The 134,402-nt window shown below is 50.1% G+C and overlaps 1 protein-coding gene and 1 long non-coding RNA gene across 2 annotated transcripts; both read left to right on the forward strand.

Moving 5' to 3' along the window:
• The first annotated feature begins 23,393 nt into the window (after positions 1 to 23,393).
• On the forward strand, positions 23,394 to 45,994 carry LOC144164232 (uncharacterized). The gene is made up of 3 exons (XR_013321105.1): positions 23,394 to 23,512; positions 27,500 to 27,637; positions 45,675 to 45,994. It is a non-coding gene; the product is annotated as an uncharacterized LOC144164232 (long non-coding RNA).
• Positions 45,995 to 45,999: 5 nt separating this feature from the next.
• Positions 46,000 to 112,343, forward strand: LOC144173091 (uncharacterized). Its single transcript, XM_077701640.1, has 5 exons — positions 46,000 to 46,880; positions 87,342 to 87,743; positions 93,571 to 93,759; positions 103,741 to 103,963; positions 112,022 to 112,343. Exons 1-5 carry the CDS (start codon positions 46,000 to 46,002, stop codon positions 112,205 to 112,207), a joined length of 1,881 nt encoding a protein of 626 aa, XP_077557766.1. The 3' UTR covers positions 112,208 to 112,343.
• The last annotated feature ends 22,059 nt before the right edge of the window (positions 112,344 to 134,402 follow it).

The raw sequence follows: 134,402 nt of genomic DNA on the forward strand, positions 1-134,402 counted from the left end.
CCGCCGACCCGTCGCGCCCCGACGTACGGTTTTCCAGCCCCCGGCGGGGAAACTAGACGAAGCGACCTGGGGAGGCAAGGTTGCTGATTGCAGAAGCTCAGAAGACCTTCCATCGCCGCCGACGTCAACCAACGGATGTTCCGCTACCACTCGACGGGAACAAAGCGCCCATACAGTATTGCCGCAGTGTAAGCACACAACGACGACGACCCTTAACGCCGACGAAGGCGCTAGTGCTGAACTCAGGGTTTCTATCGACGGGCATGAGGTGACCGCTTTGCTGGACACCGGCGCAGATTACTCCATCGTGAGCCAGCAATTTGCCGAGCGCTTGCGCAAGGTAAAGACTGCGTGGGACGGGCCTCAGTTTCGGTCCGCTGGAGGCCACCTCATGACACGAGTCGGGAAATGCACGGCTAGGATTCGTCTAGGAGGCTCCGACTTTGTCGGCACGTTCGTCATTCTACCTCGGTGCTGCAAAGACGTAATCTTCGGCATGGATTTCTTGCGCGAATACGACGCCGTTATAGACATCGGTGAGGGCAGGGTGAGCCTTTCGACGAACCTGCCTTCAGTACAGCCTACCGAGCACCGACGTGTGCCGCTGCGTATCGCCGCTGACGACGTAAGTGTGCCGATACGATCATGCGCGTTCGTCGCAGTAGTGTGCGACGATCCTTGCACTGCCGATGGCGTTGCCGAGCTGCACACATCGCTCTTCCTCGACCATGGCTTTGCCATCGCGAGAGGCCTGGTGCACCTGTCCTGTGGCCGCGGAAATCTCCTGCTCACCAATTTCGCCAATGAACGCCAGCACATCCTGAAAGGGACTACTGTAGCCTTCTTCGAAGCTGTCTACGACACAGAGGGCTGTTACGTGCTCCAAACTGGTGCCACCACAACAGTGAGCGCAAAACTCGCAATAGACGTCAGCACCAACCTGTCGTCCCAAAAACGCCGAGCGCTCCTCGACCTACTGGAACAATATGCGGACTGTTTTTCGTCCACGGCAGGTGTCCGCCAGACGCATCTGACAAAGCACAGAATAATTACCGAAGAAACAACGAGGCCCATCCGTCAGAACCCGTACCGTGTGGCCCCCAAGGAGCGCGATGCAATACGCAGGCAAGTACAGCAAATGCTGGAAGACGACGTCATCGCACCGTCGAATAGTCCCTGGGCGTCGCCCGTAGTCTTAGTGAAAAAGAAAGATGGGACATTACGGTTTTGTGTAGACTACCGCAAACTCAACGAGGTCACCAAAAAAGATGTCTACCCGTTGCCTCGCATTGACGACTCCCTCGACAGACTACGACATGCCCGCTATTTTTCGTCTATGGACCTAAAAAGCGGGTATTGGCAGATCGAGGTCGATGAACGGGACCGCGAGAAAACCGCTTTTGTGACGCCTGATGGACTGTACGAATTTAAAGTGTTGCCCGTCGGGTTGTCTTCCGCTTCAGCCACTTTTCAACGACTGATGGACACCGTGCTGTCGGGCCTAAAGTGGCAAACTTGCTTGGTGTATCTGGACGACGTGATCGTGTTTTCCACCACGTTTGAAGAACACCTCGAACGTCTCACGTCCGTCCTCGAGGCAATACGATCCGCCGGACTTACACTAAAGCCTGAAAAGTGTCATTTTGGGTACGAGGAACTTCTGCTCCTCGGCCATGTGGTTAACAGTGCCGGAGTTCGACCTGATCCTGCTAAGACTGAAGCGGTATCTCAGTTTCCCGTGCCAACCAACAAGAAAGCCGTGAGGCGCTTTTTGGGGCTATGCTCCTATTACCGACGATTTATACAGGACTTCGCCCACATTGCAGCTCCGCTGACCAACCTTACAAGGGATGATGTCGTGTTCCTTTGGAATGACGAGCAACAGAGGGCGTTCGACGAGCTGCGCCAACGGTTGCAAACACCTCCAGTCTTGGCCCATTTCGACGAGAACGCCACCACGATGCTTCACACCGACGCCAGTAACGTTGGACTCGGAGCGGTTCTTCTGCAATGGCAAGACGGCGCCGAAAGGGTGATAGCGTACGCCAGTCGAACGTTGTCCTCTTCGGAAGCCAACTACTCAGCCACCGAAAAGGAGTGCCTCGCCGTCGTTTGGGCAGTACTTAAATTTCGACCATACCTGTATGGCCGCCCATTTACACTGGTCAGTGACCATCACTCGCTCTGCTGGTTGATGAGCCTAAAAGACCCGTCTGGACGATTAGCTTGGTGGAGCCTTCGGCTTCAAGAATTTGACGTCAAAGTCGTTTACAAGTCCGGCCAAGAGCATGCCGACGCCGATTGTCTCTCCCGAGCACCAGCTGTCCCTGCGTCGGCGAATTACTGCACCGATGACGACGCTTTTCTTGGCGTGCTGGACACATCCTCAGTGTCGGAACAGCAACGGGGGGACTCCGAGTTACGGCCGCTGATTGACTTCTTGGAGGGGCGTTCACCCACTGTGCCGCGGGTGTTTTCAAGAGCGCTGTCATCCTTCAGTCTCCGCGGTGGTGTCCTGCATAAAGCGAACTTTTCCCCGCGTGGCTGAAGCTACCTGCTGGTTGTTCCCGCAACACTTCGTAACGAGGTTCTGCGGGCTTGCCACGATGAGCCGACGGCGGGTCACCTCGGCTTCACCCGTACCCTGACTAGGATCCAGCAGTCATACTACTGGCCAAAACTTTCTGCAGCCGTGCGGCATTACGTGCGCACGTGCCGCGAATGTCAACGACGGAAAGCTCCACCACTCCGGCCAGCGGGCCTCCTGCACCCTGTCCAAATCCCCGAGAAGCCGTTTGAACAAGTCGGGATGGACCTGTTGGGACCATTTCCGACGTCGTCCGCGGGGAACAAGTGGATTGTAGTCGCCACCGACTACCTCACTCGGTATGCAGAAACAAAAGCCCTCCAAAGAGGAACTGCATTCGAGGTTGCCAAGTTTTTTATTGACAACATTGTTCTCCGGCACGGTGCCCCGGCCATTGTTATTACGGACAGAGGCAAAGCGTTTACTGCTGGGCTTGTCGACGCAGTGATGCAACTCAGCGGTACAGCACATCGGACCTCAACAGCGTACCACCCGCAGACAAACGGGTTGACTGAGCGGCTCAACAAAACAATAGCGGATATGCTGAGTATGTACACCGACGCCGAGCACAAGACCTGGGACGCCGTATTGTCATACGTAACATTCGCTTACAATACGGCTCAACAAGACACGACCCGGATGACGCCGTTCTTCCTCCTTTACGGCCGTCCCGTGACCACTATGTTGGACGCAATGCTGCCTCACGACACCAGCAACGACAACATGCAGCTAAATGAGTTTACGGAACGAGCGGAAGAGGCGCGTCAACTGGCGCGCTTACGAACAAGGCAGCAACAGCGCTATGACAGGCACCGTTACAACATCCGTCACAGGACTGTCGTTTTCAAACCCGGCGAACGAGTCTGGGTATGGGCTACTGTTCGACGTCGAGGACTATCTGAAAAGCTTCTCAAACGCTACTTTGGTCCTTATAGAGTTTTGCGCCAACTTAGCGACGTAACCTACGAGGTTGTGGACGACGGAATTGTTTCTCAACGCCGGCGTAACCGCCGCCCTGACGTCGTTCATGTCGTGCGTATGAAGCCCTATCTCACACGTTGAGGGACAATGCCGCAACCGCATCCATTTCTTTTTTTCCAAGAGCTTTGCACGCATCCATCGGGACGATGCTGTCTCGACGACGGGGGCAAATGTCACGTGGATATTTGTCAATCCGCGATGCCCTGCGATGTGTGCGATCGCCGTGCAAAGTTCAATCCCCAGTTAGTGCTACGTGCCGTGCTTCTTGGCCAACCAGGTTTCTGAAGACGACGACGTAAATCTGTGGGTCCACCGCTCGCGGGCCAGACTGATTCAGCCATCTTCGTCTAGCCTCGCCGTGCTGCCTCTACTCTTCGGTGTAGCGCTACGCCTAATAAATAGGTACATCGCCATCCTGCTTTCTACACCTCCGTCTACTAAGACGCAACAATATTTTTCTTTCCCTTTTCTTTCGGTAAGGCACCCATTTCCTGGCCAATCCCCCTGAGTGGGTACGCGCCATTTCACTGGAATCACCACCACCATCTCTTAGCTAATCAGAGCTGCCGATGTCGCCGCCCGGCACAAGCCAGCGGCCACAACCGCCCCTTGAGCCACATAAAGCTCAATAAAAATGTTTTCTCTCTCTCTCTCTCGCTCTTACAGCTCCCATTCAGTTCGGCATACCTAATGTGGCTCCTTTTGCATCTTCAAGATTACTACGTTATTGACATTTAGACGCTATTCGTTAAGACGCACTCCTATACTGTCAAGAGGATCAACATTTTAATTTCGGGTGGAATGTTCATTTTTGTGGTTCTCGGCAATGCGATGCGACCTTCATCGAGCTGAGCTGCAGGATTCCAAGACGAAATTTCTCTCTGTTTAGAACAGGGCTTTCACCTACGGAACTATGTTTGCGGTACTATGTGTGCGGTGCCAGGTACCTGATGCAATCGAACATTTTTTTCTCGCCTGTCACCGCTTCTCGGCATCTATAGACAGCTGCTTTTGAAGGACCCAATTGAGCGTTTGGGGTTGCCTTTATCGGTTCCACTTATATTATCTATTGGCGCAATAAACTTGGGGTAGGCAAAAAGGGATATATATAATTGTATTCAAGCTTTTCTTTCCGCCTGAGGTCGCTTGAATCGGTGAAGAGTAAGAATTATGGGTAATTCGGGTTTTAATCATAACGAAGTTTCATTTTATGGCCTCGTTCTTTCCTGTAATAAATGAGTATTTTGAGTTCCTTGCGAGTTTGAGCAATTGAGTTAGCCTTGCCCCGTCGCCCCTTGTGGGTACGTGCCAAAACTTTGAGGGTATCATCATCATCATCATCATCATTATTATTGTCATTTTACATTAGTCAGCCATCGCCATTAGAGAGGTTCGATCGGGGGGGTCTCACGGCTCCGTTTCCTGGTTGCTCAACCACAATGAGGTGGTTGCTCCGTGACAGGCTGATCAGGTTACGGTCAGCCGTCTAAAGGTACTTATCAAGGTAATCACTAACAGAATTTCTGCCCACTTAGATTTCAGTCAACGTAATGCACAAGCAGGGTTTCGTAAAGGGTATTCAACAATATACCATATTCACACTACCTGTTTGTTCCACGTATCGAACTACGTTTTCCGCGTTGCGCTTATCGCCGTCGCTGCATATGGTCACCCCTTCATCTTGAAAAACTCCCCGCTAACGCGAGCAGATGTGCCAAGTGTTAATCACTTTGTTATTCAGACATATCTGTGATGGCCATTGAATGCCAGAAAGTGGCATGCCGAAAACGAAAAAGAATGCCGAAAACAGAACTAAAACAAACACTGGGGCCGACAAGTCTAATCCGTAGCCCTTTGTACTAGCCACTTGCTGCCAGTCCGATTCTCCGGGTACCCACAATTCCCATGGCAGCGTGCGATTGCAGTGACAGTTTCCACCCTAGGTAACAGTGAGAAACTCTATGACCATAAGCCCAGAGGCGTATTTCCATATGCTTCGCTGCAGAGAGTACCCACGTGACATGTCTGTTCGATCGATGGAAAACGGTAATTTAACGTAGTCATTGCCTGCGCCCCAAACCTAAAGCGACCTCAAACATAAAAAATCACCATTATAACAAACACAACGCGTAGGCCAGAAAAAAATAAATCTAGAAAAAAAAAATGAGCAAAGCAAAAACAAAGCGAGAAATAGACCTGCTGGGGCACGAACCAAAGCTTTCACCGCCTGTACTCAGTATTCTACATCAAGGCCACAGATCCCGAACGGTGGGCTTGTTTTAGCAGGCGTTCAAAAAAAGGATAGCGCGAAGTCACATCCCACATGTTACGTGGGTGCTCTGGGCAGAGAGAGAGACTCAACTTTTACTGAGCCCTTTAAAGAAGGTGTGTGCGCGTAGGCACCAGATGGGGTGGTTCTCTAGTCACGGGACCCATATGTGTGCAGCAGCTCCTGGCCCCTGGCCACCAGTCCGTACTGAGTGGCGAGGTTGGGGTTGGACAGCAAGGTCTCCCATCGCTCAAGGTGGTTGGGGATAGGGGTGGGGGGAAGGGAAGCTGTGTGGGGGGGGGGGGGGGTCTTGAGTTTCGTGCACTCCCCTATGATGTGCGCGAGAGTGCTTCTCGTCTCCTTGCAGAATGGGCACGAGCTGTCGTGCTAGGCCGGGTACATCCTGTTCGGGAGCACGGAATGTGCTAGCGACCCCGCTTGCATGCGACGAATGATTGTTTGCTGTTGTCTGTCCAGCTGCGGTTGCGGACCTGGAAGCCTACATTGCTCGTTTCGGTACATTTGGACTATGTCTTTGTATTCGTGGCAGGGTGCGGCAGCTCGTGCTCGGCCCGGATTGACATTTCTCGGGCGTGGTGGTCGGCGAAGAGGTTGCCTTCCACCTGCGAGTGAGCCGGGAACCACACGAGCTTGATCGCTCGTCCCGTTGGTCTTCGTTTGTGAGAATGGATAGTGCCGCCGCAGAAACTCTCCCCCTCCGGTAACGCGCATATGCTGTCTTGGAGTCGGTTACCACGGTCTTCGCCTCCGGCGTATCCAGAGCGAGGGCCACCACTTCTGCTTCGGCCACCACGGCCACCTCTTCTACTTGGGCCGGGTCCATTGTGCGCACCGACGCACTAGTGACCAGCTTGTCGATGGTGGTGACGACCGCGGTTGCCTTCGTGCCGTGTTTCGGGAGCGAAGCGTTGACGTAGAGTACCCGAGGGTCCTCTTTTAGCTGACGGGCCAGAGCTTTGGCCCGCGCCGATCGCCTCTCGTCATGCCTTCCCGCTTGCATGGTACGGGGGGGGGGGGGTTTAGTCTCGATTGATTCTTGCCACTCCTTGGGGAGCGCCGCCGTCTCTGGCTGTGGTTCGATATGCCATCCGATCTTAATTTTAGGACGGCCCGGCCCTGCTAGGTCTTGCTCAACCGTATTCGTTCGTTGGACAGGTGAGCCTCGATCAGCTCTTCCGCGGTGTTGAGCGTGCCCATGTCCATCAGACGTTGCGTCGACGAGTACATCGGCAAGCTCATGGCGGTCTTTGTTGCCTTTCTTATGGTCGCGTTGAGCGCTTCCCGGAGGTACGGGGCGGAGTAGGTGACGCGCGACACGACGAAAGCCTGCACCAGGCGCAAAGCGTCTTCTTCGTTGAGTCTTCTGTTGCGGTTGGCAACTCTTCTGAGCATGCTCGTAATCTGTTCCGACGTGTTCTTGATTTTTGTCAAAGCCGCCGTCGCCCTACCATCGCTTCGCAGCAACAGGCCCAGAATGCGGATCTGCTCGTAGACTTGATCTGCGTGCCGTCGATGGAGATGGTCACGTTCGGTGGCGGTTTCTTCTTCGGTCTACCCGGTTGCACCATGAGCAGCTCCGATTTCTGTAGAGCGCAGCTCAGGCCGCAGGTCGTGGCGTACTTGTGGGCGGGCGTAGCCGCTCTCTGCACCACCTCCTCCACCCAGGCGTCTGAACCCGCGCGACTCGTCCACACCGAGATGTCATCGGGTAGAACGCGTGGTCCACGCCTTGGATGTTCTTGAGTAGTTCGGATAGGGGGAGGAGGGCCAGGTTGAAGAGCAGAGGCGACAGTACGGATCCCTGAAGGGTGCCCGTGTCTCCGAGCTCCACGGGCTCCGACCGTTCATCGTCTATCCGTACCGTTGCCGTCCTCTTTGTGAGAAAGTCCTTTATGTACCCGAAGGTCTTGCGGCCGCATCCCGTCTTCTTTAGGTTCTCCAGGACACTCGCGTGAGACACGTTGTCAAAGGCCCCCTTAAGGTCCAGTGCCAGTATCTCCCGTGGTGCGTTCTCCATGGCTCGCTTTACACCAGTTCGTTGAACTGGACGAGGACGTCCTGGGTGCTCATGTGTTGCCGGAACCCGTACATGGTCGCCGGCATCTGGTCCATCTCGTCCAAGTACGCTTGAAGTCTTCTGAGAACCATGCGCTCCACGACCTTGCCCACGTAGGACGTGAGCGAGATCGGGGGCATGTTCTCTATCGTAAGTGGCTTTCCGGGCTTCGGAATGAAACGTACCTTGGCCTCTTTCCATTCGGCAGGCAATCGCGAGCTCTCCCAGGCCTTGTTGATGTGACCCAGGAGCCCGTGCGCCGCCGCGTTGCTCATGTTCCCAAGCAGCTTGTACGTAATACCGCCCGTTCCCGGCGCGCTCTTATTATTGCTCTCGTCTATGGCTGACAGAAGCTCCGTTATCGGGAATGGCTCGTCCAGAATTGGGTTCTCGGGACTCTCGTACTCTTCGGGTATCGGGTACTGGCCCTTTTTCGTTTTCAGGTATGTCTTCTTCAGGTCTTTCAGCAGTCGTTGTTTGTCCCCGTCGTAAGCGGTGAGGACCTTGGTCAGGTTACGGTTGCTCGCAGTCTTGCTGTTCATGGGGTCGACCAGGTGCCGCAGCAGGCACGAGGTCCTGCGCGCCGACAGCTTGCCCTGCAGTCCGTCGTACATGCTGAGGCAGTTTTCGCGGCAGAGCTTGCTTGCGTACTCAGCGATCTCCTTGTTCGGGACCGCAATTCGTTTCACAAGCTTCTAGTTGTGACGTTGGCGCTTCAACCTCCGCGTGAGCGAGTGGCGCGCTGCCCACATGTGTGCGAGTCGGGCGTCCACGAAAGGGGTTTTCGCCGTCGTCACGATCTATTGGGTGAACTTGTCAAGCGCGCTCTTCTGCGCCCGCGCCCATTCTGCATACGTTTGGTTGCTGTCGTCTTCCAATGCCTCGGACGACTCTTCGTTCTCCAGATCCATCTGCATGCGCATTCAGTCCCAGTCGGTCACACTGGCTTTACCCAGGGTTGCCCGATACCTTGGTCCCTTGATCGTTAGGCTGATGATGTTGTTGTTGCCCACCATTTTGGCAGTGGCAGTCGTGGCAAGAGGCATGCGCTGCTAAACTCGCTCCTTCTGATACGCAGGTCGTCGAGCTGCTGGCAAGAAAGCACGGTAACCACTGCGTCCTGGGCATCATCGCAGCTGCGCAGTCCCCGACACGCGCTACCGACCAGTGGCGACATCGTGCTGCGCAGACAAGGAAGCGGCTCAGCCCACCATCTCGGAGGGCCTGTTGCAACCTCCAGTCGGCGCTGCTGCGGAAATCCCCATATAAACAGCAACGACCGACACAGAGCATCATTTGGCAGTGGCAGTCGTGGCAAGAGGCATGCGCTGCTAAACTCGCTCCTTCTGATACGCAGGTCAGTTAACAAGGCCCTGTACCTTTAAGTTTTTTGCATCTTTTTTGCCCACGGCTGGTGCTGCCAAACGTGCATTGATCGCAATGATGCCGACGAATGCTGAGTTGGCGCGTGACGTTAAATCTTTGAGCCAAGGAATTGAGGAAATGAAAAAAAGCCTCTCGGTGTTCAATACCTTGTATGAAAACATGAAGGAAAAACAAGAGCAGTTGACATCTGAAAACAAAGTGCTAAAAAAAGAGAACGAACAGCTGTCTAAGCGGTTAGCAGAATCTGAGCAGTAAAGTCGTTTGAATAACATCGAGATAAAAGGGATCTCCTGCACACAAGGCGAGGACTGCTCTAAGATACTGGAAAAAATCAGGGAAGCAGTTGGTTGCACCGTAACATCTGCTGATGTAGATGTTGTGCACCGCGTTCCTGCGAAGAAGGATACGAACATTATCGCTAGATTCTGCTCGCGCACAAAGAAAACCGACTTTCTTCGCAAGGCAAGGAAAGCTCGCATAACTACGAAAGCCCTGAATTTTCCAGAATCGAAAGAAAGCAAAATCTTTGTGAATTAGCATCTGACACCCGACAACAAACGCCTGTTCGCGCAAGCACTGGAACTAAAGAAAGAAAAAGAGTGGAAGTTCCTCTGGACAGATAACTGCCGAATTAAAGCAAGACAAACTGAGGACAGCAAAGTGTATGTCATTGCAAGTGCTGCTGATCTGTGTCGTATCAGCTAGGCCAAAACCACCTTAATAATGCATTATGCCTTATGACAGACTGGCTGAATACTCACTTGACCAGTTTAAATGCTTGCTTAATGAAAAAAAGTCAAATCATAAATCGTTCATTCACTTGAATATCCGCAGCCTCTCTAAGAACTTTGATGCAATGATTGACTTCTTCACTACGTTAGATCACCCTTTCACAGTTGCATGTCTTTCGGAAGTTTGGCTAACCTCAACCGACTTAAACCTATATGCTATCCCTGAGTATTCTGCTGAGTTCTGTTGTCGAGACGATAACCGATATGGTGGGTCTGCCATATATGTATTATCCAATCAGCCCTACCGTCGCCGAAATGATATTTCATTTTCGACTGCTAACGTCGAATCAGTTTGGCTAGAGTTTGATTGTAACTTTCTGTGTAGCAATAGCCGTAGCACAGTAATCGGATCGGTATAACGATCCCCATCATCATCATACGCAGAGTTCTGCTCAGAACTTGAAACTATTCTTAATACGCTTGCATGTGAAGATAAAAATATTCTTTTGTTCGGTGACACTAATATTAACTTATTGGGTCCAACAGATAAGTCCTGCTTTAATTACATAAACGTTTTCGTTGGGCATGGCCTCGAATCATTAATTAATGCGCCTACTAGATGTTCTACCAACGGTACAGAAACTTTAATAGACCACATCTTATCCAACCTAACCATTGAGCAACTTTCTGGTGTAGTAAATATTTCTATAACTGATCACTACCCTGTCGTCACACTGATTGAATCTAGCTCCAGGAAATACCCAACAAAACAAAAACAAAGCTTTGATAAGAAGAAGTTTGTTGCGTCAATTTCTAACTCTGATTGGCCTCCGGTTTTATCTGAAACAGATCCCTGTATTGCCTTTGAAAAGTTCAATAGCATTATTCAGCGTGCGTCCCAGCAATCTTGTTCTACGATCAAGGTTACCCGATGGTTTTCAACCCCGCGAAATCTTTGGATAACACGTGGTCTCTTGCGTAGCATTACTAAAAGACACAATCTGTATAAGAAAACTAAGCTCCAAATATTCAATCTAAACCTCAAACTACGATACAATAACCACTCAAATACTCTCTCGACACTACTAAAAAATTCCAAGCGTAAATATCTTGAAGAAGAAATTATGAGACGCAAAAACGATTCAAGGAAAACGTGGGAACTGATTAAGTCATTTCTTAATCAGCCATCAACGAGGCACACAATTTCTAAAATCAACACTACATCGCGAACGCTCATGGAACCAAAAGAGATTGCAAATGAATTTAACGAGTTTTTTACCGGTAATGAAATAACTACCGCCTCTGATGCCTCTCCTACGTACAGTGTACAGTCGTCACAATCATTTTATCTTTACCCTACTAATCCCTCCGAAATCTCCAGCACCATATCGAATCTGAAATCCACAGGCCCCGGGCTTGATGGAGTGCTTCCGTCGTCAATCAAAATAATTGGCAGCCACGTCTCCGTTCCTTTATGTCATATTATTAACTATATGTTTAAAGAAGGTACATTTCCTGAACAATTAAAAGTAGGTAAAATTACCCCGGTGCTAAAAAAAGGCGATGCGGAAGTCGTTACCAACTATAGGCCTATTTGTATTTTGCCATTTTTTAGTAAAATTGTTGAAAAGCTTATTGTAACACGCCTCACAAAATATTTCGACAAATTCAATCTTCTCTCCCCTCATCAGTTTGGTTTTCGTCCAGGATTTTCGACAGAACATGCCCTCATTTCTTTTACGGATACCATAAAACGCGCTATAGACATGGGTCATATTGTAGGGGCTATATTTGTAGATTTTACTAAAGCATTCGATACGATAAATCACACAATTCTTCTTCACAAGCTTGATGCACTTGGAATTCGGGGTCCTCCACTGTCTTTAATTCGCAGTTACTTATCAAATAGGTCCCAGGTCGTTGAAATTAACGGTTGTCTTTCACAACCGAAATTATTAATAAAAGGTGTTCCACAAGGGTCTATTCTAGGCCCACTATTATTTTTAGTATATACAATAAATGATCTTCCGAATTTTCTTAAGCTTACAGGCGCCGTAATATATGCTGATGACACTACCATATTTGCTCACAAAAAATCCCTAACTGAAGTCTTATCCCTGTTAAATTCAGACCTAGATAATTTGGTATCCTGGTGCAAACTTAATCAACTCTACATCAACCCTGCGAAAACCCATTTTATGCTTTTTCACAGTCCTATGCGCAATATTGATCCCACACCATCAATAACGTTACAAAACGTTGTCATTCATGCATCATCTGCCGTCCTATTCCTCGGTTTACTGCTAGACACTCATCTCAAATTTCATCAACATATTAATATGGTATCGAAAAAAATTGGTTTTGGGTTACGAGTAATAATAAAAACACGACGCTACTTTCCGCGGCCCATTATACTGTCCTTATATTACTTGTTCATGCATAGCCACCTACAGTATTGCCTTTCATCATGGGGAAATACTTACTTAACCCACTTGTCCCACTTACAGCATCTACAGAGACAGGCTGTAAGACTAATTACCTTTAACAGTCATTTTTCAGAAGTAAATGCAATTTTCAGGACCCTCAATGTACTACCATTACACAACCTTTTCCAGCAAAAGCTGATAACAATTATTTACCGCGTAGTTATGAGATGGGCAGATGAGATCAAGAAGTTTGCGGGGATAAATTGGTCACAGTTGGCACAGGACCGAGGTAATTGGAGAATAATGGGAGAGGCTTTTGCCCTGCAGTGGGCGTAGATAGGCTGGTGATGATGATGATGATGATGAACAACAAAATATCTATTGGTACCTTAACACAATCTAACCTGCTTAACATAAACACCACGAGATTCTATGAAAATAACAATCTGCTATTACCCAAAGTTAAAACTAACTATGGAAAATTTACGGTGTATTTTATGGGAATTACGTTCTGGAATCAACTACCTACTAACATCAAAACCTCTACTTCATCTTATTCATTCATAAAACATGTCAAACACCACCTAGTTACCACAATTAATTCATCAATGGCATGAAGGCTGCCTAAATAAATAAGTACCTATTGCTTATGTCGCTGTTGTTTATATTAATGATGTAAATAATAGCAGTGTGTTTTGATGATCCTTTGCGTTGCACAATTTTTTTTTGCAGTACATTTATTTAGTCGATTTCTTTTTTCGTGTCTTTTATTCTCACTCATGTTGTGTAAGCCTGCTTTCAGACTTGAATTCACTTTGATGTATTAATGCATTATAACCACTGCCTGTAAATTTGTACTTTTCATCTGTTTTATGTATTAATAGGAGGTCCCCCTGACAGTTTTGTAACTTTGGGACCTCCTTCTGTATAAATGTTGTTGCAATGCTGTTGTTGTTGTTGCAATAAAGAGAGTGGACGTAGCCCAGGTCCACGTCTTCGCACTGCGAGGTTACCGCTGCCGACCCTGCGAGCCACGATAGGTCCGGCGTGGTGTCTCGGCTAGCGCTGTTTTCCTTCCGGATGACGACGCCCGGTTCGTTCAGGAGGGTCACGTCGTGGTCCTCCATGGCCATGGCTAGGCGTTTTCCTCTCTTCGATTGATGTCTGTAGCCCCACGTTGGGTGAGGTGCGTTGAAGTCGCTGAGGATCAGGAGCGGCCTGCTCCCTGCCCTCTTCGCCTCCCTCACGGTCTTGTCGAAATCGTAATGCCTCTGTGACGGCCTGCAGTAGGCGCTCATTACAAACAGGTTCCCTGCATTACCGATCGTTCTTGAGTGAAACTCGACCAGCGTGTGCTCGCAGCCGAGTTGCGCGGTTACGTGCTGGGCTGCGGCGACGTTGTTCCGCACCAGAATCGCCGTGCCGCGCTCCATCGGGTCCGTGTACGTCACGTATCCCGGCAGGCGCGGTTTGCCATGCGTACCTTGCGGCGCCACCACGTCCGGCTTCTGGTCCAGACTCTATATTGAATAGCAATTCGCAGTCCTTCTTGCGGATGACTCCACAGTTCCCTTGATATATGATCGTGGTCATCCCCCCCCCCCCCCCCCGCGATTCGTTTTCTTGTTACTTGTCCTTTTCATCTTCAGTTGTTTCGATGCGACCGCGCCTGTACGCAATCGATTCCCGGATTTTATCTATTCGCTTTTTCCTCATGGCTGGAAACGGCTTCGTACTGTGAGGTTGGCGACCTTCGCCGTCAGTCTCTCATGCTTGACTGATAGCGTGTCGACCTTTGCCTCGGCGTTCCCTAGTCCTGCTTCGATGCCCTCGAACCTGACATTTAGATGATTGATGGCCTCGAGTATCGCTGCCAGCGTGTCGCCCTCTTGCGGCGGTGTTCGTTGTCCTGATATGTGCTGTGCCGGTGCTGCCGTCACGGGGTTGACGTTTTTTTTCGGCGTCCATCGCTTCTTGCGTTCCCGGTGCCCCTTGCGTGGGCTTCGCCACCCGTCCCCGCGCTAGGCAGGCCCAGGGGGGCGGGGGGGGGGTGAAAGGTCCCTACGCGGCACCTTTTGTTGGTTTCTGTGGCGTTCTCCGACGCTGCACTCGCCTTGGGTACTTCGTTTGCCGAGCTACCACTAGCTAGCGCATCTATCTTGCTCATTAGCGCTCTGATCTGCTCGTTTTGCTCGAGCGTTCTGCCTCTCGATTATTTTCTTGAGTTTTGCACTTCCGTCGCTTTGCTTCGCGACGTTTTGGTTAGAGCGGGATGGAGAGGGGCTGGGATTGAGGGGCGGGAAGTCCTTGTCGTTCGTTACTCGAGCGACGGGAGACCCGTTCGTCCAGCCCACCTTTTTCTCGGCGAGAATCCCTCGTCGTGCAATGGATGGTGCTCTCGAACTGGCCCGGGACCTCGAACCGCGCCGTGACCTGGAGCTTGCCCTGGACCTCGAACGTGAAGCTCTCTGTCCTCCGCTCGAGCGTGGATCTCTTCCGGTCGTGTCCCAACGGCGGTTGCCACCACCCTTGCGGCCGGCTGATGATGGCGTTCGTCCGCGGGAGCGGGACCGCGAGCGGCGGCGGCTTGGGCGTCCATCACCGCGGTTCGGCATTCTCGACCGGCTCCGCGACGAGGAGCTGCGTTGGGGTCGCCCTGCATGACCTCTCTTCGCTTGGTTGCTGTAGCCGTAGTCTTCTTCCTCGGCCCGGCGCCGTTCCTATCGTCGGCGTCGAACCATGTACGGCGTCTTGAATCTTGCCTTACATTTACGATCGGGGTTCAGGTGCTTGCCGCCACACAGCGCGCACTTGTGGTCACACACGTGGTCTTCGACCGGGTTGGCCAGTCCGCAACTCCGGTATATTCGGTCTTGAGGATTTGGGCAACCGTCCATTCGGTGGCCGACGCGCCTGCACCGGTGACACGTCGATTTGCTTCCGATGCAGGGTGCAGTCCATCAGAGCGTTGCCGTAGCGGACGTAGTTCGGGACTTTGTGGCCCGCGAAGGCAATCACTACGGACATTGTCTTCCCGATCTCGTTCGCTTGCAGCGCCGTCGGGTTGTGCTCGTGTACTACCAATTCTTGAATTTCTTTGGCCGTGTCCTCCAACGTGACGCCGCGTATCACTCCTTCTACGGTCCCTCGAGGGGCGGACTCTGGCGCTCACCGCGAGGGACGTGCCACGTATGTCGATGAACTTCATGGCCGCGTACTTCTCCGCTTGTTCCCTCACCGGCGTGCTCACGATTACAATGTTCTGCTGGTTGTTCAGGCAGATGACATCGTCTCTTGCTTCAATGGCGCTGACCTGCGCTGCCGCCGTGATGGCTCGGCTAACTTCGGGCGTGGATACTTCTCTCACTCGGAGTCCGCCGCGTGGCCGCATTATTATCTTTGTATCGTCACGCGTCAGGTCTGGAAGCCGTGCGCCCTTCAACAGCTTGCCCTTGTTGATTCGTTTCTGCGTCCTCTGACGTAGATCGTTGCGGGTGGCGCCACCGAGGTCAGTGGCCGGACTGCTGACGTAAGTCGTGGCTTAGGCGTCACCTTGGCTCGCTTGGGTTCTATGCGTTAGGCTTGGGTCCGCCGCACCGCTTTGCTTGACTTTCTCACCCGCGGTTTTCCAACCTTGCGATCTAGTGAATTGATCCGGCGAAATTTCCACGCCATCCACTTCTACTCGCATAGCGGTAGACATCTTGGTTCAGTACAGTGTTGTAGGGAACGGCGTTCCTGGAACTCGTTCCTTTTTGGAGGAACGGAGGAACGCCACCGTTCCATTAAGTGTCGGTGGAACTTTAACGGTAACTCGTTAAGTTTGTGAAGGAACGGCAGGAACGGCGTTCCTTCTGCAAACGTTACATCTCTAGGATTTGGCAGTTTTTGATGCCAAGGCTCCATCCAGTACAAAAATCCACAAGTAGCTACTGTGTTCCTCTTCCTATAAGCTGGCCAATTTGCCCGACCTTCAGCGGAACGTGCAAATAACCACGCAGTGGGCCGCAGCTTGTGCTTGCTTTCGTTCTGGTTAAGCTCACGCGGCGTTCGACGAATGAATAGCGTTCCCGCGAGAATGATTTTCACCTTTCAACCGTTTGTCTGGGGAGGTCAGGATGCGCGTATGGTCGATAGAATTTTTCCCTGGCGGGGAAAGGTGGTCTAAGACGGGATCCGGACATTTCGATATAGGACATTTCGGTGCAGGACGTCTTGGCGCAGACATTTTGAGGCACAGGATGTCCAGGCAAGGAGGTTCTATAAGACTTTCTGGAGTGGAGACGGATCTCCAGAACTGACGCAGACGGCCGCCATCTTCCCTTGGGCAAAAAACTCGCTCCACCGTAGCAGCCGCATTCCATCGGTCGCGTTCTGCCGGCTCCCTGCGGCACATCTGGAGGTGTTGCACGCTCGCACGCGTGCATTTATGACTTAGTTTGTCGTAAATATTCTTTGGACGCGACAAAGCGTCAGAAATCAGCAATGGTGTGCTCGTGCGTCGCAGTCGGCGGCGCTAATCGCGCGAAGGAGACGCCGGGTATAACATTTGGCTGAGTTCGTTGTGTGTCTCGCGAGTACTACAGCGTTACAAGTGTTTTCTTGCCCACTTTTTATGCAGTATGGTGCCGATCCACATACTTGTTTACACAGTTGTTCACGCAAATATGCAAATGTTTTTACTCGTAGTTGCGGCTGTCAGTAGTCGTCCAACTGCGCGAAATCACATGGTTTTTTAAATAGTATTAAACAAACATGCGACATGCTGTTAAGCAATGGAATTAGTGCCGAAGCAGAAATTGCGGCACAAGTGAAGTGCACCGCGATTTCTGCTTCCGCACTAATTTATATGCAGAGTATTTGCTCAGATATATGGGTGATCAAAGTTAAGTCGACAGGTTTGATTAGGCGCTTAGATTTACGGGAAGACCACCTCCACAGTGAAGTTGCGTGCCCTTGGGGGCACAGAATTAGGCGGTAGCTATTTAGGTCGGTGGCTTAATTGACTAACATTAATCAATTAACTTTTTAGTGGCCGCAGTAAGCAGGCATGTTTGTATTCCAAAGTTAGACGCAATCGTCTTTCTACGCAGTTTCATTTGGCAGAATTTTTCTACCCCATTGGAACTGTGAAGATGAATTGCCTTTCGTATGACTATGCATGCTAGACACTAAAGACCGGCGCAGAGCTCCTCCCCTTTGTTGTGTGTTTCGATAGGAATTCCGAGTACAGCAGATTGCGATAACGCCAACCAAGACTGAAATGGTGCACGCTATTGCCCATGCCTCCACCCTGTTGTCAAACTAAAAGCCATTCACAGCAGGCACGTGACAAGAGTGTGTGGGAGGGGGAGCGGGGAGGATGGGGGGCTTTTTGACGGTGATCACTGTCTTGCATGCGTAATCATGCGAACGGCAATTAGACTTCGCAGTTGGATATCTCGGAGTAGGAATGCGCTAGAAGAATTCTGCTAAATGATACTGCATAGAAACACGATCCCGCGTAACTTCGCAAAACAAACATGCCCGCTTACTGCATCCTCTAAAAAGTGCTTTGTATACAATTCATTGTATACAATTAATTGAAAAAGAGGCAGCCGCGGCCCACAATCGAATCCGCGTCCTTTTGCTCAGCAGCACAACACCTGATGCCACTGTCCCACCGAGGCGGTTTTTATTGAAATAAAAGCGAGAGCCCAAAACTAGCAGAGAACTAGGCTCTTCACCACTTAAAGAGATGCGAACGCTAATTCGCTGCTCGAATCAGAAGAATAGTTTTTGCGAAAGGCGAAAGTAAGGCTGCCGTCAAACAACCTCATCGAACAATCCAACTTAGCTATCGGTATCTCCCTTGTAAACCGAAACACGCAAGCCCTTCAGTGCCCCTGCCAGCTAAGCGCCCTTTCTGCCCACGGCAATATGGCCACCGACCCGTTTCCCTGGCTTCACCTCCCCGCGTTGCCGGCTATAGGCGGCCTCCACTCCAGAAGTTTTATTCACCCTACTTGGTCCCAGGCATTCTTTGGACATTTTAGCTTTAGTATTCCAATTTCGTCACTTGATATGATTTACGTTCGCGACATCTCTTTGCGCCGCCGTGCGTAAACGCTAAACCCTATCGGAGCATTGCCACGTACAATCCAATTTCGGTAGCAGATGCTAAAAATTAACGTTGTTAACTTGCATCCATTCAAACTTTTTTTTAATTTTAACATTCATGTGAACAACCCTAATACATTAAGTGTTACCGAAGCGCTTTGCTTTCACTTCACCCAACGGTGCAAGACGCTTCTTCTAGTCCATTCCTATCTTTCCTCCCCCCCCCCCCCCTTTTCGCCAAACCACCGCGAAAAAAAAAGGAAAAAGAACGTGGTAGGTTAAGTGCGTTTGCATTCCATTTTAATTATTGTCTCAGTCAAATATCGTATTCGTTGCATTCGGCATCGGTTATCGGTTCTACGGCATCGGTTCAACTAACCAACGATCGCACTTTCAGTGGCGTCACTTTGGGGAGGGGAAGGCTGTGCCCCGCCGGCTACCAGCCCCTTGGTAGAAACGGAGAGGGGGGTCACTTGTGCTTCACCATTGTGTAAACTGGACTTCGAAAACTTCAAGACGACGGTTGCCACTCTCGTCACACCAGCCAATTCAATTTTTTTCTCCTCATAATGGTAGAAAGCGATGTATGCCTGGAGTGTCCGTGATATGCGCGACTTGAAGAGTTAATTCCCCACGGGGCGACTGAAGGCGATGAAGGGCGATTGCTGGAGAGGGGTCCTGTCGGTATGACGGCGACGCGCGGGGTGGTGTAGCCAGCAAGCTTGTTTTTCGAGGGGGAAGACAGGGCCCAACCATAGTCGCCATTGTGTCCTCAGCGGCTTTTTGGGTGGCTTTTTGTTGCACATTTAGAGGTTTTGTGAGCTCATGGTGAATGTAAAGCTTTTTTCTGTATCAGTGCGGTGAAGCTTCGGAGACCGTGAACTCCGCCAGACCTGTAAGATTTTCAGGGGAAACCAAAAATAATATGGCTGAAAAAGAAATCTGTCGAGATTCAAGCGTAAACGCGGGGGTGGGGTGCTGCTAGGACAAAGAATTAAAATGAGGTGAATGTAAGCATGTAAACATAAACCGACGGTTGGTTTTCTCGAGCAGAGTGGGTGGCATTTGTATGCAAAACCCGTACCGCTTAATCAGCATTTAGGAGATATAGAAGCTGTGGCTGTTTTCAAAAAGGCCCGTTCTTCCTCCACGACAATATCCTAGACCAGTGTTCGCAAATTCATCTTAGCAAGGCAGCACAGCCTACGTAATACTCTTCATAAGGTTTTCTGCATTCTAGGAGCTACCTAATGTTTGTTATGTTTTGGATATTGAGAGTAATTCGCGTAATGTGTAATTTGTAATGTAATGTAATGTAATTTGTAACGTAATCTGTAATGTAATTTGCGTGTAAGTAATATAAAATATATACATAGAGAAGGTGTTAGACCATCGTAAACACCGGTTAATTGTCTTAGCTGATTTGTATGTCGCGAAAAAGAGCGAATATAAATTAACAACCTGTCGTAAATGAAAAATAAATGTGCGCTAAAGAATTCAATCGGCTGCATAACTGGTGTCCCCAGGATGAAGTATTAAACATGTAGGAAGCAGGGGCGGTGGACTCGGTTGGGTGCGGTGGCTTCCTACATTTTATTGGAGAGAGCGTAGGCCCGGCCAGGAGTGGGAGCGGTGCAGACATGCGGCCGCCCAGGCGCTCGGTCGTGTTCGATCTCTTTGGCGCGTGTCACGGCTGACGCCACCGGGCAAGCACCGCTGATGATAATTGTGGCGCTCATGATGATGGCGATGGTGTCGCTACAGGGCTCCCCCCCCCCCCCCCCCCCCCCCCGGCGCGTAGCACGTTATGAGAAATATGTGAAAACTATGTACAGGTAGGTACAAAACTGGTGATAGGTGAGGTTTGTCCACGGTCTATGTCCTTACACTGTCCCAGTCGGTCCAGGGAGGGCGTCCGGTATGTGCATTACCCTCGGGGGGCCTTGCCTGGGAGTGGCGCAGAGGTCGCGGGCAGAAACGAACGCCTTGCGACGTGGAAGCTGACAGGCGCACCCGGAAGCACAGGAGATGCCCCGCAGAAGGTGCAGAAGCGACCGTTCGGATCACAACGTGGTCAAATGGAGACGGCGTGTGAGGGTTTGGCGTTCCTGTGCTGCAGGCAGCTCTTTCTCTGGATGTGGCCCGACGACTTCTGCGGCTTAAGTCGGCATGTCCGTCTATGGTCCCGGGTCTGGCGATGTGACATTGGCACTCGTGGAGGTTTTTTACAGTGCCGGGTGCTTCCACGTGTGAAGGAACATGAATAAGGTGAGCGGGTGGAGAATGTCCTGCGCAGTCGTATGGGTAAGCGTCGGTGACAGCGGACAAAAAGTTGCCTGCGCTTAGCTAGCTACGCCAGCACTGTCGTGGCAGTGGCTGGTCGATGCAGAGCGACCTGCCGTCAGCGAGGTGCACGACGTTTGTGTGCTCGGATGTGGCTTTGGCCACTCGGCGTTGAATACGCGGCGTCTGTATATAATCGAACCAACAGGCGAGAGTGAACGAGGTGGATGCCTGGGACTGCGACTGCGGTATTCTTTCTTCTCACTTAGTGGACCCGTCCAAATTTCGCTCGCAGGTGGTTTGGGAATGTCCATCTTCGCTCTGAGAGAATATACTACCCCACGTGGTTCCTGGTAGTCAAGCAGGTCACTCGAAAGCACGGTAGTTGCGTCCCCAGTCTTGTTGCAGCTGAGGGCGTCGCACAGCGTAGAGGCACGGTGCTGTCATGCATTCACGAAAACGGGAGCCGAAATTTCAAGACGGCAGCTGGCGGGTGCGACCGCTTCGTCGGGGGCGCACTGTGCCTGCCGCACAGTCTGGCATCGAGCTGGCAACGTTGTGGAGCACTGGTCGTGGAGCGGTGTCAGGGGAGGGCTCGCAGTGGGTGTAGATGGCGGTGGTGCTAACCGAGGCGGAATGGAGGTCGCTGCCTCGGCGCTCTGTGGCTCACCCGCACCTTCTCGCGGTATGTTAGCAGCGGACGAGGCGGGAGGTGGTCGGTGAGCGCGTTGCGATGTCGTCGTGCTCAAGTCCGGTCGGTGAATGTGGGGTTGCCGTGCTGTAGATGGAGAGCAGGTCGTCGGCCTCGGTGGTGGAGGACGTTGCCGTGCAGGGTGGCACGGAGGGCACCGTATGGGGCGGCGTAGTGTGTGCAAGCCGTGCGGGTACCTTGTGTGCTGCAGGCGGCGGCGAAGGGTGCGCGGACCGTGCCGGTACCTCATCTGCTGCAGGCCGAAAGCAGTCGTCCCCGAAGACGTAGTGCGCGAGCACAGCAGCGCGAAGGTCATCGTAGGGGGTGGCGCTGGGCGGTGGGAGGACGAGGATGCAGCGGAGCTCTAGCGGAAGCGTCTCCCAGAGGATGGATGGAGTGCTTCAGAGGCTGTACACTGACGTGGTTTAGCCAGAGGGTAGCCTCGAACTTGAAGAACCATTCTCTGACTTGGCATGCGTCGAACAGCGGTATCGGGGGGTCCCCACACGTCGCCATGTCGGTATGCCGCTGGCCGGGTATATGGCGTGACTTGCGCCGCACACGTCGTTGTGCCCCTTGCAGAGTTCCGACAAAATAGAATCTCCTTGTTCTTGCCGACGAACGGTCGTTCTGTCCGAGGCTCCTTTCTCTCGCCCGACATAGCAAACAAACAAGCAAACAAACAATATATAAATGTAGAACTTCTAAAAACACATGGCAAAGATCAAACATGGCATCAATCAAAAAATTAATTCCCTTACCCCAGATTTCTGTCCATGACCCTCGTTATGCGGAGCTAAAAATATAATAGCTGTAGGAAACAGGCAAGCACCGGATAATTTGGTCGCCGAAAAGTTTGCTCACCGAAATGTCCGTACACCGAAATGTCGGGGCACCGAAACGCCTGTACACCGAAATTTCTGTACCCCGAAATTTCCGCCTCGAAACATCCTGCACCGAAATGTCCTAGACCCGTCTGGAGTTTGTCCGGTGCTCCCTGAAAAAATTTGCCTGGGAGCGTTTCTTTCGATTATTTTTATCTCCAGATAATCTACTACCGACGGTGTTAATATCCGTATAATATACGTAGTTCGATGTGAGCTTTATATTTCTCACTTACTTTCGCCCCAGGATTATCTGACACTATATCTTAATTTAAAAACTTATTGTGACGTTAATGTAATGACACGTTCCAATGTTCGAAGTGGAACTGGAACGCGTTCCTTTCGCAATAAAGGAACTTGTAACGGGAACTCGTTTCAAAATTCGGAAGGAACGATGAACGAACTGTCGTTCCTGTTTTAGAGGAACGTGTACAACACTGGTTCAGTAAGCGTTGCGTAATCTTCCGAAAATCGAAGCGCCGAAAAGCCCGGCAGCCTCGGAGAGCGCCTTTGCTCAAGGACGCTATTGCGTAACCGCCGCTGGCCAGCTAACCCGTGATATAGGGTAAGCGCGGCGGCCTCCTCTTCGAAAGTTCCCGGGCTCATAGAATGAGAAACAATGGCTTGCCTGAAGAAAATTTCGTCTCCAGGTGATCTCGTTGATGTTTGTCGACCAGTACTGGTTTTGTGGCCTTGCATCAACTTCGTGCGTCAGAGGACCGGTACTTCGCGGAGCAGATGTGAAGCTCGCCTAGAGTGCCTCGATGCGCAGCGCGCGAGCATCAAGGCACCCTAAGCTCGCCAGCATCGGTTGGCCCCCTGGTGGATTTTTTTTTTGCTCTCGGCAGCCACGGCCGGGGAACGCCGCTCTAGCCCGGCCGTGGTGCAGCGAAGCGTCTGGAAACACGCAGCCCGGTGCAGGCGTGCCGGGACGCTATTGGTCGAAACGGCGCGTGCTCTGAAGCACAAGAAGGACCAGCAAGAACAAAGGGGACCGACGCGTGGTCTTTCGCCCGGGTCGCTGCTCGCAATTTTCTGCGTTCCCACCGGCAGCCAGTTATCCACGCCGGTCTTCGTTGAACTTGCCCCGCCCAAAACGTGAGTTTTGCCAGAAAGCGAAAGCTTTCTTAGCAGTGTATACTTTCATGTCATAAACCAAATATCGGTATGCATTTGATCGTTCGTAGATGTGGCGGACTCAATTTTGATGGAGCTCTGATATGAGGAAGTTCTCGCGTTTCTCTCAACTGTATTGAGGGAGGGGTGGTAAATTTTTCTTTCTGCCGTCGCTCTTTTCATTATTCGGGCTGTCGCGAGCTGCGTTAGTACTGTTGTCGGGAGTATTGCGTGCAGACGCCATAATACAGCAGTCGACATTGTTCCGAGGAGACGAGGTCCGTTTCCAATATAGCTACGTCACTTCCCTTTGTGCATATCATAAAGGACGACAACTAATGCCGTGTCATTTTGGAACATTGATTGTTTGAACATGCATGGGCATAGGGCATACATTTATGCAGCGTATTCACGTCTGCTGCTTTTTCTGACACCTGTACTTGAAGCTCCCACGCAACCACGCACGGCCTCCGCGGGTGGAATGGTGTGCCGAATTTCGCAGCCGTGTCGGTAGTGCTCGAAAGGAATTCGACCAAAATCATGGGAAATATCGTCGGGCACAGACTTGGCACTCTCCGCGGCGCGCTTCCATGCAGTGGCTAGTTTGATGGCTCGACTCGAAGAATGTGCCGGAGTTCTCGAGTGAGCCCAGTGAGATGACGTCGAGATGACGTGTACCGTGCTTTACCGATGTTCCTCAACGTGTGCTTGCGTCTACTTGTCTTTGAACCCGTTTCTATCGCGAAAGTCCAGCGTATACTCATCTTCTTGCTATGGGCGCACCGCGGTAATCTTCCCAAGGGTTTTACGCGGACGAGTCGCTTTTCTTGCGCAGCAGTATGCCCGTGCTCTACAGACAAACGGGGTGAAGTGCTGTCGCTGACAGTGCACGATCCGTATAACCGCACTTGTATGTATCACACGCTTGTATATATCACGCGTACGGTTCCTTTTCTTAAAGGCAAACGCGCCTACATTTTCGCATTTTCTGAAACTATATTTTGTTCAAGCATTACACCTTTCGTTTCATCACACATGTACAGTGATGATTCTTCTTGTAGTAGACTTGTTTATTTCACGCGTCTGACCCGGAAAATTTTTACGAAAGTGTGACTGACGGCTGCTGCCATGTGTTCAGGGAGGGGGGAAGGGGCCTGCGGCCTTGTCAAGTTGGCATCATGCCAGCTTTTTCTGCAGGTCTCCCGCATCATGTATCGTTGATGCCAAATAAAGTCATTATCATTATCGTCATTAAACTCCCGTCAAATCTCGCTGTGGTCGAGAAGTAAGGAGAAGACAGGAAACGAACATCACCGCTATCACCGCCGTCGCTGGTGTCGCGTGCCAGTGTGAACCTCCCGGTGCACGGTGTGTCCCAGTCGTAGCGTTGTCGCTCGCGTCGCAACGCCGCGAGCATCGTCACGAGAGACGGGCAGCGAGCGGAAGAGCTGGCCATCGCCCAGGCCATCGCGGACCCAGAGACGATGACGGTGTTTAGCGACTGAAAGAGTGCGGTACGCAATTTCGCCAAGGTGCGCAATTTCGGTGCGCAATTTCACAGCACAGCCAAGGGTTGGCTGTGCTGTGAAGCAGTGCGGGTGCTCGATCGGGTGAACATCGATGGACGCAAGGTGACAATCAAGTGGTTTCCCGCCGACGCGGGGACCGAGGTATCGGAACGCGCCACCAACCACAACGAGGCGGCGAACGCAGTCGCGCGAGGATTAGCTTGCCGCGCGGCAGCAGTGGAATCGTCTGCAGAGTGGTGAGACCGAGACGAAGGACAAGTACGATACCTTTCAGGGTATCACAAAATATTATAGAAATAGTAGGAGGGTGCTGGAAACGCCTCACCCCGAGCTAACCAGGGAGGAAGCGTTCACATTCAGACAGCTGCAGATGAATTCACTGATGACCCCGGTCGTCATGAAGCACATACAGCCAGAACTCTATACGGACGACACGTGAGTGTTGTGTAACAATGCTAGGGCCTCGACCACCCACTTACTGTGGGACTGTGAAGTGCGACCTAACGAGGCGGCAACCAGGACAGACCTACCGCCATGGATCCTCGAAGCAGTGCGCAGATGTGACAAAGACACTCAACTATCCGCCGTCCAGCAGGTCCTGGCTGCCCTCGAAAAGCAGCACCGGAGCGAAACCTGCGGGGCGACGCCCTACCTTACGGGGCAGCGGCGTCCAACCCCGTAGCGAGTAGCGAAGGGGTGGTCCGAGTAGGGGTGACGTCGGGATCGACGATTGGCTACGTCCGGGCGCAGTGTACACACTGTGTCTGTTGCAGGCATTCAACAAATTCTTTCTTCCTTCCTTCCTTCCTTCCAGGGAACGGGAATCTTCGCGTTGATTCATAGTGTGAAACGTAGTGTGAAGCAAGTGCAGGGCCGTTTCATGCTTCGGGTCGGGTCTGTATAGGAAAGCTGTAATAATTTTATTCTGTTTTAGGATTTACAGAAAGTGAGAGCAGCACTGGTGGCATTGCGTGTCAGTTTCAGGGGATTGAGTCGGGAGGGAGTTTTCGGTAGAGCAGTGAGAGATACCTGCTGAGCCCAGCTTACGTGTTTAAGGCCTGCCTTGCGTTAAGACGGGCCGGTCTCTGCCCCGCCAGGCTGTACTGCGGAGTCTGAAACGGCGGTGTCTTGCGGTGCCGTAAGTGCGGCGTCTTGCATTTGCAGGCCGCCTCCTTCGGTAAGGTAACATATAGTAGTTCGGTCTCGAGGTTTCTCTCGGCGTACTGCGTTCGCCACAGGGCGCCGAGCATTGAGGAGGGGCCCGAGGGGTGAGACTGGGATCACCCACTTGCCTGCGAGGGGAGCGGGATTCTAGAAGTGCCGTCCTCGCGAGAGGCAGTGCACTTCGCTGACGACCAGGCAGCGGAGTGCACGACGCTGCCTCCAGCTCCCTCTCCCGAGAGCGGAGCGCGACCTGTTACACGGGTGCCGTGTACACGAAATGCGCAATGCGCATATCAAGTAGACAGTATGCGCATATCGAGTACACGGTATCGAGTACACGGTCCTCGCTCCTGCTCGTCTTGAGAATGAGCTCCCTTTCCCGAGAGCGGAGCGCGACCTGTTACACGGGTGCCGTGTACTCGAAATGCGCAATGCGCATATCGAGTACACAGTATGCGCATATCGAGTACACGGTATCGAGTACACGGTCCTCGTTCCTGCTTGTCTTGAGAATGAGAGTTGAAGAAAAGTGCGTTCGTTTTTTCGTTCATGCATACACGTGCCATTGCAGTCTGCGCTGGTAATTTCCCATCGCTTCGAGTGAGGAATTCGCACCCCACCACCCTTGCCCTTCTTTCCCTGGTGTAATTTATGAGCTCCAGTCTGCCTCCTTGAGGACTATCTTTTAGGCAAGTCGGCTGTGTGCGTACGCCACTATTACGCAATTCCTTTGATTAATCATCCCCTCGGCTACGCGAAAAAATCAGCAGTCCAAATACCGGCAACAGTACACGGAAACGTGTTCTTCGCCGTTTGTTCTTCTCTGCACTGAAGTGGACCACGCTCACAGAGCTCTAGCCCTCTACCAAGGCATAGAAATGCTCTTTCGTAGTACCCATAAGAACAAGAGTAGTGTACTGTGGTTCCATTGACAGTATGAGGCTTAACCTTTCCATCTTACTTATTTTATTTTGAGGGGCAACAAATTAGGGTTACACAAGAAAATGGGATTTGTTATTTTATTGTACGTTATGTATCTGCCACAGGTTGCTGGAATGGCTACGGAATTCACAATTGTTAGTTAATTCTGCTTTTGATCACAGTGGGCTTTCACTTTCCCGCCTCTTATTTTACTCTTCTGAAAAATGAAGTAGTATTCCTCAAAACGTCAGCTGGACAACATTTTGAACTAGCCAATCCCTCGTGTGGGTACGAGCCAAGCACATCGATGACAGCATCATCATAATGCTCTTCTTTTTCCTCGTCGGTTGGCAAGTGACGTTGGTGGGTGACAGCGATCTCGCGCCACCGAGTGAATCCCGTGCTCCCCCTCGAGGCCTACGCGCCACATCCCCGGCGAAGGCGTCTCCGAGGCCCTCCAAGCGTTCATTCTTCGGGACTCCGATGCTCTAGGGTGAGTGCAAGTGCCTTCTACCTCGAACGAACACTGGGCGGTCTGGAAAGCCGTAGCCGGAGTTTCGTCCGAGCGTGCCTCGGGTGCGGCACAGCCCTCGATAAACCCAGCCTGGCTTGAGTACCTTCGGCGGCCGGTGGGGAGCCCCGCTAAGGCTGTTTTCTACAAGCAGGGTTCATCAAGTACTTTTCTTCCGCTGTCGACCGCGTTTTATACAGGCATAGCACGGTGAAGGACCCAACCTTTTTCGGCACTGGTGATTTCGCGGCGCTCGTTCTTCCTGCACGCTTTGTGCCGTCGCTTTCACAGTGAAGAGGAATTCACCTGGTGGGTATTATTGGCGGCACGTTTACGCGTACGGACCACTTTTGTTTTGAGCACACGTTAAATGCCGATGATAGGGAAATCAGGCTTGTTAGTCAGCGGCATTCTGCTGGAGGCATGGAGTAGTTCACTACGATGGACACGTCAGCACTACCTTTAAGCATGCTTTAAATCATTCGTTTCGCGGTTTACAGTGGCGTATAGTGGTCAAAGCCTGTAGACATACTTACGTCGAGCAGAAATAGCTGCAAAGAACATTAGCGAGCTAGTGCAATGGCCGTGTCCCGCACATTCCCTTAATTTAAATGAGGCGAATGACGGATAAATGGTGGTTGAACCCCTGCGTGCTTCCCATCATATATAATGCCCCCGTCATAAACAGGTAACGACAACCAGAGAGGACATCAGTCGCTATTGCCATAAGCAAACTCATACGGTCCCCACTGTTCTGGGGCGAGCGTCCGAAAGGCTTGGGGGGGGGGGGGTGTGTCCAATTAGTCAGTAAGGCAGCTTAACTGCTTCCATAATTTCATAAAAGCTCCACAGTTGTCTGCCGTGGTCGAAATAAACTCAAAAGCTGCGGATTTATTTGCTCTCTCGTCGTGACTTGTAAACCGCCGAGCGGCAGCAGCAGTGGCGTAGACGTAGAGCATCGGCCTCGCGTGCAGAAGGACTGTGGTTGGAACCCGGTGCCGGACGATTCCCACCGGATTTCAAAAAAAAAAAAAATCCGCGTATTGATGGAATTGCAGATTGGGGCTTGGGGTGCGGCCTGACCCCGGTGACCATTGCCGGTAACGCACTCCCTCACCAGAGCAGGATTGGCCACTCCGGTGTAGTAACGGCCCCAACCTCCAATGAATACGCCAAATAACCCACGGCCCTCAGTCTCCTGTGGCTGCCAAGCAACTGACCACGGCGGCGGTCAGACCTGTGACACAGCAGAGGGTGCTAAGAATACCTGGATCCGGACAGGCCACCATTGGGATCTGAACCTGGCAACTTTTAACACGAGAACCTTATCTAGTGAAGTGAGTCTATAGGTGCTGTTCGAGGAATTAGAGGGCATTAAATGGGATGCAATAGGGCTTAGCGACGTTAGGAGAGCAGGCGAAGCCTTTACGGTGCTGAAATATGGACACGTCTTATGTTACCGGGGTCTAGAGGACAGAAGAGAACTGGGAGTGGGACTTCTAGTCAATAAAAGCATAGCTGGCAACATAGAACACTATAGCATTAACAAAAGGGCAGCAGGTCTTGTAATTAGGCTCACTAAGAGGTACAAGCTCAAGGTGGTGCAGGTCTACGCGCCCACATCCAGCCACGACGACCAAGTAGTGGAACGCCTCTATTAAGATGTGGAATCGGCAATGGCTAAAGTAAAAACACAGCTTACCGTAGTTATGGGGGACCTCAATGCTAAAGTAGGCAAGAATCAGGCTAGAGAAAAGGCAGTTAAGAACTATGGTCTGGGCTGTAGAAATAACAGGGGGGACCTACTAGTCGAGTTCGCAGAACGGAATAACCTACGCATCATGAATACCTTCTTCTGCAAACGGGAGAGCCGGAAGTGGACGTTGAGGAGCGCGAATGAGGAGCATGAAAATAAAATAGACTTCATATTATGCGATAACCCTGGCGTCGCGAAGGATGTGGAAGTGCTTGGAAGGGTAAGGTGTAGTGACCACCGTATGGTGAGATCTCGAATTAGGCTAGACTTGAGAAGGGACCGTAACAAACTAGTACGAAAGAAGCCGATTAATGAAGACGTAAAGTTGAAGAATTCAGGATCGCGCTGCAGAACCGATATTCAGCTCTTACCGAGGAAGCAGGGTATACGACACAGGAAGCCAGCGACAACCTTACACGCATTATCACAGAGTGTGCAGTAGAAGTCGGGGGCACGATGGCCAGACAGGATACTGGTAAACGTTCCCAGCAGACGAAAGATCTAATTAGAAATCGCCAAATCATGACAATCTCCACCCCAGCTGACAGAATAGAACTAGCGGAGCTTTCGAAGTTAATAAATAAGCGTAAGACAGCTGACATACGGGAGTATAATATGGACAGGATCGAATACGCTGTAAAGAACGGAGGTAGCCTGAAAGCAGTGAAGAGACGTCTTGGCGTGGGGAAAAATCAGATTTATGCACTTAAGGATAAGCAAGGCAATGTCATCACAAATAGGGATAAAATAGTCACAGTGGCCGAGGAGTTCTATAGGGATCTGTACAGTAGCCGGGACATCCAGGATAATGCCGAGAGAGAAAATAGTTCCGAGGAGATAGACATCCCCCCAGTAACGACAAAAGAAGTAAGGAAGGCTTTGAAAGAAATGAAAGGGGGCAAAACACCTGGTGAGGGTCAGGTAACATCAGGCCTCTTGAAGGATGGCGGAGAAATTGTAGTTGAAAAACTAGCAAACCTGTATACGCAATGCCTAATGACCGCAAGTGTACCGGAATCTTGGAAGAACGCGAACATCATCCTAATCCATAAAAAAAGTACTTGAAAAATTACAGGCCGATCAGCTTACTGTCAGTCGTCTACAAAGTACGTACCAAGGTAATCGCTAACAGAATTTCTGCAACCTTAGATTTCAGTCAACCTAAAGACCAAGCAGGGTTTCGAAAAGGCTATTCAACAATGAACCATATTCACACAATCAATCAGGTGATAGAGAAGTGCGCTGAGCATAGGCAAGAATTTCCACTGTGCACTGGGCGCCGCCATTTTTTAACGACCGGTGCGCCTTATTGCGGGTATTTCTTGGGGACTGCGTTGTGAGCAGACGACAACGCAGTCACACGCTGTTGTTCCGTGCCGTGCGTGGTTATGAGACGTCCCAGCGGCATAAAAATCGGTAAGGGTCATTTATTAAGTTTGTTATGCGGCGGCAGGTATTGTTAAAACATATTTTACTTTTATGAGCATGTAACGTGTACTACCTGCACAGGCAAATCGAAAAATGATTGAGCTGGTTTAGGAACCGACTCACGTTCGCGCACCGGCAGCAGGATGCCATGCTTATAAATATGCCCTACCACGCGATCAGAGGCATTCGCTGAATGTACCAAACCACTGACTTTTGAGCGTGCGTAGCAGGCAGACATATTTGCAGCCGCATAACATTATTTCCTGCTACAAACACATGAGCAACGCATTGGGTACACCAAGATTTTACGGCCGTTTGCTTGCTCAAAATAACTTTTGCGTTTCTGCAGCGGGTGGGAACCGCCAACAGCAATTTAATTACCCACACGACTGGGCGTGCTCAGCCACCGCGCCGTATACTATTTCGCTTTCGGCTCGCCTTTTTCGCGTACCCGTGCTGCAGCATATATGTGTCGGGTTGATTTTTGTTGGCTTCCCGTCTATAAAATGAACAGAGAATGCCTCCAGAGCACAGAAATGTGCGATAAAGATTGAGCATGAGGGTGAATAAACAGCGCTTGCAAAATCAGCGTACGACCGTACTTGCCCTCCCAAATTTGCTAGGTTCGAAATCTTTCCGATTCAGCGTGACGACTCATTCGCGGCGGCACACAAGGGACGCAGGTAATTTGTGCAGTGAATAGACTCCGCACATTCAGACACTTTTTAAAGCAAAGCTTTTTACCTCTACTCCCCAAGGGTACTTTCGCGACCGTTGGTATCACCAGAAAACTCCCGCGAACAAATAAAAGAATTTACTGCACCGCCAGGAATCCAACTTGGAACTAACAGAGCAACAAAGCAAGAGCCCGTTGTCTTACCGATTGAGCTACGAGCCGAGGTGGAGACGAGGAAGGCAAGTGGTGCACTCACCAAGCACATCTACGGGTTTAACCCCTGCCTTCTCGCTAAATGCCCCGCGATAGCGACTAAAGGAAGCTCAACCCGAGTTTTCTTACTTCATCTCACTTCTAGTATGCCAATTGGCCTTTGGCTTCCAGTGTTCACGTAAAAAATCTCAGCTCCTTGTCGTCTACCCTCACTCCAGACGATACCTCAAGGGAAACATTCAAATACTCCATAATGGCCAGGCCATCACTCCAAGCCGCAGCATCAAGATCCGCGGCCTACATCTGCAGGCCAACACCAAGAGTGACATATCCTTGCAGCGCTTCAAACACAGCATCAGTAAATCATACACATGATCAGGCGAGTTTCCAGCAAGAAGCGAGGCCTCAAGGAATTCGATACCATTCCATTAGTTAAAGCTTTTGCCCTCACCAGAATCACTTACGTCAACCCTCTGTCTCCTTCTCTGCAAGGAGGACATACATGATGCTTTATATAATGTTCAGAAAGGTGGTTCAGCAAGCCATTCGTCTTCCCATGAGTGCGTCCACAGAGAGGCTGCTTAGCACAGGGCTCTACAACACGGTGGAAGAGCTGATAGAGGGCCATCTTTCTACCCAGAAGCTCCGAATGAGCAGAACTGGGGCAAGTCAGCGCATCTTTCAACAGATTGACTGAGCAGCACCGAATGCCACTCTGCTTGATGTACTCCTGGACGTTTGGCGAAAAGACATAAAGATGCTCCCTACCCCTCAGACGACGAGGGTCGCCGACAAGCACGGGATCAAGCGCTCAACACCACCCTCGGTGGAGATTATGCAGTTATCTACATAGACGCCTCCCAACACCGAGGGCAGCAGTACGCCATCATCGTGGGTACCTCCAGAACCAACCTCCTTGCTTGTGCCTCACTCAAGACCCAAGACATGATGGAAGAAGAAGAGGGAGACATCGCCTTGGCTTTCACTCAACCAGGGGTTGGTAAGGTAGTCACCAATTCCCAACAAGCCTACCGGAATTACCTGTCGGGTTTGGTGTCCCGACCTGCACTGCGCGTGCTAATAAACCACTCCCCAAGCGGTTCTATTCAGCTCGTCTGAACACCGGCTCATGTTTCCATGGGGGTCAACGAATACGCCCACCAAGCCTGCACTTTTACCCCCCGTGGTATGGAGCTGCACGAGGACAGTCACCCGCTTGTCTCGTTCAGTGACATAACCCAGGAGTACCCCCGTCTGAGACCGACCCTACCTTTTCCTTACCCTGACCTTTGTATAGAACAACAATCTACCCTACGGCTGATACAATCCGACTCCTTCCCACACCCGACGCGTCTTCACATAATGCACCCGAATCGCTACTACGCTGAATGTAAATTTTGCTCACAAGTAAGAACACTACGCCACTTAATCGGGGTGTGCGACTTTAGCCCTAAACCCGCCGCGGTGGTTCGGTGGCTAAGGTGTTGGGCTGCGGAGCACGAGGCTGCGGGTTCGATTCTCGGCCGCGGCGGCCGCTTTTCTGATGGAGACGAAAAGCAAAAACACCCGTGTGTACGAGATTTCGGCGCACGTTAAAGATCCCCAGGCGGCCGAAATTAATCTGGAGCGCTCCACTACGGCGCGCATCATCGCCTGCGTTGCGTCGGCACGTTAAACCCCCACAATCAATCAAACTTCAGCCCTGAGAACCTTCATCTCTTTCCGTCAACTACTGTACAAAAGCCACTGGACATGCTGCTGTCCAGACCCTCTCTGCTTACCCAGCTTCAGCTGTTGGACAAGTCACAGGTGGCGCGCACTGAATATGGGCTACAGTGATGAAGAAACCGTTCCTCTGGGCCGCACTCTGGGCCGTTCCAAAAACTGAATAGACGTATTTCCTACTCCTGTAACTCTTTCTCCTTCTCCTCCAGCTCCCCCTCCGTCTCTGCCGCCGATCTCGTCGCCTCCGTCCGCGACAGCAGAGACGGAGAAGTGAGATCGTCTGACAGCGGGTTTGAGCTTTAATTTTATATACAAAAAATTTTCACTCATGTGCTACACCAATACAACACAACCAGCCACCGTTCATGCTTCGTGCATTAATTTAACCTTAGCAAGAATATCTCTTTAAAGTAATAGGGGATGTGGTTGAGTGCATTTCGCTTCTCTCTGGTTTCGCTATTTGTAGAGCGACGTGAGTGAATTTAAGTGACGTCACATAGGTAATCGTTGTGGTTGCATTTACAGCTTTGCTTTCCAACCACATTCACAGAGTGGATTGGCGCTAACTTTGTTGTCGTTGTGCACTTCGCACGTTTCTTGTATGAGTACTTTGCCCTTACGCTGATTGTTGTTGCGGCCAACAACGGCATAGTGACGCCCGGACGAGTAGATTATTTAAATCGAAAGTAAAGGCAATGGCGGCCACCTGCCCAGAATTAAGAAAACAAACATCAATCGGTGATAAAAAGTCGGGCGTCCTGCTGGCGCGGCGAACCGTACCCTCACAGGCAACCCCCGTGAGGACAAAGCGTGCGTAGGGTAGCAAGCCGCCTTAGCGGGTTGAGAACGGAATTCATGGGCAAACTTGACAGCTCTGGGAGGCTTTGAACGTGCTCCTTAAAGCGCTGTTAAACTTCGCGCTGCTGACATACCGAATAAAAGACTCTTACCGATTTGTGATGCCGCTGGGACGTCTGATATCCCCGCACGACACGGAACAACAGCTGTGACTGCGGCGTCGTCTGCTCGCAATGCAGCCCCCAAGAAATGCCCGCCAGAAGGCGCACAGGTTGCCGCAAAATGGCCGACTCGGCAAAATTCTGGTCTGTACTGAACCCCTATACATAGCCTTCACAGATTATGAGAAAGTATTTGACTCTGTCGAAACCTCAGCAGTCATTCAGGCATTACGGAACCAGGAGGTAGATGAGCATTATGTAAGAATACTAGAGGATATCTACAATGGGTCCAAAGCTACTATCATCCTCCACAAGGAGAGCAGTAAAATACCTATAAGGAATGGTGTCAGACAGGGAGAGACAATCTCTCCAATGTTATTCACAGCATGTTTACAAGAAGTATTCAGGACGTTGGATTGGGAACAGGTAAGAGTAAGGGTTAATGGAGAATACCTCAGTAACCCGCCGCGGTGGCTCAGTGGCTAAGGCGTTGCGCTGCTGAGCACGAGGTCGCGGGTTCGATTCCCGGCCGCGGCGGCCGCTTTTCTGATGGAGGAGAAAAGCAAAAACGCCCGTGTGTACGAGATTTCGGCGCACGATAAAGATCCCCAGGTGGTCAAAATTAATCCGGAGCCCTCCACTACGGCGCGCCTCATCGCCTGCGTTGCGTCGGCGCGTTAAAACCCCACAATCAATCAATCGAGAATACCTCAGTAACATCAAATTTGCTGATGACGTTGCCTTGCTAAGTAACTCGGGGGACGAATTGCAAAGCATGCTTTCCGCACTAGACAAACAGAATAGGACCGTGGACCTGAAAATTAATACGCAGAAAACCAAAGTAATGATCAATAACCTCGGGACAGCACAGCGGTTTGAAATAAGTGGCGAGGCAGTGGAAGTGGTAAGCGAATATATCTACTTAAGCCAAGTTGTGACACCGGATCCCAACCATGAGGCAGAGATAATTAGAAGGATAAGAATGGGGTGAAATGCATGCGACAGACATTCTCAGATAATGAATGTCACCCTGCCATTGCCCCTGAAGAAGAAAGTGTATGACAGCTGCACCTTACCGGTACTCACCTACGGGGCAGAAACTTGGAGGCTCACCAAGACGGTTCCACTTAAATTGAGAACGACTCAGCGGACAATGTAGCGGTAGATGATAGGTGTAACATTAAGGGACAAGAAGAGAGCGGACTGGGTCAGGGAACAAACGCGTGTTAAGGACGTATTAGTAGAAATTAAGAAGAAGAAATGGACGTGGGCAGGGCGTGTAATGCGAAGGCAAGATAACCGTTGGTCACTAAGGGTAACAGAGTGGATCCCTAGAGAAGGCAAGCGTTGCAGAAGGCGGCAGAAAGTTAGATGGACAGATGAGATCAAGACGTTTGCGGGGATAAATTGGTCGCAGTTAGCACAGGACCGGGGTAAATGGGTACTAATGGGAGAGGCCTTTGCCCTGCAATGAGGGTAGATAGTCTGGTGATGATGATGAAACCACCGAGCAAGCGGCCGTGGCCGCTGATGTCCTCTGTGTGGTGGTAATGTACAGATACGCTCTCTGCTTGCAAATCCCTTCTTTCTAGTGATTTACCATCGATTTATTGGAGAAACATTGAACGTTGCTGTCACCCTTGGGGGTCGCAGGCAATATTGGTGCTTCGGGAGCGGACGGTGCAACAAGCGCAAATGGGCACCGAAAACGGAGCCTAGCCTATAAACTGCCGTAGTCGTGGTACATTTGGCGTTTTCGGGAGGTTTAACATAGCGTGTAGCGTACGCTACGCTAGTGGTGGTGGTGGTGGATACGGGGACGAGACTACGCACGCGCGAGCGAGCGTGGCGATGCGGGCCACCCGTTACATCAACGATTGCGCAGGCATGATGAGGGGGCCGCCCATCACCGGCACGATTGAGCACATCGCAGTCTGTTCCCGGCACCCGCCGCCGCTAGCGTAATGTACGCGTAGCCGCTACGCTTACTCTCTATTGATAGCACTAAAAAAAATTCCTGAATTCTTCCGGGATACTTTGCGCTCAGCTTGCTGCTTTGTGCTTATTTTTTGCCGAGAATAATGTCGGGACAGCCGGGGTCCATTGTAGACAGGACCATGCCTAGAACGATGTCAAAGCAGAAGAACGCATCGGGTTGCACACCGCCAAGGCCATTTGCTCTCCCGCATCGTGTTTGAAGCGCACAAGGGCAGCGTGTAGTAGAACCGCGCGCGCATTTTAGAAAGTGTACTAATCTCACCCGTTTCCTATGGCAGCTGGTCGTCCCGATGCTGTTTTTGTTACGAACGTGCAACTGATGTGCCCGCGTGATATAAGTGCCCACTCATCGGGCATCAGTTTAGAGTTAGTCATCGCCGTTATAAATGACTGCATTGGGGATAGAAAAATAAAAACAAAATAGGCACAGTAACTCTGTCGGAACGCGCTGTAAACTACGGGGTCCACATGGTCAAAATACGGGAAACGTAAGTGACCTATGGCCTTGAACGTAGCCTGGGTATGTGGAAACTGAGCTGCGACAGAGGGATCTAAAGTATTGATAAGCAATGGGGGAAACCAACGGTTTGCATTTTTTGCTCTGTGTGCCCGAGTGCATACGTCAGTATAAACGGTGACAATACCAAACTATGCATATATGGGCGGACAATATTTTTGGATTGCGGCCGCAAGAATTGTTGAATGTACTGCAAAATGCTCTTGTCTGCAATTTATCGTGGTCTGCATTAATTCTTCGTCAGATGTATCTGCATTAAATGTTATTTTAACAACCGACAACTCTTCGAAGCATCTGGGCTCTTGCACATTGATACGAGAAAGTTCGACTAACGGGCCCTCCCAAAAATTTTACGGCTAAGATAGGACATACTGCGCGTGTTACCCCATATTCAAGTGAAAGGACACGTAAACGGACAGTAACAAACTATTGTAGAAAGTGCGGCGGAATATCTCAACAGACCCGGCAACAGCCATTTTCCCGCAAAGTGAACATCAGGCAAAAACAATTGTTGGATTGTGTGGTTCTGCACTCAGCGAGCCTTAACTCAGAAATTTTTGTCGTGCCGCTGCTGTACTGTGGAAGAAAAAAGGCTAAACACGATGGGAATAAGCTGCGAAGGACGTAAGTATTCAGTCAGAGATTGATGTAAAAAACACCACGATACTCTGCCCTTACGTTTAAGTTATTTATAACGCAAAAATATGTACAGACGTGTTTACAGTGCAATGTAAAGTAGTGAGCACAAGAACAGGCGATGCAAGATAGCTAAGAAGACTAAGCGGAAACACAAGTACTTCAAACTCGATAGTCTTGATACTGCATGTCACGGGGTATTGATTTTCCACCTCGGGGCCTGCTCTATTTTAACGTCATATATACACAACCGCAGCTTGCCGCTGCTGCTTACCACTGAGCCTTACGAAAACAAATTGCGCCAATCAACCCTGTGAATGCGGTTGGAAAGCAAAGCTGTAATGGTACCCAGAACGATAAAGGGAGCAACGTTGGTTCTTGTCGCCAAAAGTCCAGGAGTACATCAAGCGGAGTGACATTCTGTGCTGCCCAGCCAATCTGGTGAAGGATGCGGCGACCCACCGCCATTCTGCTCATTCGGAGCTTCTGGTTACAAAGAGGGCTCTCTATCAGCTCTTCTACCATGCTGTGGAGCCCCGTGCTAAGCAGCCTCTGTGTGGGCGCACCCAGGGGAAGACCAATGGCCTGCTCAACCGCCTTTCGAATGATTATATAAAGCATCGTTATGTACTCCTTGCCAAGAAGACCACGGGCTGACGTAAGTGATTCTCGAGAGGACAAAAGTTTGAATTAATCGAAAGGTATCGGATTCCTTGAGGCCTCGCTTCTTGGTTGCAACTCACCTGATGGTGTGTATGATTTGAATGATGCTGTGTTTGAGGCGCTACACCGATACGTCACTCTTAGCCTTGGCCTGGAGATGTAGGCCCAGGATCTTGATGCTGGGGCTTGGAGTGATGGCCTGGCCATCAAGGAGTATTTGAATGTGTTCCTTGATGTGTCGTTCGGTGTGTGTAGGCCACAGGCTTTAGCACATTGGCGTACTAAAAGTGAAATGACATGCGTTGGTGTGAGCTTCCTTTAATTTTTTGTATCACCTAGCACACGCGCAAGGCGCGCACAGGGCCGCTAGACGTGCCGTGGACGGAGCGCACAGCGGCGCGTGAGGTCGCGTGTCGCTATCACGTGTCATTCAGCGAGAATGCAGGGGGTAAACCCGTAGATGTGCTTGGTGAGTCCACCCCCTGTCTTCCCCGTCTCCGCGTGGGCTCGTAGATAAATCGGTAAGACAACGGGCTCCCGCTTTGTTACGCTATTAGTTCCAGGTTCGATCCCTGGCGGTGACAGTAAATTCTTTTATTTGTTCGCGGGAGTTTTCTGTTGACAGCAACGGTCGCGAGAGAACCCTTCGGGGGTAGCGGTAATGCAGTTTCTTACAGTATACACTAGAAAGGAATCTGGCGCCAGCGTCTATGCGGCTCACATCAAGGTCGTCCGTGTCGTCATGGGAAGCCATTATACATCGCGTTCGCCTTAATTTCATCATTGGCTTGGATTGAAACGTCTTAGTGACCGAAAATTTAAACAAAGTGCCACAAAAACGCGAAGAATAGTGCGCAATTATGTAAGTGGAAAATGAAAACAGGCTGTTTTAAAACTAAGGAAAAAAGAAGTAAAGCGTATTTTTGCCGGAACGGTTGTCCCTGCTATTCCGCAGGCCAAGGTTGTAGCAGAGTCGTAGTTACGAACAATGTTAATATTTTGGGGGATAACTCATTAGAGACTGTGATTTTATTATTTTACCATTATTTCAAATAACAAGTTGTTTGAAGAGTTTCGAAAGTTTTTTGAGCGTGCCTATGAAAACGTTTCCTTCGTGGTGAACCGGTGCACCGCGACCGCCAGCTAGTATAACACGAAAAATGAAAACGTCGCGTTAAAAGTCGTGGACGATGACAAGATTGGACGCATACAAGCGCCCGTATCTGCCGTATCCTGTCTTCGTCGAAGTACGTTTTGTTTCTTCTTTTCGTCGGCGGCAAATTTCGCGGCGGCATATTACCCGCTCAATACGTCCTTCGACTGCGGCATGAGCAACGTCAGGTGCGATCACGCATTGCCTGCTGTTTCACTGAACACGGGCTACAACAGAAACTAAAGGATTTCGGCTTCATTGTAGCTCCTAAACGTGTTAATGCATAGTGAAGAAATCAAATCCCAAAAACCCCTTAAGAATCCAATTATCATGCCAAGCCCAAGTCAAATAGGGGGTCTTCCCATGAACCCCCACGACGACATGGCTTACGAGGCGCAGTTTCCTCTCTAGTAAACTTACTAAGAAACTCTATGGTAGCGGTATAAAGCTATGCATTAAAAAAGACACATGACTCTCACATTACATCGTATTTACAAGTGCTCATGATTGATGAAAGTGCGTGAAAGCACAGTTGTGGGTGTGCAGTCGGTGCAGCCGCAGTGGAGCTGCATCTGGCGCTTAAATGCGGCCTTACCCCCCCCCTCCCCCCCCCCCCCCTGCCTGTGTATCTAGTGTTTACTGCGTGTTCGTTGCCACAAGTCTGATTCCTTCATCTTTGTATTGCGTATTTACTCTTCTTATCGTGGTTCCCACTTGTCTGTCGTTTTCTGTTTGGTATTTTTCGCAGCCCGCGTAAATCAGCCGTTAGTTGCCAGTCTTTTCTCGTCCCGTTTGTTATTGCTGCTTTGAGTTCCGATGCATATTCACTGACTATAGCCCAGCACGATGACGCCAGCACGGTCCACGCGTAAAGAAGTGAAGCTTAAGCGTCCTCCAATATTTGCACGTTTTCCCTTCTCTTTGTTGCGCACTCGCACGTCACTTATTGAAATTTTAGGAAGGGGAAGTTCCCAGGCATTATTAATGGTATTCCGGCGGCGTGTGTGTTTGCCAGTCATACCGCTGAGTTAGTGGGATTTTGGCTGATGCTGGAGAGCGTTTTGCTCTCGCTGCAAGGTAAACGAATAGTGGCGTCGCGTTATTTCGACGAGCCCCACGACTCAGGCGAGGAGCCTTCACGTCGATCCTGCGGATTACGCAGCCAAAGGACGTTTTAAAAAAAATAGTGCAGTTACAATATAACTTGGTTAGTAGGAGTAGCAGTGAGAGAACATCAGGGTTATTCGGCTTGATTGATTGATTGTAGGGTTTAACACGCCGACGCAATGCAGGCGGGGAGGCACGCCGTAGTGGAGGGCGGCTTCGGATTAATTTTGACCACCTGGGCATCTTTAACGTGGGCCGAAATCTCGTACACATGGGCGTTTTTGCTTTTTGCCTGCATCAGAAAACGGTCGCCATGGCCGGGAATCGAACCTGCATCCGGGTGCTCAGCAGCACACCTTAGCCACTGAGCCACCGCGGTGGGTAGGTTATTATCCGGTTTAAGTTGGTCTCTATTGCAGAATACATCAACGCGTTTTTCAAAACTTCATTGTGAAGCGATCTAGTAATAAACAGCGGTTAAACATTGTAAAAGCAGAGAACGAAATCATAGTTCAGTGCCCTTCAACATGACCAGCGGAGTCAGAACAGTCCTACGAGTGCACGAAACAAAGCATGTTTCTTTGCAATTTGCTATTGAGCATGCCCCCTAGTTAATTAGCTGAATAAAACTTGAAAGGTCTAGACTTCTATTCTAGGGGACAAGCATCGGACTGTCAGCTTCCCCTCTGCGTAGTAGGCATCTTATCGTCTCTGTAACAAAGCAACGGAAACTGCTCGACTACAGTTAAACCCGGTTATAGCGAACTGCAATATGCGCCCTGATTAGTTCGATATATCCAATAGTTCGAAATAGCCGAACCCGCCTATAACGAGTTTTTTGTTACGAGTTCGCAATACGCGGGACCCCCTGAACCCCCCCCCCCTTTTTTTTTTTCATGTCATCCCGGCATGCAGAAACGAACACAATAAAGTATGCCAATACCATACACAAAACTATCTATTTATTGCAAGCAATAAAGCTACTTTCCGCTGTAACTACCTACTTTGTCCAAAAGAGGTGCTTCTTGTTTTCACTTTCGTTATGGCGGCGTCCACTACCACAGCATTCTCTACATGAGACATCATTTGCATCATCAGCTGCAGTCCGTGTCCTTCAATATCAAAGCAATATTGGTGGAGCACATTGACCGCCGAAAGCGCTTCATTAAGCATCGGACGGCGTTCACTCGCGACATCCTCCGCCTCTTCGGTGCTTCCAGCAGTGCCAGTAGCCATGACATCGGCGACGATGTCGGCGTCCGACCGAGGGGCTCACAGTGAAGCAACGTCGTCGTCGACACTCAGGCAATCCTCGAAGGGCACTCCTTTCAGCACAACACCGGGAATGTTGGAGAGCTCTTCTCACAGTTCATCGATGCTTCTATCTTGGTCCGGACTCGCTGACTGGGAGGGTTTAATCATGAGTGAGGCGCATCGGAAACAGTTACGAAAAGTGCCGGGAGTCACGTCGCTCCATGGGAGGCTCAACGTCTCCATCGCAGCCAATCAACGTCTCAATCGCCGCTCCGAGACCACGCATTTTGGCGGAAATCCTAGGCGCGCCGAGTTCGATATATCAGATGTGAACTTCGTTATAAGGAATATGTTTCGCATGTATTTTCGTAACTGAATTTTCTTTGTTCGATATACAGCATAATTCGCTCTATCCGGGTTCGTTATAATCGGGTTTGACTTTACGAAGGAGAGCAGCCAGATCGCGACAGGGTGCGAGACGCCCACGTTCAAATCCACCAGAACAACCGGCATGTCCTCGGCGAGCGCGTGGAGCCTGGCTTGGCGTGCACTATACGCCCCCCCCCCCTTTCCCCTCCCCCACCCCGTCTACCGTGCACGCATACAGAGAAACCGGTGATGTGCCTGTGCTCAGGCGTGAAAGACGCCCGCCCAACCGTCGCTGCGGAAGCTCTTGTAGCTGGACGGGAAAAAACACCCGCCAAAATTTCGCTCCACTAGCCCTTGAAGAAAGAAACACAAAGTCGTAGCTCTTGGGTGCGAAATAATTCCCCTCTGCACCTATTTGTCCGCGCAGATGATGTGTGCCAACCGAAGCACATACAGCTTCGCTGTGTCAATTCTTCGAATACGCGCTTTAAAGGCGAAAATCGGAAATCCGTCGTTACACTGGTGCAGGCCCTCGCAAAACTTAGCAACGTGTGGGTTCGAGCTGGTTGGCAATCCATGATAAAATTTTCGAGCGCCAAATGTTTAGACAGGGGACGAAAAGTGCAGAGACATGCGCCAACTTCCAATTGAAATTTTATTTCCAAAGCGACATATATACATGCAACATTGTTAACGAAAAACTAAAACAGAATATGTGCGCCGTGGAGCATGCCGCAGGGGATGAGGAACGCGTGCGCGCAAGTTCACTGCGCACATACTGTTTTAGCACACCTCGCAGATACTCTATTTTAGTTTTTAAAGCAAAGCTTTTTACCTCTACCCCCCAAGGGTCCTTTCGCGATTGTTGGTGTCACCAGAAAACTCCAGTGAACAAATAAAAGGATTTACTGGCACCGCCGGGAATCGAACCTGGAACTAATAGACCAACAAAGCGAGAGCCCGTTGTCGTACCGATTTAGCTACGAGCCCACGAGAAGACGGGGAAGACAGGTGGTGTACTCACCAAGCACATCTACGGGTTTACCCCCTCCGTTTTCGCTGAATGCCACGTGAAAGCGCCAAGCGACCACTGACGCCCGTCTAGCGGCCCTGTGCGCACCTTGCTAATGTACTAAGAGTTACCAAAATTAAAGGAAGCTCACACCAATGCATGGCATTTCACTTCTAGTACGCCAATGTGCTAAAGCCTGTGGACTCCAGTGTTCACGTAAAAAATCACAGCTCCTCGTCGTCCACCCTCACGCGAAATCAAGGAAAACATTCAAATACTCCTTGATGGCCAGGCCATCACTCCAAGCCCCAGCATGAAGATCCTGAGCCTACATCTCGAGGATAACACTAAGAGTGACGTCTCCTAGCAGCGCCTCAAAAACAGCATTAATCAAATCATACCCCTGATTGGGTGAGAGCCAAGGTGATGGCTGCCTCTTCTGCTGCCATCATTTCTTGGGTCCTAAGCGAGGTCCACGCCAGGAGGTTGATTTTGGAGGTAGCCGCGATGGTGGCGTATTGCTGCGCTCGATGTTTGGAGGCGTCTGTGTAGATGTTTGTAGATCAGGCGAGTTGCCACGAAGACGCGAGGCCTAAAGGAATCTGGTACCTTCCGATTAATTGTAGCTTTTGTCCTCTCAAGAGTCACTTACGTCAACCACCTGTCTTCTTCTCGACAAGCAAGAGAGAGATGTTTTATATAATGATTAGAAAGGCGGTTGAGCAAGCCATTGGTCTTATCAATAGTGCGTCCACACAGAGGCTGCTTAGCACGGGGCTCCACAACACGGTGGAAGAGCTGATAGAAGGCCATCTTTCTAACGAGAAGTTCCGACTCAGAACAGCGGTGGCTGGGCAGTCCAGAATGTCACTCCGCTTGCCGTACTCCCAGACTCTTGGCGACTAAAACTAAAGATGCTCCCTTTGCTTAGAAATATGAACCCGTAACATGACGAGGGTCACCAAAAGCACGGGCTCAAGCGCTAAACACTACCTCCGGCGGGGATCATGCAGTTATCTACACAGACGCCTCCAAACATCGAGCGCAGCAATACGCCATCATCGCGGCTACCTCCGGAATCAACCTCCTGGAGTGGACCTCGCTTAGGACCCAAGAAATGATGGCAGCAGAAGAGGCAGCCATCACCTTGGCTCTCACCCAATCAGGGGTTCGGAGTGTAGTCACCGATTCCCAGCAAGCCTACTGGAATTACCAGTCGGGTTGGGTGTCCTGACCTGCACTGCGCGTGCTAATAAACCACTCCCCAAGCGGTTCCATTCAGCTCATCTGGACACCCGCTCACGCTTCAATGGAGGGCAACAAATACGCCCACCCAACAAGCCTGCGCTTTTACCTCCCGTGCTATGAAGCTGCACGAGGACAGTCACCCGCTTGTCACGTTCAGATGGATAACCCAGCATTATCGCCTTCTGAGACAGACCGTACCTCCGCCTTACCCTGACGTTTCCACAGAACAACAAACTACCCTACGGCTCATACAATCCGGGCTCCTTCCCACAGCCTACGTGTCTTCACGTAATGCATCCGAATCGCTACGACGCTGAATGTAAATTTTGCTCAGAAGTAGGAACACTCCGCGCTGTAATCGGGGTGTGCGACTTTAGCTCAGAGCACCCTCCTCTCTTTCCGTCAACTACCCAACAAGAGCAATGGGAGAGAGAGAGAGAGAGAGAGAGAGAATAAACTTTATTTCGAGGAATATCAGTGATTATGCATCATGAAAGCGATGCTGGTGGTTAGATCAATGGGAGATGTTGCTGTCCAGGCCCTCTCTACCTAGCCAGCTTCAGCGGGTGGACAGAACACAGGCCGCGGGGACTGCATATGGGCCCCACAGAAGAAGGAATCACTCCCTAGGGCTGCACTCTGGGCCGTTCAGAAATCTGAACGGAATTTCGTCTTCCGCCTGCTCCTTCTCTGCCACAAATCTTGTCGCCTGCGTCCGCGGCGCAGAGACCGAGAAGTCAGATCGTCTAACACCGGGCGCGACCTTACTTTAATTTTATAAAAAAGTTTCCACTCTTGTGCAACACCAATACAACTCAACAAAACACCGGTCATGCATCATGCATTCATTTAACCTTACCAAGAATATTTCTTTGAAGTAATAAATGGTGTGGTGAAGCGCATTTCACTTCTCTCTGGTTTTACTATTTGCAGAACGATGTGAGTTAATTTAAGTGACGTCGCATGGGTAATCGTTATGGGTGCCGTTTACAGCTTTGCTTTCCAACCACATTCGCGGGGTGGATTGGTGCGATTTTTTTTTGTAACCATTGTTGCATGTATATATATGCCGCTTTGAAAATAACGTTTCAGTTGGAAATTAGCGCATGTCTTTGTCCTTTTCGTCGCCTCTATAAATATTTGGCCCTTGACAATTTCGGAAAACTGTTGCAAACAACAGTGCCGAAGGATGGGACTTCGAACATGTTAGATGGGTGTTGGGTAGCACACCTTCGATTGAGTTAAACCTTGGCATAGTACCTTGTTCAATGCGCAGTTTTTACACCGATTGTTTTCCACTTGCAGCTTTTTGGCTGAACTGCTCACGGCTCCTTCAACCGGAATGGATGCTCTTGTACCGCAAGCTGACCCCGATATTCCGGACCACTACTCGTGGCGGTGGGCTCTAGTGCGTCTGCTGCACGGCCTTGACGCCGATCGAAAATGCTCAGCTAGAACGTCTTCGGAATGCTGGCTGATAGAAGACCTGGACTTGTGGAACCGGGCCTTGCATGCCGTTGCCGTCGGCCTGCAGGAGGTGGAGCCCGGGAAGTTGTGCCTCACTTCCTACGAGTACAACTTGGGCCCATACTTCTCCGCTGGAGGTCACGAAAGCGACGGCTCCTTCCTCATGGCGTGGCTGCCGCGGCAGCACAAATGCATCCAGGAGGTGCAAGTGCTGGCCCCAGTGCACGTGGAGCGACTTTCTCACGCGGCATCCTTCATCGTCGGACCCGCCCCCAACCTGCGGCGCCTAGTGGTTCGGCCCCGGCACTCCCTGCAGTCCGAGTGCCGACTTTTGGATGCATTTGGTCCTCCCCAGCACCTGCGCGAGCTGGAGGTGGCCAACCTGCGGATACGGGAATCCCTCGCTGCCAAGGTGGCAGCTGTGCTGAGGGCCAACGCTACCACTTTGGTCACGGTCAAGCTCGCGGGCAACGAGCTGTCGTTGGAGTCAGCCACCACGCTGCTCCTCGCTGTTGTTGTTTGTGGTGGGCTGACGGAGCTGAGCTTGGAAGACAGCGTACGCTTTTCGGCTTGCGACGCCCTGGCGGAGGCGTTCCGGAGCACCCGTGTGATCCGGAAAGTCACCCTGGTCGGGCCTGGCAGGGCTGGAACCGCGTGCAAGCACTGGTCTTCTGGGGCTCCACGCCGTGTTTGCCTCCAGTGCCTGACACAGATCTTTGAGGCTCTGCAAAGCAACTGCACCCTCCGCCACTTGACGCTTCAGTTGGCGACCATAGGGCGTACACTTGGGGAAGCCCTGGCGCAATTTCTGCGCAAGCACCCTTTCCTGGAGACTCTGGAAATTACGAACTGCAGCATTGATCGTGAAGGCGCGGAACAACTAGCTGGCGCCCTCTCCCAAAACTGCGCTGTGGAGTCGCTCAGCCTGCAGGGATCACAAGTGAACGGCGGCATCGTCAAAGAACTGTGCAGCGCTGCCAAGAGCAACCAAACGCTGAAAAAACTTCTCCTGGAAGACGTCCTTGGCCCTATGCATGGTATTCGGTGAGTATAGGGAATTCAAATATCGTAACGCTCGTGCTCAACTTGTTTTTCTAATGCAATCAAAATGAATGTAGTCCGACTCAGTCGCGAATATTATTGGTCCACTTCATTTTCAAATGTCACTTGGTTCAGATCGTCCATTCGGAGGATATTAGAGGCTCTCAAATGCCTCCAAGACGTGAAAATTTGATCTTTCGTCCCAGTACCTTGGTGCATTATTAGATAATTACCTCTGAGAACAATACTGACGTAACAGGAACAAATTTGTAAATTTAGAGCAAGCATCTTGTGCGCATATTTTCCGAAAGTAAGATGCTGTCGCAGGGCTTAGTGATTATACCGTGTATTCTAGTAATGCACAGAGACCAAATATTTCGATAGTTTTTTCAAATGCAGTAATCCCTCGTTATCTCGAAGCCGTAAAATCCGCCGAAAACTTCGAGAGAAGTGGAGTCTCCAGTTAAGCGAAATACCAAAAATTTGTGGCAAGATAGGTCACTGATTAGAGCTGGTGCTGGCAACAAAGACTTCACTGCACCGGGGAGCTTTCGTAATAAACGCAAAAAAGGTTCCGGAAAAAAGAAGGCTTTATTATTGTGGAAGGAATAACCGCGTGATGCTCGCCGTTCACATCTGGTCCCAGGACAGCGTTCTCGAGCTGTTCAATGCGTCGCGTGAATTGTTGGTCGCCAGCGCTACATTCTGCCTTGTTACGAAGTAGCACAATATTTGTTTGTGTCGTTGTAGGCCCAATTCTGGGGGCTCATCTTCGTCTTCATGATCAGCTGCATTGTCCACAGCTCTCTTAGCGATGTAAGCGTCGGACAGCATTCCGATGACGGGTATATCAGCCTCGTACAGCGTAGATTTGCTGTTCACGACAACGCTCGGTGCGTAATACCGCCTACGCACCTTTTATGGACACCGGAACACAATGGTTTATGCGGAAACCAGCAAGCACATGCTGTTGCTCGAGCGTATGCCCACCGAGCGCGGCATCACTCAGACCAAGAAATCCCGCAACCCATCCCCCCACAGTACCGCGAAATCCTCCAGCACTACCGTCTCTCACACCAGAAGCTCGCACCACAGCACAAAAAACTCAGTGTGGAAGAAGCCACCCTCTGGCGACGTCGACAGACTAACGCGTATACGCACGTAAGCCTACACGTCTTATACCCGGAACAGTTCACCTCAAACAAATCCCCTCACTGCCCTGACGAATACGGATCTCTGTTCCACATCACATGGGCCTGCCAAAACACCCAATATGTCCCTGCAATTACCAATCCGTCCCCTGAGCAATGGAAAATTGCGCTGACCAGCTCGGACGACGCAAGACTCTGGCGCCTTGGACTAAGGGCGCCACCACCTCAGGGAGGAAACTTTTGCTGTATAACAATAAAAGCTGTTACTCCTCCTTCTCTCCTCCCCGGTGCGCAATGGAAGCTAAGCGTTAGAACGCGGACCTTATCAGCTACCGGACTGTGCCTTGTGTTCCCTGTCAACATTTCGAGATACCCGCTTTTCCCCAGAAAAACCGTTTCGAGATAGAGGGGTGAAAATACATGGCGCCCATGGGAGTTGAATTCACTAGGGAAAAAGTTTTCACTTAACCGATATTTCAAGATATCCAAGTTTGAGCTAACTAGGGATTACTTTATTGTGAAAATAAAACTTATTTTATTCCTGGTTGGGGGCACTTTAATTGCGAGAGATTCTGTTACTTATTGTTGTGTGGTATAAAAACTAACCAGAATAGCAGGAGTGCCAATGCGACGTTGTGGTATAGTTATAAATATTTAAACTGTCATGGGAACTGCAGCGGAACTCTGGAAACTCCGAGGCATTTGAAGTGTGTCGTTTGCTTCAACTGACGCACGTTTTGAATGCGGTTGAAACACCAGGAACTCGAGTAAACCCCATCTCGAAAAGTGAAAGCTTTCTAGAGAAAGAATGCTTGGTAGGATTCAAATCTTCACGCTTCAGTGTCAGCATTTCTCCACTGTTTAATAATTACAATGACGTGCGCTGCGGCCTGTACGCTGAGCTGCATGCGGGCTTGGGAGGTTAGTTGAATTTGTAATTTTCCATGTCAAAGAAGCCCTGAAACATGTTTCAGACAAGCTTCGGAACGTTTCCGTGTAGAAGAGGCGTCTTGGAATACAGATGCGCTAGAAGAATTCTGCCAAATAAAACTACGTAGAAACGCGATTGCGTCCAACTTTTCATTGGAAATATGCCTGCTTACTGTCGCTACTATAAGTTAATTATTGAACTTTAGTTAATTATGGTACCGACATCAATAATTACCGCCTAATTGTGTGTCCCACAGGGACAATGACCTCAAGTATGGGTGGTCTTCACGTAAATCTAAGCGCCTAATTTTAAAAAAGAAGCCTGCCGACCTAATTTTGTTCACCCTGCATACACTTTATTAACACTAAGTATTTACAACTATCAAGGCTCATGGTCGCAGAAAAAAGGTCAGGCAAGGCCAGCATCAAGCGGGGCTTCCCTTTCTCGTCCAAAAACATCAAAATACTCGGTTTTATCACCAACACCCCGCGCAAAAAAAGGACGTCACAATTTGGGAGGGACGATGGCCTATTAACCCACACTTGGCCATTGGTTGGCCACAGTGGCAAACTATACCCCTGTATTTATCATGTGACCCACCTCTCTCGCTCTCATACAGAAACTCAAAGGTGTTCCGCGAAATAAAAATATAACACAAATAAAAAGCTGCCCGAACGTCTGCCGCCGCTCCCGACGCTGGTCTCGGGCGGCTCGTCTTTAAGTATTGTCCATACCGTGTGATTGTGCTTCACGCCGCCAGATATTCCTTGCTTTGTCAACACGTCGCGCCTTGCCGCCTACCCATTGACGTATCCCAGCCACGGAGTTTCTATGGTCAGGTGTGGGAAGAACAGGAACTTCTTCCAGTAGCTTGGAGCAGTATAACCATGATGGACAGAATGTCTAGTGCCCCCTTCATACCATTGACCTGTTGAACGACCTCACAGCTTTCGCCCGCTGCGGGCATTCCAATGGCGGTAATCGCTGCTGTTAGTCAACGGTCCCACAACGCCGGTTTCTAAAATGAACGAGGGGAAATCCTTCAAAAGCGAATGTCTGTTCTGACGATTTTTGGGCGTCCGACGAGTTTGTATGGGTCCTCTTCGGGGCCTGCTCGCCGGGCGAACACAAAGTTTGGCGAACGACAGAATGCTTCCGCGGAACTCCTCCGCGCCCCTCGTGCCCAAGTTGACCGGACAGAGTTAAAAAAAAAATAATTCAGGGAAACACGCTAAACCCAGCGAACGATATCTAGTCGCCGGGCGGTTTTTATTGAGTGAGGTGCCCGAACTTAAAAATCGTAACCTTGTGAGTGGTTTTAAAAATCTGCTTTTGAGCATGACAACGGCGAAGAAGCACTGTGTACGACGTTAGGTTTCTATGGTTGTACAAAATGTTTGTTGCGGCAATAGCAAATAACCTAACCCCTGAAGGTTCCCGCAAAAATAAGTTACAAATATTCAAAACAGGTTGCGGTCACTGAGTAAAATGCAGTGTTCCTCTAAAACAGGAACGAAAGCTCGTTCCTCGTTCCTTCCCTATTTTGAAACGAGTTCCCGTTACAAGTTCCTTTATTGTGAAAGGAAGGCGTTCCAGTTCCACTTCGAACATTGGAACGTGTCGTTACATCAACTTTACATTATTTTTTTTTAAATTAAAGTATGGGGTCGGATAATCCCGAGGTGAAATAAAATGTGAAATCTAAAACTCACACCAAACTACGTATATTATACGAATAGGAACACCGGAGGTAGCAGATTATCTGGAGATATAAACAATCCAAAGAAACGCTCCTAGTTGGGGGTAGCACGCCTCCCCATGTCAGGGAGCACCGGACAAAATCCAGACATGTCTAACTGCGATTTTGGTGCTCGTCTATAATGGGTTCAATACATATGGCACTTTCCACTTCGGTCTTACAAATGCGCAGTAAGGTTTCCGCGCTTCAGATGTGCAAATAGAAAATTACATGCAGGAACATAATTAAATTTCTTGCATAGGACACTGGGTCGAAAGCAACAATACATAGGCACTTAATAAATGGTTATTACAATATTGCAGGTTATTTAAAATGCCTTAAAGGCCCTGTGCAGGGAATTGAGTAAGGGGCTACAAAAGTGAAGCTGCGCGGATCATACAGCACAAATTTGCGAGTAACAAAACACAACAGAACAAGTAATGGCTACAAGGCTTACAATAAAAGTTCAAGTCAAGAAAAAGAAGAAAAATAAAAGACAGCAGCGATAATAAGACCATAAAACACATGAAATCTACGCGCAAGAATTACGAAGTATACCGAGCACAATCAGGGTAGTAAAGTAAATAACCAAAAATAGAAATATAAATGGTTAGAAATACGCATAAGGGAAAAGCGCAGGAAATAACGCGGAGCATAATCACGTCTGCCAAAAACATTTACACTATAAAAAATCAAAGCACAGGTTGAAACCGACCAACTAAAGTAACTCTGAACGCTGGCCGTGCACGTTTCGGCTGGCCGTTGACTGAACGCTGGCCGTCCACGTTTTAGAATAGGGGAAGTCGGCGCTGGGTGCCCCCAAGAAGTTAGGGGAACCCAAACTCAGGGCGCTCGCGCGCGGCAAGTTTTACAAGAGGGGCGTCCCCAACAGCCCCCAACCGGCTTGCGTTGCTTGGGTCGGCTCGGGTGATGGGAAATTTAGGCTTAGCATCCTGGCGGATATTTGATCGCCGCTCTCTGTGCAACTGCGAATGACAATCCGTGATACAACTTTTCACCACACACCCCCTTTCTCGCATGTGGAACTTTATTTAAGCTATAACTGCCGTTTGAGCGATCGGTGATCAAGACATCTGCGTAGCCTGTTTCGATGCTTCCGCGCAGGTAGCGCCATCTATCGGCCGCTCGGCGCACCGCGCGCCGCGGTGACAAGGCGGACCACCGAACCTCCGCGGCCGGTCAGCGTAGGCTTCATAGTTAAAAACTTGCGGTCACCGACGAAAGGCTCATTAAAGGCGTAAAAAAGAGACGTTCCGGCTTCCGTACAGAAACCTTGTTCACTGAACTGTGAACAAGGTCAGTGATCAGTGAACAGTAGATCAGTGAACAAGGCTTCCGTACGGAAGCCGAAACGTCTCTTTTTTACGCGTTTAATAAGCCTTTGGTCGGTGACCGCAAGTTTTTAACTATGAACCTTTTACCCGACCAGACGAGATTTCGCCAAACCTTACATTTCATCAGCGTAGGCTTAGAATCGCGGCAGATATCTGATCGCCGTTTTTAAAATAAGCCCTGACAACAATCCCTAGCACAATTTTTCACCACACTAACACCTACTTTTTCGCATGTAGAACTTCTTTTTAGCGATCAGATTGATTTGGAAGAGCAGCGACAAGCGATTGCTACCGTGGTCTGCGCCGGTTCGAGCCGCTGAGTGTGCCGAGCTGGCAAGCGCGGCCGGTGTGTGCGCGGACTGTTTCCGAAGGCAGAAAACGCTTCACGATTGCCTGCTTTATCAATTTCTTGCGAACGATGCGCGCAATATACAAATTCAGCTCAGCGATCGTCGTAGTTGATCGGGTGAGTCGAGGAACGAGCCGCAGGTTTCGCTTCAGCCATGGTCACGCGCAATCTCGCTGGCTGCGAGAGAGGCGCAAGAACGCAAACTCCAGCTTTGGGGCGCCCGCTATTTCGGCAAAATATCGGGCGCACTAGACGCAAACCCAAAACCCCAAGAACGGCTTGGGTTCTGGGTATGCGCAGTGCGACGCCCCAAGACGCTTGTGTGCCCCAGAGCGTTGGGGCCTCCTATTCTAAAACTCACCCCCTTTCTCGCATGTGGAAGTTTATTTCGGCTATACGCCTCGAGCTTCGCGATCGCTGCGCCGCCTGCCGCCGTTTCTCCGCGGCGTTGACGGGATTTGCGCTGCGTGGCTGATAGGGGATCGTGCACTGTTTTAGTTCTGTTTCGCTTCTTTTCGCCTTTCTGCGCCCTAAAAAAAACTTGTTATGGTGACGTCTTTAGACAAAGAGTACGTTTAGGTCTTTTAAAAAGCAGCTGCGTCTTCGTAGAGTACGGGATCGCCTGAAAGAGCTACCCGCGGACGCGGTTCTGCGCGCTTCGTCGCCGCTCTTCCGGGCGTCAGCGACGGTAGCAACCAGAACTCTGGGTAGCAACATATCACCCCTGTCACCTCCAAAACATCAGGCACAAATGAATTCCACTGCCGCCTCGTTTAGACCTTATACTGGCACAATGAGCGGTTGGCTTCATTTTGCAGCGTGGACAACGAATGCGGCTTCGTTTCGAATATATACGTCGCAGAAAAATATGTTTCGGGGATGCGATTACCCAATCCCGGACAATAACTGATGCCTTTTATAAGAATATAAACCATGCAAAAAGGTTAAGCATATTCAAAGCCTGTGCGTCGTTAAATATGTGCCCACACACGCCATGTAGCAAGAACCAAGGCAAGTTAATGAAACCACGGAAAAATAAATGCTGTGCAAGTGCGGAATTGAGAAACATAATAGCTCTAACTGAAATGAAAAAAAAAACAGTGCAGCTTCTGACATCCTAAAGACGTTTGTCTAAACTTAAGCCAGGTAGGGTTCACCGGACCAACTATACGCGAAATGCACTGCTATTTCGCGAGACATCGGGGGGAGGGGGGGGGGGTGGAGGGGAGGGGGACGCTGTGTACAAATGCGGAGCGGAATCAAGCAACTACGTTTTAGTAATCACACACACAAATCTCGCGTTCACTTTCCTTGTTTTTATACTGCAACGAGCAGCTGATCGTACGGCGGACTCATTTTTGGAAGTATACAGGGTAGGCTGTTCAACAAGCGATGAAAGGTGTCGTTAAAAGAGTGTGGTATGTGGTAAGGTCCTCTGATTTCAGTTTCTGCTTCATTCTGCACGCTCCCTGTGCCATATGACGATATTTCGAAGAAGCATTTAGTCGCGGACGCGGATTATATTCTAAGCCCGTCTCCGCGCTGCTCGCAGAGGATATATGTAGCAGATGAATGTTTGCGAGCGCTCACCTCACGACAAGACGACTCTGTCGTGTGCTGATCCCCGAGTATAATTATGCATTGTCCATCGTGCTTTTGTTGAATGTTCCCGAAATTAACACAGACCGGCTTGTAAATGGTGGTGATCAATATCTGAGGTATATTGGCAAACGTAACTGGCATGCTGTCAGGTATGAGTGCTCCGCTGATTATGTAAGCGCACAAAACCGATTTAAATCGTAGTGTATAGCCGTAGAATGAACATCTGAGGAACCGGTGGTTACGGAGAAACTGTTAGCAAATTCAGGTCAGTGTAACTACAATCGTCTCCATCATACGCCGGTTGCGCGACGCTGCCCTGTGACACACGCCTGGCGCTTATACAGACGGAATATACCACACTTAGATCGCGTCAGATACATTTACACTCTCGTAAACACGCCTCATTTGCGAACAGAATGACTTCTCCACATAAAAATGGATTTCAAACGCCCGCAAACGGTAAATCTCGGTCGTGAACGTGCCGCAAAAGCAGCGGCGACACTGGGGTGCGGGACGCGAACTCCCGCGGCTGCTTTCGAAACGGGCCGCTAGGGGGATTTCAGTGGCGCCCCTACAGGCCGCGCTCGAGGCGTATAACGGCCGTTTGAGCGATCGGTTACCAAGACATCTGCATTGCCTGTTTCGATGCTTGCGCGCAGGTAGTGCCATCTCTCGGCCGCTCCGCGCACCGCGCGCCACGGTGATCGGTCGGATCGCCGAACGTCCGCGGCCGGTCAGGGTAGGCTTAGCATCGCGGCAGATATCTGATCGCCGCTTTTAAAATAAGCCTTGACAACAATCCCTAGCACAATTTTTTATCACACTAACACCTACTTTCTCGCATGTAGAGCTTCTTTGTAGCGATCAGATTGATTCGGAAGAGCAGCGCAAGCGGTTGCTACCGTGGTCTGCGCCGGTTCGAGGCGCTGAGTTTGCCGAGCTGGCGAGCTGACATGCGCGGCCGGCGTGTGCGCGGACTGTTTCCGAAGGCAGAAAACGCTTCACGATTGCCTGCTTTATCTATTTCTCGCGAACGACGCGCGGAATCTACAAATTCAGGCAGCGATCGTCGTAGTTGATCGGGTGAGTCGAGGAACGAGACGCAGGTTTCGCTTCAGCCATGGTCACGCGCAGTCTCGCTGGCTGCGAGAGCGACGCAAGAACGCGAACTCCAGCTTTGGGGCGCCCACTATTTCGACAAAATAGCGTGCGCGCTAGACGCAAACCCAAAATCCCAAAGACGGCTTGGGTTCTGCGCATGCGCAGTACGACGCCTCAAGACGCTTGGGGACCCAGAGCGTTGGGGCCCCCTATTCTAAAACTCCCTAATGTGGTAATTACCCCTGACAATGTACGGATACCTTGGTTTCACAACTAGAGTTCCTCTATATAGCTCCCTGCGGGAGCTGTACAGAGGAACTCTATTCACAACGAACCTGCAGCGCCGCTGGGACCTACACAACCTTTCCCCGGCAGGGAACAATTCTGTCCGCTAGACGCGCATCCTGGCCTTTCCACAGAAACGATGAAAGGTGAAAAACCTTGTCGCGGCTGCGCTATTCACCCGTCGAACGCCGAGTAAGCTCCGCCGCCATGAAAGCAAGCACAAGCTGCGGCCCGCTGCGTGGTTATTCTTCTGCCGTTGACCTTCGAGGAAGCACGTTCCGCTGAAGGGTGCGGGCAAACTGACCAGCTTGTAGGAAGAGAAACACAGTAGCGACTTGTGGATTTTTGTACTCGAGCCTTGGCATTAAAAACAGCCAAATCCTAGCAATGTAACGTTAGCAGAAGGAACGCCGTTCTTGCCGTTCCTTCATAAACCTAACGAGTTACTGTTACAGTTCCACCGACCCTTAATGGAACGGTGGCGTTCCTCCGTTCCTCCAAGAAGGAACGAGTTCCAGGAACGCCGTTCCTTGTAGCGCCGTTCCGTACAACACTGGTAAAATGTCAAATCTTGACGGTTAAGATTTTATACGAGATTCTTGGGCTCAGTAAGGCGAGGAAAAACACGTCGTCGCTATTTTCGTGCTCTCAAGATGTGTCGTAGTGTTTGAGCATATATATCAGGCAATTTCCAGATCAACTTAATTACAATTCTCCTAACCAGAAATTTAGGTACAGGCGTCACAGTCTGTATCTTTCGATACATTGAGGTAGTGTTGTACAAAACGGCGTTCCAAGAAACGGGGTTCCTGGAACTAGTTCCTTATGGGAGGAACGGAGGAACGCCACCGTTCCATTAAGAGAGGGTGGAACTGTAACAGCAACTCGTTACGTTTACGAAGGAACGGCACAGGGAACGGCGTTCCTTCTGTTAACGTTCCATCGGTAGGATTTGGCTGTTTTTGATACCAAAGCTTTCGGGCGCTGAAGCTAGTACAAAAAATTGAAGCCGTTCAACTCAATGTGAAAGCTGTCGGAAGTGCAGTGCAGTGATTTGCCATAATGGGCTGTACCGCCGTTATCCCCTCACTATTACCCCATGAAATTTGAACTTCCCGCCTTCGCAGTGCTCGCGCGGCTCCCGCAAGAAATTGCGCCAGCGATAGTTCTATTCTTTTAAAGCAAAGCTTTTTACCTCTACCCCCCAAGGGTTCTTTCGTAACCGTTCGTGTCACCAGGAAACTCCAGCGAACAAATAAAAGAATTTACTGGCGCCGCTGGGAATCGAACCTGGAACTAGCACACTAACAAACCGAGAGCCCGTTGTCTTACCGATTTAGCTACGAGCGCTTTTTTTTTTTTTTTTCTTTTTTTTTTTTTCTTTATTGACTTTAGCTACGAGCGCACGCAAACACACGGAAGACAGGTGGTGTACTCACCAAGCACATCTACGGGTTAACCCCCTGTATTCTCACTGAATGCCACGTGAAAGAGTCACGCGACCTCTCTCGCCGCTGTTCGGTCCGCCCATGGCCCATCAAGCAGCCCTGTGCGCGCGCGCCTTGCGCATGTGCTAAGAGTAAAAAAATTAAAGGAAGCTCACACAAATGCATGGAATCTCACTTCTAGTACGCCAATGTTCTAAAGCCTGTGGCCTCGAGTGCTCACGTAAAAAACTCACAGCTCCTTATCGCCCGCCCTCACGCCAAATCAAGGAGCACCTTCAAATACTCCTTGATGGCCAGGCCATCACTCCAAGCCCAAGCATAAAGATCCTGGACCTACATCTCCAGGCCAAGACCAAGAGTGACATATCCTAGCAGCGCCTCAAATACAGCATAAATCAAATCATACACATGATCAGGCGAGTTGCCACCAAGAAGCGAGGACTCAAAGAATCCGATACCTTAATTCAAGCTTTTGTCCTCTCGAGAATCACTTACGTCAACCCCCTGTCTTCTTCTCAGCAAGAATGACATAGAGATGCTTTACATAATGATTAGAAACGCGGTTGAGCAGGCCATTGGTCCTGTCATGAGTGCGTCCACAGAGAGGCTGCGTTGCACGAGGATCCACAACACGGTGGAAGAGCTGAAAGAAGGCCATCTTTCTAACCAGAAGGTCCGACTCAGAACTGCGGTGGGTAACCGCATGTTCACCAGATTGGCTGGGCAGCCCAGAATGTCACTCCGCTTGACGTACTCCCAGACTCTTGGCGACTAAAACTAAAAATGCTCCCTTTGCTTAGAAATATGAACCCCTCACATGACGAGGGTCAACGAAAAGCATGGGCTCAAGCGCTAAACACCACCCTCGGTGGGGATCATGCAGTTATCTACACAGACGCCTCCAAACATCGAGGGCAGCAATACGCCATCATCGTGACTACCTCCAGAACCAACCTCCTTGCGTGTACCTAGCTTAGGACCCAAGAAATGACGGCAGCAGAAGAGGGAGCCATCACCTTGGCTCTCACTCAACCAGGGGTTCGGAGGGTAGTCACCGATTCCCAGCAAGCCTCCTGGAATTACCAGTCGGGTTGGGTGTCCTGAACTGCGCTGCGCGTGCTAAAAAACCCCTCCCCAAACAGTTCCATTCAGCTCATCTGGACACCCCCTCACGCTTCCATGGAGGACAGCGAATACGCCCACCAACAAGCCTGCCCTTTTATCTCCCGTGCTATGGAGCTGCACGAGGACAGTCACCCGCTTGTCACGTTCAGGGAGATAACCCAGCATTATCGCCTTTAAAGACAGACTCTACCTTCGTCTACAGACTCTAACTTCCTCTTCCTCTACCTTCCTCTACATCCTGCGTTTCTGCCGCAAATCTCGTGGCTTCCGTCCGCGGCGCAGAGACGGAGAATCAAGATCGTGTAACACCGGGTTTCAGCTTCCTTTTATTTTTTAAAAAAAGAGTTTCCACTCATGTGCGACACTAATACAACTCAACCAACCACCGTTTATGCATCATGCATTGATTTAACCTTACCAAGTATATCTCTTTGAAGCAATAAATGGTTTGGTTCATTGCATTTCACTTCCCTCTGATTTCACTATTTGTACAGCGACGTGAGTAAATTTAAGTTACGTTGCATTGGTAATCATTGAGGGCGCCGTTTACAGCTTTGCTTTCCAACCACATTCACATGGTGGATTGGCGCTATTTTTTTGTGCTTGCTGTAATTTCGTATACTGGAGCTGTTTTGTGTCATTTCCAACGCGTAATTGTTTTCTTGCGCGGTTGGAGCCTTTCAGCGTCATTTCGGACGCGCCAGTCTTTTCCTTGCGCAGCCGCTTTTTCGTTTACTATCGTAAGAAGCAACCCAACGAGCATTCCTGACTAAATGAACGCGGCCGATGCCGGTTAATTACGCATATTTTGCCACAAATGTACCATTGTGAGCAATATGAAGTGGAACACAGGAACGCGTGTAAACTAGGGAGCCTATATGCTGGGCATGTAGGCTCCCTAGTGTAAACAGCCTCGAAACAAACTAGGAGCCATACGCGGATGGCGCTGTGAAAAACAGAAGGGAAAGGAGAACGCTTTTAAATTAACTGCTTGCACTGCCACCGCTCTGGCATTTCTACAAAGGAGCAGCTTACGTCATTTCTCCGATAATATGGTATCGTCCGACAGCAGGTAAGACGCACGGTGGGAATTGGAACAGTTGTTAGAACAGCGTCCTACTTTCATTTCATTTCATTTATTTACTCTCACTGCACAATGCGTTACAGAGAGGAGTGGTGAAGAAACAAAATAACAATCTGTACAAACAAATGGAGCATGTTTAAAAAGGGTATGCGTTCATGGTACTCTTGAAGTTGGCAGGGTCAGTGATGGTGCGATGGAAGCGGGAAGGTGATTCCAGTCTGAGCTTGGTGTGGGCACGAATGAATTGAAATGAAGGTTTGCACGGCTGCTTGGAATTCTAACTTTGAAGTGCAGATCGCTGCGGGATGAAATGTAGGATGGCGGCAAAAATGACAGTTACTCAGTGAGGGTACGGTATGGTATGGTACAACTTGTAGAAGAGGCACAGGCGCGAGATTTTGCAGCGAAGTGATAGGCTAGGTAGATTTAAGGTTGACTTCATATGAGTTACGCTTGCTGTACGGGAATAGTTGGACAAAATGAAGCGAGCGGCGCGATTTTAAATTGCTTCGAGGCTACTGATATCAACGTTTACGCGTGGATCCCATACAGATGATGAATATTCGAGCTTAGGTCGCACTAATGTTTTATAGAGAAGAAGTTTCAGTTCCATCGGGGCAAGGGAGTTACGGCGTAAATAACCAAGAGTTCGGTTAGCACTGTTTATAAAAAGGTCAATGTGAGTCTGCCAGAAAAGGTTGGCAGAAATTGTAACGCCAAGGTACTTGTAAGTGCTAACTTTAGTAAGGGGGGAATTATTAAGTACGTAGTTACTAGAAATATTACAGGTTCGACGTCAAACTCTCATTATCTTGCATTTAGTAACAATAAGGTTCATTAGCCAACTATCGCACCAAGATGAAACATTGTCTAAGTCACACTGAAGGGCAAGGTGGCGCCGCCTCGTTGTTACCCTTGCCCTTGCCCTTTGTTGCCCTTGCCCTTTGCCCTTTCCACTTTGTTTCCGACGGCGGCAGCTGCGTTTCACCCATATCTGGGTCTGAGGGTGTTTTCTACGCGTTCCTGTGCTCACTTTCATATTTAGAAAAAAGGACAGAAAAAGGGAGAAAATGCGGGTTTTCTCCCCCAGCCCAGCGAGTTTCTCCTTTTAGCTCATTAGACGTAGCGCCCTCTGTAGGGCCTCTACGAAACACGGACACGGGGAGCGTGGCCTCCGCGATTTGCTGCCGGCGGCGCGCCCTTGCTGCGGCCGCCCTTGCTGCGGCCGTGAACTTTCCGGTGCTTTGACGCTGTTGCAAAATATATGTCACCTTCACGTCGTTATAGGCTGCTGTCAGGGTCAAAGTTCTCGCGTCTCCTCGTTGGCCTCGCCCATGACGGCTGTACTTTTGGCAGTGCGTCCGTGGCATAGCAATGTTCGTGCGATTGGCGTTCACAATTACTTCGAGTAAGGCCCTGTCGGGCATATCTGGAAAAGGCTGGCACAAAGAACGTGCAGTTAAAAAATGCGCTCAGCTTACAATTAGCTGTAGTGCCCAGTTCTATAATAACTACCGTATTCCAAGGCCAGAAGCGCGCTAACAAGCGAAATTGTGAATCCTTTTTATGCTGTACAGCTAACATTGATTCATGTGTGGGCTTTGATAAATTACAGCTTGCTGCAGCCGAGCTGGCCGTGACTGCACTGACCCTATTCGAGCACCCGAAGGCACAACAACTCGGCATCGGGAAGCTACATAAACTGACGCCGACGCAACACTTCTTTGAAACGAGCAGCTAACTCTTCGGTTATTATCGGTTGTTATACGCTGGCGGCTTCGATAAGGCCTGCTCCGAGGCAGCTGAGCCTAAAATGGCGAATTTGAATGGACAGTGGCGGCGAAGAGAAGAAAAAACAAAGAACGCGGGGACGAGGTACTACGTCACTGGCCGTTGGCCAATGGCGCGCGGCGTTCGCCGGAGAAAAAGAAAATGGCAAAAAACGAAGGAGGAAAGGAGCGTGGGCGAGGGCGAAAGGCAGCGAGATCTAAAGATGGCGCTACCTTAGTAATTTCAGGGACCTTATCCCCAGCTGCTTTTTTGCGTCATCTATCGGTCATTTTTAAACGTTTACGATTCGATCTCGCTAGATGGTGAGCAGTGTCATCTCTTTGCTCGGACGGATGCGGCGGATCCGTTTTTTGTGCCGGCTGCAACGCCTTTGCGCTAAGGTGCACGATTGCATACGATCTGCGTTTTGATGCATGGGTTGTAGCAAGGTAAGGCGACTAACAACAACTAGTCGCTCTCTAACGGCCGCATTGGATGTTTGTGATCTCGTGAGTCGGTGAACGGCAGGGTTACAAGCGTTCGGAAAATAAAGGCAGCATTTTGAATGCAATCGTTATGACTTTTGCCCTGTTTACAGCGGCGCGTTCGCGCTAAATGCGTAGATGGAGCGCTTAGCGGGACGAATGCAAGTCGCTCATATACGATTGGCGTAATGGCTTGCTAACCGCAGTTCTGGTGCGCGGTAGGTAATGTCTTGGGTATTTTAGCGCATTTTAAGCGAACACAACCACAGTATCTACCTATTTGTACTTCCTAGATCCTCAAACCGATCAGCTCGCTAGGCCTTTCTCGCATAACAAGCATTGCTCGGGTAGCGCCGCCAGGGGAGGAACGCTCCTCCATTAGTTCACGAAAGGGGGAAACCTTCCTCCATTCCTATGGGAGAAACGCGCTCCTCCCTGTTAAAGGGAGAATCTTTCTACCTCTTAGGAAGCAATATATGATACATTTCTGTTTCACCCTTGAGGGAGAAACTACCACACCCTTTTTCCTTAGAGTGTAGTACACCCTTTGTGAAATTTTTGTGGGCCAATCCTGAGCCTTCTCGACCACAAAGAATAAAAACAATCGCCTGTATCCTAAAATGTGGCAAAATATTTTAAGATAGTAAGAAAGAAAGGTGTTTTCTGTAGGGTTTCGACATAAAAAGCTTCAGCCTCGCTTGGGACGTAAGCTTGTACATTGAATTATTTGCAGCCTGCGCGTTTTCGGCTTGGCCCACAAAATTTTAACAAAGACTGTACCTACAGTTTTCTTTGCTCTGGTCAGCGTGGAGATGTAGGACACAGCGCCAGTAGCTCACGAATTTCGAACGCTTATGACTATATAAACCGCTTGGCTTTCGAAACCTCTGGTGTACGCAGCGACGACAGCGCTACATCGGAACGCCCTCTTGCTTTACTTGGGTCCAGTGAGTGAGCTACGACGACAAGGCGAGCGCCTAAAGTGCTCTGCACTTAAAAACCACTGGCCGCTACTGTGTTTATCTCCCTATACGATGCCCAATTTGCCCGCCCTTCCGCAGAACGTGCTTCCTCGAAGGTCGAGGGCAATAACCACGCAGCGGTCCGCATCCTGTCGGGCAGGCTGCACCGGGTGCGCACGGCCTTGTCGCTACGTCGGCTGCACATGCGCATGAGACAGATTCTTCGGCGCCCCTTTGACTCGTCTTCCGCCGCGACCTCTTCTTTCGTTCATAACAGCGGAACACGAAAACTGAGCATGAGAAGACGTGCCTGTACCGTACGTGTTCACGCACACGTGCTGTCTGTAGTTCAGGCAGCCGTGCCAGCTAAGGGGCCGTACGAGACTGCTTTCCTGTCTGTCAATTGACACCTGGGTTGCCGGCGTTGCGCTCTCCACTAGTAAAAACTAGGCGTCAAATTCTCAGCATCAGATTCTTGAAATATTTCCGCTGCCGCCCAAAGGTAGGGGAGATCTATCTGATCTCATGCGCAACAGCAACCATCCCTGAGAGCTGCAAACAGTGCAAGCCGAATCTGGCATCGCACGTTCTATCACCCTATGGCACAAACATGGTGCTGGAACGCGCCGCTGTAAACTTCCTCAAGCACAGAGCGGACCATCGGTTTCCTGATGTGCCCACTGCCCGGTTTGCTTTGACGATTGGTTTTCGAAGTTTGCTGGGAGTTATTCCGTCACCTTTCCTTCGCACCGTAGCAGTGCGAAGACTGCGGTGTATTGTTGCAGACCGGTTCCGACCAGTGGTTTAGCCGCGCAGCGATGGCGAGCTTGTTACCAACTGCGTCCTGGATTTTGCGGGACTGTACCGACTTTTCAACAAAGTCACGAGTCCCGCGCCGTCCTTGTCAAGACAGCTATGTGTCTTGAATTTGTTCCGAACCGCGCAGTTAGGAATTGTTTCGCAATCCAAAAGCACGCTCAACAAGGCGCTTCACGCCCCGGAACGCGAACATGTTCAAAGAGAGCTTTAGGTAAAGCTGAACATCCACGTGAAATACGTATACTAGTACATTCTCCAGAAACAGCAATTGTTGCGATCAGCATGTAGCCAGAACAAGATCCACTTAAAGAGGTCGCAACCGTAAAGAAACAATGAATTTGTCTGGAAGATACCACCATAAAGAAAGATGATTTCGTCGCATTCCTATGTTAGGGTGCGCTACTCCGCCCACCCCCCTCCGTCCCGACTTCCTTCCTTGAAGAGTTGGTAAGCTTAAGTACGGTGCCTATAGAAGGGGGAGGTGTGAGCATCGGAGCGCCAGCGGGCCAACAGCAATTCAGGACGGTGCGGCGGCGCTGCTGTCGATTCCGAGGCGGCTCCGAAGGTGCTCCCAGGCGCTGCGCGCGCGGCCGCTCGCCTCTGTTCCTTCGCAGCGGGAATTTTGCTCATTTCTTGCTGACCGTATAAAAGGTTTACAAGATTATTGCTACCACTGCGCCAACTTAGGATGATTAAGCTACCGAACGTAGTTCTGTCATCGTACTAACACAAAAAGTGCTGATACTTTTTCAACTGGAGCATAATAGTTGCGAATATCGGAACCTCTGGTAGGAGGCAAAAAAAAAAAAAAACATGCGGATAGCGGAGACAAACGAGGGCTAGAATTTCAAATATTAATTGAAATTCTGCAAGCTTTTGTAAATAAAAACAAAGTGCACATTCGTTTTCATTTTGATATACTGTGCTTGTATTTTTTTTACACATATACACAAAGTCAAACCGTGAGTTCCGCCAAAGTGTACAAAAATATCGCGCACATGAGCATCAGCGAAAATTATGTTGTGCGCCTCAGCTTGAGGTACTTCATCTTTTCTTTTTTTCCTTCCCTAGATGCATTTTCCCCGGCCCCAAGGAAGTGCAGTCTTGTGAGCGCAAAAAAACCGGATGACTTGGTTTGTCACTTCTACGTTGTGCTGTGGGCAGCCAACTTTTTCCAGTTGTGAATCGACAAGCAGGAAATCAGGTCCATTATGCTGTCAGACTTTACCTTGTTGAAGCTGAAGCAGTGGGTGAAGGCATCTTCCATGGCAGAAACCAAATCTTTAAGTGGCTGAGATGGGTAGAGTAAGCCTCCTTTATTCATGTGGCTAATGGGGCAGGCTTCTTCCGGCAAATCAGAGTCCCTCGCTTGAAGTAACAGCCGAGAGCACTCGCTGCGCTTCGTTTTCTTCAGCATTTTTCTTGCCACGTACCCGCTAACGTACTACGTTATGCGAGAGTCACTGCTTGCTTCGACCATTTCTCGGTGATCCGGAAGAGCATCACATGCTTTCACCATCTCATCAACTTCGTTCAAGTGCCCGACATCCAAGAGCTCATCCAGCTTGTTTTGCTCGTCTCTAGCATCCATGCTGGTAGGAGGATCAAGGAGGCTGTTGGACTCCTTGGGCGATGTTGCCGCCAGAAGGAGACCGCGCCAGGCTGTAGAAGCTCAAGCAGTTTACGGAAATTAAAAACTGCGTTGGCGTCGGGTGGTCATTGTTGCCTGACACCTGCCTGAGAATGCCGAAAAGATTTTCTAATGCATCTTGGCATAATCGGGAGGTCATCAAGTACTTGAAGCCCAGTGTCTTTGTCAAATACTCCAGGAGCGAGAGAGTGCTGTGCAGCGTTACACGAAGGCCTTCGGCTGTAACTTCACTGAGGAATCCCTCCTTGGCTGTGGCTTCCCAGTGGTCCACAAACGCCAAGAACTTCTTGATATGGCAGACTTGTGTAGAATCTGGCCTCAAACCTTTTCGGCAGTACCTCGATGTCATGGCATCAATCAGGTCCCTCATCAGCACAACAAATGAAGTAGTTGGCTTAGTGCTACCGGGGCCATACAGGGTCTCCACATCATGTTTGTAAATGTAAAGACCCCTCAGCACCTCATCGCTGAAGAATCTAATGTAAGCCATTTAGCTGGAGAACGCTTTTGACACGTGTTGCATTGCTCTGAGCGTCACTGTGCTCGCAGTATCACATTTCCAGGCCTTTCTGACAAACTCGCTTCCAACTCTACCATCTGGCGTAAGGATTCCGTTTGAGGCTACCGCGTTGCGTACACACTTCACAAGATGAGGGAAGTCCGAAATAAAGTGCAACTCCCGACTTGGGTCCACTGGATGTTTGATTTTGCAGGCGGTTTGGCTGAGCTTGCCGCTGATGCCGAAAATGTTCATCATACTGCGGTTCCAGGACGCGCCATCACAGGTGACTAAGTCTACGAATAGTCCAGATTTTTCGGCACAAATCACGGCGTCCACTATTATTTTGGAAAGCACATTGGCCTTCACGTTGCCTCGTGCTCCAAAGACTCCCAAGATCTGTTGCCATTTTCCCGTTAGAGGCTGGAACATGACAAGGCCATGGTGGCAAGCGACACCTTCGTGCTCAGCTGTGCTGTAAGCACCGAGATCCACAAATTCGTATATGAGTCCCTTCTTATTGACCGCCAGATTTTCAGACAATTTCATCTCGTCCACAAGAATGCCTCCGTGTCGGTGGTAAGGGTCAATCTCCTTGGTCTTTTCGGCTTACTGCCGTAAGCACCCTCTCACTGAAACCAAAGCCACTCTTGTAGCTTCGAATGTACTTCTTCAGGCACGAAGGGTTCGGGACAACCATTAGCACATGAGCGCTAATATGCTCGTACAGCCGCGGGCTTTTCATGTGCATGAGTATGCACTCAAGGATCCACTCCTTGTCAAACTTCATCCCGTTAGTGCCCTTCCTTGTTGAAGCTTCAAAGCAAGACCGAACCTGCAGCTGCTGCTTTTTGGTTAAGCCCTGCAGGCTTTCTTCGAACTTGGCACTGCACATAGCCTCATTGTCTTGCTTTATTTTATCGATGCGCTCACTCATTTTGGCGATGTTGCGCCTTTGCCGTCACAGTTGAGCATTCTTTCGGATCAACTTGTGGGACAAGTCGATACGAACGTGTTTCGCCCTCTTACGTCTGTAGGATGCCTGGTTCAACAGCAACTTACGTAGGTACTTGCACTGTAAGCAACGATTTTCACTTTGCGCAATTCCGCAACATTTCAAGCTGTGCAACTTGCCAGCATAAACTTTATGCTGCGTCTTCGTTTGAACCTTACTCTCGCGCGGCACCATCTCAAATCCGTCGCAAGGAATCATTTTTTCCATTTCCAAGAGGAGGTTTTTAATCTCGCCAATGTCCTTACAGTCAACGGTTTTCACTAGTGACCCCTGAACGTACGCTGTGCAGTGTACGTTGCCCTCAGTAACTGCTGTGCACATGAGCAATTTTTGGAAAGAGCACCTCGCTACTCGAAGTACAAACTGAAAACGACACAACACTAGGCGCATTCAGAACACTGTGCGCTTCAGAACACTTAGTCCAGTACTTGCATGGAAGGTCCCTCATATTATCCAACTCGTTGAAGCTGTCCCTGCGTTGCGGTGATGATGCGTCGGTTTCTCCATCCTGGTCGTCACAAGTGCCGTCGTCACAAGTTCTTCTCTTACAGGGAATATTGCCAGTCGAATTTTTCGTTTTTCGCTTGCATGGCAGTTTCTTCGAAAGGTAGGCAGGAACGTTGGGAAACACGGTCGGAATAGCATCATGAGACAGGCTAGGGCGACCGCGGGGAATTTCCACAGATTCACCGTTGATGACGTGTGTGTAGGCACGCACTATAAACCTCTCGTCAAAATGATCCTCGCAGAGAACGGCGTTATTTTCCAGTGGCTTGTCAGCTCGTGGGATCAAACGCTGCCAAGCAAGGCGGCGTTCATCGTCGTCTGGAACGGCGAAGAGAGAGGCTTTTTTGCCTTTTTTCCTGGCTGAACCATACCCCGTCGTGCATCCAGGAGCAAAACAGTGTCTCTGTTGTTTCGCCATCAGTCTACATAAGGCTCACCAATAAAGGGTTGAACGGACACCGTGAAAACAAGCGAGTAAGCAGTCAGGACGCAAGAACACAACTGCACACTGTCGAGGTTCCGAACGGTGTAGAATTTATTCCTACGAAAACAAGCTGCTCGCAGCAGCAGGGACGGGAAGTGCTCGGGGAATAGGATAACCATTCAATAAAATTGGCAGTTGGGCTAGTTGGTTTTGATTCATCGTAAGTAGCGCTAGAGACGGGACACAGAAGAGAAGACACACGACGGCGCTAACTCGCAACTAACTTTATTAGGCGTAAACACAAATATATACTCTGGAAGAAAGAACACGTGCCCAGGTCAACCCCGAAAATGCAGTTTGATAAACACAAAGGTCACAGGATTACGATTCGAAAAAACACACAAGATTACCGTGACTGCACATAGTCAACAACCAACCAGCAAAACATCTAAGTTAATGCATTTGACAAGAACAGAAATTCCTTTTCACGAAGTGCCACCGACGCGTGGCTGATACACTTATCATCGTGCTTTCTTATATAAAAAGCTTCGATTACCTCGCGTGTCAATTGGTGCTTCTGTCGCCACAACACGCTGGTGTTTTCAAAAAGTGGACAGCATTGCGCCTGGGTGTTATCTTTGTGGGTCGCGCAATGTCTAGTGATATGTGCATGAGGGTTGTTTTTGAGCGAACTCCGGTGTTCCAACAGACGAACACTGATGCATCTGCCTGATTGGCCGATATGAACGTTGTCACATGATAATGGCAATGAGTACACAATTCCTGTCTTGCACGGGACAATAGGCGAAGCATGCTTAACATTGCAATATCTGTCAGACTTCTGACCGGACAACCTTCTTTCCACCATGTTACGCAACTTACCAAGCTTATTTCGGAGCGTAAAAAAGGATCTAACCCCGAACCGCCGGGAACATTCTTCAAACCATGTGATAAACGTTGGATATATGGAATCACAGTAGTTTTCATTATTTCTGCCCCAAGCCCATCTTTCCTAGATTGCGCTGCCGCACCCACTACTTTAATTAACTTCTGGACAGTCTTGTGCATTATGTGCTCCGGAAAACCGGAGGCGTCCAGCCTGGTAATTTGCGCCTGGAAACTATTTTCAGTTTTATGCAAACAGGACTTAAACACCGCAGACCTTAACACAGAACATGCTATTCCACTTTTCACCAAATTGGAGTGCCCTGAACTGACATTTAGAAGTGGTTTCGCAGATCTAGGGCAATACTCCCAGCAGACATGCCCTGGTTCCAAATGTAAGCGCAAATCAAGGAATTGTAGGCATCCCTTTGTCGGAAGCTCACACGTGAAATTAAGTCCAAGACTGTACTCTTTAAACAATTTAAGCACATCAACGGCTTGGCGCGAAACATTAGTTTTCCACAAACACAAGAAAATCGTCCACGTATCTCACTATTCTGAAAGCCAATCCGCACAGGTTTTGCTGTATATGTCTGTCAATTGCACTCAGGAAAATATTGCTGAGGACGGGAGCCACCCTGGAACCTATACATATTCCAGTTTTCTGCAAATGCAACCCCCCGTTCCACTCTACAAAGGTGGACTGTAAGTAAAAAGACAGGATTTCGAGAAAACCACTTATAGGAACACCGCAATTACTCGCAAACCGCATTTCATCATTTTCTTCGGTTATGCACCTCTTTACACTGTTCATCAGTTCATCGTGAGGAATAGAGTAATACAAATCTTCAACATCTATGCTGAACATTTGGCACGTGCCGGGGTTGTTCGAACTCAAAAATTCTACAAGGCTCTCCGAATTCGGAATCAAAAACTTGAGTCAAAACTCGGACTCGGACAAAGTTTTGATCCAAAACTTGGATCAAAAACTCGGGATCTTCAGTCTCCAGGACTCAAGGCGCACGGAGCAAGCCTCAGCCGGTACGCAGTGTGTCGAGTTTGCTGTGAGTAACCGGTTGCACGTGATGACCTCTGATAAGGAAGGGTGTTTTGTCATCGTTCCAGACAAAATGTTTTCAATGAAAGCTTTAGACGCCGTTCGTAAGAATTTTCGCCCCGTAGATGTTAAAGCCTCAAAGGTAAAGGAAAGGGCGATTTCCCTACTAAATACGCACAACCTTGAGCGTCTTGCGGGCAAAGTAAAGCAGGAAAAAGCTCTCACGCTAGATTTGTTCTTTTCCGCTAAAACGCATAAACCCGATGTGCCTTTTCGAGCCATTGTTTCTGAGCGGAGCTCCTGACAGAGGTTAGTGTCGGGGTATTTGCAAAAGCACTTGGACTGCCTACGGTTTGATGATCCGTTTTTGATCCCGAATTCGGTCAGCCTTGTAGAAGTTTTGAGGTCGAACAACCCCGGCACGTGCCAAATGTTCAGCATAGATGTTGAAGGTTCGTATTACTCTATTCCTCACGATGAACTGATGAACAGTGTGAAGAGGTGCATAACAAAGGAAAATGATGAAATGCGGTTTGCAAGTAATTGCGGTGTTCCTATAAGTGGTTTTCTCGAAATCCTGTCTTTTTACTTACAGTCCACCTTTGTAGAGTGGAACGGGGGGTTGCATTTGCAGAAAACTGCAATATGTATAGGTTCCAGGGTGGCTCCCGTCCTCAGCAATATTTTCCTGAGTGCAATTGACAGACATATACAGCAAAACCTGTGCGGATTGGCTTTCAGAATAGTGAGATACGTGGATGACTTTCTTGTGTTTGTGGAGAACTGTAATGTTTCGCGCCAAGCCGTTGATGTGTTTAAATTGTTTAAAGAGTACATACAGACTTGAACTTAATTTCGCGTGTGAGCTTCCGACAAAGGGATGCCTACAATTCCTTGATTTGCACTTACATTTGGAACCAGGGCATGTCTGCTGGGAGTATTGCCCTAGATCTGCGAAACCACTTCTAAATGTCAGTTCAGGGCACTCCAAATTGGTGAAAAGTGGAATAGCCTTTTCTGTGTTAAGGTCTGCGGTGTTTAAGTCCTGTTTGCATAAAACTGAAAATAGTTTCCAGGCGCAAATTGCCAGGCTGGACGCCTCCGGTTTTTCGGAGCACATAATGCACAAGACTGTCCAGAAGTTAATTAAAGTAGTGGGTGCGGCAGCGCAATCTAGGAAAGATGGGCTTGGGGCAGAAATAATGAAAACTGTTGTGATTCCATATATCCACCGTTTATCACATGGTTTGAAGAATGTTGCCGGGCGTTTCGGGGTTAGAGTCCTTTTTTCCGCTCCGAATAAGCTTGGTAAGTTGCGTAACATGGTTGAAAGAAGGTTGTCCGGTCAGAAGTGTGACAGATATTGCAATGTTAAGCATGCTTCGCCTTTTGTCCCGTGCAAGACAGGAATTGTGTACTCATTGCCATTATCATGTGACAACGTTTATATCGGCCAATCAGGCAGATGCATCAATATTCGTCTGATGGAACACCGGAGTTCGCTCAAAAACAACCCTCAGGCACATATCACTCGACATTGCGCGACCCACAGAGATAAGACCCAGGCGCAATGCTGTCCACTTTTTGAAAACACCAGCGCGTTGTGGCGACAGAAGCACCTATTGACACGCGAGGTAATCGAAGCTTTTTATATAAGAAAGTACGATGATAAGTGTATCAGCCACACATCGGTGGCACTTTATGAAAAGGAATTTCTGTTCTTGTCAAATGCATTAACTTAGATGTTTTGCTGGTTGGTTGTTGACTATGTGCAGTCACGGTAATCTTGTGTGTTTTTTCGAATCGTAATCCTGTGACCTTTGTGTTTATCAAACTGCATTTTCGGGGTTGACCTGGGCACGTGTTCTTTCTTTCAGAGTATATATTTGTGTTTACGCCTAATAAAGGAGGATAACCATTCCCATATGGGGTGCTCTCGTCCACACTCGCAAACGCGCAGGACGTTGACACCTCTATTTCATTTGGGCGAGCACCCGCACACGGAGCGGAGGCCGCTGTCGTCTGCTTGAGCCGCCTCGGTTTCGACGCGCGCGCCATCTATCGCCGTAATGAAAAGCAGCGCGTCTCCGAGAACAGCGCTCAACGGCCGATGCTCACACCTCCCCCTTCTAGCCACTGTACCTTAAGCTGGTTGCTGCTGCCATGCGCAGAGTTCCTCGTTTCCGACAACGAGAAGCCGGAGGCCAAACTTGAAACTGTAGCACAGAGTTACACCAGACAAGGCTGCGGCAAAAAGGCAACCACGAACTCTCAACCCAGCACAGTAACACTCTGATTGGTTGGGAAAATGTTTATTTAGCTCTGTTGTTGACGCACTGGCTCCGATGCTCGTGCGTGCGAGAATTTAAGGAGCAAACCACAAAGGCGAATGACCCCCCGCGGTGGCTCAGTGGCTAAGGCGTTGCGCTGCTGAGCACGAGGTCGCGGGTTCGATTCCCGGCCGCGGCGGCCGCTTTTCTGATGGAGGCGAAAAGCAAAAACGCCCGTGTGTCCGAGATTTCGGCGCACGTTAAAGATCCCCAGGTGCTCAAAATTATTCCGGAGCCCTCCACTACGGCGCGCCTCATCGCCTGCGTTGCGTCGGCGCGTTAAACCCTACAATCAAATCAATCAACAACGGCGAATGGTATGCGCACGGCGAAACAGAGTGGTTCAACAGCCGTCAAATAAAATATGTACAAAACAACCACTGTCTGTGGAGAGAGCGGGTTGTATGCTAGCACACGCCTATGAGAGCATGCAGAGGCAGTTCAGTGAGCCTGAGGGACTGAACCAACTCATCCTTAAGTACAACACGGTAGTACTTTCAAGAGCTTTGGTGGTACAGCTCTTCAACATTTCCAACAAACTGTTGACGAACAAAAAGGGTTCGTCTGTCCGACACTAACATCGAAGTGCAACATTTGCTGAGCTCAAAGAACTGTACTAGGTTGCGAAAATGTATTATAAACATTCTTTTTAAAGCAAAGCTTTCTACCTCTACCCCCCAAGGGTTCTTTCGCGACCTTTGGTGTCACCAGAAAACTCCAGCGAACAAATAAAAAAATCGCGCCAATCCACCTCGTGAATGTGGTTGGAAAGCAAAGCTGTTAACGGCACCCATAACGATTACTCATGCGACGTCACTTAAAATTACTCACATCGCTCTACAAATAGTAAAACTAGAGTGAAGTGAAATGCACTTATCCACACCATTTATTACTCAAAGAGATATTCTTGGTAAGGTTAAATCAATGCATGATGCATGAACGGTGTTTGGTTGAGTTGTATTGGTGTAGCACAAGAGTGAAAACTTTTCGTTATAAAATCAAAGTAAGCTCCGACCCGGTGTTAGACGATCTGACTTCTCCGTCTCTGCGCCGCGGACGGAGGCGACGAGACTTGCGGCTGAGAAGGAGGAGGAAAATCTGAACGGCCCAGAGTGCAGCCTTGGGGAGCGATTCCTTCTTCTGTAGGGCCCATATGCATTCCGCGCGGCCTGTGTTCTGTCCACCCGCTGCACCTGGGTAGGTAGAGAGGGCCTGGACAGCAGCATCTCTCATTGCTCTTGTTGGGTAGTTGACGGATAGAGAGGAGGGTGCTCAGGGCTAAAGTCGCACACCCCGATTACGGGGCGGAGTATTCCTAATTCTGAGAAAAATTTACATTCAGCGTCGTAGCGATTCGGATGCATTACGTGAAGACGCGTAGGCTGTGAGAAGGAGCCCGGATTGTATGAGCCGTAGGGTAGTTTCTTGTTTTCGGGAAAGGTCAGGGTAAGGCGGAGGTACGGTCTGTCTCAGAAGGCGATAATGCTGGATTATCTCCCTAGACGTGACAAGCGGGTGACTGTCCTCGTGCAGCTCCATAGCACCGGAGGTGAAAGCGCTGGCTTATTGGGTGGGCGTATTTGTTGCCCTCCATTGAAGCGTGAGGCGGTGTCCAGATGAGCTGAATGGAACCGTTTGGGGAGTGGTTTTTTTTGCACGCACAGTGCGGGTCAGAACACCCAACCCGACTGGTAATTCCAGTAGGCTTGCTGGGAATCGGTGACTACCCTCCGAACCCCTGGTTGAGTGAGAGCCAAGGTGATGGCTGCCTCTTGTGCTGCCGTCATTTGTTGGGTCCTAAGCGAGGTACACGCAAGGAGGTTGGTTCTGGAGGTAGCCACGATGATGGCCTGTTGCTGCCCTCGATGTTTGGAGAAGTCTGTGTAGATAACTGCATGAACCCCGAGGGTAGTGTTTAGCGCTTGAGCCCGTGCTTTTCGTTGACCCTCGTCATGTGAGGGGTTCATATTTCTAAGCAAAGGGAGCATCTTTAGTTTTAGTCGCCAAGAGTCTGGGAGTCCGTCAAGCGGAGTGACATTCTGGGCTACCCAGCCAATCTGGTGAAGCATGCGGTTACCCACCGCAGTTCTGAGTCGGACCTTCTGGTTAGAAAGATGGCCTTCTATCAGCTGTTCCACAGTGTTGTGGAGCCCGTGCTAAGCAGCCTCAATGTGGACGCACTCATGAGAAGACCAATGGCCTGCTCAACTGCCTTTGTAATCATTATATAAAGCATCTCTATGTCTTCCTCGTAGAGAAGAAGATCGGGGTTTGTCGTACGTAACTCTCAAGAGGAGAAAAGCTTCAATTAATCGAAAGATACCGGATTTTGTTAGGCCTCGCTTCTTGGTGGCAACTCGCCTGATCATGTGTTTGATTAGATTAATGCTGGTTTTGAGGCGCTGCAAGGAGACGTCACTCTTGGTGGTGGCCTGGAAATGTAGGCCCAGGATCTTGATGCTGGGGTTTGGAGTGATGGCCTGGTCATCAAGGAGTATTTGAATGTATTCCTTGATTTGGCGTGAGGGCGGACGACAAGGAGCTGTGATTTTTTACGTGAACACTGGAGGCCACAGGCTTTAGCACATTGGCGTACTAAATTCCATGGATTCGTGTGAGCTTCCCTTAATTTTTTTTACTCTTAGCACATGAGCAAGGTGCGCACAGGGCCGCTAGACGGGCGTGCGTGGTCGTGTGACGCTTTCACGTGGCATTCAGCGAGAAGGCAGGGGGTAAACCCGTTGATGTGCTTGGTCAGTACACCATTTGTCTTCCCGTGTTCGCGTGGGCTTGTAGCTAAATCGGTAAGACAACGGGCTCTCGCTTTGTTAGTCTATTAGTTCCAGGTTCGATTCCCGGCGGTGCCAGTAAGTTCTTTTATTTGTTGGCTGGAGTTTTCGGGTGACACCAACGGTCGCGAAAGAACCCTTGGGGGGTAGAGGTAGAAAGCTTTGCTTTAAAATTTACTGGCACCGCCGGGAATCGAACCTGGAACTAATAGACTAACAAAGCGAGAGCCCGTTGCCTTACCGATTTAGCTACGAGCCCACGCGAACACGGGAAGACAAATGGTGTACTCACCAAGCACATCTACGGGTTTACCCCCTGCCTTCTCGATGAATGCCACGTGAAAGCGTCACACGACCCCTCACGCCCGTCTAGCGGCCCTGTGCGCACCTTGCTCATGTGCTAAGGATTACAAAAATTAAAGGAATCTCGCACCAATCCATGGAATCTCACTTTTAGTACGCCAATGTGCTAAAGCCTGTGGCCTCCAGTATTCACGTAAAAAATCCCAGCTTCTTGTCGTCCGCCCTCACGCCAAATCAAGGAATACATTCAAATACTCCTTGATAACCAGTCCATCACTCCAAGCCCCAGCATCAAGATCCTGGACCTACATCTCGAGGATAACAACAAGAGTGACGTCTCCTTGTAGCGCCTAAAAACAGCATTAATTAAATCATGCACATGATCAGGCGAGTTGCCACCAAGAAGCGAGGCCCAAAGGAATCTGGTAGCTTTCAATTAATTGAAGCTTTTGTCCTCTCGAGAGTCACTTACGTCAACCCCCTGTCTTCTTCTCGACGAGGAAGACATAGAGATGCTTTATATAATGATTAGAAAGGCGGTTGAGCAGGCCATTGGTCTTCTCATGAGTGCGTCCACACTGAGGATGCTTAGCACGGGCTCCACAACACGGTGGAAGAGCTGATAGAAGGCCATCTTTCTAACCAGAAGGTCCGACTCAGAACTGCGGTGGGTAACCGCATGCCTCACCAGATTAGCTGGGCACCCCAGAATGTCACTCCGCTTGACGTACTCCCAGACTCTTGGTGACTAAAACTAAAAATGCTCTCTTTGCTTAGAAATATGAACCCCCCCACATGATGAGGGTCACCGAAAAGCACGGGCTCAAGCGCTAAACACCACCCTCGGTGGGGCTCATGCAGTTATCTACAGAGACTTCTCCAAACATCGAGGGCACAACACGCCATGATCGTGGCTACCTCCAGAACCAGCCTCCTTGCGTGTACCTCGCTAAGGACCCAACAAATGACGGCAGCAGAAGAGGCAGCCATCACCTTGGCTCTCACTCAACCAGGGGTGCGGAGGGTAGTTTGATTGATTGATTGTAGGTTTTAACGCGCCGACGCAACGCAGGCGATGAGGCACGCCGTAGTGGAGGGCTCCGGATTTATTTTGACCACCTGGGGATCTTTAACGTGCGCCGAAATCTCGTACACACGGGCGTTTTTTATTTTCGCCTCCATCAGAAAAGCGGCCGCCGCGGCCGGGAATCGAACCCGCGACCTCGTGCTCAGCAGCGCAACGGCTTAGCCACTGAGCCACCGCGGCGGGTTTCGGAGGGTAGTCACCGATTCCCAGCAATCCTACTGGAATTACCAGTCGGGTTGGGTGTCCTGACCTGCACTGTGCGTGCTAAAAAACCACTCCCCAAACGGTTCCATTCAGCCCATCTGGACACCCCCTCACGCTTAAACGGAGGGCAACAAATACGTCCACCCAACAAGCCTGCGCTTTTACCTCCCGCGCTATGGAGCTGCACGAGGACAGTCACCCGCTTGTCACGTCTAGGGAGATAATCCAGCATTATCGCCTTCTGAGACAGACCGTACCTTCTCCTTACCCTGACCTTTCCAGAGAACAACAAACTACCCTACGGCTCATATAATCCGGGCTCCTTCCCACAGCCTACGCGTATTCACTTAATGCACCCGAAACGCTACGACGCTGAAGGTAAATTTTGCTCAGAAGTAGGAACACCCCGCCCCGTAATCGGGGTGTGCGACTTTAGCCCTGAGTACTCTCCTCTCTTTCCGTCAAATACCCAACAAGAGCAATGGGAGATGCTGCTGTCCAGGCCCTCTCTACCTACCCAGCTTCAGCGGGTGAACAGAACACAGGCCGCACGGACTACATATGGGCCCCACAGAACAAGGAATCACTTCCCAAGGCTGCACTCTGGGCCGTTCAGAAATCTGAACAGAAGTATTTCTTCCTCCTCCTTCTCACCCGCAAGTCTCGTCGCGTCCGTCAGCGGCGCAGAGACGGGGAATTCAGATCGTCTAACACCGGGTTGGAGCTTACTTTGATTTTATAAAAAAGAGTTTCCTCTACTCTTTCCGTCAACTACCCAAGAAGAGCAATGGGAGATGCTGCTGTCCTGGCCCTCTATAACTACCCAGCCTCAGCGGGTGGACAGAACACAGGCCGCACGGACTACATTGAGCCCCACAGAAGAAGCAATCACTTCCCAAGGCTGCACTCTGGGCCGTTCAGAAATCTTAACCGAAGTATTTCTTCCTCCTCCTTCTCAGCCGCAAGTCTCGTCGCCTCCGTCCGCGGCGCAGAGACGGAGAAGTCAGATCGTCTAACACCGGGTTGGAGCTTACTTTGATTTTATAAAAAAAAATTTTCACTCTTGTGCTACACCAATACAACTCAACCAAACACCGTTCATGCATCATGCATTGAGTTAACCTTACCGAGAATATCTCTTTGAAGTAATAAATGGTGTGGTTAAGTGCACTTCTCTCTGGTTTTACTATTTGTAGAGCGATGTGAGTGATTTTAAGTGACGTCGCATGAGTAATCGTTATGGGTGCCATTTACAGCTTTGCTTTCCAACCACATTCACGGGGTGGATTGGTGCGATTTTTTTTCAGTCATAGTGTAATATTTATTCAGCATTCAGTACACACCTGTGTATTTTTCCTTTCAATGAGTTTCTTCTGCAAGACATTTAAATTCGTGCGTGTGTGTAACCTTTTATTTACGCATCTTAAGCGCAGTATCCTGACTGCGCATTTCAAGACCCAAGTAAAAAGCGCCGCGCATATGCTGCACTTGTAATCGACGAGCGCCGCTCCTGCAGGTAAAAAAATTAGCGGCTATGCCAGGATTTACGTAGCGTCAGCTAAGGTTCGGCAATCAAATCCAATCCAATCCAATCCAGTCCAATCCAGTCCCGTCCAGTTCAGTAGAGTCACTGCTCCTCGTGCATGCGCAGAATGGTTCTCTGAGCCACGCAAAACGGCTATCAAGCGGCTCCGGCGCAGCGTCAGACTTGGCTACTGCGCAACGGAGGCGCACAGCGGGCACGCGCCGGCGCCAGTGCGTCTGCCGCGGCTATGACGTCACTCCTTTGGAATGCGCAGACCGGCGAATGTGCAGACCCGATTCTCCACACACCCGTACTCCGATTGAATGGGACAATCCAATGCAATTCAATTTAATTCAATCCAATCCAATCGAAACGGAGTCCAATCCAATCCAATCCAATGTTCCTCGCGCTTGTGCAGCACGACCCTTCAGGGTCCACGAGAAACTGCTCAACATCGGCAAGTGTAGCTTACACTACAAAATGTATGGAATATGTCCGGTGCTCCCTGACAAAAATCGTCTAGGAGCGTATCGTTGAATTCTTTTTATCTCCAGATAATCTGCTGCCGGCGGTGTTCATATTCGTATAATATACGTCGTTTGATGTGTTAAATTTCTCAATTCATTTCACCTCAGGATTATCCGACACCAAAGTTTAATTTCAAAAAATCAAATCTAACGTTAATGTATCGACACGGTACAATGTTAGCAGTGCAACTGGAACGCGTTCCTTTCTCAATATATGAACTTTTAACGGGGACTCGTTTCAAAATTGGGAGGGAACGACGAGCGAGCTTTTGTTCCCTATTTAGAGGAGCGTGTACAACACTGCATTGAGGCAACGAATGTGATAGACATTGTGTATTTGGGTATAGACCTTTTGTATTAAGGTAAATGAAACACGGATGCAGCGATGGCGTAGAGGTAGAGCATCCGCCTCGCGTGCAGAAGGACCGTGGCTCGAATCCCGGTGCCGGACAATTCCTATCGCATTAAAAAAAAAAATCGCGCCAATCCACCCCGTGAATGTGGTTGGAAAGCAAAGCTGTAAACTTCATCCATAACGATTACCCATGCGACGTCACTTAAATTCACTCACATCGCTCTACAAATAGCAAAACCAGAGAGAAGTTAAATGCACTTAACTACACCATTTATAACGTCAAAGAGATTCTTGGTAAGGTTCAATCAATGCATGATGCATGAACGGTGTTTCGTTGAGGTGTATTGGTGTAGCACAAGAGTGGAAACTTTTCTTATAAAATTAAAGTAAGCTCCAACCCTGTGTTAGACGATCTGACTTCTCCGTCTCTGTGCCGCGGACAGAGGAGACGAGATTTGCGGCAGAGAAGGAGGAGCAGGAGGAAGAAATACTTCTGTTCAGATTTCTGAACGCCCTGGGGAGTGATTCCTGGGGAGTGATTCCTTCTTCTGTGGGGCCCATATGCACTCCGCGCGGCCTGTGTTCCGTCCACCCGCTGAAGCTGGGTAGGTAGAGAGGGGCTGGACAGCAGCATCTCCCATTGCTCTTGTTGGGTAAAGACGGAAAGAGAGGAGCGTGCTCAGGGCTAAAGTCGCAGACCCTGATTACGGGGCGGAATGTTCCTACTTATGGGCAAAAATTACATTCAACGTCGTACCGATTCGGACACCTTAGGTGAAGACGCGTAGGCTGTGGGAAGGAGCCTAGATTGTATGAGCCGTAGAGTAGTTTGTTGTTCTCTGGAAAGGTCAGGGTAAGGCGAAGGTACGGTCTCTCTCAGAAGGCGATAATGCTAGGTTATCCATCTGAACGTGACAAGCGGGTGACTGTCCTCGTGCAGCTCCATAGCACAGGAGGTAAAAGCGGAGGCTTGTTGGGTGTGCGTATTTGTTGCCCTCCATTGAAGCGCGAGGGGGTGTACAGATGAGCTGAATGGAACCGTTTTGGGAGTGGTTTTTTAGCCCTCGCTGTGCATGTCAGGACACCCAACCCAACTGGTAATTCCAGTATGCTTGCTGGGAATCGTTGGCCACCCTCCGCACCCCTGGTTGAGCGAGAGCCAAGGTGATGGCTGACTCTTGTGCTGCCGTCATTTGTTGGGTCCTAAGCGAGGTACACGCAAGGAGGTTGGTTCTGGACGTAGCCACGATGATGGTCTGTTGCTGCCCTCGATGTTTGGAGAAGTCTGTGTAGATAACTGCATGAACCCCGGGGGTGGTGTTTAGCGCTTGAGCCCGTGCTTTTCGTTGACCCTCGTCATGTGAGGGGTTCATATTTCTAAGCAAAGGGAGCATCTTTGGTTTTAGTCGCCAAGAGTCTGGGAGTCCGTCAAGCGGAGTGACATTCTGGGCTACCCAGCCAATCTGGTGAAGCATGCGGTTACCCACCGCAGTTCTGAGTCGGACCTTCTGGTTAGAAAGATGGCCTTCTATCAGCTGTTCCACCGTGTTGTGGAGCCCGTGCTAAGCAGCCTTAATGTGGACGCACTCATGAGAAGACAAATGGCCTGCTCGACAGCATTTCTAATCAGTATATAAAGCATATCTGTGTCTTCCTTGTCGCGAAGAAGACAGGGGGTTGGTGTAAGTGACTCTTGAGAGGGCAAAAGCTTCAATTAATCGAAAGGTACCGGATTCCTTTAGGCCTTGCTACTTGGTGGGAACTCGCGTGATCATGTGTATGATTTGAATAATGCTGTTTTTGAGGCGCTGCAAGGAGACGTCACTCTTGGTGTTAGCCTCGAAATGTAGGCCCAGGATCTTGATGCTGGGGCTTGGAGGGATGGTAAGGCCATCAAGGAGTATTTCGATGTATTCCTTGGTTTGGCGTGAGGGTGGACGACGAGGACCTGTGATTGTTTATGTGAACACTGGAGGCCACAGGCTTTAGCACATTGGCGTACTAGAAATGAGATGCCATGCATTGGTGTGAGCTTCCTTTAATTTTTGTAACTCTTAGCACATGAGCGTGAGTGGTCGGGCATGAGTGGTCGCGCGACGCTTTCACGTGGCATTCAGCGAGAACGCAGGGGGTAAACCCGTAGATGTGTTTGGTGAGTACACTACCTGTCTTTCCCATCTTCGCGTGGGCTCGTAGCTAAATCGGTAAGACAACGGGCTCTCGCTTTGTTAGTCTATTAGTTCTGGGTTCGATTCCCGGCGGTGCCAGAAAATTATTTTATTTGTTCGCTGGAGTTTTCTGGTGACACCAACGGTCGCGAAAGAACCCTTGGGGGGTAGAGGTAAAAAGCTTTGCTTTAAAATGTCGCGTATTGATGGAATTGCACAGAGGGGCTTGGGGTGCGGCCTGACCCCGGCGACGATTGCCGGCAATGTGCACTCCCTCACCAGAGCAGGATTGACCACCATGGTGTAGTAACGGCCACAACCTCCCATGAATCCGCCAATAAACCCAGGGCCCTCAGTCCCCAGCGGCTGCCAAGCAACTGACCACGGCGGTGGTCAGACCTGTGACGCAGCAGAGGGTGCTAAGAATCCCTGGATCCGGTCAGGCCGCCAATGAAATCTGAGCCCGGCAACGCTTAATGCGCGAACCTTATCTAGCGAAGCGAGTCTCGAGGTGTTTTTGGAGGAATTAGAGGGCATTAAATGGGATGCAATAGGGCTTAGCGACGTTAGGAGAGCAGGCGAAGCCTTTACGGTGCTGAAAAAAAATCGCGCCAATCCACCCCGTGAATGTGGTTGGAAAGCAAAGCTGTAAACGGCACCCATAACAAATACCCATGCGACGTCACTTAAATTCACTCACATGGCTCTACAAATAGCAAAAGCAGATTGAAGTGAAATGCACTTAAACACACCATTTATTTCTTCAAAGAGATATTCTTCTTAAGGTTAAATCAATGAATGAAGCTTGAATGGTGCTTGGTTGAGTTGTATTGGTGTAGCACAAGAGTGGAAACTTTTTTATAAAATTAAAGTAAGCTGCAACCCGGCGTTAGATGTTCTGTTTTCTCCGTCTCTGCGCCGCGGACGGAGGCGACGAGATTTGCGGCAGAGAAGGAAGAAATACTTCTGTTCAGATTTCTGAACGGCCCAGAGTGCAGCTCTGGGGAGTGATTCCTTCTTCTGTGGGGCCCATATGCAGTCCGCGCGGCCTGTGTTCTGTCCACCCGCTAAAGCTGGGTAGGTAGAGAGGGCCTCGACAGCAGTATCTCCCATTGCTCTTGTTGGATAGTTGACGGAAAGAGAGGAGGGTGCTCAGGGCTACAGTCGAACACCCCGATTACAGGGCGGAGTGTTCCTACTTCTGAGCAAAATTTACATTCAGCGTCGTAGCGATTCCGATACATTAAGTGAAGACGCGTAGGCTGTGGGAAGGAGCCCGGATTGTATGCGCCGTAGGGTAGTTTGTTCTCTGGAAAGGTCAGGGTAAGGCGAAGGTACGGTCTGTCTCAGGAGGCGATACTCCTGGGTTATCTCCCTGAATGTGACAAGCGGGTGACTGTCCTTGTGCAGCTCCATAGCACGGGAGGTAAAAGCGCTGGCTTGTTGGTTGGGCGTATTTGTTGCCCTCCATTGAAGCGTGATGAGATGTCTAGATGAGCTGGATGGAACCGTTTGGGGAATGGTTTTTATAAAAAGCACGCGTGGTGCAGGTCAGGACACCCAACCCTACTGGTAATTCCAGTAGGCTTGCTGGGAATCGATGACTACCCTCCGAACCCCTGGTTGAGCGATAGCCAAGGTGATGGCTGTCTCTTCTGCTGCCGTCATTTCTTGGGTCCTAAGCGAGGTACACGCAAGGATGTTGGTTCCGGAGGTAGCCACGATGATGGCGTATTGCTGCCCTCGATGTTTGGAGGCGTCTGTGTAGAAAACTGCATGATCCCCACTGAGGGTGGTGTTTAGCGTTCGAGCCCGTGCTTTTCGGTGACCCTCGTCATGTGGGGGGTTCATATTTCTAAGCAAAGGGATCATCTTTAGTTTTAGTCGCCAAGAGTCTGGGAGTACGTCAAGCGGAGTGATATTCTGGGCTGCCCGAACAATCTGGTGAAGCATGGGGTTACCCACCGAAGTTCTGAGTCGGACCTACTGGTTAGAAAGATGGCCGTCTAGCAGCTCTTCCACCGTGTTGTGGAGCCCCGTGCTAAGCAGCCTCTGTGTGGACGCACTCATGAGAAGACCAATTGGCCTGCTTGACCGCCTTTCTAATCATTATATAAAGCATCTCTATGTCTTCCTTGTCGAGTCCCCTATGTCTTCCTTGTCGTTGACGTGAGTAACTCTCGAGAGTACAAAAGCTTCGAGTAATCGAAAGTTTCGGGATTCCTTTAGGCCTCGCTTCTTGGTGGCAACTCGCCTGATCATGTGTATGGATTTGATTAATGCTGTTTTTGAGGCGCTGCAAGGAGACGTCACTCTTGGTGTTAGCTTCGAGATGTAGGCCCAGGATCTTGATGCTGGGGCTTGGAGTGATGGCCTGGCCACCAAGGAGTATTTGAATGTATTCCTTGGTTTGGCGTGAGGGTGGACGACAAGCAGCTGTGATTGTTTACGTCAACACTGGACGCCACAGGCTTTAGCACATTGCCGTACTAAAAGTGAGATGCCATGCATTGGTGTGAGATTCCTTTAATTTTTGTAACTCTTAGCACATGAACAAGGTGCGTAAAGGGCCGCTAGACGGGCGTGAGTGGTCGCGTGACGCTTTCACGTGGCATTCAGCGAGAACGCTGGGGGTACACCCGTAGATGGGCTTGGTGAGTACACCACCTGTCTTCCCAGTCTTCGCGTGGGCTCGTAGCTAAATCGGTAAGACAACGGGCTCTCGCTTTGTTAGTCTATTAGTTCCAGGTTCGATTCCCGGCGGTGCCAGTAAATTCTTTTATTTGTTCGCTGGAGTTTTCTGGTGACACCAACGGTCGCGAAAGAACCCTTGGGGGGTAGAGGTAAAAAGCTTTGCTTTAAAATGGACACGTCTTATGTTACCGGGGTCTAGAGGACAGAAGAGAACTGGGAGTGGGATGTCTAATCAATAAAAGCATAGCTGGCAACATAGACGAATACTATAGCATTAACGAAAGGGCAGCAGGTTTTGTAATTAGGCTCAATAAGAGGTACAAGCTCAAGGTGGTGCAGGGCTACGCGCCCACATCCAGCCACGACGACCAAGTAGTGGAACGCCTCTATTAAGATGTGGAATCGGCAATGGCTAAAGTAAAAACACAGCTTACCGTAGTTATGGGGGACCTCAATGCTAAAGTAGGCAAGAATCAGGCTGGAGACAAGGCAGTTGGAACTATGGTCTGGGCTGTAGAAATCTCAGGCGGGACCTACTAGTGGAGTTTGCAGAACGGTATAACCTACGCAAATGAATACCTTGTTCTGTAAACGGGAGAGTCGGAAGTGGACTTGGAGGAGCCCGAATGGGGAGCATAAAAATGAAATAGACTTCATATTAGGTGCAGTGACCACCGTATGGTAAGATCTCGAATTATATCTGAGGAGGGACCGCAGCAAGCTAGTACGAAAGAAGCCGATAAATGAGCTAACAGTAAGACGTAAAGTAGAAGAATTCAGGATCGTCCTGCAGAACCGATATTCAGCTCTTAACTAGAAAGCCGAGCTTACGACACAGGAAGCCAGCGACAACCTTACACGTATTATCACGGACTGTGCAGTAGAATTCGGGGGCACTATGGCTAGACAGGATACTGGCAAACTCTCACAGGAGACGAAATATCTAATTAGGAAACGGCAAACCATGACAATCTCCACCGCAGCTGACTGAATAGAACTAGCGGAGCCTTCGAAGTTAATCAATAAGCGTAAGACAGCTGACACACGGAAGTATAATTTTGAGAGGATCGAATACGCTGTAAAGAACGGAGGTAGACTGAAAGCTGTGAAGAGGCGTCTTGGCGTGGGGAAAAATCAGATGTATGCACTTAAAGATCAGCAAGGCAATGTCATCACAAATAGGGATAAAATAGTCACAGTGGCCAAGGAGCTCTACAGGGATCTGTACATTAGCCGAGACATCCAGGTTAATGCCGAACGAGACAGTAGTTCAGAGGAGATAGACATCCCACCAGTAACGACCGAAGAAGTAAGGAAGGCTTTGAAAGAAATGAAAGGGAGCAAAGCGCCTGGTGAGGATCAGATAACAGCAGACCTCTTGAAGCATGGCGGAGAGAGTGTACTTGAAAAACTGGCAAACCTGTGTACGCGATGCCTAATGACCGCAAGTGTACCGGAATCTTGGAAGAACGCGAACATCATCCTAATCCATAAAAAAAGTACTTGAAAAATTACAGGCCAATCAGCTTACTGTCAGTCGTCTGCAAGGTACTTACCAAGGTAATCGCTAACAGAATTTCTGCAACCTTAGATTGCAGTCAACCTAAAGAATAAGCAGGGTTCCGTAAAGGTTATTCAACAATGGACCATATTCACACGATCAATCAGGTGATAGAGAAGTGCGCTGAGTATATTGAACCCCTATACATAGCCTTCATAGATTATGAGAAAGCATTTGACTCTGTCGAAACATCAGCAGTCATTCAGGCATTACGGAACCAGGAGGTAGATGAGCATTATGTAAGAATACTAGAGGGTATCTACAATGGGTCCACAGCTACTATCATCCTCCATAAGGAGAGCAGTAAAATACCTATAAGGAAGGGTGTCAGACAGGGAGAGACAATCTCTCCAATGTTATACACAGCATGTTTACAAGAAGTATTCAGAACGTTGGATTGGGAACAGGTGGGAGTAAGGGCTAATGGAGAATACCTCAGTAACCTCAAATTTGCTGATGACGTTGCCTTGCTAAGTAACTCGGGGGACGAATTGCAAAGCATGCTTTCCGCACTAGACAAACAGAATAGGACCGTGGACCTGAAAATTAATATGCAGAAAACGAAAGTAATGATCAATAACCTCGGGACAGCACAGCGGTTTGAAACAAGTGGCGAGGCAGTGGAAGTGGTAAGCGAATATAGCTACTTAAGCCAAGTGGTGACACCGAATCCCAACCATGAGGCAGAAGATAATTAGAAGGATAAGAATGGGGTGAGATGCATACGACAGACATTCTCAGATAATGAATGTCACCCTGCCATTGCCCCTGAAGAAAGTGTATGACAGCTGCACCTTACCGGTACTCACCTACGGGGCAGAAACTTGGAGGCTCACCAAGAGGGTTCAACTTAAATTGAGAACGACTCAGCGGACAATGTAGCGGTAGATGATAGGTGTAACCTTAAGGGACAAGAAGAGAGCGGACTGGGTCAGGGAACAAACACGTGTTAAGGACATATTAGTAGAGATTAAGAAGAAGAAATGGACGTGGGCAGGGCATGTAATGCAAAGGCAAGATAACCGCTGGTCATTAAGGGTAACAGAGTGGATCCCTAGAGAAGGCAAGCGTTGCAGGAGGCGGCAGAAAGTTAGATGGGCAGGTGAGATTAAAAAGTTTGGGGGATAAATTGGTCACAGTTGGCACAGGACCGAGGTAATTGGAGAATAATGGGAGAGGCCTTTACCGTGCAGTGGGCGTAGATAGGCAGATGATGATGATGATGATAAATTGAAACTCTTCAAGCCCGTGGCTGGCGCCAAAAAATTGTGTTGTAAACTGTCACCTGTACATTGTGAACTGAACAGGAAAGTGGGACTACCTTGCCAATCGAGAAATCACCAGATCGAGCGTAGCTTACAGCAGTCAACCCCCTAGTTCATTGGTTTCATTGAGCACTGCTGGTTTGTTGAAACCAAACCTGGCCGAAATAACGAAGACAGTGAACAATTAAATATGCTGCGATGGGGCGTATTGTGTGCAATTCTCACTTGGGCTGCTAGTTACTAGGCTGAGTAAAAAATAATATAAAAGGGAAAACAGTTTAATTCGGTTACGTCAAGGTTTCTTTATATCTCGGGAAATTTTCCTGAGTTCTCTACGGAACATGCGTTTACGCACTGAAAGTATTATACGAGGCTTCCCCATGGAATGAGTGACATCCTCTGGTTTGTTTGTAATCATGAGACGCGCTAGCTAGCCTAGAGAAGCCTGTAAATGTCACTTCTCGTGGCGGACTGTGACATGTCATTTACTACGCGATGAAAAGGATCGTTGTAGTACTGCCCTTATTAGTTCCTTTGCGACGACTTGGGACAACCCAATGTGGCCTTGGGTTGTGGAAGAGCTGTTTCCGTCTTCCTGGTTCAGTCAAAAACCAAAATGCGCATACCCACAATATTGTGGAGTGTGCTCAAGATCCTCACGAAGTCCAAACTGACTAATTACACAATTCTTGCGTGCAATTTGATTGTCAGCCTTTCCTTTCTATGAAAATTTTAAGCAATAAAATATTCCGTTTTTCAGACCAGAATTATACTGACTATCTTAATTCCAGTGGAAATAAAACGTTTTCCCAAAGAGCATTCCAGCAGGATAGCACGCTTGGACTATTTAAAAGAGCTCTGCATATAAAATATATCTCTGTTTCTTGAAGAAAAACTAGCAGTAACCTACATAGGTGCAGTTAAAAAACGCTTTTCAACAGAAAGCTATCATTATTCCTAAACCTAACAGTTCGTGCTACGCGTGCTTGCTGTTATACGATAGGGGCACTATACTAAAGCAGTCTCGAGTAGGATAACGTAGTCTGTCACGAACGCGCAAGTAGAACTAGAGGAGGTATGACTAGCATCACGTACGATCATTTTTATGTGGTTTGGCCTGGGGCCACCGATTGCAGAAAGTCCCTGAGGTCTTGAGGTACCTGCGAAAAAGTGCCCGGTCAGTTGCCACTTCCTTAGCATTTGTATTTTTTTGTGCAAGTTTTGGTAAAAGTTGACATATTTATTGTGAGGAAGAGCTCCATGTGAATCACTGTTCTCTCTGCATGGCTCTTTTTAAGGGGCTAAACTTGACCCTTCCATGGTAACACCGCTCAGGCCACGCTCAGGTTCAGCGCATCGGTGCCCTGTCGAGGCTCAAAGCGCTCGCCAACCCTTCTTCCCTTTCCTGCGCAGGGAAGAACCCGGGCTTCTCGAGGCCCTGCAGCAGGAGCCCCGAGCGGAGTTCCAGATGTCACTGCACCTCTTGGAGCCGCGGCTGCGACCGCAGGCGGGAGGCCTGCTCTCGTTGGCTTCCGACGTGAATCTCTGCCAGTTTGGAGCGGCCACGGATGCCCTGCGGTCGGTGTGCACCAAGCTGGCCTCTAACGGTGCGCTTCGCTCGCTGGCCGTTCAGTACGTGGGCGGCGGCCTCTGGGGCGAGGTGGATGAGATGGGCCAGGCGCTCTGCCCAGCGCTCAAGGAGATCCGGGGCCTGCGCAACTTCCAGCTTGACCTGTTGGTGGTTCACGCCGACACCGACGTCTCCGGGCCGGTGGCCGAGATCTTCAAGGCACTCGCCTCCCTCCCCTGCCTTAGGTGCGTCTTCGCCCTCTTCACAACGTGGTCAAAAAGAACGGAGAGTTGCATTACATTTCTCCAACACTTCTGGGACTAGCCTGAGGTTCAAAACTACCAGTGAGGTTACACATGACACTGCACTTACCTGTGGTACAAACAGCGATACAGAACGAAAAAAAAGTATTTGTCCCTCTGTCTGGCATTTCACGGCGCTGCCAGTTGCCTTCTTGATGTACGCGGTCGCTGAGTTGCTGGCTCACGCAGCCCCTCCCGGGGTATGTATGATGCTGGTTGTTCACTTCCAAAAAATAGGTTTTTGATCTAGTGACAAGCACGGCATTCTGGGTTGCCTAGTTTAAGTTGCTCTGTAGTATGCAGTCTTCCTCTTGTAATAGTGGTGTTTGTTTCCATTTGATTTTAAACAAAGCTTTCTACCTATACCAGCCAACGGTTCTTTCGTGGCGTGCGGGACAACAAACTCCAAACGCGGCGGATTCGGCGGCGCGGGGAGGGCGGAGGGTTTCACTCACGGAGCACACTGTAGATGGCGCCGCGAATTTACCCAGCGTTCCCCGCGCGCCGGAGCTGTCACCTCGGCGGTCGCTTCGGCGGGACCATTCGGTCGGCTTTGTGGTATGCTTTAGCGACGGTTGTTTTAGGCCTGTTTTGGCGCAGCTTCGCGTCCGTAGCGCACTTTCTTCGCACGGCTTGATTAACTTGTTCGACAGCACCTCCAGGGTACCCGGACCCGACAAAACTGTATGTTCGTACGGCAAAGATACGTTAAGGTTGTTTCCAGGGCGGGCAAACAAAATATAGAGACTGCATACTGATATCTGGCCGCTGGAGAAACGCTTGAGAAGCGCACTGCTTGCCACGAATAGAACTCCGATTTCTAAATTGGTGAATACCAATTTGGTTGTAATTTAAGTGGTATTACAAAAGGCGAAATGAGCAACTGGTTCTGATAAATAAAAGTTCCCTCAGCTTTCATGCAGTTCTCAAACTCACTAAACTAACTAGTTTAAATCATTATAAATGGGAATCACTAAGTTCGCATGCCGCATTGTTTCGGTGTCTGCGCTTGTGTTGCGTGGTGGTGTAGCCCCAAGCTAGCACATCAGGATCCCCAGGTTCCGCTGTCTCACCCTTCGAAACACGCTCCTCTCCGTTTTTCTCACTTCCGACTCAGGGCCGGGCTACAGCGGCGGCGTCGTCCGCCGCACTAGCCCGGCCGTGGTCGACGCTGCTGCTGGTGCGTTTTGGACGCCGCCCCCGCGAATTCCAGGTAACGGCTGGCGGAATCTTTGGTTTCTCTTTGTAGAGCCACGTGTGTGAATTCGAGCGACGTCCCATGGGCAATTGTTGCGGGTGTCGTTTAAAGGTTGGCTTTCCAACCACCTTCACACCGTGGATTGGAACCAATTTTTTTTTTTGTGTCGGCAACCGAGACCATCTTTAGCATCTTTAGCACCTTAGGAAAACGCATGCAAGTAATTATTAATGCAAGTGACACGAATTACGCTGCCGAATCGCATGAGGCCGCACGTAAATGGGCTACTGAGGAGAGACGGTGGCCGAGCAGGATTCCTGAGTCGAACTTCACATGCGGAAATTCGCCGCAGCGGCGACCAGCTGTGTCAACATTCCTCTATGTGGTGAGTGGCCTGACGTGTGGTGTTTTCAAACTGTTTTAACAATATACTGCGCGGGTGTGGAGTTTAAAACTAGGTCACAAGAGACTTTAGGGGTGTAATCCACGCATTGAAACAGAATTTCTGACAGGCAAATTTTCGTTGCATTTGGCCTTTAACTTCAACTATGAAAGGTTCCTGCATGCTGTGATTGCCACTTCTTTGTTTTGTCTTGAATTACTGGGATATTTCTGTACGAAAATTGTATGCTCTTTGTGCATTAGAACGGTTTTTGTTTCATTTTTGCCACGCGTAATTATGCTCAGCAGAAAGCCTTATCTTGCATCTCTAATACACCAGTGTTGGTGAACTTGTTTACCAGTAGAAACATAATCAGGGCCCGCTTGCTTGAAGCCAAATAAGACAGTCTTATTCGCAGTCTAATCTTATCCGCAGTCTTATTCGGGGTCTTATGTTCCCTAGGCTATCAGACGCTTTCTGGAAGCTTATAAGACAGCGAATCAGACTCTATATAAGAACGCCATAAGATTGTGAATAAGCCTGCTGCGAGCAGTCTTATTCACAGTGTTATGCTGACGCGGTCGGTCATTTCATCATAAAGATCGACCCTGCATACCGCGAAAAACGAGTGCAGTATCCGTAGAAGTGGCGAACGATACCGAGCCGCGGCCGTTCGACCGTCTGCTTGGAACAAATAAATGCCTGTTCCGAGGAGATCGACGCCGTTGGAAACGCCATCGGGAGAGAGGGTGGAAAGGGTAACACAACGCCGGCACCGGAAGCCGCAAGGCCTACCTACTTTGATGTGGCACCGGTGGCTGCAGCCAACCACCGTTTTCAATTTTCGTTGTGCGCTATGGGCGTGTGCTTGTTTTTCCCGGGTAGCGCGGCTTTTTTGTCTCCCACGCCTCAAATAAACATGGACAGGAATGATAGTCTGCGGCCCAATATTAGTCCCGAGCAGACATCGGGCGGCCAAGCGCGCGGTGCGAATGTGTGATCGTCTGTTGTGCAAGCTGTCACCGCAGTAGCTACGAAAGGCGGCACGGAAATGAGGGAACAAATGTACTGTTTTATAAAATCATGCCCATTAACTCACGAACAACAAATAGGCGTTCACAATAGAATTGCGATGTGACAACAAAATTACGCACAACAGCAAAACGCTAGCAGTCTGTAGTACCTCTGCCCGTGAGCGTCAAATAAATTCGCGTTTTCAACGAGAAGCTGCGCAGACTTCGCATCTTCCCATCCTTCTTTTCGAAAGTGTCGGTTATGAAGACTGATTGTTTGGGTTTGTGCTTTGATTGCGCATTCTGCTTGAGCAATTGGGATTCGGAGGCGGCACGTAAAAGCAGCATGCATAATATCAACATTCGGCTATATTCTACAGCGCGATTGCTTACAGCTGCAGCCCTCGCTACCGTGCTGCCTGCTAGGCAGCGGGTTGTTGCGATCCTGTCGCCGTTCCAGCTAGGCGGCGTGAGCCGCTGGAGTGGTCGTTGCATCCGAGTCTACGAAGATGAACTCCAAGCCAATTCGCAACTTTATGATTCAGGGTGAGATGAAAAGCACGACTCGTGGTGCGACAACGTGAGACAAGGTCGCTGCTTTTTGCCTTAGCCCAGTGGGTTTATCGGGCCCACGCTTCAAGCAGACGATCTTTTTTACGCGGCCGAGGCCCGGCCGCGTGAGTGGCCTACCAAGGATGGCGGATCATTGTAACGTATTTATGACTAGGCCCAAATACGCCGTATGATGGTCAGTATTTCTTGACTTTATCCAATCGTGGTTCAAAATAAACGCTTTCCCAATGCCGGCGACTGCAACAAGCAGTTTTGCGGCGTATTCCCCGCTTTTCCCTAGGGGCCTCTCTCGTTCTCATCTAGGTACCCGCTATCTCTATAGGCACCGGACACTGAAGTTTGCGCGCGACTGCAGCGCCACCTCTCGCCGCCGCTTAGCAACTCTGGGTCGGTGGATGTCGTGACCGGCCGTTCAGCGCACGTAAAAACACGCGCTGCGTGCGGTTTGACGTTGTGTGGCGGAGGTGTTTCAAGAAACATAGTTATAATTGCAAGTTGCAGAGTCCGAAAGGATCAAAATGCTGCAGGAAACAATTAGTGCCAGCGCCGCTACTGCTGTTTGAAGGGCTGCCGCAATCGCGAAAGCCAACCTGCCATCGTTCTGTCCAGGTTTCTCGGGCAGCCGTAGAGAAAAAAGCGCCGCAAGAAATGGAGTTTAACAGTAAAAAAAGCCATGAGATTTTTTGTCACTGTAAGGAGTCAAATTATGAGTAGGATGACTGTTTATGCGCAGCGCAGACACGAAGGGCCGTAAAACTAAAACGTTTGCTTTCAGTGTTCCATACACCTCGCGCGCTGCGATGAATCGCATGTTGCCGTAGTATTTGCATAACACAGGGTATTACGGCTTCCGCCACTATTGTTTTATCAGCAGTAACCTTTGTTTTAGCTACATTCACTACACCGAATGGATGCCAAAAGTCGGCACAAGAATATGTTCACAGCACTTCGCGGGTGATGCCAAAAGCAATGTCAAGGCGGTCAATACACATCCCGCTTACTGCCCTACTTTGTTCCCCGAAGTGTACAGATTTCGGCCACGCATTCCAAGCGAGAGCGTGACAAGCTATCAAAGGCAAGGCTGCATTCACCCGCGCTGACTTATTTACTGCATTTTGCGTAGTCTGAAAGTTTAGGTTACAATTGTTTAAGCAGATGATGGGAGGAGGAGGAAATACTTTTTTGGAGAATTCTGAACGGCCTGAACAAACTTCATCACAATTAGCCGCTAAGATGACTAAGATTACTCACAAGATGGAAGCCGAAACTAAACGGAATCATTGTAAAGACAACCGCAGCTCGGCAGCAGATTTCCAACTGCGTGAAACTGCGTTTACTTTGTCATCAGCTAATAACGTTTGCAATCCGTTGTTAATTAGTGAAAGCGCCAACCGAGCTGAAGAAGGGCAACCGAAAAAGTAACTGTAGTGTGGTTGCGCGAACAGAGGAAACAACACAAACACGCTTCTGTCGTGGAGCGCCGTTGTATACGCTGCAGTCACTTTATTAGGCTGTGATTCAAGAAAAAATTAATACTGACCTGAATTGGCGCTGGAAATAAGCTTCCCTTGGTGAGAATGGGACTTCGCAACGATGTCTGGCCCATCAATTTCTTTCACGGCGTACACGCACGCGGGAACGCACAATCTCTAACTTCTCGCGCACGTGAGGCCGACAGTAGTAGTTCAGCCCAGTAATTTTCAGGAAATCGCACAGAAGCACTTGAGACATGGGGAAACTATTTGCTAGAACAGTTTTCAAGCACGAGACACCTTTCAAAAACAATCGCAGAATTGCAAAAACAAACAACCGAGAGGTGCCGAATATATAAATGCGCGTCCGCCGTCTGGCTCTCACCGACCCAAAGTTAGCTCAAGCTTCCGCGGGGCGGCGCTGGGTGTACTTATTCGTCGCGCCCTCTGAGCAGTGACCGGTGCCTATAGTCTTCAGTAACGACTTGAAATTTTAGCCTGAACAAAAAAAAAAACGATAGTACTTAGGAAGGAAACACGGACACAGTGCTGTGTCCGTGTGTCCGTGTCTGTGTCCGTGTTTCCTTCCTAAGTCCTATCGTTTTTTTGTTCAAGCTGAAATTTGAAGTCGTTATGGAAAACCAACTCGCCCAAACCCAAGCAATTCTTCAGTAAGACCGCTCTGTAGCCTGGCCCGAGTGCTTTCGAGCAAGCGCACTAGTCTGAATCTTATTCGCGCTCTTATTGAAGTCCGCGAATAAGACTAGACTGTGAATAAGACTGCCAAATAGAACGTGTGTTCGTGCAAGCGGGTCCAGATCTTATTCTTTGGAAATGATCGGTAAGAATTTGAAAATTGTGGTAAGTGTATTGAACATCTTTTCCCTGGGGATATGTACACTGGCATCATAAGCAGGGTGTTTAATATGGCCGCAGTAAGAGATATCAATAGCAGCAATGCATGGTGTTAGCCAATGTATCAGAGTGGAGGGTACCTCACATACATAAAGTTCAGAGTGAGAAGACTGTGCTGAGAAAGCATTACGCTTACCCAGGCACACATAATTACATTCTGCGAGATAAAGGTAGCCTGGAGTCTGATGCTCGAAGGAAACCGCTTCTTCCTCTGCAGGCAGGTGTCCCTGACTGTTCGCCGGCTGAACCACGCGCTGGCCCAGCTGCTGAAGACCCTGGTTGGCCAGCGCCGCCGCAGCCTTGTGGAAGTGCATGTCAACAGTTGGGACGCCATTCCCGAGTGCTCCGCTGCAGTGCTGCAGGACATGCTGTCGGGGAACCCTTTTCTCTGCACGGTCACCATCAGGTCGGTGAGCCTGGTAGCACTTTTCATCCTTGAGAAGGCTTCCCCGCCGAAATGTTTGACAAGACGTCCCGTCACGTATTCATACCTTTAGGCGCAGATGCGGGTTGCCTACGAAACGTTGATTCGGCAGACCTCTCGGGCTTGGGAAAATTGAACCCATGCATATCATCCTGACACAAAACTAGCGCCTGATCTTTGGACATACTGGTAAAGCTTGTTAGTGACTGTACTAACCGGAAACGGATACTTCTTGTTTGCCTCGTGACTAAGCAATAACCCGTCGTGCACAGTGATAGGGTCTCCGACCAGTGTTCAGACGGACTTAGTGAATATGCTTCTACAATGATGCACTGAACGCCGCTGTTACTCGGTGGTGGTCGGTGAAATGTTTTGCCCTATTTCACGGCACACAAGCCATCATTTTCAAGCTTTTACGTAACGTGACGTCACTTTTACGCAAGCTGAAGTTGCAAATGTGTGACTTAAACGTTCCCGCCAACTGTTCAAATTACGCCACGTCTTTTCAGCTAATCACAGAGGGCATGGCATGCAAGTTGTATTATTGTTGAGTAGCAAAGACAGGTTTGTGTTTTCATGTCCTCCTCATTTCGTCTACTTTTTTGTTTCCGGCCGAGAAATATTTGCCTTGAGTAGAGAGAAATAAGGCAAACTTTAGAACTGGTGCCAATATGGTCATGAAACGTCAAAATGACGACAGCACACCCAACCCCTTTGTCATTCGGGAACATGAGACCACATCTGAAAGCCAATCAGAAAAATATTCCGGCAAAGTCACAGTTCCCGGTGAATTTATGACGAGAATAGGGCCCCGTATACAGCAAATATTTACATTGTACCTCAGCTGCCTCTGCCTCTCAGTTTGGGCTAGACACGAACGCAGTGACTTTCTTGAGCACCGTCGCTTTAGATGACCAAGGGCCCTTTTCTCGATGTACTAAATTCAGAGTGAACTATGCATTCGCCGGAAATCTTTTCTGAATGGCTTTCAATTTTGGTCACATGCTTCCGGTTGACGAAGCGGTTGCGTTTGCTTTCGTCTACTTGACGTTTCATGACGTTTACGGGCAACAGCTCTAAAGTTCGCCTTCTTTCTCTTTACTGAAAGCGCATAATTCTTAGTCGGCTAGGAAAAAGTAGACGAAATGCATCGGACATGACAATGTAGGCCTGTCTTTGGTATTCAAGAACAATACGGTTAGTATGTCACTCCGTCTCTGTTTGGCTGAAAAGGCATGACGTAATTTAAAGAGTTGGCGGGAACGATTGCTTGAAACCTTGGCAACTTCAGCCTGCGTAAAAGTGACGTTACGTTACGTAACAGCTTCAAAATGGCGGCTGCTGTCGCTGTGGAATAAAGCAACAAATTTCACTGACCTTCGGCGCCGTGAAATCCCCACGAATTTGCACCAGGCGCAGTTTCACCCGACGCTCGATTTAAAACGGTTTTCTAGCAAAATGAACATTAGTTTTGACGGTTTCCAAGTAAGCAATAGCGGCGCATCAAAATAAAGTCCCGTATTTTGTTTTTATAATTGGCAATAAAATAACACCTAATTTTTTGGCGTAACACTAACATAAGGGGGCAGTACAGGCCGCCTTTCTATTGCAAAGAACCCAACGCATGGCATTTGTCCACATTCGTCCTAGTAAGATGGTGGGTCACATGATGGTATTCCAGAGAAGAATAAAAGGAAAGTGTCATTACTGCACTGATTGAGTTTGAGCTTTACAAATGCGTGAATCGGCGGCATTTAGATGCCCCGCCGGTATCAGGCGTAGCGTTTGGATGTCCTTGCTGCGTCGTACAACCAATGGTCACGGTCGTCTTTTTCTGTGATCGCGCCATAAACTTGTAACGTAGCAGCAGACGATAGCGTGGCGGCAGTGATGGCCGGGAAAATGATATCGCAACAAAGTTTGCATTGAAGCAGAGAGCTTAAGTATGTTACGGAAAGCGATTGAAGGAAAAATTACGCCCATCTTCCCGTGAGGGAACCCTGATGTGATGCGACGCATCAGGGGGGAGCGTTTGGACTGACGCTGGTATTGGATTGCGTCAGTCCACTCGCTGAAGGGACTGTCGCTTCCATCACGTCTTCATCGGAAGGTCTTGCACGAAGGTATCGTCAAGCAAAGTCAAGTCAAGTGCGAGAGCGAGCGCTGGACTGATCCGGAGCCGTGCGCTCCCCCGCTAATATTCCCGCTTTTGAGAGGAGAGGAGCCGGGGGGGAGAGTCGCGCGCATGCGCACACATGCGCCGCGCACCCAGAGCAGCGAAGCGCACACGCGCAGCTGTTGTTATGATAATGAGATGGAGTGAGAGCGTTGCGCACAGCTGTCGGAGAGAATAACGGGGGAGAGTTGCGCATGCGCAGGTGGTGTGCGGACGCCGACGCCGACGGCGGAGGGACATGCCCCAGAGCAAGAAATGCGTCGCATCTAATAAATAAGTACGGTAAAAAAGGTTGCCTGATGCCCTTTAGCTAAACACCCGCTTTTCGCTCGATTTTGGATCAACGTTACTTGATCGCCTTATGGTGTTGACGCCAATTTTAGCCCAGAGAAATGGGTTTTCCTACCTTATTGACTGATTATGGGCTTAAACGCACCGACGCTTCACAGGCGATGAGGCGCGCCGTAGTGTAGGGCTCCGGATTAATTTTGACCACCTGGGGATCTTTGACGTGCGCCGAAGTATCGAACATACGACCGTTCGTGCTTTTCGCCTCCATCAGACAGCGGCCGCCTAGGCCGAGAATCGAACACGCGTCCTTGTGCTCAGCAGTACAACGCCTTAGCCACTGAGCCACCATGTTCTTTCCAACCCAAGCTGCCATCCTAATTTTTATAACACATGCCAAGTATTTTCATAACTTTTATGCCCAATATTTCATAGCTTGATTGTGACCTTTACAAGCTAAGCGTTAAATTACACTGTATGTCGTCATAGTCATACGTGCATCACGTCAGTTATTGATTACGTGTTGCTTACGGGAAGAAAACATGAATTCACCGTGAATGTATGCAGTCGAGTATGCGGCCCCAGTTTTCAATCGTGACCGGACCTTGCCGGCTTCAAGAGGCAATCTTGGCTTACCCAGCGGTGAATGCAGGTGCTTTGATACGGGGCATCCCGTATCAGCGCTGAACTTGGGAACCGTAGTCCGAAAACGGCAGCCTTTCAGCGGCTCTTCCGGAGACCACCCCTCTTCCAAGGGAGAGGAGCGACAGGCCAAAAGTCCCAACCAGAAATCCTCCCGGCATTGTGTAGTTTGCTTTAAAATTCGTTGAACAACCGGCACCCTTTTCTGATAGGCAGTTTGATGGCGGGAAATTAGGGACGGATCTGATATGTTCGAAGCCGTTGCGTCTTGCGAAGGCAGCGAACCACGCAACGCGAACTCAAGAAGTCACGCTTGCCGGTAGACATGCATCAAGCATTTACAACACCGGAAATCCAGACCCCCGCAGAAGGGCATGTGCATCATTAGGAAAAAAAATCCTGCACCATGTCCACTAACGTGGAACCTGGGGAGGGGCGAAGCATGCAGTGTATAATTGTATTCTTGGCGCGGTGATGTTTTTGCCAACGGAGATGAAATTAACCGTTGGGGTTTAAAGGTATACAGCCTTACTGTAGAAGTCTCGTGTATTTGAAGCACGACGCGTTCCAGCGCGAGGTGCAAACGGGTATCCCAGTGTTTTTAATTTCAAAAAGTACGAGTTAAAAAAACGCTCCAGCGCGAGGCGTAAACGAGTACCTAGGTGTTTTTTAGTACGCGTTACGAAGCGTTCCAGCGCTAGGCGTAAACGAGTGTCCCGGTGTTTTTTGTGCGCGTTACGTTATAGCGGGAGGCGTAAACGAATATCCCGGTGTTGTATTACCGTGACTATAAGACAGCGGATACGACGAAGACATCAGACGCCGATAGCCCGAGCCTCTAAGGGGCTTCTCCCGTAAAACAACACAAGTGTAAGGTAAAAATGGCTTCACCCTCTTGGAAGTTTTTTGCGCTGTGGCAGTTAAAGGGACACTGAAGTGATTTGAAAACATTGCGGGATTACGAGCGCAAATTGTAGTCCGGAGTCCCTAGGCCCCGTTTCGACCACTCTGAGCGCGTTTACGCGAATTTATTTAGTAGAATAGAACGCCTGATTTTAAGCAGAGTACAGCATTCGCAAATGTGAGACCTGGAACCATTACTCATTTCCTTATACAACCACTGCGCACCTTCGCCACACACCTGTTGTGCGCCGTCGCGCGAGTGCCTTCCAGCTGCTACTCACACCCTCTCGACTCACCTCCAGTGCGTCGGCAGAAGGCGCTTCACAGCTGCACCGCCCTCTTTTCGCTTACCGCCGGCGTGTCATTCGTAGATGGCGCTACGGCCACCAGCACTGAAGTACACTGCAGTACATTCCAATAAAATGCCAAAACACATTTCGCGTATGCATCTAAAAAATAATTCAAATAAAGTTTAGGGTAAAACAGGATATAGTCAAGTTCAGAACGCTAACGGACCCTTAAAACGCAGAAGCAGCGTATAATGCGGATACTTAGGATACTAGTCATAGTACGTCTGACACCCGCTACGAAAAAAAAACGTTATAGCACTGTAAAATATTAATCAGTTAGGCGCCTTCATTTTGTGTCTAGCATTCTGTCAACACGGAACAAAGAAAGCAAAGCTTTAAGCGACGCCCACAACAATTGCTCAAGCAACGTCACTTGAATTCACACTCGTAGCTCTACAAAAATTGTTCCTGCGTGGCGTGCGAACTAAACTTTTAAAGGGCGATGACCCCGCGCCGGCGCCGGTGCCCGCGGAGACGCCAGCGCCATCTCTCGCCCCCGCCGCGGATCCTCCCGCGGCGAAGTGCGAGGAAGTGGCGCCGCTCGTCGGCACCCCAGAAAAGAAAGAACTGAAACTAAAGCGTGGCAAACTGTTCGCATGGCGACGCAGTGAAGCATCCCCCTCGCGAGGGGCACGATCAAATGCAGAGCATTTCCGGGGGCGCACGACGTTAAGTTAGTTTGCGTTACGTTAATGTTGTTGCACTTGTGGCAACTGCTGACGAGAGAGCGCTCGTCAGCAGTAATTTGAATGAGTCAACGATATAAGGCGCGTTCGTAGCGTCCCATTCTGTGTCGTCTTTGTGGCGCAGTGGGTAGAGCACCATGTACATTGCATTTCGCCCGCAGGGTCGAGGGATCGAAACCAAGCGGCGGATAGTATTTTCTTTTATATAGTGTAGGGGGAGGGGTGCGGACAACGACGGTGCGGACTACGACGGGACAACGCGGGTGACATCGTGAGTTACTGAAATGCTCTGCATTTAAAAATCAATTCGAAAATGCTGTCCTCCTATCTGCACCCTTGCCCATTTTCTGTGGCGTTTTCGTGTGACGTCGGGAGGAGATCAGCTGGCAATTGGCTGCGCTACTGCACGGCTCCCCGGCCTTCAGACAGGGTCAGTCGGCCCAGCGTTTCGTCCGCCGGCCGCCGACGGGCCGTCGCGATTCGTTCGCTCAGTTGAAACTAAGCCAGGACACGTTTGTGAATGGAAAAATGTGCCTTTCTTTACTTGGTTAGTTTGTACATTGTATCTAGCTCCAAGTCAAGGTAGCTTCACACAAGCGCTGTACATGCGCACATGCGACGCTTCGCTGACTGGTACGCCAGTAGGAAAATATAAGGCCTCTTCAAGGCGGGTGAAGAGTTAGCGAAGTCAATATAGGTACTAAGGAAATAAAATCAAAGATACTTTTACCGTACAGCGTAAAGCTAGCTTGCGGGAAGCACTTTCTTGCGCTGGGCGAACAAGCACAGCGGTTAGCAGCACGACTGCGCATCTGCGAACGCTTTTCCGTCCAAGAAATGCAATTGCAAGAGGTGAGATATTGTCAACTATAGTCACAAATAGTCACCTAAGCTGCTTGAAATGCTAAAACTCAATAAAAGTGTAAACTGGTTATACATTATATAGCTTATATTTACAAAGTCGGCAGCGCTTGCCCGTGGCCGAGTGGTCTGGAGCGCTAGGCAAGTGCTTTTCAAATCACGAGTTCGAATCGCCGCGGGTACATTTTTTTTATAAGTTAACTTTTTCGTTTTCCGCCGATGCTTTCTTTTCCGAGTTCACCTTTTTTTGGGCCGCAACGTTCATTGCTCCACGAACTAGTTCACAGGACGCGCGCAGGCTGACACTGGCGCGCTAGCGAGTTCTCGTTGGCGTGCTTTTGCCACAAGCACCGACTACTTGCGGGCAGTGGGCACAGGCCAGAATCAACAGACCCTTGGCCTGGTGCGAACACGCTTTTTACGATACAGGCATGAGTGAGGCAAGCTCCAGATATGGGGGAAAAGCGCATGCATTTGAGCGTCTGCGGGGATGCGGAGGGCGTTCATCCACTGCGTAGGCCTCGGCTAGTGATTGCTACGATTCCAAGCCGTCCTGGGGGGCTTATCTTATGCATTTTACAGCTGACAACATGGCAGAAGCGCGGTACGACGATTACTGAGATATTGAGAATGCCCATCCAACGATGCCGTCGGATGTCAAGCATGTTGTTTTACTAAAACGAAACCGAAAATTATTTGCTTGCTAACCTTGGGCATCGTCCAATCACGGTGCGTCTCCTCCCGTCGTCACAGCCTTTAGTTGGTGCGGCCGCCGCAAACCGCGCATGGTAGTTTTTCTTCTTTCGTGCTTTGTAAAATAAATACCGACTTGTCAACCGGGTAAACGATGAAAAGTGTGCTAATTTGAGCCAGTTTACGCAGTGCAAGCAAAAACGGGAGCTTGACAAATTCACCTCCGTGTCCCTTTAAAGGCATATTCAATGGTGGTAGTAAGAGAACTTTCCTGCCCGAAGCCCTTAGGAGGCACCTTAAGTTAAAATGCGTTCTATTTACCGGCATTGCCCTCATTACGTTTGGGAACGCCGAAAGTCGCCCGATCATGAGCCCTCAGGTCGTCGCGCTTTGATAAGCCAATAGTCATACACAGATGTTGTCTCGATAGCCACTGAAATACGCACGTCTTCCAGGACGCTGAAAGTTCGGCTTACTTGGTGATTTCCAAAACGTCAGGAAATGACATCGCTAAAGAGCAAGCTGCTTCACCATTACGCCATGTCCTTGGTGGCAATCAGCGTTCTGATTGGGCCGGGCCATTTGTGAACATAATGTATTTCGAATTATTTAGGTCAGACAAAAACGGGGCTCTTATTGCTATAAACTGGAAATTGGGGTCGACGTTCCAAAGTATTACCGAGGGAACAGTGAGAACAAATAATACTTCGCGCACTATGGTCTGTGTTTTGAGGGCCGGTGTGACATAATGCAATCCAGCATCGAGCGTCTGACTTCTTTTGGTTCCATGATGAGCTTCCTTTCTGTGTTCGTGCTACGCATCGGTCAAGCTTCTTATGTATGTAGTGAGGGCGTTGCATTAGGCGTGAAGTGCCATGCCTTGTTTTCTAGTGAAAAATAGCCCAGTGCCCTAACACAAAATAGAGTCTGTTTGAGTGTGAAGCGTGTTATTCAAGGTCACCGAGAGAAAGACTGCTGCGCGAGCAAAAAAAAAAAAAAAGGACTAAGCATAATGTTGTGCGGGCGCGTAGGATATATGGTCAGCCTAGATAGAGCTGTGTGTGCTGAAGGAGAGAGCGGTCGCTGCACAGGAAGCAGAAAGGACGGCAGCACCAAAAGAAGTCATGATTAGAAGAAGTCGATCATGATCAGCGCCCGTCCTTGTCAGTTTCCTCGTCCTGTCTCTTGCGCTGTTTTTAATCATGAATCCTTACCGACTCGCCCAGCTTCGCACACTTGACCAAAAGAAGGTTAGCATACATATGCCAGGTTTATCTTATGAGGTCTATCTCCTCGTGTGCGTGCACAGTGTCACCTTTATATTCTCGCATTATCTTCCACGATACACGGGCGAAGTACTTCAAGTGACATTGATGCTCAACATCGGGCTAATTTAGCTAGACACCCGTGTGATAACGCCAAGCACAACGTGTCCGTCTAACCTTAACCAGGCAGTGTTACCCCGTGCGAGTTTTGGCCTCGCATACGTTTTTAAACGACTTCATATTTTTGTTAAATTTCACCTGGCACGCATTAGTCGCCGTAGAGACAGAGAGCAGAGGAATTCGTTTTGCTTATCTAACGGCACTAGGGTCGTTTGCATTAGCAGGGTTACATTCCCTCCATCTATCCCGGCGGAAGAATAAACGGTATGCTAGTGTGCACGTTCAATTCAGTTGATAAATGTCGCAGAAGACTTGCTGAGAGCGTGAAACAGCTGCCTTTTTATTTCAGTAGGCGGATGAAGTAAAAACCTACTCCTTCAGAAGCTCCTCAATTTTTCCTCCCAAATGGAAGCGCCCACCGTGTTCGGGAGAAGCCCGAAATTTTGTGTGGGCATTTGCTCTCTATTTAGGGTGACATTTTAGCAAGTTATCTTCCTCAGACCTCCCCTTCCTTCTAGAGGTGTTGGATGAAGAAATGAGTCTGTCAGCAGTAATTTGCTTTTTACACCTAAAGCTATTTTTCGTCACGTCTCGCAAGGTCATTAGTAGCGTCGCAATGACCTTGAGCCACCGGTATGCAAATGTGACAGCTGTGAAGTGATCCGCCACGTGATCCGCTGCGGGGAGGCGTTGCAGATGCGCTCTCTCGGAACCTTGCCGCTGCGGTACCACGTGACTAGGCGAGAGTTTAACGGCTGCTTCGCCGGGGCCTGGTCGCTCAGTCTCGCCAAAGACGGCGCGCCAGCTGTGAGTGCGCTTCAGCGCAAGCGGCTGCAGGCTGCATCTAATCATCCGGTAGATACAGCTAGATGTGAGGCTACGGAATATCGGGCCAAAGCATTTCACCTACCGTAAACAATCTTCGTCAATACTTAAAACGCAGTGAGGGACCGTGGTCTTGTAAAGCGCGAACTATCCACAGGAACACGAGAAGAAAGACGACGATACAAGCGATTTATGTTGCCTTCTTTTTTCTCTTGCCTTTTGGCGATAGTTCGCGCTTTCCAGAACAAAGCAGCTACTTGTATAAACCAGAACTTTTCCAGTGAAGGCGAACTTTTATGAAACGCTTTCTGGATAGTCATTCCAAAACCGCGGTAAAGAGACTTTTCAGCCGTGATAACTAGGTTTGCAAGTGTCACACCTGAAATATCTTTCTTCAGAGTTACTTTTTTGTCCGTAGTACTGATCGCCAACTGCTTGATGCCAAGACTGGAGCACAAAGCGTTTTTCTCAGGGTAATGTGCACAGAGCTTGTGTGATGGCTGCATGCCTGGGACAAACAAGGTGGTGGATAGGCTCCTTCCACCAGTAAACGTGCAGCCTGTTTTAGCAGGGCGCGATTTTGAAAAACGATAGTATGTCTGCTTGTCTGCCTGTCTGTCCCTCCATTCAGCCGCCCGGCCAAAGTGAAGCGCACGTTTAACAAGACGTTAATATACCCACATCAATTTCTACGCATCTAGTTCTGATGCCAGTGTTCATACTTGTCAACATTGGCGAACAATAACAAAACATTACGGAGATCTGGAGCACCAAATCATTAGATAAGCGATATTTTCAGTCTTCCTTTATTAAAAAATACATAAACGCTTGATTTTCGCGACTGCAAATGAAATGTTACATCCTCTGTAGGAAACAAAATCACGGTGTCGCCCGCTGTCACCCGCGCCACTACAGCTCCTGGCGGCATTCCAAGTTTTTAATAGTAAAAGATTCCAGTAGATGGCACATGTTGCGCGCGTGGACATGGGGCTGATAGTGGAGCAGTGATACGCGGTAAACTCGAATAGAATCATTTACGGGGCATGGGCGCCATACGGCTACCGGCTTGAAACGACATTTGCAGCGAACTAAAAAGGTGCGCCGCGAATTTTCTTGTTGCCATTCATTGAACATGGGCCGCCTTTGTGGCTCAGTTCTGTGGCGCAGCAGGTCTCGCCCATGGGTGCGGCCGTCGAGGAAGCCATGGAGCAGAACCTGGCTTTGCTCAACAGGGCGAGCCGCTTCGTGTGGAGTGTGGCTGCGGGGGCGGCTCCCAGTACAATCGACCGTCGCTGGGCGTCCGCCTTTGAGGAGGTGAACGGCACAAGGTCTCTGGAGGAACACATCGCCAGGTTGACCAACAAGGCACAGGCAGAGGTACCACTTTCTCTGCTTCTGGGATAGTGCGTTCCGCTGAGACCGTAAAGAAGCAGATCGTACGTCATGCTCCTGTGTGCCGTACCCGTGTAGTTAAAGGGAGCAGGTAACCCTGCAAGTACTTTTAACAAATGAAATCAGTTCCTTCTAGCGCATAGCATACAAAGTATAGTGTGAAGTAGTGGTTTGGCCTAGCGGGTTACAACTTGAGAGAATAGTTGCGCATGGAGTTAGTATGACTACTTTCTGCAGCACACTGTCACTTAAGTGGATGTGATACGCTAGGTTCTATTTCATGGTGTAACGGTGTATGTCAATATACTGCAGTTCTGCTGCCAGCCTCGCACGCTTCCTTTTGCGCACAGAAGGGCGTGACTTGGTTGGAGCGCATTGTATTGGTCGCTTTGTGTAAGACGTGGAGTGTATACTGCCCAGGAAAGCAGCCTTGATATCTTTTTTTGACTCACTTTGAAATTCTGTGACTCTTACCTTACATTATGACCAAAAAATATCAACTGTCAAATCTATCAAATATATCAATATTGTATCCACCTAAAACTGATGATTAGACTGTCATTGCAAAAAAAGGGGGCATTCATCACTTGAGATTGTCGTTTATTATTGCAAGCTTCCAACTGAAGATTAGCCACGTGGAAGAATGCCAGCATAAATGATGCCGTTGAGGCCAAGACAGAAAGAAAAGATGTTTATTGCTAGCGAGGCCTTGTCAAGTAGGGACGGTTTCGCCTTCCCTTTGGGCCCTAGCGACCAGGGTGCGCTGCAGATCAGGGCGGGAGCAGGGGAGCCAGCCAGTCTGTGTTTTTTTAATTATTAGGTTTAACGCACGGACACTACACTTTAGTTGTGGGCGCACCGTTGTGGAGGGCTCCGGATTGATTTTGTCCGCCCAGTAATTTTTGACGCGCTCCGAAATATTGACAAACAGGCATTTTCGCTTTCGCCGCGGCCACGATCGAACACGCGTGCTTAATTGGGCTCAGCAGCGCAATGCCTTAGCCGCTGAGCCACCGCCCGGGCGGCCAGCCAGCCTGAAGGGGATTTTTGATATGGAGGGGAGGCAATAAGGAGGAACGCTATAAAGCTTGAGGTGGCCTGCCTCTGACTGTACAATGGGTGAAGAGAGGGAACGTGTGTAGTTTGGTAGAGATGCGGGTGAAAAGGGTTCGCGTAAGGAAGGAGGGTGTTTGGATTTGGCGCAGGGGTGCGGCGTCTTGTGGGAAAGGGTTTGTTTGAAGCTGCTTGGAATTGGCGTGCGTGGGAAGGTTTTACCATATTCGGGATTACCATGAAACTGGAACGCCGTAGCCACCGCTATGAGTAACTGCTCTGATGACAAGTAGAGCGAACGACGTTTCTGCGTACGAAAGGGCGGTGGGCGAGGAAACACCGGAGGGAGGGGAAAGCTGAAAAGCAACTAAGAGGCCCCGTATTTTCAAAGACAGAATGTACACACTCACATACGAACAGGGTAACGTTACGCACAGCACGCTGGAAGAGCGACTGGTGGCCACCGATGACTGCAAACCTCTCTGCTTCCACTGCGGAGAAGCGGGAACATCTGCCGTGCATTCCCCTATCGTCATGCTGGCCTGCGCGGATTCCCGCGTAATGCCCTCCGGCCGGAATGCGGGCAGCTACCTCCAGAGATCGCGGATTATATCGCCGGTCGCCAGAACGTCTTTTCGCCGCACCGCCCACAGTCTAGGTCGCCGTCCCCTATTCGACGCAGACGTCCCAGCCCACAGTTCACCTCAGGCCCAGCCAACCATCTCTCCGGTAGCCCTGAACTCCGGGATAACCGAGGCCAGCCACTTCCGGGGTTGATGCCGGTGACGTCGCAAACTGCCAAGATCTTCCACTGCAACTATCACTGCAACTCGTCGTATCGTCGTATACGACGAGACGACGAGCAAACCTGAAACGTGTTTCACTCAACTGATTACCAGCGAAGCACTGGTAGACTGCTTCGTCACGTCTTCCAAAGTGCGCCGTACCTCCATTGCGAAGCATCGAACTGTGACTAATGAATCCGCGAGACCAATGCGCCATCAACCCTACCGGGTGTCGTTCAAAGAAAGGGAGGTCATCAAGAAGCAGGTCAAGGAGATTATCGCCGACGACGTTATCCAACTATTTCAAAGTGCGTGGGCCTCACCTGCTGTACTTACCGCAAATTGAACAGTGTCACTAAACGCGATGTTTATCCACTTCCCCGAATACATTACACGTTGTACCGTTTCCGTTCCGTCACGCTGAATTCTTCTCGTCCTGCACTTGGTTATTGGCAGATCGAGGTTGATGGAAGAGACCACGAAAAAACTGCAGCCGTAGCACCCGATGGCCTGCACGAATTTAAAGTCCTCCCATTTGGCCTCTGTACTGCCCCTGCTACGTTCCAGCGTATGATGGATACCGTGCTCGCAGGACTGAAGTCGCAGACTTCCCTTGTTTACTTGGACGATGTAGTCGTGTGTTATAGTTCTTTCGAAGAACACCCAACACGACTGAGAGGCCTTCTGGGAGCGACCTGCTCTGCAGAGCTGACTATCAAACTTAAAAAAATGTGTGCCCTTCCACTTTGTGAAGAAGGATGACCTGCAAAGCTGGACGAAGTCCACGTAGTGCACGAAACAAAACACGTGTATCGTAATTTTTGATGAAGAATATTTCCCAGCCAATTGGCTGAATGAACCTCTGGCGGGTCCAAGATTTGTTGTTGCAGATAAACATGGAACTGCCTGTGTCCTTCCCGCGTCGTAAGCATCTTATTCCTTCTGTAAGGGCGGGTTCAGACTGTGTCCGCAACTGTCGCAACAGCTTTAAAGAATGACGTCATTTCACGTCTCAGCCCACCCATCTACATGACATGGCATTTCTTTTACTTCCATAGATCACGATACGGGTTTTGCGTGGGTAATCTGAACATAACCTAACACAAAAGCCCAATCCGCTCTACCCCTAAGGACTCCGGACAGGTCCCATTGGGCCATTTAACATCCGTGTTTAAATCTCGCACTAGCACAACGGAAACACATCCATCAGTACGGGCGTGAAACCTATAGCTGCGCGTGCAAGCCTCCCCTCCTTCCTCCAACTATCCTACACTGCAAACATGGGAACATATAAACCGGCAACCGGTCATCTGCGCGTGCTGAGAAGTGACAGACGCCGTAGAAAATATACCCTGAAAGCCCTCGAAAGAAGGGATATTGGCTCAGGCCAGCGTTCCAAGCGGGCAATTTGCTGTTCATCCTGAACGGATTCGGCGCTACTCCACGAGCTGAATTTGACGCGGCAACGCGGTTCCAGCAGCTTTCCGTTGTTTTTGCACCCATTCGCGGTTCTGTTCGGGCCAACGCTTCGATTATTGGTCTTGTTCCTCAAGATGAACGGCATGCATCCATCCCATGACGATTTAAAAGATGGAAGGCCTTGAACTTTCTCCTCAGGCGCAGACATGTGGCTGCCTATTTTCCTTGCCCCTCGTATGCATCTTACTGTGTGTGTAAGATGTCTGTGTAACACCAACCCACACCCGAACCACTCGATTGAGGAGGACAGCCTACTATCCGCATTGAGCCGTGTAATTTCGACATCTAAATCTCCCACCAGCACAGCCGGCATTTCATCGGTAGCGGCATGAAGCCTAGCTGTGCGTGCACGCCCCCCTTTCTCTACCCGCAAACCGTGCACGCATCAACCGGCAACCAGTGATGGCGCACACTTAGGCGTGAAAGACACTGACGAAGATGCCGCTCGGAAAGCCTTCCAAGCTGAAAAAGAAATATGGGCTCAAGCCGGCGTTCCAACTGGGGAAGTTTCTCTTCTACCGGGAGGGATTCACAGCTATACTTGGCCAAGTGAATTTGAGTGGAAGTGGTGACGGCGGGTTTCGGTCGTTTTAGGGAACAGCCCTTTGCCAGTGTTACCTGGGCTTTACGGGAGCGGCGTGTGTTTATGTCCGCGTAACCGAGCGAGCGAACGCAGCAGCGACGAAAGAAAGAAAATGGAGAAGAGCGTCTAGCGAAGGGTGAAGTGGAGTACGACACGTGTGGCTGCGGTGCCATCTGTCACTGCCTCTCCCTCACACATGTTTCACGTGTGGCCACCATGAAGCGCCCTCGCCCTGACACTTCTCAGACGCTGTTTCATTCTCCGCTAATCCAAACCACGCGAAGTTTGCGCGGGGGGTTCAAACACGATATGCAACAACATGCTCGCTGCTTTCTTGTGCGAGGCTAATCAGAACCACGTGACATTCGCGGGCGGTTCAAGCCCGATTTGCAGCATGTTGGACCGCGGCGGCGGTGCACTACGAGGAAGCAGCAGAGTAGCGCACGCCGCCGTACGTTCACCGATCATGCGAACACTTCCTGAGACGCAGGAGAAATGCGCTGTGACCGATAAGACTGAAGCTCGCGCTGCGCACAAATTTTATATTAGGGAGTTTAGAAATCGTCAGTGCATTTTTTAACGCCCATCTGTGCGTCTGTTTGTTTTTCGCGAACATCTGATAACCGGACCACCGCCGCTAGCTGCCGACTGCGCAACTTGCCGAAGGGATTAGGTGGAGGCGAGGGGGAAAATAGTTGTGAAAGAGGTGTCAGCGGTGGTGAGGGGAACCCCGGAGCGGCGCCGAGTAAACCGATGACACCGGGACACATACTGCTTTGCAGTAAAAATGCCACCTTGGTTTCCAGGAGCTGAAATTTCTTGAACCCATGGTTAGTGCTCAACGCGTCCGCCTAGATCCAGAAAAAAATGCGGAGGATGTGAGCTCTTTTCTAGTACCAACCGACAAAAAGGCTGTCCGACGCTTGCTGGGCCTCTACGCCTATTACAGACGCTTTGTCGAAGGATTCTCCGAAATTGTGGAGCCACTCACGCGCCTTACAAGAGGCTACGTACCCTTCGTTCGGTCAGCGGGGCAGCAAGTGGCATTGTCACACTTCAATGAAAACAGTGACACAGAAATCAGAACTAACGCCAGTAACGTCGCCATAGATGCTATCTTGTTACAGTGGCAGCAGGGTGCCGAAAAGGTTATATAGCCTGCGCCAGTCGCACACTGTCTAAAGTTGAAAGCAACTATTCGGCAACAGAATTTCTTGCAGTGATAAGGGCTATAACTAAATTTCGACCATATCTGTATGGCAGACCCTTCAGAGCCCTAAGTGACCACCATTCTTTGTGCTGGCTTGCCAACCTAAAGGACCCATCCGGCAGACTTGCTCGATGGGGTCTCCGGCTGCAGGGGTACGGCGTAACGGTTGTGCATAAATCTGGAAACAAGCACAGCAATGGCGATTTTTTTACCCCGGACGCCAATTCCGAATGACATTCATGAAACCGAAGAGGATTTCCCGTTCCTCGGGGTCGTCCATACAGCAGACATGGCCCTCGGCCCTCTACCAGAAGCAGGACGTCGAACGGCCACTAATCGAACACTTCACTACAAAAGCACTACTCTACCGCACTATTTCCTTATAGTTTAGACTTGCTACGACAGCAAAATGAAATTTCTTCTGGTGATGCCATCCGTTCTGCGCAGCGAAATTGTACAAGCTTAGGCGTTAGTCACATGTTCACACGGCTTCATGAAATGTATTACTGGCTAAACTTGCTTCGATCAGTACGGCAATACCTGAAGACTTGCCGGGATTGCCAATCCCGCACTAATGCTCTCGTGATGTCACAGAGGTTCCTTCATGCACTGGATCCTCCTGAAGCACCGTTCCGACAGGTTGGGATGGACCTCCTTGGGCCTGTTCCAATATCGGCGTGGATCATCGCAGCCTCAGATTAGTTGACGCGTTATGCCGAGACCAAAACCCTTCTCCACGCCACCGCTTCTGAAGTCGCCTAATTCTTCGTTGAACACATCGTTAACGACATGGCGCTCCTACTATTAAACGGACAGGGTAACTGCTTTTACCGGCGCAATCTGCAGGATGTCTTCAAGCTAACTCACAACACTCACCGCAAATGCACTGCCTACCACGTTCAAACCCATGGCCTCACAGAACGCCTTAATGGAACCCCAACTGACATGCTATCCATGCACGTCGATATGGAGCACAGGAATTGGCGCAGCTTGCACTAGTGGTTGCAAGACTGGAGAAGCAGGAGAGCTGTGGTCGGCCTAGCTTCTCCCCACACTGATCTCAGGAGAGAGGGACCCCAGGATTGCGAAGCCGTTTTGGAGGGCGCTGCAAAGCAAAGGCCATTAAATTATCTACAGTGCTTTATTCAGCAGCAATCGTTATCCCTTTCGCCGTCGTCTTCCGACGCCGCAACCGCGTAGGACAAATCCTCTTGTAGCGCGTCCTTGCCTAGTAGACTTTCACTTCTTCGTCAGCTGGTCCGGTGGCTATCACCAACTGTGGGTTGTAGCGGGTTGGCTTGACAGATTCATCATCGTCTTAGGCGTGGCAAACCCGTTGCGCGCCGGTCGCTACACGACGATGATGACGAAGGCGGGAGCTCCTCGTGTGGCGTAAGCCTACGCGCAAGCCTGGACGACGCTGGGCGGGCCCGCGAGGCACGCACTCACGTGACCGAGGTATTTTATTTTGCTAAAGCCACTGCGCGAAGGTCGTGCCCGGTGCCTGGCGCCATGGAGCCGCGCGGTCGCCGCGAGGCACGAGCTCACCTGTGCTTGTGGTTTTCTGTCTACGCCGGACGGATTTGCGTTGGCCTACACAGCTCTGCTGCCCTACGCTACATTTTCCTAAAACACCGCCGTGCAAGAAATAATTCAATGGGTACCATTTCAACTTCTTTACTGGCGCTCCGTAACGAAAAACCTACGTGCCATGTTGCCTGTCGATGAAGATTATGTGACCAGCACCGATGCCTAGGCCTTTGCTCAATGAATTGAGGAAGCACGCCAGCTCGCGCTCGTAGGCATTCGACATCAACTACAAATCGACGCCGAGAAATAGAACAAGGGGCGCCGTAAAGTCTAGTACCGACCCGGCGACCCGGTTTAGGTGTGGACAGGGATTCACCGCCAAGGACTTTCGGAGCAGCTGCTTCGGTGATATTTGGGCCATATCGTGTCCCCCTCCGTCTGTCATACGTCACCTATGAGGGCACCCGAGAGCACAACAGCACGTTCTTCGAGGCAGAGTTCAGACCCAGACGTTGTGCATGTAGCGTGCATCAAGCCGTACACATGGCCTTGTGAAACCGAAGCACGATTCGACCTTACGTGCCCTGACACTCTCCGATAACTCAACACACACGCGACTGTTTCTCGTTTCAATTCCATGGCATCCAGCCGATGCCAACTAGGAGGGGGAACAATGCCGTGACTGCGGACTATGCTCCCCACTCGGCCTACGGGGCCGAACAAAGGGAGAAGCTTTGAAATACGCCTACTAGTGCGAGGTGAAAAAGCGAGGAAGCATATGTCCAAGCTTGCTTCTTCTAAATCCTAAAGAAGCTTCTAAAAGCTTCTTCTAGCTGTGGCATTGCTAGTGACTGCGGGCACACGTTCGCCCTGTAAATACACTCCTTATACTCTCCTTACTTCAGTTAAGAGCTACAATATATTGTGAGCACTATAATTATCCACTGAGCCAGAGCTCACTTATTTCAACATTGCATGCAATCATATTCCGCCTCTAAGCGACGCTTCATATACTTCATCTGTATATTGTCACACAGAGAAGACAAAGACGACGACGCTGTGCGCGTTGTGTGTGCGTTGCTGGGTGCTGTGATGACCGACACCACGCAAATATATCATTTCGCACTCAGCCATTTTTCGTGTCATTCGTCCTGCCGCCACGTAACAACATGGTCATCATCATCGTAGGTGCCGCGTTCGGCTGATCGTAAGAGACTGCCGTCTCCAGCGCTGTATACACTAGCGAACAACGTCTCCTACTCAAGGCCCACAATTAGATGTGATGCTTGTTTGAATACTCCCATCCCCTGTGTCATTGTGGGCTGTGTGCTTCCCTAATTCTTGAAAGGGAATCCGGCCAGAGTTTTTCTTGCTCTGCAAGTGGCGTGTATTTTGCCATGTAGGTGCGTGCGGAGATCAAGAAGGCGATGTGGAGCATGGTGCAGAACTTCCTCATCTACGCCGGCGTCGTGCAGTCAACCTTGAGCTGCGCAGAGGGGAGCGGCCGTCTGCAGCTAGACAGCCTGAACGACGACATCCTCTGCGCCATATTCAGCTTCCTGAAGCTGACTGACGTCTTGCGTGACTGATGATCGAGGTTTGTGCGCGAAGAGCTGCGGTGGACGACAAAAAGGGGGTGTTGTCCTAAAGCTGAGTGGTGTGGTGCGTGGCTGAGGATCGAGGTCTGGGCTGCGGTGGACGGGGGCTGCGTCAAGGGCTGCGGTTAACGACAAACATGGAGTGTTATAAATAAAGGGCTTTCCAAAAGTATGAGTCATCGCTTGTGCTTGCCAGATCAGTTGCACAGGGAGTCAGAGTCAGTTCATTCAACATTTCACACGTGTTTGTAGCGGCAACAAAATGTCCGTGTAATACACGGATTTATGTGATGAAACGTCATTATGTGCAACATGTACGGTGAGCATGGCAGCTGATAGACAAAGGGACACAGCGTGCTCAAACTTATAAACTATAGGGGAATGAGAAGAGGTAATTCACTGATCAGGAAAGACAACAATTTACAGTGATTGTTCAGAGACGCTTTATTATTAATACCACCTCGCTTAAGATAACATCTAACAGCCCCGGCACGCAGCTATTGCTAGCGCAAAGTGCGAAGACAACCGCCCGCACAGTCTTCAACGGCGTAAATGCTCGCTTCAGCTCTTATTAAAGTTTCCTGCCACTGTGTGACACCCGTAATTTGTACACGTCTTTAGTGAAACCTGTACGTGTAGTAGGCATGCACTTAACTCTTCTCAGCGTGGTACCACTTTTGTAACAAAGGGTTTCCCGGCTTACGAGAACATCAAAGGTGAGCACATCATCATCTCTGATCGATGCATTCACAATATTTCCAACGTCCCGCCTCTGAATAGTCTATGTTGGCCAAGGTTGGGCCCCAAAATTAAGTCATGGCCACAATTGGAAGGAAGAAAAGTGTTATATCATAAGTGTGGTCTATTTAAGTTCTGGCCTCGTGTTAGGTCGCACACAAAAATGGCACCAATGTTCTTTATCCCGGTACTGTTTGGACAGCTGACGAAACGTTTTGTGCGCGAGGTCGGGAGTTCCACCAAACTTACATTTAAAGGGGCCATGCAGACAAAATACAAGTTTCTTTAATTCGAAATATGTCGTGTTTTATAGCGCCCCAGCGCTTGTCCGGCAGCATACGATGCCGTATTCACTGAAAAATTAATGTGGGTTAAAATTTTGACTCTCTTGCTACGGCCTGTGTTTTCATGACCGCAGTGTCTAGAGTGCCGTCGGACGGCACTCTAGCTGATCGCTGCAGGCATTGCTAGAGTGCCGTCCGACGACATTCGAATATTTAATACTAAGCAAGCTGTGGCCGAAGCGCCTGTAGTTTTAGTGTAGAGAGCGCTGCTTCCGGCCACCACCGTGAACGGACGCAGGAAGCAGGGCTCCTCAGGAACGGTGCATGCGGCCTTTTCCAGCCGCGGAAAGAGTATTTTTGCCGATGACCTGGAATCATAGGTCGGCAGAACAAAAAAAACTCACTCAAACTCAATCACTATTTTTTTCATTAACGCTGTACTCAATCAAACTCAGACTCAAAACGCTCGTGTGTTCTCAAAATCACTCATACTCACTCATCACATACTCATTTGAAATCGTACTCACTTGTACTCAAACTCATTTGTCCTCACGAGTATTCATACTCAATCTGTACTCATGAGTACTCCATCTGTAATCGTGAGTACTCAATCAGTACTCACGAGTACTCAATCTTCTATACTCATGAGTACTCAATCTATACTCATGAGTACTCAATCTGTACTCATGAGTACTACTCACAATTCATGATGAGTACTCAATCTGTACTCATGAGTACTCAATCTGTATTCATGAGTACTACTCACAAGCACGCAACTCAATACTCAATACCCCCAGGTACAATTAAGTGTCCGCGTAGATTGACGTCCGTTCGTATCTAGATCACTATCTCCTTATTGGCAGTTGCTCGATGCTGGCGTTTGTTTTTTGTTATTCCGGTTACTAGAAACTTCGTTACAGGGCGTTTGTCTCGATGAGGTTCGGTGAATATCAAATCGGCTTGTTTTTTAATGTGTGTGCTATGCTATTCACCTCGTCGGACCTGAACTTGACAGCGTTTACGGCGTTGCGTTTGTCGTGTCGCTTCCGTCGGCGATCGTGCTCCTGTAGCTCGTAGCGTGCTTGATCCATGTGGGAGCGTAGACGGCCGTTTTGTCCGCTGGCGAGCTGCGGCGTGCAGGGATGGCATAGTTCGCCGCGTTGAGGACGTTGCTTCGATTGAGGTGTGCGTGCGTATGGTGCGGGAGCCGGTTGTCTTTTCGTTTAGCGTGCGGTGGCGTGTTGTTGTCGTAAGGTGGCGTGGCGGATCGGTCAAAATCGTTGCGGCTCCGTGCTCGCTTTCACCATGGTTGCTTCGAAAGTGAAATCGTTGTGTTGGGGAAGCGGGCGTAGTTCGTCTCGTCCGTTCGGCCCACATTCCTTGGCGTCGTAAGCGTCATTTCATCGGTAGGGCGTTCGATGCCTTCGTCTGGATCGGGCTCATTCGTTGGCGTTCTTGCCGCGTCCGTGTCGTCCCTCAAGCTCTCCTCCTTTGCCCGTTGTTTCGAGAATGCTAAAATCGCTATCTCTCCCGTACAAGCAGGCTCAAAAGCGTTCCGTTCGTCACGGGTCCGCTTGCTCGCGGTTTGTCGGGTTTGTTGTGTGAGTCTCGATCCCATCTGCCCGTTCTGCAAAAAGACGGAAGGCGCCCTGCCACACATACTGGCGGAGTGTACTGAGCTCAAGAATCCTCTACCTTCCCTTCCCCTTCCCCCCTACCCGAGCGATGGGAGATTTTGATGTCCAGCCCGGACGGCGCGACAGTAGCGCCAGAGTGAAGGATCACGTTTATTTCGTGCTTCAGAGGAAAGCCTTACTTCATGGTTCCCGTCCTCGGACATTGCTGTGCCTTTCTACAATCGGGGAAACTGACCTTCCGCACACGTGAGGAAAATTTCGCTCTTTTTTGCGAACTCGTTGGGCACCCTGCGCCACTTTCCTTTCGAGCGTGCACGACCGGACCAAAGCTAACCCTAACGACAGCGGCGGCGGCTGGGCAGCCTGCGGCGGGATGGCGTCGCCATCTATCGCTGGAACTGGCAACTCCACGGCTGCGATTTCATCAGGAGAACTGACGTCGCACCCGCCCGCTGCGCCACCCCGCGGAGCGGAGCCAGCGGAGCTCATGGAGGTCGCGCCGGGCGGCGCACCGACGACGGAAGGGGCGCTACGCATGCGGCGTAAACCATCTGTAGCGGCCGCTGACGGCCTAACTACGAGAACTAGAACTGACCGCAGACAGCAGCATGACAGCAAGCGACGGCGAACGGAATCCGAGGATGCCGGTGAAGCCACATTACGCAAAGCGGCAAGTTTCCAGGCCGACTGGTGCAGCCGAGACCCGGAAGATGGCGCTGAAGGGGACGGACTTTGGGAGCGCGCAACTACTCGCGCCAAACGAAAGGCAGCGTACAGCGCAGCGGGACGTCCGCAAAATCGGCAAGAGCCGCTGAGCGCACCGAACTCGGCACCTTCGTGTTGTCAATACGACCCAAGGAGCGATGTAGTATCACATCCCTCAACCCTCAGGAAGTGAGACGGGCTATCTGTGCCCTTTCGCACAACCAGCAGTTAGCGAAGCACCAACTTCTGCGCTTCAACAAGGAGTCTAACACCCTCACCGTGCATACCTGCGACGAGAAGCAGGCGTCGGCAGTACTTAAACTAAGTGCGTTAGACACTCCCTCGAACCCATCCTTTCCCGTGACTGTACACCAGGTTCCCAGTGATGGCATGTCGCGTGGCGTCATATATGACTGCACTCCAGGCGAAACATCAGAGACGTTGGTTGAAGCTTTGAACTCTGAGAGCGTCCAGGTGCTGCAAGCCCGTCCCATGGGAAAGAAAGGGGCGGTGTTGATCACGTTTGCCTGGCGTCATCCACCCCGGTACGTGAAATACTGGGATTTTCTGAAACGAGTAAGCCCTTACGAGCCGCAATCCGTAGCGTGTTTTCGTTGTCACGGACCAGGCCACAAGCAGGATGTGTGCCCAAAGGAGAAGGCAGTGTGTTCGCAGTGCGGCTCCTCCCACGAGGAAACGCCAGATGCCTGCCCTCAGAAAGACAAAAAACTGCGCCAACTGCGGGAAGGATGGTCATCTGGGAACCGACAAAAAGTGCCCAGCGCGTGGGCTTTTCAATAAGAAAGTCAAGGAAGCGACGCAGGAACGTCAGTCACGCAGCAAAAGTCGACGGCGAAAGGTTTTCGCACCGTCTGCCAGCCGGGAAACCGGCACACTAAACGGCACAAGCACGAGCCGAAAACCGCAACGCGGCCGCTCGCAACGCGCACCAAAAAGCAAGTTCTCGGAGCCCAGGGATAATCAGTCGCTGCCTCAAACTGACGCGTTGTCATACGCCACGGTAGCGTCCGGAGTCCATATTTCAGCCAGCAAGCCGGGATCATCCGGCTTCAGTTCGCGTTGCAAGGAAGAAATCGAGAGTGAGCTGAAGCAACTGGACAATGAAACAGAAGTCAGCACTAGGGATTTCGAGAACACTCTGGCGCGCCTAGAGAAACAACTTTCGGAAATCCAGCGCTCCATAGACGTGACCCGTCCAAGGTTCCAGGAACAGCTCAACGCGCGAAACGAGCAAAAACTGGTTCTTCAGCCCCGACTGAAAGAATAGAAGGAGGAAAGGGGGCGCATTGACAAGGCGAAGTCGAGGCAGTCCCCATCCCCAAGAGAGCCCTAGTAGCCGCTCCCCCAGACGCGCAACAAAAACAGAAGTGAGCAGGCAAGTCTACAACTGCAATTACTACTGCTCAAAAAACGACTCTACAAGAGCAGCAGCCACAGCAAGCACTTCCCCTAGCTTACGAAGCTCCTCCGTGGGTCACACAATTCCTTCAAGAAACAAGGGCACAGTCCATGCGATTGCAAGCGCAAGCACAAACACAAGCTATTCAAACGAATCAAGCTATGCAGAAGTGGACCGACATGCACCAGTCACAGCAGGAGGAGATAAAACAACTCCGAGAAATCCTTCAAAAACAGCAGGCCCAAGTGACAGCCGTACTATTACAGCATGGCCAGCCAGCCCACCATAAGCCAGAATAAACCGGCTGCGCGGACACCAGACGTCCTGCAGTGGAATTGCCGGTCACTCAAGTCCTGCGCTGCCGAGCTTGGAGCACTTTTCAGACACGTAGGGCAACCGGTGGCCCTTCTACTACAGGAGACAAGAGGTACTAATTCATGCATCCAGGGATACGAAGGGCATTTTCAACCTACCATTGTGCACACACAGACAAACAAGAAGAAGCAAGGTCAGCAGCCAGACGAGGTAGTCGAAGCACAGGCGGCAATCTTCATTCGTAGAGATGTTCCGCACGTCAAACTCGACACTGGGAAGTACTGCAACAGAATACAAGAGGTGGTTGCCGTGCGATGTGAGCTCGGCGGTCGCCAGACCATCCTGGTGTCTGCCTACCTACGTCCCGAGAGCAGCTGCTACAGAAAGGGCAATTCGGAGACTGCAAATTTCGCTTGGTTACGCGAACTCCGACATCGGTACCCCAAAGACCGATTGCTGGCCGGGGGGGACTTCAACGCTCGACACAAGAGCTGGGGATACGACAAAGAATCACAGAGGGGGCGCCGACTTTACGAAGAGGCCGAAGCGGCAGGACTTACCTTGGCCAACGACACAGACTACCCTACTCGTCATGCACTTCACTCCAGGCAGCGCGACACTATACCAGATCTGACTTGGACAACGTCCAGGCTTGTAAAGGACTGGAGGTGCGGTCCCGACGGAATGGGTAGCGACCATTATCCGATCTGAATTGAACTTGAAGTAAGAACCACAGGGCGGAAAAAACGGATGACCGCAGCTGTCGACTGGGGCAGGTTTCGATCCGGCTTTGACGCTTACGACGAAAACGTCCCGTTTCTTCAGAAGCTTTCCAGAGCTGCCCGGGAAGCCACTAGAGAGATTGAAGTGGATGAACACCTTCCTACACCCGACAAGCACCTTCTCAACCTGTGGGACACCCGTAGCCGCTGCATCGAGTTTACCTTGACAGGGAGAAACGGCATGTCGACCTTGTCAAGGTGCGCAATAAGACCCCACAAGCGCGCCGTTACGCCAAAATGCTCTCTCGGGAGCGATGGCACAACCACTGCGCCTATTCAATGAACGGACTGGCGGGCGGAAGCTCTGGCAAACTTACAAGGCCATGTCAGGCAACCGCAAGACTGGAAACACCGTCAAAAACGTCAGGCTGGCGACCGGCGACTCGGCGTCCGACTTCGAAAAAAAGGCAGCAGAGACGCTCTTCCCGCAGCCATCAGTGCCACCAGACCCCAGAATTTATCAACGCACAGCACCTACTTCCGACAAAGATGTTGAGTCGCCTTTCACAATGCAAGAATTAGTGATGGCTCTCGAATCCGTCAACGCCAAGAGCGCACCAGGAAAGGATGGCATCACCTGGCAGATGCTGCGCAACCTTAACGAACACGGGAAAATGCAGCTACTTGAAAAAATTAACAAGGTTTGGTTGTCAGGCGAAATTCCCGCTGAATGGAAGCACTCCGTGGTGAGCCCCATTCCCAAACCAGGGAAGCCAGCCGTCAGCATCAGTAACTTGAGGCCCATCTCGCTTACCTCAACACTCAGCAAGCTCTTGGAGCGGATGGTTCTCACCCGGCTTAACTACCACCTTGAAGAGGCACAGAAAGAACCCTACTTCGACCCGGGCCAGACAGGATTCCGTCCAGGCCTCTGCACACAAGACAGCATTTTCTTCCTCCGTCGTTGTCTTCAAAAGCGGAGAGGAAGAAAAAGGGTTCCTGGCATACTGGTAGCCGTCGACCTGCGGAAGGCGTTCGATACCGTAGCGCACGAGGCAGTAATCTCCGCACTCGAAGACACGAAGCCAGGAGCCGCATCCTCAACATCGTCAGGTCATTCCTGGAGGGACGCACCTTTGAGATTCGGAGTGACCTTAGGAACCCTAAGATTTACAGCAGCAGCATTGGCGTTCCCCAGGGGGCCATACTGTCGCCCACGCTATTAAACCTGGTGATGCGAGGGCTAGCTACACGCCTGCGGCGAATTCATGGTGTGCGCCTCACCATGTACGCCGACGATGTGACGCTTTGGACGGAGCCTGGTGACCCTCTCAGAAGAACAGAAGACGCAGCCAACGCTATACAAGACGCCCTCAATACTTTAGCCGACTACTTGAAGACTACGGGAATGGAAGTGTCTCCGGAAAAAACAAAATATATTCTCCTGGGCGGCTCCACGGTTGAAAACGAAAAGGTCAAGCTCTGCCTCGCCGGCCAGACACTCGAGAGAGCTCCAGACCGGCACATCAAGATTCTTGGCATCCCGATACATGAAAGCGGAGGTGCGGCAACGTGGCTACGGCAGCTAGAGCCTAAGTGGAAACAGCTTCTGCATCTTGTAAGACGCATAGCCCACAAATCCGGAGGAGCCAGCACACGCACAGCTCGTACCCTCACAATGGCAATACTAACGTCCAAAGCTTGCTACGGAGCTGTGTGTTTTGACCTGACAAAATCGCAATACGACAAGCTGGAAATACTACACCGGGAGTGTCTTCAGGTGATAACGGGCCTGCCCCGCCAGGCCCGGGTCGAGGAGCTGCACCGCTACTCTCGCATCCCGCCGCTCAGAGACATCATCGCAGAACGCAAGGCAGGACACGATCGCCGCCGTCTCTACATGCCAGCGGGCCAGTCACTCCTAGAGCTGGACGGGGAACAGCTGGGTGAACAGATAGAAGTGCTCCGCGCGATCGCTCCCTGGGACGACGTCCAGGTTCGTGTCACGAAGCCAGTCACGCGCCGACGCACGAAAGGGGATCACACGGCCCAACGAACCGCCCTTGCTGAGAGGGCTGACTTCCAGGACAACGCCATCTTCACGGACGCCGCCTGGGACCCAGACACCTTCCGGGGAGCGGTCGCTGCCGTCTGAGGACAGCAGCGGGATGCGCAGGCGTTTCAATACTGCCAAGAGCAACCTGCGAGGTCACTTGAACTGCAGGCCATCCTTTATGCACTAGAGAAGTTGACTGAATGTGCAAGGACCAGCCCACTTTCTGTGCGAGGACAAACCTTCACAATTTTTACCGACTCTTTGGACGCCCTCCAAAATCTGACCAAGACACCTAGAGCCGGCACTTTGGCGCACAACGTGAAAGTCGCTTGCGCAACCCTTCACGAGCTCTACGGCGTGATGGTGCGGGTGGACTGGGTCCCGGGGCATGCGGGCAGCATCGGAAACGGCGCCGCCCATGACGCGGCGAGCGAGCTGTTACGTTTCCGCTCGTCCCCCCTTGACACAGTCCCTCAGGCTTCGCTGCTCTTTGACCCGGACGAGGAACGCGAGCGGATGAAGGTGCGAGCCAAACGAGAACTGAGGGCGAAGGTGCCGCACAATCGCCACCCACTTCCCAAAGGGCTTCCGCGCGGTGCGGAAGTGCTAATATACAAGGCTGGGACAGGTTCTGCCCTTACGGAAGAAGATTCTGGCCAAGTGGCGAGCACACGCTGCATCCAAAAGAGCTCGTGGTGGTGACCCACAAGTGGACATCACCGATCAGAACGAGGAGGGCGACCAGGCAGCCACTGCGACGTGCTGCACGTGCAGTACCGGTGCCTCTCCAACGTTAAGGCACCTACTGTGGGACTGCCCCGGCCTTTCACCGCTGAGGAACAGGCACAAGGGCGCCGGCGTTACATCATTGGAAGAATGGACAACCCCGCCCCCTCACTTGGACGCCGCGAGCACGATCCTTTCTTTGTGGGAGTTCGTGCGAGCGGCAGACCTGACCGGACGACTCTGACGGCCGCCCCACTCCTTTTCCCTTCTCCCCTCTTCCCCAACTAGGCTACCAAGCCCCCCGTATCGTTAATAAAGTTTCATTCATTCATGTCCAGCCCCGACCTGCGACGCAGCAAGAGCTCGCGTCCAGGGGCCAAGAGCTATTGGACTCATATGGGACTCGTGACTAGGGTTCCACCCCGTCTGACGCCTGCGAGCGTCACCTGAAATGGGCTCAGCGAAAGTTGTTTCTCTCTCTCCCGATCGGAGCAGCGGGTGCCGGTGACCTTGTACGTTCCGGCTAGGACGTGCCGCAAGCGCTGTCCGTGTCGTTGCTCGTTGACGAACCTACCTGCACGAGTGTAATGCCGTTCGCTCGCTGGATTCGGGTCAAAGCAGCGGGTGCCAAAGAGCTCGTACGTTCCAGTAGGGTCGAATCGCGTGCGCTGGGTTATTTCTTGCTTAAGGTTGATTTCCGCGGTTGTGACATTCGCTGGCCAAGTCCGGATAGCAGCACCGGAGCGAATGATGTCGCAAAGAGCGGTTTCCTGCGTGTGTGCTGGCTTGGTCGCGTTCCGTGCACTTTGCATTTCGTTTGCCGTGGTCAGCTCCACCGGTCCAAGTTGGATGTCGTTTGTCACCTCTGGTGCATTTCGTGCGCTGTGCGTATCATTTTTCCTGGGAAACTCCCCTAACATTGGTGTGCGGTCATTCGCCACGCATTGTGCGTTCCGTGCGCCATGCGTCTCGCTCCTCGTGGCCTATCCACCAATCCGGATGCGATGTCGTTGGTTGCGCGGACCGGGGCCAGGACAGGACGTGCGGCAAATGTACGTACTGGCCCCGTTGTGTTCGCGCTTTCATCGTTTCGTTCGTGTACGTCTGGACCGGAAGAGCGGGAGCCAGGCACGTGGGGCGACTTCGGTGCGCGTAGTGCCTGCATTGTTAGCAGACCCCCCTCCCTTAAAGCAACTTGAACAATAACTGCGCCAATCAACACGTGCCGTAGAAACAGAGTAAGTGCGGCTGCACTTCCCGACGGGACCTCACCCCCTCGTTTTCCCTTTTCACCGCGACCCCTTAGGGAGCGACCACCGAAAAACGCTAACTGCGCCAGACAGGGACATGTAAAAGAGGGAGGCGCAGTTTTCGTTGTCTGATTTTACCATCCTTGAGAGTTGTGTTGCACAGCGGCACCGCTACATGTTTGCGACTCGTAGATGCGCGTCCAGACTCGAGTTTATGATAGAACTTGTTTGCACTACTGTACTCACGAGTGCATGCAGTCGAAAATACAGTATTCTTGAGTATTGTACTCATGAGTACACAGTACTCACGAGTAGTACTCATGAGTACTGGGTACTCACGAGTACTACTCATGAGTACTGTGTACTCATGAGTAATCATACTCTTGAGTACTCATATTCATAAGTAATCATACTCATGAGTACTCATACTCACGAATATTGTACTCATGAGTACTCAATCTCATGAGTAGTGTACTCATGAGTACTGTAGTCACGAGTAGTGGACTTACCCCTGTACTCACTCGTCATCGTACTCACTTTTTTCATCTGGGTGTGTACTTACTCACCATCATACTCACCCGTGAGTGAGTACAAATGAGTACAAATGAGTGTACTCACGAGTGAGTACGCCGACCTATGCCTGGAATATCAAGTACTGCTGCCAACACTGCCAACAGGTCGTATTGTTTTAAGCACTGTTTTTCTGCACGGTGACATGCGTGCCCGCCCATACCACGTCGAAGATTTTTTGTGGGACGCTGGCTCGGCTGGAATTGCTCCCCTTGGTGCTCGCCCTGGGAGCGTTTCAAATGAGTCACGTTTGACCTTCAAGTCCGAACGCGGCGTCAAAAGAATTTTGGAAGCAAGTGATGTGCAAGTGAAAAGGCATCGCTGCATCGTAATAGACATCACCAACCAAGACCTGAGGTTGAAAATGCATTGGTTGCTGCATAATGTGACGGAGGAAGATGTTCGCGTCGCGCTGGCTCCCTACGGAAGGATCAGCAACGTTTCCAGAGAGCGTTGGAGAGTTCAGGGCGTCCAGGAGAAGGGCTCGACGACGCTGTCCGTGACCCTCAGGCTCAAAGCGGGTCTGAAGGCCGAGGACTTGCCGCACCAACTCCGTGTGGCAGGCGAGCTGGCACTCGGGGTCATGCCTGGCAGGCCCCCGCAGTGCCTTCGCTGCCAAAATTCGGGGCATATGCGTCGCGACCGCAAGGTGCCGCGGTGCACTGTCTGCCGCCAGTTCGGACAGGAAGCTATACAGTGCACGCGGACATATGCTGCTGTCACCGCACCTGTGGGAGGCGTCGATTTGTCTGAACTCGTCATGGACGCTGAGGAAACTAAGGAACTGGCCGCAGGAGATGCACTTAAGCCTCACGAGACGCTGGGGCCGCGCGACAAGGAACCTAATAAGTCAGCACCTCTCACGGATGAATTGAAACCGTTTCCGGGTGAGGAGACTCGCCAGAATGATGACACAGGTCCGGACTCCAAGACCAAGAAGGAGGGCGCTAAAGCCCCACCAAGTAAAGCACCAGGCGATACCCCCGTCAGTGTGACTACCGAAGCCGACGTGGAGGATGGAACGGCAACAAAGCGACCGCGACAAAAACACGAACAGCAGCTGAGTGACGAAGTGCCGGGTAAAGGAAAAGTGGTTGCGAAAGAACGTGTGGCGCGGCGTCCGTGTTCTAAACTAAAACCGAGCTCCACGCCATACGACCGAGGGGCGGCAGCGGAGAGGTCCCCGTGAAAGTGAGATCAATGTTCAGAGGTATTTGTTTTCCTTCACGACGTCTGCCTTGATGAAATTGTTTAAGAGGACTACCTTTGGTTCTAAGTCTCCAAACATTCATGTTGCAACGGATTGGGCAAAGCGTGTGCCTGAAGAAGCTCTTTCTCTCTTTTTGTAGTATTATCTCGTTTCGACGCAAGGTTTTTCAATTTCCTCGTCGGCTGAGTCTTAACCAAAAGAAACAAACATAAAATAATACATTTTAAAAATCCTGTACAAATCGCCACACTAAATGTTCCTGGGCTCTCTGACAGAAGGCAAGTTCAAGTTAATCGGCTAATCGCTGAGAAGGACCTTGACATATTGGCGATACAGAAAACCAATATTGAAGGGGAAGAGCAGACCCAGAAAATGGAGAAATTGTTTGCTACACATTATAATGTTTGCATTAGACATGCAGTAGACTTATCCGCTGGATGCATGCTTTTAATTAAACAGAGTCTTGGGGCTGTGATACAGAACATTGTAAGTTACTCGAAAGGTCGATTCATTGTTTGTGACATTAAGTACTTCTCATTCGATTGGCGCATAATAGCCATTTACGCACCAAGGAGAGTCGAAGAACGAAAAGTGTTTTTTCACGAGGTTTGTTCTTGGTTACAAACTGAACGATTTATTGTTTTTCTGGGGGATTTTAACTGTGTGCTCTCAGCACATGACAAATCAAGTAAAACGCCTTTCCGTGACGGCAGTACTTCTGTTGTCCAAGAGGCAATTCCAGAACCTTGTGTTGAGGATATCGGTGAAGTAAATGTGTTCTCATGACATGTGGAATTCACGCATTTTCAGGGAGAGAGCCACGCCCGCTTGGACCGCGTTTATCTCTGTTGATCTATTGCGTGAGTGTCATGGTTATTGTGTCACACCAGTGTCATTTAGTGACCATTGTTTAGTGTCTTTCTCTCTTGGTAGGGCGAAGCTAAACGTGAATTTTATTTGGAACCTCTGGAAAATGAACAATAAGTTATTGCAAGACGAAGATTTTACGCTTGCTGTGAGTAAAAAGAATAAGTAATTAGCAGGTACGACTAGCTGCGCCCATAGTTGGGAACGTTTCAAGCAAGAAATAAAAATGACAGCATTATTTAAGAAAGGTCGAGTGCTCAGAACGTGTTTAAGAGGAACGGCTCCGTAGTACCGTTACATCGCTTGCTAACGAAGAATGTCAGACACCTGCAGTGCACAATGAGGAAATTCGGAAGCTGAAAGCGCAGCTCGAGGTAATCGATCAAGGTAAGTACCACGGCGCCCTAATAAGGGCGAGAGCGGAAAGAGTGCTGATAGGTGAGGCTCCTACCAAGAGAGCCCTCGGCACTGAAAAGAGGTGTATGCCAGTAAAAAAGAAATAACTGAAATCGAAAGTGATGGTGTGGTGTTAACCGATCGCGCTGAAATCGCACATGTGTTTAAAGAGCATTATGACACACTGTTTTCTTTTCATTCAAATGATTTAGAACATTTTAAACTCGAATTCATTGATTTGTTGCCCAGGCTAGATGATGAAATTTGGACTAATCTCGAAGCGCCGATGACCGTTGGTGATGCTAGACAGGCCATTGAAGAGTTAAGCCCTGGAAAGACGCCAGGTTCAGACGGCTTAGGAGCAGCCTTTTATAAAGCTTTCTAGTGTGAGCTGAACCCAGTGTTGTGTCACCTTTTCACTAAGGCGTACGAGAACGAAGTGCTTCCACCGTCCTTCACTCTCTCTCACACTGTACTTATTCCAAAAACTGATGATAGACTGAAACTCAGGAAGGTCACGGCGTATCGCCCCATTTGCCTCACAACGTGGGTTATAAAATACTATCGAAAATCCTAGCAAGACGATTGCAGTAAGTAGTTCAAGACATAGTTGGAACCCACCAAACGTGTGGCATAAAGGGCCGTAAAATTACAACAAATATACATGTCGCCAGATGCATCTTAGACTGCAGTGATAAAATGGATCAAGCGGTGTCAATGCTGCTTATAGATTTAGAGAAGGCCTTTGACAAGGTGTCACATGAAATAATGATGAAAATAATTGAACATGTGAATGTAGGAAGAATAATTACCGGAGTGCGTATGGCGTACAAGGAGTGCAGCACAAGTATTATAGTGAACAAATCTGTCAGCGCTCCCATTAGAGTGAGGCGCTCGGTTAGGCAGGGCTGCCCCCTATCATCTTTACTCTTGAAACTGTATAAGGATCTGTATAAGGATCTCGTGGATACGGTTTTACCGATCCCACTGTACAGGTCCCTATACCGTGCGGGGCCGGGACAAGATGTTCTTCGGCGATTGAAAAGAATGCCAGCTGCTGGCTATGTTAAATTTTTTTTTCTTTACATTGCATGTGGATATACTACCTGTAAAAACGTAGATTATTGAGAAAGGTTTATTTGTGCCTTGGGGCCATGATTGCTTCCCATGCAAAAAACCAGAGACCATGGAACACGTGTTCATAGATTTTTGGAAAGGGGTATCCCTATGATAGGACGTGTTACAGCGTACCTTAAAGAAAGATTTTCCTGCGGATAATCATGGAATTAGGGTTTTAGCCATAGAAAATGAAGGGGGTGTTCCGCACGACTTCATAATGTTACTGGCCCTACACGGTATATGGAAGGCTCGCATGGCCCGCCGGTGCGATGATGTAGACGCGAGGCCAGGGGGGGGGGGGGGGGGGGAATATTTTCGTGAAAATGTCAGCTACATAGTCGAGGTGTTGAAAGCCGAGCCTAGTCCACCCGAGTGGGTGACTGTGCTGAAGGGGGTGACGAGACTACCGCCTTTTTAAACGTTGATGTTTTGCATGTATGTATTGACCCAAAAATTAAAAAAAAAAAGTTGTTTTAGTGTAGGGGATCCGCCTTAGCTTCGTAATCCCATGGACAGAGGTTCGATACCGGCTCGACCACAGTTTTTTTCTTTTTTTCATCTTTAAATTGAAGTATATTTTTTATGGTTTTGGTATTTTAAGTGATTTCTTTGTGTGCGTTACGTCATGTTATGTTATGTTAAGGTTAGGTTGTCTACCGTTACGTTATCTAGAGCGATGTAGTGCCGTGGGCAGCAATTTTGTTATAAAACGCCGGTGGACATCGATATAGTGGAATGCTTATAATACCGTCGGACGGCACTCTAGACACGGGCTTTCATGACATCTGCCATGAAGTCACAAGGGCGGGTATTCAAACGAACTTCCAGTGCGTCATTAGGCTCTGCAGCCTTGCTTAGCGTCAGTCTTCCCAGATGGTGCTAGCAAACTGAGCCGCGGACCGTTGTCCGCCGTTGCGTTGTTTTGGACCGCTTTTGCACCTGGGTTGTTTTTGTTGCGGTAAAAAGTGATATTTTCGTGAAACATGGGTATCCTCGAGAAACAGGGTCACGTAAGCCAAAGTCGCTTTCGCCAATCGGCCAGTGTCTTGTAAGACAACTCCACAGCGTTGGACTACTGTGCAGCTAAAAGCATAGTGCGCATCGGTACTTCTATGTTTACATGTCTTTTCGTAACTTTCATTGTTTACCCCACATTATTACTGCTGTAAAATAAATATGCATTACATTTGCATTAAATATGCATTATGCAATGCAATAGCTCGTTCGGCAAGCTTATAAGCCCTGCATAATTTGCGTTTGCTTTTGCCGACTTCAGCCAATCGCACAGCTGGGCATATGACATCGTAGGAGCTTCGGTTGTGTGAAATGAGCTAGTGGGTCACATAGCCACTCCATTGTTTGCTTATTGAATAACTTATTTGAGCGAATTAGGTATGCTTTAAGAGTGGTGGCAGTAGCATTCTAGTGAGACACTCTTTCGAATGAGCGGAACTTATCTTTTGTATGCATGGCCCCTTGAAAAGCTTGGCGGCCTTGCTTTTGTGTTACCTAGTTTGACAACCTGTCGCGAAAGAGCCGGAACACGAGGTGCTAGGCAAACAGTGAACCTCTATCACCAGCGTGTGGTACAAAGTTCATGTTTGCGTCTCTAACTACGTAATAATATCGTTAAAATTAAGCGCGAACACCGACGGTCCTGAAATACTGCCTTATGGGAGACCTGTTGCAATAGGTCTCATGCCACAGAACTCGTTATATACAGCGACATGCTGGCAAACAGAAGCAACCTATCATGAAATTTTAAGAGTTTAGCAAATCGCGATTTTTTGTGTGAGCAGTTAAAAATACCAAGAAATAGCTGAGCGCGCGCACGTGAGCGCGGGCGTCGCGGCGACCGCTTCGCAGTTAAAAAATCGCGCCAATCCACCTCGTGAATCTGGTTGGAAAGCAAAGCTGTTAACGGCACCCATAACGATTACTCATGCGACGTCACTTAAAATCACTCACATCGCTCTACAAATAGTAAAACTAGAGTGAAGTGAAATGCACTTAACCACACCATTTATTACTCAGAGATATTCTTGGTAAGGTTAAATCAATGCATGATGCATGAACGGTGTTTGGTTGAGTTGTATTGGTGTAGCACAAGAGTGAAAACTTTTCGTTATAAAATCAAAGTAAGCTCCAACCCGGTGTTAGACGATCTGACTTCTCCGTCTCTGCGCCGCGGACGGAGGCGACGAGACTTGCGGCTGAGAAGGAGGAGGAAGAAATAATTCTGTTCAGATTTCTGAACGGCCCAGAGTGCAGCCTTGGGGAGCGATTCCTTCTCCTGTAGGGCCCATATGCATTCCGCGCGGCCTGTGTTCTGTCCACCCGCTGCAGCTGGGTAGGTAGAGAGGGCCTGGACAGCAGCATCTCTCATTGCTCTTGTTGGGTAGTTGACGGATAGAGAGGAGGGTGCTCAGGGCTAAAGTCGCACACCCCGATTACGGGGCGGAGTATTCCTAATTCTGAGAAAAATTTACATTCAGCGTCGTAGCGATTCGGATGCATTACGTGAAGACGCGTAGGCTGTGGGAAGGAGCCCGGATTGTATGAGCCGTAGAGTAGTTTGTTGTTCTCTGGAAAGGTCAGGGTAAGGCGAAGGTACGGTCTCTCTCAGAAGGCGATAATGCTAGGTTATCCATCTGAACGTGACAAGCGGGTGACTGTCCTCGTGCAGCTCCATAGCACAGGAGGTAAAAGCGGAGGCTTGTTGGGTGTGCGTATTTGTTGCCCTCCATTGAAGCGCGAGGGGGTGTACAGATGAGCTGAATGGAACCGTTTGGGGAGTGGTTTTTTTAGCACGCACAGTGCGGGTCAGAACACCCAACCCGACTGGTAATTCCAGTAGGCTTGCTGGGAATCGGTGACTACCCCCCGAACCCCTGGTTGAGTGAGAGCCAAGGTGATGGCTGCCTCTTGTGCTGCCGTCATTTCTTGGGTCCTAAGCGAGGTACACGCAAGGAGGTTGGTTCTGGACGTAGCCACGATGATGGCCTGTTGCTGCCCTCGATGTTTGGAGAAGTCTGTGTAGATAACTGCATGAACCCCGAGGGTGGTGTTTAGCGCTTGAGCCCGTGCTTTTCGTTGACCCTCGTCATGTGAGGGGTTCATATTTCTAAGCAAAGGGAGCATCTTTGGTTTTAGTCGCCAAGAGTCTGGGAGTCCGTCAAGCGGAGTGACATTCTGGGCTACCCAGCCAATCTGGTGAAGCATGCGGTTACCCACCGCAGTTCTGAGTCGGACCTTCTGGTTAGAAAGATGGCCTTCTATCAGCTGTTCCACCGTGTTGTGGAGCCCGTGCTAAGCAGCCTTAATGTGGACGCACTCATGAGAAGACCAATGGCCTGCTCAACCGCCTTTGTAATCATTATATAAAGCATCTCTATGTCTTCCTCGTAGAGAAGAAGATCGGGGTTTGTCGTAAGTAACTCTCAAGAGGAGAAAAGCTTCAATTAATCGAAAGATACCGGATTTTGTTAGGCCTCGCTTCTTGGTTGAAACTCGCCTGATCATGTGTTTTATTAGATTAATGCTGGTTTTGATGCGCTGCAAGGAGATGTCACTCTTGGTGCTGGCCTGGAAATGTAGGCCCAGGATCTTGATGCTGGAGTTTGGAGTGATGGCCTGGTCATCAAGGAGTATTTGAATGTATTCCTTGATTTGGCGTGAGGGCGGACGACAAGGAGCTGTGATTTTTTACGTGAACACTGGAGGCCACAGGCTTTAGCACATTGGCGTACTAAATTCCATGGATTGGTGTGAGCTTCCCTTAATTTTTTTAACTCTTAGCACATGAGCAAGGTGCGCACAGGGCCGCTAGACGGGCGTGCGTGGTCGTGTGACGCTTTCACGTGGCATTCAGCGAGAAGGCAGGGGGTAAACCCGTAGATGTGCTTGGTCAGTACACCATTTGTCTTCCCGTGTTCGCGTGGGCTTGTAGCTAAATCGGTAAGAGAACGGGCTCTCGCTTTGTTAGTCTATTAGTTCCAGGTTCGATTCGCGGCGGTGCCAGTAAATTTTTTTATTTCTTGGCTGGAGTTTTCGGGTGACACCAACGGTCGCGAAAGAACCCTTGGGGGGTAGAGGTAGAAAGCTTTGCTTTAAAAAAGCCAAGAAAATGCCGAGCACCCGTGTGTGCGTGCCTCACGGCGACCGCCCAGCGTTATCAGCGCACGTTTGCAAGCCAACAATACCAACTTGGGGAATTGCCCAAGATTGAAAAAAAAAATTAGTGCCCTTCCACTCCGTGAAGAACGATGACCTGCAAAGCTGGACGCAGTCCGCCGAGAGCACGAAACAAAACACGTTTATCGTTATTTTTGTGATGGTGGATATTTCCTACCCAATCAGCTGAATGAACATCTGACGGATCGAAGCTTCTTCTTGCAGATCAACACCGAACTGCCTGTGTCCCTACTACGTAGTAAGCATCTTAATGTTTGTGTAAGGCCGGGTTCAGACTGTTACCGCAAATGTCGTAATAACTTTAAAGAATGACGTCATTTCATGTCTCAGCCAACCTGACTGCGTGATATGGAATTTTTTTACATCCACAGATCACGATGCGGGTATGCGTCGGTTATCTGGACATAGCCTAACACGCAAACCCAATCCGCTCTACTACTAAGGACTCCGGACAGGTCCCATTGGGCCGTTCAACGTCCGCGTTTAAACCTCGCACCAGCACAACGGACATGTCATCCATCAGCACGGGCATGAAACCTACAGCTGCGCTTGCAGGCCTCCCTCCCACTACTCTCCTCTACAAACTTGCACACGCATAAACCGGCAACCGGTCATGTGCGTGTGCTTAGAAGTGACTGACGCCGTCGAAAATATGCCCCGAAAGCCCTCTGAAGAAGTGATATTAACCCACGCCGGCGTTCAAAGCGGGCAATTTGTTGTTCAACCGGGAGGGATTTGCCGCTACTCGACGAGCTGAACTTGAGGCGGTAACGGCGGCGCTAGCAGCTTTCTGTTGTTTTTGTGCCCATTCGCGTTTGTGTTCGGGGCAAGGGTTCAATTCTTGCTCTTCTTCATCCCAACAAAGGGCATGCATTAGTACCATAACGATTTAAAACCTGGGAGCCCTTGACCTCTATTCTCGTGTGCAAACATGTGGCTTCCGTTTCCGTTCCCTTCCCTTCCGTTTCCGTTCCGTTTCCTTTCCTTTCTGTTTTCCTTCCCCCTCGTATGCATCTTACTGTGTGTGTAAGATGTCTGTGTAGCTCATCAACCCACACCCAAACCACTCGATTAAGGAGTACAGCCGACTAACCATATTGAGCCATGTAATTACGACATCTAAATCTCCCACCAGCATAACCGGCATCTCATCGGTAGCGGCATGAAGCCTAGCTGTGCTTGCACGCCCCCCCCCCCCTTTTTCTACCCATCAAACCACGCCCGCATAAACCGGCCACCGGTGATGGCGCACACTTAGGCGTGAAAGACACCGACGAAAGTGACGCTCGGAAGGCCTTCCAATCTGAAAAAGAAATATGGGCTCAAGCCGGCGTTCCAAATGGGGAAGTTTCTCTTCTACCGAGTGGGGTTCGTGGCTGCTTGGCGAAATGAATTGGAGTGGAAACGGCGACGGCGGGTTTCGGTCGTTTTAGGGGGAAGCCCTTTGGCAGCCGTTACCTGGGCTTCGCGGTAGCGGCGTTTATTTATATCCGCATAACCAAGTGAGCGAACGGGGCAGCGACGAAAGAAAGAAAACGGAGAAGAGCGCCTAGCTAAGGGTGAATGGAGTACGACACGTGCGTCTACGGCGTCATCTCTCTCACTGCCTTTCCCTCGCACATGTTTCATGTGTCACCACCAAGGAGCGCCCTCCCCCTGACACTTTCCTCAGACGCTGTTCCATTCTCCGCAAATCGAAACCACGTGACGTTTGCGAGGGAGGTTCAAACATGATATGCAACAACATGCTCGCTGCTCCCTTGGGCGGGGCTAATCCGAATCCGCGGGGCTAATCCGAATCCGTTTGAAGTCGGCGCCATATAGAACAGCGTGGCGGTGGGAGAGGGAGGGGTCGGGTGGTGGGCAGCGAGCTCTGAACAGTCGGTAGTGATCGAGTGCCGATCGGTAGGTCAAGAGGCGGTCCCTATAGGAGAACGGTTGAGGAGATTCTGCAGTGCCACTGGGCTCTCGGATTTCTCGAGTAACCCCGTGTGCCAATTCATTTCCTGGGAGTTCGAAGTGGTCCGGTGCCCAAACCATATATATTTTTCGTTTCGGGAATTTGCGTGCCTGCAGGAGAAGGCGTAAAGTTCGGGGGTCAACTCGCCCGTTGGAGTAATTGGTAATGGCCGATTTGGAGTCGCTTATTATAGTAGTAATCTTAGGGCTGGAAATAGGCAAGAGCGATAGCCATTTCTTCGCCAACGGTAGGAAATTAAGTAGGAAAGGAGAGGGTGGTTAATGTTTGGTGAGATGAATCAACTACAACCGCTGCCATGGCTTCGCGTCCTGGGTATTCTGCAGCGTTCACGTAGGCTACTTGTGGGTTGGAGGAGTGTTGCTTGTGTAAAGCCGGTGCTCTCGCTCGGTGCCTTTCCTCGTTATGAACGGGGTGCATGTGTTCAGGGAGGGGGTGGATTAACAGTTGGTCTCGAATGACTGGGGGAATGTCGACGTGGTTGCCAGAAATAGTGGGGTGACTGAGCTCCCTTGAAGAAAAAAAACAGAAGAGCTAAAAGAAACAAGCGTATAAGAAGCAAAACAATCAGTACCTGAGGTCGTGTTGCTTAACAAAGGAAACGAAACCAGCAACAAAAACAAAAAGCCAGCAACAAAAAGCGTCCAAGACCGTCGTAGTCCAAACGAGAAAACCACAACAAAAACAACAGCAACAACAACAGCAAGTGTCCGAGATTTCACACACTATCTTTCGCGTCGAGGATCGCGTCGACCGCCTGATGACTTACCTGGCCGCAGGCGTCGAAGCTCCGCCAGAGCTTCCTCCAACGCGTCTTGGCTGTTGTTCACGTCGTGTGAGGGGTTGGCGCGGGATGCTCGTGCCCGCTCTCGGTGCAGAGCTCCGGCGCGGTGGTGGCGCCAGCTGATCGCGGGCACGCGACACACTTCACACAGCGTATACCCTCTTCTTCGCGTGTGTACACTGGTTGCGGCTCTCCGGAGTGCCGGTCGGTGACTGTGAGCCCCTGGAAAGGCTCCGGTACGCGCGTGGTTCCGACGTAGACATGTGGCTTATCGTTTCACTACAGCAACGATGATGCAGTAAAGGGTGAACCGCATGGCGCGTTTTTGGACGCGATTTGTGCGCGTCGGCGTTGTGCGTGCGATTTTCTGACGCCCGCATCGACGATTCCGCGCCCGCGGCAGTGTCTGAATCGGGCTGCCATATTGTCGCCGCCAGGCCACCACGTCCCCGTAACAGAGCTTGGCTAAATAAAGTTTACCTCCTCCTCCTCGCTCAGAAGATGACGTGCGTCGCGCGCGGCAGTGGGAGGATCATGACGACTTGCGCCAATGGGGAGGCGCGCGCCTCATGGCGGCAGTTTCGAAGAGCTCGAGACAGCCGGCTGGTTTCGCCGGAGATGTTTAGGCTTACCACCCCGACAGATATTGCATGGGCACTTTCACTAGCGGCACGCATGATGTTTTATAGTGCAGTTTTCGAATTACAAGCTTCTTTACCACACAAGTAACTTCGTGCGTGCCTTCAGCGCCGTTTTCGACAGCGCTTAGAAGCGGTCGCTCGAGCTCCCGACACCACTTCGCCGCCGAAGCCGCCGCCGGCTGCGCTGCGCACAGCGTGCGGGTGGTTCCGCGGCAGCGTCAGCGCGCCTCTGGCGTGCGCGGCGCGTTTTCGCGAACACAAAACGCTCCATGCGGTTCACGCTTAAAGGAGCCATGAAGAGAAAACACAAGTTTGGTTCATTCGAAAGGTTGCCTCGTTAGAACCATAACGACATCACTTATAACGCAAACTTCGCTCAAATAAGCTACATAATTAGGAAAAAAGGAAATGACCATGCGACCCACCAGCTCATTTTCCGCAACAGAACCTATGATCTCACTCGAGAATTCTCTGCGATTGGCGGAGGCCGGCAAAAGCAAACGCATGTTAGGCAGGGCTTACAGTTTGCATAGCGAGCTATATGCCCGTGAAACATACTGCACATTCTTTTTAT

The sequence above is a fragment of the Haemaphysalis longicornis genome, unplaced genomic scaffold (assembly GCF_048455015.1).
Source record: "Haemaphysalis longicornis isolate Haplotype H1 unplaced genomic scaffold, Haemaphysalis longicornis Haplotype H1 scaffold_1, whole genome shotgun sequence".
Classification (NCBI taxonomy): Eukaryota; Metazoa; Arthropoda; class Arachnida; order Ixodida; family Ixodidae; genus Haemaphysalis; species Haemaphysalis longicornis.

Bases quoted from the DNA above. Each gene is read 5' to 3' on its own strand.
- LOC144173091 (XM_077701640.1), top strand. From the start codon at position 46,000: ATGGCGTGGCTGCCGCGGCAGCACAAATGCATCCAGGAGGTGCAAGTG. The intron at 93,760-103,740 runs GTCGGTGAGCCT...TTTGTGGCTCAG, and splicing joins CTCTGCACGGTCACCATCAG to TTCTGTGGCGCAGCAGGTCT. The intron at 103,964-112,021 runs GTACCACTTTCT...TTTGCCATGTAG, and splicing joins CCAACAAGGCACAGGCAGAG to GTGCGTGCGGAGATCAAGAA.